Source organism: Crocodylus porosus, unplaced genomic scaffold (genome assembly GCF_001723895.1).
Source record: "Crocodylus porosus isolate Cpor-Errol unplaced genomic scaffold, CroPor_comp1, whole genome shotgun sequence".
Lineage (NCBI taxonomy): Eukaryota > Metazoa > Chordata > Crocodylia > Crocodylidae > Crocodylus > Crocodylus porosus.
The window spans coordinates 7,171,066-7,272,563 of NW_017728935.1; the positions used below are offsets into that span (position 1 = coordinate 7,171,066).

The window sequence follows — 101,498 nt, forward strand, 5'->3', positions numbered from 1 at the left end:
GTTGCTCCGGGTCAAGTGGCCCAAAGTCCAGGGCACGCAGGGGCTGCAAGTGGAGTTCCCTTGGCTGATTTGCATTCATGTCAAAAAGCCTCGGGCTTCCCCGGGTTGAATTTAGGCTCCTGGGGAATCTCTCACCCCTTGAGAGGGAAGAAGGGGAGGGGTTCTTCATGGGGGAAACCAACACAGCGATGACAAATGCTGCCTCTGAAATATTGATGCTTAATAGGGCCTGTCAGATGAGGTGTGCATGGTAATGATACCACCCATCATGAGAGAGTTAATTGAATCAATGAAGTGAACAGCCCAGCCGTCCAGCATATGCCAACTTTCTGATCAGCCTAACCATTACTAAAGGACCCTTGTCACTCATCACTGCTTGATTACACTGCTCTGCCTGCGAGGGGATTTGATGTGAAGTGTCCAATGAGGGTCCAGGCTGGCTCTAAATCCAGCTCTGCAAAGCCCCAGATAAAAAAGACCTCCATTAACAAGGCGAGAAAGGTTAGGACAAGCAGCATTACAGCAAATCTGGAGAGGTAAGGTGATAGTTTTGTCTGGGGCTTATGGAACATATGGTCCCGGCTTTTGTGCTGGTAACACAAGAGCTCTTTTCTTGTAGCGGGGCAGGCATGGCTTGTGCATATGTGGGCTGGAGCTTGATGTGGCTGATACTTGGAAACTCAGGCAGTTCGGGAGACTTGCGAATGTGATCGGGGGGTTGGATGCGGCTCTTGTCTGTGTCTGCACAGTCCTGGCAGGTGGAAAACGCCGCTTCTCTCCGACTCCTGAAATAGCTGCAGACGGTCTGCTCATGCTCGGGGTCTGATTGTTGAAACAGAGAGGGGGAGATCTGTCTGCAAAGCGTGTCGAGAGGATTTCTGCTTTTTCACAGCGTGCTTGTTGCCGAGCAGCCTTTTTTACCCACTGCAATTCTCGTCTTACCATCAAGCAGCAAACTGCAAGTAACCGAACTAGTGATGGGGCAAAAGAAAGAAAGACAAAAGCTTAGTAATGCAGAACCAGCCATGTGTATAGGTGTGAGAGTGGCATCGGCACGTTGAGAGAGCTCTTGTGCTGCAAGGAGCCTTTTAAACAGCATGTTTATGAACATTTGGGCTCCAACGTTTCCGAGATATTTATAATCTCTTGTGCCAACCTCTCTCCATCAATGTGACGCATCTTCACCTCGAGCCCAGCAAGCCCCTTCCAAAAAAAAGTGGCGGCAGCTGTTGGGAAGTACAGCCCATTTGTTTTATGATGCCGCTTGGGGAATATGATCCAGATCCCACATAAGAGAGAAGGAAAGCAGCAGAGTGAAAGGAGAGAGAGGGGAGTTCACAGGCTTTGGCATAGCTAGCATAGTTTGAAGTCTGCATGGCGAGTTAAAGCTTTCAGGCAAAGTGGACGGCTAAAACACAAGCGTTAACGATGGGAAGCCAAAATGTTGTTTTTCTAGCAAACAATTGATTCCTCTTGTTTTCACCCACAGATCACTATTCTGTTCAGGTTTCCAGGATTTTATTCCATCCTGTATGTTTCTTAACCTGTAGTTAAGGCATTATAATATTAAAGCATTGAGACCTCTTACAGTGTAATGCCATGCCATACTTTAAATCTTGAAATCTGATTTTACCGTTCGGCACAGAAGGCAGGTGCGTGGTCAAAGGCACGGACCATTTGTTATGCGCAGCACTTCAAACTGTTGCTCAGCAAGAAAGCACCGAAAGCAGCAGACTCCATCTGAAAACGGAGGCAGGCAGAGCCGTGCTCGCTTCCAGGCACTGAGGTTTTGCTAAGCCGCTAATTGAAACTCAGATAAACAGATATTTCCATTGTCAAATTGCAGAACCGAGTGCTTCTGTCAGCCCTTTGCATGTCCAAGCACCGGGCTTTGGAAAATAACTTCTTTTTGGCTTCTTCAGAAACTAAAGCGTTTGTGTTGGATGTCCCATGGCGCAGCCGGGGCCTCTGCGACAGATACCACGCGTTTAAACCTACGTCATTTGATAGTAGGTCACGTTTCAAAAGAGCTGCTTTTGTGCACTTGCCTAGCTTGCAAAATACAAAGGGGATTTACAGCCAGCAATCAATTCCCTCCCCGTTTTCTCTTGGCTTTGCCAAGCACTAATTCAGTGTCTTGTTGTCCTCCCCAGTTATCCATGAAGGAGGTTGGAGACGGGCTCCACGAACAGATGAACTGCATGATGGGTGCCCTGCAAGAGTTGAAACTCCTCCAGGTCCAGACAGCTTTGGAGCAGCTGGAGATTTCAGGGAGTCGCAACCCGGTCTCCGGCGCTGGGCAGCACCAGTGCTGCCGAAACGGCAGAGAGGGGCCCAAAGCCAGGCTGGACACCAGCAGGCAGACGGAGAGGTGCCTGGGCACGAGACCAGGGGAGGAGCGCAGCTCCCTGGCTATGGCCAGCCCCAGCCAGACGCACCAATCTGCCAGCCTGTTTGGCCCCGTTACTTTGCCAGACAGCGGCCACCACAGACACGTGGCTTCCTCCTTCAGGAATATCTGTAGCGAAGACTATTATCATGTTAACAGACCTTCCTCGACCCTGACCGCAGCAGAGCATTGGCCGCCAAGGACATTTGAGTCAGCCAGTTTGGGCTCGACCGGCAACCAGCTTTGCAGAGACACCAGTGGCCTCCCCCAGAGCTCGGTCAGCGGTCGAGCCGGCTGCAGGGAATGCCAGCTGTCCGACGACGCCAACGACTGGACTTCCTCCCTGATGTCTCGGAGCAGAAACCGGCAGCCTCTGGTCTTGGGGGATAACATCTTTGCAGATTTGGTCGGGAACTGGTTGGACCTGCCAGAGCTGGATAAAAAGGGCGAGAAGAGCGAGCCCTCCCTCTCGCCCAGTAAGTCGCAGGAGTTCTGCAGGAAGTTCTCGCTCACGACCAACATTTTCAAGAAGTTTCTGAGAAGCGTCCGGCCGGACAGGGACAGGCTCCTCAAGGAAAAACCGGGCTGGCTGCCCGCGGGAGGCAGGGAGACGGAGCTCTCCAAGAGACCCAAAAAGGCCAGCAAACAGAAAGGGACGTTTTACTTTCCCCTCCACGGGAACGTGCAGAACAATCACAGCAAAGCGGAGAGGTGCCCCAAGATGGAAACAAGCGGTGACAAATCCAAGCACTGTGCCAAGAAGGTGCACGACACCATTGACTACACCCAGTCAGGCTTCGATATTAATACGGCTGTTTGGGTCTGAGCTCCCCCGTTGTGTTTGAAACCAGAGATGAGCTGGAGGGCATGCATGGCCGGACGCGAGACCCCTCCACGCCTCTGCCGCGCCACGTGCCGGAGGAGATGGAGACACCTCCTTGGAGCATGCGGTGCACTTCAGGCCCACGTAAGGACAGCTTCACGGCAGCCTCTGGGGAAGGAAGCCGGAGCAGCAGCCGAATCAGGATGTGTGCCGAAGCTTGCCAGGGCCGGTGAGGGCAACGCGAATCCCCAACCGCCGGCAGTGCCACGGAGAGCCAGTTCCCCTCCCAGCCTGTGACTCTCACTGGTTATGGCAGCGTCCATGCGGTTCATCTCTGGTTAAAATAGCTGCACTACATAAAACGCAGTGTGTGTGTGCTTGCGCTATATATATATATACACATATATCTATTTTTAAAAAAATCTACCCTTCCTCGTGTGCACTTAATACTGGGTTACAAACCAAGCAACTCAAAAGTTGATCTCAAAGCACTTAATATTTAAATGAAAAGCGTTAGGTATGACTTGACGAGAGGCACTGCCCTACTCGAAGCGTTGTTAAAGGCGGGTGTGGAAGCCCGAGCATCACACCATGTTTCAGCTATTCTCTTTTCCAAAGGTGTCTCCAATATAGTCACCATGTCTGTTCTTACCGGTGTCAGTTTAACCCGTAGCGAGTGACCAGGTCCATGCTTGGAAATGTGTGATGTCCAGAAATCCTTCGCCCATTTTGCTTAACCCTTCATGGCCTTAACCTCAGATGCCGCGCTGAGACCTTATGTCAGGTTGCTGGGATTTTTTAAGTGTTGTTGTGTACAGATTTGGCCTTGAGAGAACAGAGGTCTTCGGTGTTCAGCTCTCCAAGAGTTCCTAATAAAGAGATGTCAAAGTCTTTCAAAGCGCTGTAGACTTCATCTGTATGATGCGCGATACAGCCGCTCTCAGCCCCGTGCATCTCCCAGCCCTGTAGGTAGAGCAAAAGCGTTGGTCAGCTGCATGGGGGTGAAGAGCAGCCAAAGCTAAATATCTGCCCTCCGAATGGGAGCTATAAATCCTATAAACCGGAAGGGACTGAGGCTCCCACATCTGTGGGTCAAAACAGCTGGAATCCGATGGCCTTCAAGGCACGCGGCAAACCTGCTCTTTCGTCTTTAGCGATTGAAACGTTTGGGTCAGAGATTGCTCATGAGGAAACAGCCTCGGGGTCTTCACTGTCGTGGGTCACTGGCAAAGGCTACGCTCTGGCATGAGCTGTCGGGTTAGGACCAAGGTGTCCAGTCAGGTGCCAGCTAGAAACCCAAATGCAGAAGTGACCTAAAACCAAACCGTGCGTTGAGCACGAGAAGCCTCCGCCTGCCCCAGGCAGCGGGGCACGTGGCACGGCTGTCCCAGAGGGGCCTGGCACCATTAGTGCAGAGCGAGACCTCCACCCAGCGAGCCCTGCTTCCCGCCCTGGGTCCACCGCAAACTGCGGGATGCCCTTTGTTGCTTAGGATGGCCAGGAGCAGGCGCAGGGGAGTGAACTGGGCGTGTAATTAAGGTATTGATCATGGATCCGGAAGGGGGAGATGTCCACCCTCGGTAGCTGCACCCACATTTTCAGCCATGCATAGCTCCTTGCACTGGCATGGGGTTGCATTGCTCCGTCCTGCCCAGGTTTCGGAAGGGGGACGTGCGAGCGCTCCTGGCACTTTCCTACATGCTCTTCTCTTCCTTTTTGGCTCCCTAAGGTGAAGAAACCAGTGGGCCAGACACAGAGGGAGGGAGAATATTTATTTACTATATAGATATTAATTTAATGGGGGTAAAAAAGTGCAATATACATATTTTAATTTCACAAAATTAAGCAAAACCAGTGCTGCTTTTGCCCGAAGAAGGCATGCGGCGGTGGGCAGCGTGTGGAATTCGCTCCGGGCGCTCTTTCAGGAACCTCAGTCACAAGCAGGCATTCATTTCCCTTCCTCCCAGCGCTGGGGCTCGGTAGTTTTCTCCCCCTCTCCTCTCTGAAGGTCGAGAGGCTGGTTTTCCTCCCGTTCCTCATGAACGTCAGCGCTGTTTGTTCAGCATGCGCGCTGCCCGGGAGGGAGCAGCCCTCCTAAATAAAGTCATTGTGAGCCATAGCGCAGAACAAGCGTCCCGTCACGGGGCCGGCCTGCCCGCCACCCGCTGGCGCGCAGGCAGCCTCAGCCTCCACCTGGGCTAGCTTGCATGTGCGTGACCCCTTCCTCCGCCCGTTCACAACGGAGCTGAGCCCAAGCTCCCTGCTCCTCTCGCAGCGGTTCAGCACATCCCACATCCCTTTAAAAAGAGTCAGCGGGCATTTCCAAGGCAGCTCTACTGCTGGCACGGCACCCACGGGTGCTGCAGGTAATGGATGAGGAGCCCAGTGTGCTGAGGCTGCAGGATCAGGTGAACAGCTCGCGCCCGGGTCTCCTGCGTGGCAGGCCCGAGCATCCCTCGCAGCACCGCTGACCCAGCGGCGGCCGTGTCCTGCCCGCTGCCTTGTCCCTGCCCCAACCTTTGTTCTTTGCTGCCTGCTTCCAGCTGGGCTGGCATGGGCGGTACACCCCAAGGGGGGCACGGCGCTGCATTGCAGCAGAGACCCGGGGCCTCGCTGCAAAGCTCTGGACCTCCGGAGGATCGTTGATGTGTTCGCTGAGGAGCTGTGACTACCCGAATGGGCGGCAGAGGCCGTGTCCAGCCTCGGTACAGCACAGCGTCTTCCTTGAACGACCTGTCAGCCTGGGATTTTAGGGCCCCTTTCAACTCAGCCAGCTTGGCTTTGTTTCCGAGCAGGGCCCTGAAGGGGAATGGCCTGCTCTCACGGCCTGGGGATTGAGCATGTGCAACACCTGAAGGGAAACCCCTCCCCAGGCCAGGCCAAAGCGGAGCACTGCGTCTCTGGAGCCAACGGCCGTGGTCAGACTTGGGGGAGACGGGAACCGGCCCCTGGTCAGGGGGAAGGCCCAGGAGCAGGTGGAAATATAAGCAGCAAGCAGTCGGGTGCAAAGCACCGCTCCAGCTGGGGTGTTTCCGGCGCTCCCCTTCTGGCTCCTGGCCCCGCGCTCGCGTCCGCGAGGCCGAGAAACACAGCCCCGCCGCGGCGGGTGCCCGAGCGCCAGGATTTATGAATCGGGAAACATGAACCGACTGTGCCATGACACGTGGGCCCTCGCAAACGCAGCAGCAGCTGTCAGCCCGCCGGCCGGGGGCTCTGACGAGGAAGCCAACTGGAACGTCTCCTGGGAGGGGGCCTCTGGCCTCGCCTGCCGTTCCCTGGCAGCTGCGCTCGGTGCGTCCCCGCACGTCTCATTGGACCCGGGGGAAACGTGGGGGGGTGAAAGACGGGGAGCGCGTCGCTCGGCTCAGGGAAGCCTTCGTAAGCCATGAGGGGACCCCTCACACCAGAGCGTGCCTGCTTAGCCGGGCGGCCGGCTCGTTTCCAGGTCCTGTGTGGCGAGCTGCGCTCCTGGCCCCGCGTCTCCTCCGTCACGGCTAGGCTGGCTTTGCGCCATCCCTGCCTGCTTCTCGTGGAGTCAGTGCTAGGGAGTCCCTTCCCCGGTGGGAGCGAGGCGTAGGGCCTGCGGCGGTGCCGGCAGGCAGGCCCGGCGCGCAGAGCGGCTCCCAGCTCCCCTCCATGTCTGCGTCTGCGGGGGAGCTGCGTCCCGCCGGCGCGGGGCCCGCGGTTCAGAGCAGAAAGGACCGTGATGTCCTCGGGAGCTGCAGCCTCAGTCGGTGCCTGGCACCTGCGGCGTCGCTGAGGGTCAGGCCGGTGCTAGCAGTGGGGCACAGCGCAATTACTGCAGCTGTGCGGTGAAGGCAGCGTGGTTTTATTACTAAGAGCATAAGGTTGATTGTTTCAGATTAGAGCAGAGGATGTGAGAGGGGTAGCAGCGAGACTAAAGAGAGCACCACATGCAGGATTATGCCGCGGTCCACGACAGATACGCGTGGAGAGCGACAGAGGAGTTAGAGCATCTTCAGGGTAGGGAGCATCTCTTGCTATGTCCATGGTCCAAAGTCTAGTGAAGATAATGGGAGCCCTTCCCTTGTCTTCCTAACGCACGGGCACAGAATAGCACCTCTGGCACGCCACAAGCCAAATGCATACATACATGCATTCATATATATATATACATACATGCATTCATATATATACACATACATACATATATACATACATACATATATATATATATATATATATATATATAAATCATAGCGAACCTTTAGCTTCTTCAAAGCCTGAATCTTACCATCCTGCAACTGCGAAGCACCTCACCCGAGTGGACCTGTACAAATAATACCGACAACAAGTCATCCTCCCTAAGAATTAGCAGGGGGGTTTCATTGCTACCACTCAATCTACCTCCTAAACCCTGCACTTTTAGAGTCTCTTGATGGGGTTTTTTTAAAGCTAAAAATATTTTCTTGGGTTAGCTTGATGCCTTTAAAAATTATCTAATGACTGTAGAGCCAATGGTAGCTTTTTGGTTGCAGTAATGACTACTGATTAGCAGGGTCACCCAGGCAGGTATAGATCGGACTAGCTGAATGAGGCAGGATGAGCCCTTGGAGATGCTAAGAACAGCGACAGGACAGACTAAGGCCAACTCCTACAGACTTCTCCACAAATCCAGACCGTATTTTCCACTCCCCCTATGCCTGAAGAGTGTTTGTACCCAAAGGCTTGCAAAGGCCATTTTTTTCAACTATTTAGCTGGTCCAATAAAAGATACCACATTTACCCAAAGGACCTTGTCTGCTGTATAAGATGTACTCGTGCACAAGACCATTCCCATCCATAAGGATAAAATTGTGAGGGGAAAGACATGAATATAGATATGAACGAGTTGTGGCCTGTTTTCAGCACAATTCAGTTAGTTTTCTTTATGTAGCTTAGGTAGGTAAAATGCACCTTCATTTTAGACCTCCTTTTCTGGGGGGTGGAAAGGGGTCTTTGCATACAGAAAAATGCAGCAATGACATTTCAGGTGCACCCCGGCTTTCTCTGCCTCTTGGGTAAAACTCTTTACAAGTCTGTTGTTTCGCAATGGGATAGTCCAGGGTGCCTCAGCCAAAGCAGTTCAGTGGGCAATGGGGTCCTAATGCTTCTTAGACAACCAAAGCCCATTGGAGGCAAGTCTTACTATTCCCAGGTGTGGTGACACGGTTTATATTTTCTAATAAACAGAGCAACAATAAGCACTAACACCTGAGCAAGGCACCCATCCCTGCATGATCTCAGCTCACAACAGCTCAAGTTGATGGATCCAGGTAGAGCTTTTCTGGTTTTATTTTTGCAGGTTTGAGACCTGCTGCCTCATCACCTGAGCCACTTTCCCTGAAACAAAAATGGTTCTTTCCTCCCCTTTCCCTGATGAAATTTCCATTAGCCGTTCCCCATTGTTAGGTATGAAGCCCACCTAATTAGTCCAATGACAGTATTTAATGAGGCCCTGGCTGAATTCTGCATCTCTGATAAGAATAGTTAGTGTAATAACACTATTCCCCTCCCTCCCCTGCATGCATTATAGATCATTCTCCCCCTATTTAACTCGCACTGTTTAAATGAGCGATGATAAATGAAACTCAGGCATTCAGACTCATTAGAAATTTCTATTCTTGGGACGCGTTAAGCCCACAAAGGATTGAATGCATCAGAGTTTGATGACATCCATTCATATGCCAGGAATTAATAAAGTGGGATGAAGGAAAGTGTCTGCTCTGGGTGCACCTGTTCTGTACGCCCAACAATAGTGGCTACCTGCCAGGGACCAATTCTGCCTCACACTCAGCGTCTCCTGAACAGGGCTGGAAACCCTCCACTGAGAGCGGCTGGGGGGTTAGTTATTAGTGAACTCAAGCCACGGAAGAGCCTCAGACTCCTGCATTTGGAAGGGCCCTCAGTGAATAAGAAGCATTTCACAGGACTTGAGCCCCAACTCTGGGCTTCTAAGAAGAAGAGCTGTCACCAGTAATTCATCCCTCCCCTTGTACACTGTCACGGGGTGTCACTGCCGGGCAGGTGAACCTATTTTGAGCCAGCTCTTCTGGTGCGTGAGTTGTCCTCTCAGTTCATCTTGGAAAGGGGTGTTGGTTGTAGCTGTGCTGGTCTAAGGACATAGGCAGGCAAGGTCCTTTGGGTAGAGCTGATGGCTGTTATTAGACCAACTAAACAGTTGGGGGAAAGTGCTTTGCATGCTTTGGGGCACAAACACCCTTCATCAGGCATAGGGAGGCTGTGCTGTGTTATCCTAGGAAGCGTAGTTTTCTGCATGGTTCGTTGACCCCTCCACACCGGGCACCTCCAGGGCGCAGGAGTTTGGGCATGTCCCATTCCCCTCCCTGATGCCAGGGAGAGAGATGGGCACCAGGGAAGGATTTCATAACTCATCCACTCAGCAATGTCCTTTTTCCCTTTCCGCATTTTGATTTCAAACGGCGTTGGAGGGGAAGCATTTGATCAAATGCCAAGTCTTTTAACTGTAGGGAGTATAAGGGATCAGCACCAATTTCTCAGGGAGGTTTGAGGTAGGCAAGCTGTGCTCGATGCCCAGACGGCTTTGCACACAGAGGCCTGCTACTTTCCCACAGGTATGGGCACAAGCAAAGCCCCTGGCTGCCCTCGCGTATGTGCCTCAGCCGTGAACGATGCTCTTCTAGAGGTGAAACGGGAAGTCACTCTCCACGGCCCCCTCTTGTCCTTGCTTTTTCTGCCAGTGCAAGGTAGCTGCCTCCCAGCAGCAGCCACAGCAGGAGTAGGCAGAGGCTGTCCACATCTGCCCATATGCATGTATGGCCACAAGCTGCGAACAGCTCTGAGTGGATCTGAAAAGACTGCTCCCGCTCACCAGAGCCATCCAAGGACCCAAACCCATCTTACCAGGACTCCAAGGTTTGACTTCAAGGCATCTGTGCTGATCTCCCTGCTCTAGGGATGTAGGCAGCAGCTCTCAGGACCTCATGAGCCTGGAGGGACCTTACGGAGCCCGGAGGGATGGTATGCGTGGGCTGAGCTCAGACACGCACACCCCAACTCCCGCCACCGCAGCTCAGCTGCTCTTCCTCGTCCGCCGCCCAGTCCAGACAGCTGCTTTGGAGGCAGATTTCCATGGTCCCTGACCTTGCTTTAACTCCGCCATGCAGTGCCCCAGCTGCTCCGGCAGGCACCCATGCCGAACGTGCTGCCGCGCACGGAAGAGCAGGGAGGGAAGCAGTTTTGCTCCTGCCGAGCCGCGAGAGAAAGGCAGGCAGGCAGGCCGGGCTCTGCAGTGGATATTGTACCACATGCACCAGGCTTTGGGGCTGCAGGAGGGCAGAGCGGGTGGGTGGCAGTGATAGTGTTTCTACAGCGGAGCAAACTTTTGTTTAACATATTTGCTATGCGTCGGGTGCACCTAGGTGTATCCCGTGGCCGGATTCCATCACCCGGTTTATATTAACTTAAACGTCGCTGCCGGCGTTCCTCTTCCTCGGGGGAGGGTCTTCTCTCGCATATCCAAAGTCCAGCTCTCCAGCCATGCAAATACTAGCATTAACCCCACTGCCAAGGCAGGGCTGATTGCTGTGACTACTGATGCTATTTTATCAGGGTCTCTCAGCAGCCATGTCCTTAGGAAAGGGATTGGATTCAGTAATAGCTGTGTTAGAAAGTCACCCCAGTCCAACTCAAACTATACTGGGGCGAGTGCCTGACACCCATTAGGCGCTGGCAGCAGCATCGTGTCCTCAAGGAACTGCTAATCAAACAAAGTTTGGTCTGCTGGTGCATTAATTGTAGTGCATTCACAGCACGTTAATTAAGTCTGACAGTATGTCAGTTATTATTTGGTGTTATTGTGTCACTGGATTTGATTATTAGCAGTAGTGTAGTGATGTGGACAGGTTCCAGATGAGATCAGGGTGATTAGACAGGAAAATAAATAGAGAGAGAGGCAGACACCCCGACAAACCCCGGTATCCATCTTATTTCCTGTGCAGCAATCGTAATGCATCTAATAGTCGGGGGCGAACTTCAGAAAGGGCAGAGGGAAGGAATTTCTGAGAGGGGGAAAGAAAGAGCTCTTTGTCTGTGGAAGTGTCTCAAGGGAAGTGGCTTATGGGCATATTCCTCCAGATGAGACAAATGCTAGAAAATGTGCTAATGACTGCAACCCCGCAGCCTTTGCAACCCTGCAGCCAGGCTGAGCCAGGGATCTGGCAGGTCTCTTCCACCTGTGTCATTCAGGAGTGCCCCACTGAAACCAACAGGAGCTGGATCAGACTTTGAGGTTTAAAAGAGAGCCATTCTTGAAATCAGTGATGAGGGGTTTGGGCACAGCTCTGCCATCTGCAGCCCTGGGCTCCCCGGACCTGCCGGAGCCTGCGCTAGCAGACCTGTGTGGCTCCAGCCGAGGGACCCTGGAAAGCTCGGAGACTGGACTGGAACTGGTATTTCCAAATCCATTTCATGGCAGATTCCTTTGACTGCAGGACAGTGTTTCTCGGGCTCGGGCTCGGGCTGGGTTGGAGGAAGGGGCAGGTCGTGCTCTTTCGTGCCCGCTTTGTTTTCTTTGTCCAGTGCCTTGCAGCTTTCAACTGCCCAGCTTTAAAATCAATGCAGGGAGGCAGGGAATTGTTCCTGGATAGCCCCACACTTGCTTTTCCTAACGATTGTATTGTCACTCAGACAAATTTTCCCCTGATATGCTTAACGAGCCAGGCAGGCACTCTCCGAGTGATCTCCTCATTGAGAACTGAGCTCGGCCATTGATTTCCCCTTGAATCAAGGACTAGTCAGAAAGTGAAGCCAATTGTCATGCTATTGCAGAAATCAGAGCAGCTTGTCCTTATTCCAGAGGTCGTTGAGTCCACGCCGGCCTGTTCTGTGTCATCTTTGGCTACAGCCAACATGTAAGGCAACTCAGGGCAAATTTCCTAAATCCGGGCCTAATCAAAGATGCTGGAACTAATGCCTCATCTGGGAAGTTAAAGCAAGCAGCAGCAGGCTCTGCCTTTTGGCTCATGCCTATCATACCTAAACGCAGAGTTAATTGTGCCACGCTTGCAAACATTCCTCATCTGCCACGTGCTGCAGCCTCAGACAACCTTGCCGAGATAGAAAACCGTCTCTTTCCCAGAGTTTTGTGTTCCCTTTCTAGGTGATTACAGCACTAGTGAAGGCAGCTGCATTGACCCTGTTGCTGAGCCAACTCCTCTGCCCGGGGAAGGAGCAGGCTTGCGACAGGCAAAACAAGCTTCTCTCACCCAGTGATCCATGTGTGGGACCCACTTCTGACGTGCAGAAACCACCTGTCCTATCCATCTGCCTGGCGTGGGCTCTAGCACATAAAATGTGGGGCTTTATCGGCGCCACGACCGCCTGTTGTCGATGGATGGCTCCTTCGGCTTTCCAAATCTGCCCCGTGCATCCTGCAGGGCCTCACGACCCAGCCCAGATGCCTGCAGTCTTCAATAAGCTCTTACCACACCTCTGGCTCCAGAGCATCTCCTGTGATAATGACATTGAACCTTGCCTGGTCACGGGCTCAGCTTTCTTAGCTTTCGCTGAGCAGGAAAGCAGTGGAGGAATCAATACCGATGAAAGGAGAGAGGCCCGGTTCTCTGCCGCCCTTCACGTAGGACGTGCGTCAGAAAAGCACTGATGGCCATGCAATGGATCGTGGCACATCAAATGGGCTGGACTCGATGATCTTCAGGGGTCCCCTCCAGCCCTAATGTCTAGGAAATCTATGAACTGTCAATAGGACTTAAGCTCATGCTTAGTATTAAGTATGTGCGTATGGGCTTCCCCGAGCTGGGGTGGGCATTATGGCAGGGCAAAGGGAGGCTAAGACAGGCCCATGCTGTTTTGGCAGAGTTTTATATCTGCTTTTGGGCAGTGCAATAGAAAACTAGGCCCAAAGTGGGTAGCAGGGGTCTTTAGACAGGAAGCTGGCAGCAGACAGCTCACCGCAGTCTCTGCTGCTCCGCGTCTCATACCAAACCGTTGGCTTTAGCTGCACGCGCTGAAACCGCGCCAAACACCGTTTGGCTTTGTCTCCAGCCCCACAGAAGCCACCACCGGGATAAAAATCCCGTGTCAGACACACCCAAAACATTACTGACATTTCTGCTGGCAAATACAGCTGAGACCGATGGCGGGACCCCCGCTGCCATCAGTGAGATCCCAGTGACTCTCCCTTCACAATCCAAATCCTTCCTAAGCATAAAGGCAAAGTTGCAGTGATGTGCCAGGCACTCAATTTCCGGGAGAAATGACATGAAGAAAAAAGTAAAAAAAGAAAAGAGAAAAGCAGGGGTGCCTAACTCCATCCCTGCATACGCAGACCATCCACAGGCCGCAGGGGCTATTCCCATCTTACCGCTGCAGGGATTAGCCTCTGCTTCCCCAAACCGTGCAGCGAGGCAGACCCCCACCATGGCTGGAAGCAAAGCCGCGGGTCTGTCGTAGGTGCAGCGGCTCTGCAGCGACGGGCTGCAAAGTGCCTCTGATTAAGACAACCGAGCAAGGTCAAACTCTGCTCAGGTAACAGGGATGGCACGTGGATCAACAAGAGCCGCTTCCTCGAAGTGATCGCCGGTAACGTCTCTGATGGCCGGGAGCTCCCGAATCGACAAAAATGCCGGAGCGCACAGCGATAGTGATATGGGCACCGCTTTTGCCATACAAAAGAAGAAGCGATGGCATATACGGGTGGCTCGGTTCGGGCTTGGGAGCAGAGGATGCTTGCCTTGCCTCCAGGAGTAGGGTGAACGGGGGAGATGCTGCAAGGAAATGAGCACGGGGCAGGGGAGGAGAGACCAGTGCTGACACTCTCTAGCTAGGGAAGAGAGATCTGATTTCCATCCCTGACACTTTGGCAGGTTATTTTCTGTTTCCCGTGGCTGCTTCGCCCTCTGAGGACGGCAGATATGATTCCCAGAGGACCAGCAACCAGCAACAGCACGGAGCCTGTGCCCTCCTTGGCTCAAGCTGCTCTGACTGGAGGCTTTTCAGGGTGAGGCCTTAGTGAAAGCAGCTTCCTGACAGCCCTGTCGTTTTGGGACCAGCCTCGTTAGCAGTGGGAGCAAAGGCAGGGTCCCAGGGACTCTCGAAGCTGGTCTGATACTGGTGCTGCTGGGGGTGTTTCGTCCGCTCCAGACTGTGTTAAGGACTGCAGAAAACAAGGCAGGCAACTGCGATGTAGCATCCAAAACACATCACCTCTGCAGCCTCCGCGATCTGGGGGGGAGACGGGCCGCGGTGTCACCGCCAGTGAAGGCATCTGCTCTCCCCTCCGCTGCTCGCCCCCTCACCCACCTGCTCTGCTTTCCTTCTTTCCCCTTCCAGGTCCCGCGGGCTATCCTGCCTCCCCAGCTCTCCGTCCTGGTCCCCCGCCTTTGTGCCGTGCTCCCTTCCGCTCCGAACAACTCGCTGAGACCATGCGCGCCACCAGAGGCATTTGGCACGTTCGTTTTTGCCAAATGACCCCTATAGATAACAAATGTCCATTGGGTCCCAGCCTCCGGCTAACGGCCCGTCTGACTCCATGCAAGAGTACGTTGTTCCCCAGCGCAGGATGCTGCCTGAGCTGCCTGCCGGCCTGGGCGTTTCGATGGGTCCCGTGGTCCTGTGCAAGCACGCTCAGGCTCTTCGGGGAATACATACATTACTGTCTCTCTCAAGGTATTTCCTCCTGTGACTGGATATAAACAATCCAGAGGAGGCTCTAAAGCAGACTTTAATGACCTGCTTGAGAATGAAATGTCTCTCCTGGAAATGCCCAGCCACAGCGCTGCTGCTGCTGCTGGGGGATTTCTGGGGCCATTAAAGCCTTCCAGAAATGTCCCAGGTGTAAAGCACTCGCCTGCTGCTTGTCAGCCAGCAGGTCCCTGCCATTGCCACCGCTCCGGCTCCCCCCAGAGACCTCACCCATCCCATTTCCCTCTGGCTGCGAAAGCTAATGGGATCTCCCCTGGCTGTAATGAAATGCACGCTCACTTGTGCCTGCTCCTGTCCTCTGCCTCTCGGGCCCTTAGCCCATCCACACCTCGCTCGGGGCCCGGTTGTAAAGGGATCCTTATCCAGAAACAATCAACACGCCACACACATGGGATGCTCCCTTCCCTCTGTCTGCACAGTGGAGAAATGAAGCTAACGCTGGTCTGGAAGGAAGGCCCCAGCAAGGCAAGCTCCCTGCCTTTGTCACACATTTCAGCCCAGGTTTGCTCTGGGGCAAGCTAGAAGAAACCCGGGAGTTGTTTTCTGCATCCTGCCTTCCAGTCCCAGACTGCGGAGGGAGAGGAGCACCAGGGAGGACACAGAAATGATTTGAACCATTCAGCCGAACTTCTCCAAGCCACTGGAAAACCTCCGCTTTGCTTGTGGCTAAGAGTGTGCATGGCCGTGTGTGGGGGTGTGCGACTGTGCGTGAGCAATGCCCCTTATTCCGTCTACGTAGAGTCCAGCAAAGCCCCAGCAGTTTATCTCAGTTCATTAGGTTACCTGGTGAATGCACTTTGCAGCTTTCCAGCTTTGCACTTGGTGCACGCGAGGGGGTTAGTCGACCACAGAGCGAGGGAATTCAAGGGAGATCTGGGCTTCTCGTTATCTCCGTCTGACAGGGGCGGCAAATACAATGTGCAGAGCCTGGGGGTGTTATTTCAGGGCTTGGGAAAGCTCCCCGCGGCGATAACTTCCCCTTCTGCGTGCATGCGAACGCACACGGACAGTAGAGCCAGTGCCCACCATTTCCTGAACTGGGGGGTGGGCCCGTCGCTCCAGGCCCTGAGGTGCGCTGTGCGGACGAGGAGCTGCTGGCCACTTCCAGCTTTGGGACAGGACAGTGCCAGGCACCTCCCAGCAGACACAAGCTACCAGGGCGTTAAATACCAGCACCGCTTTTGTAGCGTCACCCCAGAACATCAAGCCCCAATTCCTGGGTAATCTCTGGGGCTTGTTCCCGCCCAGCATCACATCTCGCTGTCTTATCAGATACCCGCGGCATGGCGACATCCCGCTGCAGACAGTCAGTCGCAGGATCAGGGCTAGGATTGCTACAGCAGACACATCTGAGCCTCCCATGCTGCGAAGCATTAGTTCACTGCCCAAGCTAGGAATGGCAGCAGGAATTTGGGTAAAAATGCACATGCTCCAACTAGGAAGGTTGCTATTCATTACCCTTTCTCCAGCCACCAGCTTCTGCTATCAAGGACCGAGCCAAGCAAGCGCTGGTTGACCCCAGGGACAAGCACCTGCTGCTCCCATTGACTCTAATGGATGCTGCAGCTGTTCGGACCATGAGGGCGGGCACCCAGCCTGGATCCAGACCCGCCTAGCCCAGGCTCCCGCCGTGGGAAAGCTGCTTCAGAGGCAGGCACAAGTGGCAAGGAGCCACCATCTAACCCTTCCTCAGCAGAATTTGGCTTAAAGCCCCCAGAAAATGGGGCTAAAGCAGGAGGGGGTGTGCAGAGGGTCGAGGTGAAGGGAGGTCAGACCCCATCCAGACTCTTATCCATCCTGCAACCGGCACTGCAGCCTTGCCAGCTACACGCAAACTAACGGCTTGGGTCCGACTAGGATTTGGGCCTTTACGGTATTGTGTGACGGGAGCGAGCCCCGCAGGCTAATCGGTAGTGGCAAGGGGCAAGAAGCTGGTGTTGGGATGGAGAGACGTGGCGTTTCTTCCATCAGCTTGGAAGCGGCCCCTGGGAATCTGCACTGAGCGGCCCCTGCGTTCGGGGCCTGACGAGAGGCTCTGGTCTCCCGCCTCTCGACGGGCCGCGCTCAGTTTTGCTCTGTCCCCCCTTCCTTTGCTCCACGCCAAGGCAAACGCTTCCTGGCTTTTCGTTCTCTCTTTCTGGGGCAATTCTTCCGTGCTCCTCACTGCTCGTGTTCCCACCGAGTGCAGAAGTCCGTTTGCATGGATCTTACCACGTGAGCAGCTTCAAAATATGTCGCCAGGACAAAGGCGTGACGACGTGCGCCAGATGGCCCGGCAATGAGCTTAAGAGGGGACAGTGTCTTTGGTGATTTTCAGGGAAAGGGTCCCATTTTCCCAGCCGACTGTGCCTGTGCAGTCTGTCACCACCACCCCCGTGCAGCCAAGCCCATGTCTGAGAAGCAAGATGCAAGCTGCAGCCCCCCTTCTGCCCTGGATCCGGGCAGGAGCATCTCCTCAGCCTCTTTTTATTTGCTCGGATGCCTCTTCCGCTCCCCTGCAGCGCTTCTCAGCTCCGAGCCTTCAAGTGCTTTGCAAGGCAGAGGCAGGCGCAGGGAGAAGGGCTGACGTGCAGCCCCGTCGGTGTGAAACGCGACTTCTGATTCAGTAACTGCACGGGACCAGCTCCGCGCCGGGCTGGGAGATGGCTGCTTGCTTTCCTCTTACCTTTCCAGGGAGCTTTAAATCAGAGCATCGTTATGGACAGTTTTTTTTCTTTTTCTGTTTTTTTGCACCGGTCCTGGAAGCACTGCAATACCAGGTCAATGCATGGAGTGGATCGTTATGGACAGTGCCGTGTGACCCAGGCCCCAAATGCACGTGCCCCGGTATCTTTAACCACAACCTTTTAACCGCTTGCCCCAGCATCTGCCATTACCACGGGGTCACGGTCAGGTTCAGGGCTCCACTGCACAGCCCTGTACCCCCTTGTGATGCCCCCTGCACGGGACCAGGGTGACCCAGCGGGCAGGGTGCTACTTCTGGAGCTACGCGTGCTCTTCCTTTCAGCAGCCTCATTGTCCCCAGAGCTTTCTTGTCGATTTTCCGAACGCCGCGTAGCTCGGATCCCAGCAGCCATGGAGCACCTGCCGGTGCATATTCACGAGGGAGAAGGGTGTGCCTGGGGTATCAGGTGATAAGCACCAGACGATGAGATCCCGGTGAAGACACAGCAGTGTGTAATTTTAATGCAGGCTGAGACTGACACGCAGCCTGGGCTTTGCTCGGACCTGCTAACTCACGTCAAGCTGCAAGCACCCTGTTTTCCTTCAGCCCCTGCCACACATTCACCACCTTGTCTCCACCTACACAAGGAAAGAGCTACCCTTTCTCCCTAGTGCAGATCAGGCCAGCACCTGTCCTCCACAAACCTACTTCTTGCTTCTCTTTTGTAGGATCGCCAGCTCCATCCCACCTCCAGCGGGGTTTCCTGCCTCTTACCACTCCCTCAGGGTGGCTGTTCCCGAACGTCACTCCTCCAATGGGTGGAAACCCTCTTCTCTCTGTAATTTGTTGTGCTTTTTTTAATTTTTTAGGAAAATCTTTCCTGTCCCAGGTCAAATAAGTCAGATCAGGTCCAAATCTGTTTGAGTCCCTCTGTGGCCCTGCTACCGGAAAGTATCCTCCACCACAGCCTGGGGCTTCAGATACTTTGGTGGGCATCCTATGTGCAGGTCCAAAACTGGAAGCTCGGGGTTGGGATGCCCCTGAGGTTTTCCTGCCCTCGGCTGTACGGCTGCAGGAGCAAGCTAGGGAGGAGTTTCCCATTTCCATAAAGTCGGCGTGTCGCCGAGATCTGCCCACTGGACTGGGCAGTGGGAAGGTAACTATGAGGCTCCCGTAGTGAGTCCTGTCTGCAAGCAGACAAGGGCGCACCCTCCACTTCACAGTGCCGTTTTAGTTGCATTACCTTGGTCAGGGTATTTCTCCTGCCACCATCGTGGTCACGGTAAGTGTTTTGCTGGGCATGCATTATTGCATCGAGCCATCGTAATCACAGAACTTGGAGGCCCAGAAGAGTAGTACTGGTCCCTGCTCCCCAACTTAACCTCCTTTTCACAGGGACAAAGGGTGTAGCCGAGTTGGTCTAACAGTACAAGCGGGCAGTGTGCTAGAGGCAATATATTTATATCGTTTCCATCACCAAGTCTCCTGCGAAATATGAAACATCATAACAAGGATGACGCATAATTCAACATCCTGCTTGCCGTCAGACACCTTCGAGGTAAACGGACTGCTCCAAATTTCTGTAGTTGGAAAAATTCTTTTTTTGCAAAGTTTTGGGCTGAGGAAGCATCTGCAGTTGGTGCGTGCTCTTCCTGGATGACTCAGCCTGGCAAAGGGTATGTATACCCAAAAATTTGCAAAGAAGAAACTTTCCAACTCTGTAAGTTGGTCTTATAAAAGATATCAGATTTACCCGATATCTGCTTGTCTGCCTGTGTCCTTAGACCAACGCGGCTACAGCCTATACCCTTGTCTTGGGTCCCAAAGTCAAGAACCCAGCTGTGCCAAGTCGCAGTTTGGCATCCTAGCAGGCTGGGATCTCTCTTTGGATGCCATTAATGGCCTCCCTGATGAGGTGGCACAGGAAGAGGGGAGAGTCCTCTGACGGGGGCTCGCCAAGATCCCTGCGGTGACGCTCAGCGGGTGAAATGCAGCCTGGAGAGCTGGATGCGACAGCTGCGTGTTAGACGTTGTCCCAGGCTGCAGCACCGGGCTGTCTTGCTCAGCAGATGTGCCCTGTCCGGCTGGACATCTGCATGCCCCACGATGGAAAGATCATATCCCTGCAGACGTGTGTCCCCTCTCCCCTCCGGCCCAGGGCGGAGGACGGCCCTGTATGGAAACCCGCTGTTCCCAGGCTCTCCGGCAGGGTCCTGCCTTCCCAGCCCAGCGCGTCCGATACCGCACGTGCATGCTTCAATCCCTTCTGGAGCATCCTGTCACTCTCTCAACGTGTCCCAGGTAAATTTCCCCTGGTTTCCCCCCCGGGGGCATTATGTTCCCAGTCGGGGTTGGGTTTCCTGACACAATGCAATTTGATGTGACGAGCGTAATTAGATCCGAGGCATCCTCACAGTGAGTCAGTCTTGGAAAACGAGAAACAAATTGGGGCAGAAGAAACCCAAACACTTAAACGTGGATTTTCCTGCCCCTTGCAGCAGAAGCCAATAAATAGCAAGGGAAAGGCTTTTCCCCACTGCCTGTCGGGCACAGCGAAGCCATGGAAATGACAGTGATGGTGAATACGTAGATCCTGCCCCTACCCCCAGGTGCCTGCACCCTGCGTCCTGGTAGGACTCCAGGCAAACCGTCTCTCTCTGCATCTCATGGATAAATTGAGGCTTTTGGTCGTAGGCAGAGGATGACATTTGGCTTGGATGGCTGAGATTTTCCAAGCCGCCCAACTCTCACTGAAACAAAGGCAGCTCGTTCAAGCACATAGCTCTGTCAATGCACACATTCATATACCGAGACTAGCATTTCCAAGGCAGTGCGGACATAAATTAACTCCCCCCGTCACTGCCAAATCCTGCTCGCCTTACTCGGAGGCTTGCTTGGCCCCCCGTCCAGGTTGTCTGCTCAGAGGAAAGGTTCCTTCCGAAAAAGCTTCCGAACAGTAACTCAAATCACCCTAAGGGATTTAGACACCTGAGTCTCTAAGGCAGCACTGCACTTCTTACTTCTCTCTATAGCCTACCTAGCATTGCATTGCCTAGGGCTCTGTCTGCCAGGGGATATGAAATGGGGTGAAGTTTGTGCGCTCCGATTTCAGGGCTCTTGCTAGGCTCCATCCCTGCTGTCTTGTCGGTCTACAGAGCATTTACCCGGAGCAGGCGCGGCGGGACACGGGAGAGGCGCAGAGTGCCCGAAACCCCTGCCCACGCTGCCCCGGCGCTGCAGGCCGGAGCGCCAGGGAGAAGCGTTTTGACTCGCAATCGGGAAGCTCGCTGCCCCGGGCGGTCCAGCTGGCAGGATTTCGGTCCCCCGGAGGCGCGGTGCCACGGGGATGCCACGTCCCAGGGCTCGGCCGGGCTCCAGCGACCACGGCTGCCAGCTGCCTTTGCGGCTCGAGCCCTCGGGGCTCTGCAGAGGGACCTGGGCTGCGCAGTCATGTAGGCACGCTCAAAACCATCATCACCTCGTGTTATTTCGGCAGCTTGCGGGGCCTGGGATTAGTGGCCCCTCCTGCAGGCTCGGCTGTTGTTTTACCCCATCCTCGGTGATGACGAGGGTGAGACGCCTGATTATGCGCATAAAAATGAACGCTTGCTCGTGTCCTGTGGTGCCGCTCATTAAAAATGCAGTCGTTAGAGGAGACAACGCTGAACAAAGCATATTCCTCTCACTTATTTTCCACTCTCTGTAATTAAAACATATGGTCAATTAATTTTTCATAATTAATGTTTTTACTTCATGCTTCTGTATTAATTCCTCTCACATGGCCGAGCAGACAGGAGCATTTATCTTCATTTGAAGCAGGGAAGGGTTTAGAGAAGGACCGTGCCTCTTGTCGCGCCGGAAGAGTGAAGCCGCTGAGGTGCTAACGCCGCACTACTGCTTCTGGGGAGAGAAAATCAACAACTAAACTTTGTCTTTATCCTAGCAGCTCACTGGAATATGGAAATGAGATGCAAATCACAGGTTTAACCCCTCAGTAGCACTCGTGTCTTCGCGCACGTGCCCTGGACAAAAACCCAGCACCAACCTGCCGCCAGGGCAGCTCGTCTGGGTCTACGCGACAGCAGAGCTTAGGATTTAGCGTTCTTGGTAAATCCTTGCAAGGGGCAACGAGATATGAAAGGGGCAAGGCAGAGACAGACAAATCCACTGGGGACTTTGCTATCACTAGTCCACTTTGCCGCACGGCGCGGAGCTTATCTTTCCGGGCCAGCGTGTCTGGTTCCTGCCGGCGAAGGACAGGCTTTCCAGAGAGCGGGCGAGGGCCGCGGGGGGAAAGGGGCAGCTTTGCTCCAGCAAAGTTATGTTTGTACCCAGCCACTATGGAAACGGGTGCACGGAAAAATCAGGACGGCTTTGTCTTGCACAAGACTGCAAGTCAGTGGGAACCTCTTTTCTGATAGCAAGAGAATCGGGCCCTGCGCTTAGCCGGGCTGATACCTGCCCCGGTCCCATCCCCAGCGAATTCAAAGAGATTTTGGCCATCGAGTAGGACTGAGCCCCTAGAGCAGGAGACAGCGTGGTTTTGCAGGGAGGCAACAAGTCTTGTGAGCAAATCCAGGCCACGTGGCAAGCACGATCCCACCGCGCACCAGACCCGAGGGGCCTGCTGCTGCCTGGCCCCGCCAATGCTGCCACGGCTCCGCTAGGCCAAGGATGCTTTCGTGCACCTGCACGGTCCCCTGGATCCCCGACCGCCGAACTCTCATCCGTTTTGCAGGGTCCGTGCTTGCAGGCCGCCTGCTCCCGCAGCCTCTGCAAGTCAACGGCTGTAACCTGCGGAGGAGCACCGAAAGGTGACCGCAGCCATCCTGGAGACGATACCACACGGGAGAGCTCAAACCCTCGTGCAGACCCTCCCACCCCAGGCCTCTTTCTGCCCCTTCTGCGCCCGCGCTGGAAGCACAAGTGGGAAAGGGTTAAAAGCCGTCGCCCGAACCCTATTACATTCATTTCACTCGCTAGGCTCATCTAATGATGTTATTTAAGCAGGGCACCCTCTCATTGATTTTAATTACTCGCATAATTTGGAAAGTAATTCACAATGCCTCCCTGCAGGGCGCACGAGGCTTATTGGAGACGGAGGGTCGCAAATCTGCCACGATACATGAGAGGGAGGAGAGGAAGGGGTGGTTTCCAGCCTGGCCAGGCAAGCAGCAAATGGCTCTGCTGATGGTCTTTTCCCGTTTTCTTTAGGTTCAGCACGATGCAAACCTGCTGACACTGCCGTCGTGGGGAGCGTTTTTGGGGGGTGGCACGCAGACTGGTAAGGGTCTGTCTCAGTTTTATTTTCTCCATTCTGCTGTCTCTCTCCCTTCTCCTCTACGGGTCTCTTTAAACCCCAGGGTTAACTCAAGAGCGTGCACCAAGCTGCACAGACCTTCGTAGGAGCATGCTGGTGTGCAAGCACAAAGCCGGCGTGTGTGGCTGGCTGGAAAGGCGGGAGAGTTCAAGGTGGTGGTGGCACTTGAAGGGCATCCTCTGACCTCTACACCCACCCGCGACATTTCCCCGGGGACTCTTCCCCTGGTGTTGGCTTCGCTGAGCTCAACGGGCTTCAAACAATGGCGCTTTCGGGTGGGCCGCTGCCCCGCACCTTGAGAAACGGTGTTGTGGGGACGTTTCGTGGCTCTGGTGGCCCCTCCACAAGCACCAGCTGGCCTGAGCGCTTCCGCAAGGTGCAGACTGCGACCAAACCGAGCCATCCCATGCAGGCTGGAGCGGTACCAGGAGGACCTGCCTCGTCACGGTCCAGCCCAAAGCCAAGTGGTAAGAGGCAGGATAAGCACCGTTGCGGTGCGATACGCAGCTCTGAGGCCACCCTTCATTTACGTACTAGCTGCATACGCATGGCCCAGAAGAGAGGGAAGCAGCTCTGGGGAGGCGGGCAGGATGGAGACGGAGAGAGAGGGGCAGGAAACCAGCAGAGCATCCGCTTGCAGACCTCAAGGGCCGCGGCCTGATTCTGCTCAGACATCCATGTCAAAATGGAGGAAACCTACGGGGGACGACAGCAGGGCTATCGAGACCCGGAGGTAGACGGCGTCACGCCGCGACGGTTTTGCAATTCCTCATTCGTTACCTGTGACGGCGTGACAGACGGCGGGCGGCCGGCCGCGCTCAGACGTGCGCAGCCGCTCGCTCACCCCTGCCCTGGCGGGCAGTGCGCCGGGGTCCCTAAGCCCGGGGCCTGCTGCCCACGCCCCCCGAACAGGACCGGGCAGCTGCCGTCCTCTGCTGAGACGCCGTCCGGCCAGGGGACGGAGGGAGAGGCGCGTCTCCCAGCTGCTGGGGCCTGCCTGTCATTGCTTTAGGAATATATTCCAGGAAGCGCCTCGTCTCTCTGCATTTCCCCCCATCCCCTTCCACAGCAGCTGCAGATTAATTGGCCCTTTGATATAGTCAGTGGTTCTTTGCCAAAGACGACGCGCTGTTGTCTCGCTGAAGGGCAGGGAGGAAGGAAAAATGGGAATCCGTCGCTACTTCAGGCAAGGCAGGAGCTGCCTCTCTCATCGCCCGTGGCGGCTTCCCTCTTAAATAAATACCTTCGGAGCTAACAGCCCCTGCTGCTCCCGGAGAAGAGTCCATGAGACAGGCCTGGCATTTGCTGGCTATTCAAAATAATTCTGTTTACAGTTCTTGCGTTTTTTTAAGTTTGCCGATGCCGCGCTGCTGCCCGCATGCACGCGCACACTTGTTTGGCTTGCTGCAGAAGCCTTTGTAAGCTCCCGATTTAATTAGGATGCGAACGACCCCAGAGGAATGTTTAATTAATATTATAAAGCGATGACGGGATGATTAGGCAAGTCTGGGCGGCTGCTATTTATACAGCTGAGCGCGTGTGCTTGTCGGGAGCGAATGTGTCAAGGCAAAGCCGTCGCTGTCCAACATTATTTCTTGGTCTAATTGTCTATTTTGGGCCTTTCCTCCCCTTCGTGTTCACCCGAGCGGAGCAGGAGAAACAAGGATTGAGTTTGCAGGCTCTTGTTCGGCTTAATGATGCAGCCAGAGCTTTCAAAAGGAAGATGTCCCCCTCCCCTGTCGAGCGCAACCAAAAGGTGTCTGGAAACCTCTGAACTGAGCTGGACAACAGGGCCCTGGAGCTGCTCACCCGGGAGGGCCCTTTGCACAGAGAATAAAAGCCCTTGGAGCTGCTTGTGGATTGAGATGTCCTGGTCCAGGACTGGCGTCTCTTGCTCTTGCCCATAGCCTGTGGTCTCCAGGAGGGTTCACCAAGCATGGGTCCCGGTACCTGGGGCTCAGTACCCGGAGGGGCTGTTTCCAGAGCAGGGGTTTCCACACCACTGCATGCATGGTGGTACCCAGGCACCACCGCGAAGCACCTGGACCCAAGAAAGAGGGTTTCTGCCCTTTAATATGGCTAAGGACCCTCTGGAGCCCAGCCTGTTTCTCCCGTTAGTCTGCTCACATCCGGCCCCACCTCAAGCAACCGTCTGCGCTGAAGGAGGACGGCTCACAGGGGATGTCTGGCTCCCCCTTGCGCGGATGGCTCACTGGGGGCCTGGAGAGCGATGGCTTTGGGGCGCCGGACTGCTGCAAGGGGCCCACGGCCTCGTGCTGCCTCCGTTTCCCTGCATGAGCAGTGGGTGCAGGGCTGCAGTTCACAGTCCGTGAGCACTGGGCAATGAGACCGGATAGATCAGCAAGTCGCACGGTGCAGCTAGGCCAGCAGTCCTCCACCCTCCTCCATCCACACCGAGCTGCCTCTGGGGAGGGCAGGGCGGTTGCAAACCCCATGACGCGTCCTTGCGCGGTGCCTGCCCGGGTCACAGCCCCCCGGCACCGCTGATCTTGGGGCACCTCGCGCCTGCTCTCTGCAGCGCATTTTCTGCTCTTCCGTCCATCCCGCTGGCACACACCCCGTGCAAATGGCCTTGCTTTGCCTCCCTCGGGGATGCGGCCTCCTACCAGGAAGGTTTACCCAACAGTCAGCCTCGTCCTCTCCGTTTCATCCCCATCTTCCCAGTCATTCCCTTGCTCCCTGCTAAATTGGTGTTTGCAAGGCCTGGGAACAAGACACAGCCCTGCCTGGCTGCTTCCCTGCTCTCCCAGCACCTCGTACCACCTTTTAGGCTGTGCAACCTGCACCGTGCAGTCTGCAACCTGACGGGCAGCGGGAGAATTAGCTTTGGATACGGAGCGGCAGCTCCACACATGGCAAGGGACCTGACCCGAGGCCCCCAGAAGTCGCAGGCAGCCTTTCCATTGCCTTCAGGAGGCCTGGGATCCAAGGCTGAGCCTGGCAAAGGGGTCAGAGACAGCCACAGGAATGAAGAGCGGGGAAACCCAATGCACATCATCGAAGCATTGGCAGGTGGTGTTGGATGTAGAGAGAAAGGGACAGTGCATTTCCCCGCTTGCTGCCCTGCACCCTGTGATCTGGGGTGAATCCCAGGTGTCTTTGTGCCGGTCCTTGGTGACTACGGCCCGAGCAGCTAATCCTGTTTGTGTGGTTTGCATAATCTGAACAACTTCCCCTTCACACTGCTGCTGGGCTCGCAAGCTCCACTTAGCATTAATCCCTTAAGAAGGGTCCCAGGTCTTCACAGATTAAAATGAGAGCGAGCGAGAGCCCAGATAAGGTCTCACCAGGAGATCTCCCCACCCCCTTGTGCTCCCTTTGCAGGGACACAGGACAGAGAAACTCCCTCGTTATGTTTTGCAATAAACCCAAAGCCCCGAGAGGGCTCCTCCAATTTGCTCGAGCACCTTCCGGCACGAGGCCCTTTGAGCCCTGCTGACTCCGCACAGGGCAGACACGTCCCTGGATGTGCGGGGATAGGATCAAGTGACTTCTCCCACTGACGCTTTTCCCTTCAATGTGCGATGCATCCCTGCTCTGTGCATGTCCCGTCAGGCAGCCAGCAGGCTGCGGAGCCCGCCCCGTGCCAGGCACGCGGCTGGGTAAGCCGCCCCAGGGACCGCTTATCTCCAGGCAGCCGGAGCAGCCGCACACCAGCCTTGCCCACCCCATCGCTAACCAGCACGCCTTCGTTAGCCCCTGTGAGCCAACCCCGGGTCAACTAGCCGAGGCTGCCATACGAGGGGACCAAAAAGGGCAGCAGTGACGAGGGGGAGCTCGTTATGTATAGGCCACCACGCCGCCACGGGATGGGAACGGCTTTCACGAGGCTCGTGTACACGCCAGGGCACCGACTCCTGCCCCTCGGCCAGGCTCGAAGCTTCAGGGTAGCTCGCAGCTCAGGACAGCAACAGAGGCAGAGGCAGGATGGCTCTGGGTACCCAGAGGGCAGGAAGTCAACAGAGGAGCTGCAGGCATCTGCCCCTCCAGCTGCTTTCATGCCACTACTCGGTTATCTACCAGCAAAGGAAAAGCAGCCCGGGAAGGAGGAGGTTAGCTGGCCCAGGCTGCAGGAAACGCTGGCGAACGGCCCTCGCCCCCATCCCCATTGCACCATCACCCAAACAACCGCAGGACCATGTTTCCTGAAGACCCGGGGCTGGTTTTCAGGATCTCCCCAGTGTCATGATTCCCAAGCCGGCTCTTTGCTAAAAAAGCATGAACTTGCGTTTCTACCCAGGAGAACCTTTACAATCTTTTCTCTGGTGCCTGACGAAGGGCGTTTGTGCCTGAAACCTTGCGATTAAAGATTGTTTTTTTTCAAAAGTCAGGGTGGTTTAATGAAGGATATCCCCTCTACTGCGTGTCCTGATTGCTTTTTTGTCTAGACCAATACAGCTACAACCTGGATACCTCAAACCAGCTCAGCACCTCTGGGGCCCGACCCTTCGCACAAGCACCCACGCCTCATGGCACCTTGCAAGCCCCAGTTGGGAGTTCAGAGCCCTTGAAACCCTGGCTCCTTGTGCCAGTCATCAGACTTGCAGGGCTCGCAATCACTTCGGGCTATCACTGCATTGTAAATTGTTGGCTGTGCCTCGCCTCGTGCAGTCTGTGCTCTCCTGGATATAGTCTGGCATGAGACCGGGCTGCAGACTCGTTCTGTGATATCCCAACACTTTATTCTGCGCCTTTGCCTGTTAAAATATTGGCTTTGCAATACAGAGGCTCGAAAAAACTCTTCTCCTATAAAATCCGCTGCTCTCCTGCCTGGCAAGGTCTTATCTGCAGTGTGAAGGCACAAGCCCTGCCTTTGCAGAATCAGTGACAAATACTTTCTACCAACAACACCCGGTTTTCCTCCTTTCCCCACACTAGCCCCCACTGCCCAAAGGCATCTAACATGTTGAAGTTAAGCCTGCTTTCATGAGTGGGCCCTGCCAGGGCCAAAGAACGCTCCAGCCAAAGCTGGAGAAACCACATCCATATTTCACAGCTTGGAAAACTGAGGCACAAAGGGAATGAACTCTGAGTTGGTACCAAAATCAAAGCAGCCCTCAGCAACCCAGCCCAGCCCAAACCCAAAGCTCTTCCTGGCAGGCACCCAAGACTAAAACACCCCAAATCGGAGGCAGCTTTGGAAAGTTTTGACCAGCGCTCCCTGCCTAAGCTCGTGCAGCAAATCATCGGATAAACCAGAGACAGGCCCCGGGGGCCTTTTCTCAACTTCCCGCTGCCTCCTGCTGCTCTGACTCACCCCTCCACCCCCCCTTAATTGCCTCACATTTATTCAATCATCTCTAGCCCCAAGCTGGAAAATTCAGCTCATCCTAAATCCTGCTGGGTCTTGAATCATGTTTTCCCTGCTTTCCAGGGGGGAGGATCCTGAGTGGTGTTTGGGACCAAACAGCAGATCTAAGACCTTGGTATTGTGTTGCCTGTTTAAGCAAGGACTGTGCACCACCTATGCAGCAAAGCCCCAGCCCTCTGCTCTCATTAAGTGCCTGGCCCTGCCAAGACCCTGTTATCTTGCGGCCTGGTTAGCAATTCCAGCAACACCTACAGACTCCCCTCCGCCAGGTGCAGGGAGTCGCACACAGGCAGAAACCATTGCAGGATTGCACCCAGAGCTCTTGCCCTGAGCAAGGGGCTCGTGCTCAGAGCAACCTCTGTTCCCCAAATGCTGCCGCAGTGCTCCAGGTCTCTGCCACGGCCGTGCTGCAGGTGTCCTCCATGGTTTCTGTAGACCTGCCTGGAGGGAGGGTTCGCACCACAGAGTCTGCTGCAGACCGCAGCTGTGAGGCTTGGCTCGTTGCTGGCGGGTGCAGCCTTGCAGTCTTAAGCCTCCCAACAGGAACTCCTAGGCGAGTCTGGCCTGTTTCCTTCCCTCTTCTCCCAGCTTGTTACTTCTCCTTGTCCTTAGAGCCACGGGCTCTCCATCTGCGAGGGCTCCGTGCACGCTTTGCTGCAGTGGAAGCCAAATCTAGGGGAAACCACGCGGCGTCTAGCACCGTGCCACCGGCCCTAACAGTGCAACAAGTGGAGAACTTAACATGCCTACAGGAGCAGGTTGTCACCTCGGTTTGGGGCAGGGAGAGCATCCCAGAAAGCAAATCAGTGCATTTACCTTGAATGGGGGAAACTTTTGGAGCAACTATTGGTGTCCAGATTTCAAGCTGCATCCAAGGGTCTCTCTGAAAACTATCTCCACTAATGATAGAGGCAGCGTGGGACACTACAGCCCCTGTCCTGCACTTCCAGCTACCGCTATGGGACTGGGGGAATTGCAGGGCAAAAGGATCACCAGTTAATTTTCTCTTTCTATATACCATGCGCCAGGTGCCACGGCTCTGCCCGTGAGCCCTGAAGGGCCATCCTGGCACGTGACTGTCTGCGTGGTCTTCTGGTCAGCAGAGGGCTTGACGGAGGATTTTAGGGATGGGGGAAAACTGTTGGAGAAGAAAGGCCTGTAAATCAGTGCTGCAAAGCTAGAGCATGGAGCGGGAAGCTGCCGTGCTTATTTATTTGTGCTGTACATCAGGGGCCTAATGGGTTTGTGTCAGAGCTGAGTCGATATATTCCAGCTTGGAGCCTCTCCACTGAGGCCAACTGAAGCGTTCGTTATCCTTTGGCCCATTAAAGTGGGTGATATACAGAGAGGATGAATAAATATCTCCTTGCATTAAAGTCGCACAGGAAATTGGTATTCTGCCTGTTATTGCTACCCAGATTTATGCAGACTGGGCTTATTGCAAGGTTTACAGCAGCCGTTGTGACTCCAGGCACCCCTCAGAAAATGCTCTCACTCCTTTTTGGACAATGGCGAAAGAGCGGAGCCATCCCGCGGTCGCAGAGAGCAGTGCCCGTGACGGGTTGTACTAATTTTGATTCGTACTGGAAATGTCTGGGGGGTGAATCCTGCGTAGGTGCTTGCACACACAACTGTGCCAATCCCATGGCTGAAAACCACTGGCTTACGGGCGGCTAAGAGGACCTGGGGGGAAGGGGTGTTTAGCGGTGCTCTGGTGCTTTCCCATCACACGATGCTGGCACGTCAGCGTGCAGGATGTGCTGTGCCGGGAGGGCCGTAGTTCTTTTCAGCCCTTCCAAGGCCTTCGTTTGCTGCCTGACTCAAAGATGCTGCTACCTGGCTTACACCCAGAATTACAGAACCACCCTGGCCCAGCCACAGCTTTGCCAAAACCCAGCCTGTGCCCTCCACGGGCCTCCGAAAGCAGTCGCTGCCTCAAACGGCGCGTAAAGACCCGTGCACGATTTGCCAAGATGAGGCTGCTGCGCTGTCGTGTTCAGTAGGGGCTCTGGCTCCGACGCGGCGACTCCTGCTTGCCGGAGACCCCCACGCCGCGCTGGCACACCCCCTCGGCCCTGCCCGCTGCGAGCGCCGAGCGAGTAGCAGCACGCGTGAGCCCGTCCCCGTGTCTCGCTCAAAGCGGGGCAGGCCGCACGCGGCAGGGGCACGCGGGGAAGCCGAGACAAGCCAGGCGAAGGCTGAGCGCGCGGGCCTGGGGCCGCGGCTCTAGGTAATCGGTCTCGGCTCGGGTTTATTAGCTACGAGGCTCATGACTGCTTCCATCAAGAAGCTGCGTGCTCGGTTTCTGCGGGGCAGGAGGGAGGCCGCGCTGGGAACTCGAGATGCCCTCGCTGTCCTCCCGCGCCGCGGGCCCCCGATGCACTCGGTCGCCCCTGCTCCGGCGCGGGGAGGCCGCGCGATGGGCACCGGTGACCTGCCCCACGCGCTCTGGCCAGCACTGCCCCTCTCCGCGCCGTCGGCCCTGGCTCGCCTGTGCGGCCCCCAGTGCGAGGGGCCCTAGCTCCGCGTGGGGTGGCAGTGGACTGGCATTGCTCTGAGCCCGGCTTCGAGGCACCGACCTGGCCCGAGGGAAACGGGCATCACGGCCGCAGCGTTGCCGTCGCAGCGGGGGCTGCCGGCGCCTGAACTCCCCGCTGCACGTGCCGACGCGCGTTCGCCTGGGCAGAGCTGCAGAGAGCTCGCTCTCCCCCGGCAAGGGCAGCCGGCAGGGCACGAGCCTCCAGCCGCAGCATCCCGTGAACAGGACCGCGGAGCAGATGCCTGGGCAGAGCCAGCCTATTTTAAGACCTAGCTGAGAGGGAGCAGTCCTTGCATTCAAGTCCAGGCCTGCGAAAAGCCCAGCTGCTGTTTTCCCCAACGCGGGGAGCGCAGGGGGTGCTCAGCAAGCGCTGCGCGAAGGGCCCTGCAAGGTAGGCAGAGCAGCTTCCACCCCCTCCCATCAGCCCCTCGCTGGGGTGGCGCTGCAAGCACTGCAGTGACCAGCGTGGTGGGATTGCGGCTCCTCCTATGCAGCAGCATGTGCGGGGGGGGGGAAGGACATCCCTGACCGGCTTGCGGGGCAGGGTCATTGCAATGACTGGGGCCAGGCTTCTCCCAGCGCAGAAGGCTCATATCTGGTAGCCGAATTGCAGCTCCTGTGGGCATCCCTCTCCCTGCCCCCTGTGCCTCTGGCTGGAGAGGGGCCTGTTTGCTGGAGCAGGCCTCGACTTGGCCGGTGCGGCACCCCGCTTCGGGACGGCGGTGCCGCGGGGTGAGACGGGCCCGCCGTGCGACGCAACAGCTGCTGCCAGGGGGCTGGGGCCCGGGAACAGAGGTGACGTCCCTGGCAGGCCGGGGAGAGGGGAGAGGAGAGCCGGGCTCGCATCGCGGTGGATGCTGGCATCAGCCCCCGAGTGAGTTTGCAGGCTCTTTCCCGCAGGCCCTGGAGCAGCAGCCGCTGCGGCAATGGCACCAGGAGATTTTCCCCCAGCTCGTGCCAGCGGCCACGGCGGGGTCAGCTTTGGACTCGCGCTGCATGAGGACAAGGCACGCGATGAGCTGCTTTCCCCCCATCAGCCCTGCCCCGGTCGCTTCTGCACATCTCTCCTAACGAGACCTCCTCGCTCGCCTGGCTCCGAGCTGCGTTTCAGGTCAAAGCCCGCGCAATCCGGTTAGTCGGATCCCGCCTCGGTGTTTGTAAGGCTCAAGAGACCAGAGATAATGAGCAATCGGCTCCCGGGATGGAGCTGGCTGCCAGGCAGGGCTGATAACCGAGCAAATTGGATGCTTATCTTGCTGGGATCCTATGACCCCAGCTGACTTCCTGCCCCTTGGTGGGGGGGCTGGACTCGCTGATCTCCCGAGGTCCCTTCCAGCCCTGATGTCTGTGAAAGCTATGAAACCTATGAAACGGAGCTGCCTCGGAGGTGGTAGCCCTGGTCCGGTCCAGCCGGGCAGGACTGGGCCCACACGCAGGGCTACCTCCGGGCCAAGCCCCGGCCTGGACTCGTGGTGGTACAGAAACGCAGGCCAAGGGGGTGACGCCAGTCCTGTTGCAAGCAGGGCCCTTTGGCCCCCGGCACCAGGGAAGAGAAAATCCGGGCTGCTCCGTCTCCTCCACGAGCGCTGGCCTTTCCCATGCCCCCGCCCTCAGGGCAACAGCTTTTTCCCTCGCTGCTTCTCACCCCCGGCGCCGTCTCCACCTCATCGCTTCCCTGCCCCAAGTCCCAGCCGACAGCATCCTCTCTCCCCCTGCCCGTGCTGCTCCCCGCAGCCGGGCCGCGCCGGGGGTACAGGTGCAGCTGGACGCTGCGGGCCTGAGCCCGTAACCACCCACCGCCCGGCTCCGGGCCTCGCCCCAGGTCCCTCTGCTCCCTTAGTCGCTGCTTCAGCACGGTCTGAAGCCGGGAGGCCGGGGCAGGCAGCCGCACGAGACCGCGTTGGCCGTGGGGCAGGGACTCGTCCCAGACAGCGGGGACGGGCCCCGGGCTCTCGGGATGAGTCCTGGGCTCCTCCGCACCGCTGGCTCTTCCCGGGGCATGGTGGCGGGGAGCGGGAGCCCTGCCCCGGCCCAGCTCAGGGCACCACCGTCGCGGAGGCAGGCTGGGTATGGAGCAGCGAAGGTGCAAGCTCGGTCTCTGCAGTGGGTGTCTGTTCAAGGCTATTTCCGTGAATGCTGCAGCCACGCCTGCTGCCAGGAGCCAGCTCCGGGCTCTTCCTGCAGGAGGGGACAGCCATTTTCACGCCGGTTCCTCCTCCTGCCGCTACAACCGGAGCTCTGCCTGGGCAGCGGCGGGGGGCAGGCCCACACGCTGGACCGACAACCGAACCAGCGGCGGTCTCTGTGCCACCGTGCTCTCTCGAAGCCTCTCTGCCCGTGGTGCAGAGACTAACCCCTTTCCCAGCCGAGCAGGCAGGGCCGGGCCTCCTGTTCAGGAAGGCGGAGGACAGCCCCACCGAGCCCCGAGCGGCAGGGGTCCCCGCTCCCTGAAGTCGCCCAGCCACCCCCGCACCTGGCTGCAGCGGCACGGAGACCAAGTCCCACCCCAAGCGCCCGCACCCCGCAGGCCAGCGCCGCGGACGAGGGGCGCGCCCGCTCCCTGAACCGCAATCGCCTCTCGCCGCCCAGCGATGGGACGAGACCTCGCCCGAGGACTCCGGCAGCTTCCATGGTAGCCGGCCTCACGGTGCAGCTCTTAGGGCGAGGAAGCCTTTACGAGCCAGCTAAGGACAAGCGGATCAAAGCAACACCTCGGCCCCACGTGACTGTGCACCACAGAGGGCACCTAGGGAGGGGGCAAGAGAAGGAGAAACAAGAAAAAATTAGAACAGGGGTCGAAAAAAAAGCTAGGCTCATCCTCAGAGGGGAAAAAAAACTTCTTGGCGGTAGATGAGGGAGAGCTGCCTGCGCGCGCCCCAGCTTCGGTTTACAGCCGCAGTGTCTGTGCTGCCTGGGCAAAGGCCCCTCTGGAAACGTACTGGTTTTGGACAAAAAAGACCAAGAAAAAAAAAATCAGGTCTCCTCCTTTCTTTGCTCCTGCTAGCAGTAAGCTGCGGGGAGGGGGACCACGGAGGGGAACCAACTGGACCTGTGATGAGTTCTCCACTCTCATTTGCTTTTCTTTTGCCAAACACAAATATTTTTCCCCAGCTCACAATACAGCCATAGCTGCCCATTCCCAATCAGCCCCACTGGTGTGTGGCCACCCCTCCCGGGCACTGGCCTGCCCAGCTCAGACCCACAGTCCACCCAGCTGGGTACCCCATCTTGACCAGCTGCTTCAGAGGAAGGCCTGAGAAACCCTGCAGGAGGCAGACGGGGGGAGACTTCACCTCCCTCCGAGTGTCCTTTTATCCCGGCAGGCTAAGGGCTGGCTCCTGCCTGGAGACCAGGACACATTTGGTGCCATTTACTGTAACTTTGCATTCTCTTTAGCTGTAAGGTAACACACAGGGTTTCAATGAACCCCACTTAGATCCTGCAGCAATGAGTCCCACAGGTTGCTTGTGCAGCATGTGTGCAGCCGTGCATTCTTTGCACCTACTATTATTGACTGGACAGGACCTCTTCCATCTCCTCTCATAGAAAATCTATCACCATGCCTTCCTTTCCCGAGGGCAGGAACACGAGCTGAACCCCCAGGGCCGCCTCTGTTCCCAGCAACGGGCTCTTTCTATTCATACCCCTGCAACTATCACCAACACCTGCCTTCTCATTAAAGTTTGCAGTCATGGAGAGTGCCCATTAATAGCTCAATCACAGAATAAAATCGTCACTTAAAACCATTTAGCTTTGGGTGGAATTAGCATGACAATGCTTCCCCTGACAAGGGGCAACAGGGAGGCTGTCTGCCCTTGTCTGCCCTTGCAGGGGGGTCTTGAATTACGATCCCAGTGGGAACACTGCCACACACCCAGACAAGGGGGTTGAAACGAAGCAGTCACCAGTAGTCTTGTAAAAATTAAATGTTATGGGCTTGCTGAATTGGCGCGCGCTATAAAACAGAGAGGGGAAGAGGATTCGGTGTGTTATTTAACTGGGAGGATTTTACTGCTTGAGCTTTAATAGCTCCCTTCTGCAGAGGAAGGTGCGCGGGGCCGCGTGCGAGGAGCCGGCTGAGACAACGGGAGGCTGCATTTCACAGCTTTTCTTCTGGCGCTTCCTTCGGGTTCGTGCTTCCGTGCACAATCCCTCAGCGATAATGAGGGGACCTTGCACGACATAAATTATTTATTAAAGGAGAAAATTAATGGGCTGTTGTCACTGCGAACGTGATTTTTCTTCTACAGACAAAGCGCCCCTCCCTGCATGGCCAGCGACATACAAGATGCTTCAACACAAACCCTTTTTAAAAAGAAGATACAGTCTGTTCTCGATTGACACGGCGGGGTTTGGACAATTCACTGCGACTCAAGCCTTGTCCACACCTCAAACGGCTTTTGGCAATTGAGTTACAGCTTTGGCCATATGCTGGGAAGCCCTGTAGCACAAATACGGCTCCCCAGCAAAGCTCTGGTGCGGCTGGAGCTGAAATTGCTTCCCCAAACGCGGAAACTTTTTTTTTTTTTGCTAGCATGACTGTCTCTACACTGCAGCTGGAGTAAGGGGTCCCAAACTCCTAACTGATGAAGCAATGCCTATAAAATGCCCATAAAACTTTCCAGTGCAGACAAGGCCTCAGCCTGAGAAAGTCAGCGGCCCTCTTCCACTTCTGTATCTTCTTACCTTAGCAAAACACCTGCCTCTTGACCTTGCTGGGGCCACACGGCTGAAAATCAGAATCAGAGCTTCATTTTCGTGACGTTCCTTCAGTGCTGTTGTAAGAATTCAGGAGAAAGGAGAGCATGTGCAGGGCGTATTTGTAAATCCCAACCCAGAACAGTTTTGCAGGTCAGAGTCAGCGGGACAGGCCAGCCGTACGCTGCATTTGCTGCTTGTTCTCAAAGCCAGAATCACGTGCCATTTCCCCTCTCGGACACCATGTTTCACGAGAAGTCAGCATCCACCCTCACACACGACTCGCTTTAGTAAGACGCTGAGTGCCAGCAGTACCCTTGCTCGCTGGTCAAACCAAATCAGATGGGAATATGCACCTCAAAGACCATGTAAACGATGTGGCCTTCAGAAGTCAAATTGCTAACGGCAAGCTTTAACCTTTTTGCAGAACATTCTTGGGCAAACTCTTTTTTAAACTAATGACACATTAAATCACGTGCTGCAGGATATATTCTAGATTAGGCATCACCTCCTGAAATCGAGCTGACGTGTAACTAAGGGTAAAATTTGGGCTTTTGTATTAAAATGCATTAGAGATACATGACCCCCCCAGCAAGAAAACTAGCTCTTTGTGTATGATACAAAGCAAGCACATCAGCACGGCATGGGAGCAGCCCCAGCCACAAATAAAGGGGTGCTGCCTCAAAGGATCCCACGCCAGGATCCACACCATGTTGTTCAGCTTCACCTCGTCGGCCATCTGACAGCAGGATCTAGAGACACGGTCTGAAATTAGGGAAAGGGTACATAAAAAACCCTTCCCCATTAGATTTATCGCGTCATATGGTGCAAGTCTGGTTTCATAGAGCATCACCTAGCGGTAAAATGAGAAACAACACAACATCGTTCCCCCTTCTTCAACTCACGGGTGGGAAAGCTGGCTACTTTACAACCCAAAGGATCCCGAGCTAAACATTCAGCTCCTCTCTCTTCTGCGATGAGATCCTGCGTAACGAGACCAGTATGTTTTACACTCCAGTTTTAAGACGGTCTCTCCAGCTACAAAGTGCTACTGAGCACCAACTAGAGATCATCTCCCTGTATACCTGCAGACTCAGGCTTTCACTTGCACTGGCTTCCACACTTCATGTGCTCCTTCTCCACCCCGAGAGTCCTTGAGTGTTTCCTCGAACATGCACTGCCACGTCAGACAGGGGCACGGTGAAGTGACTGGCCACCCCAGGCCTGAATTCTGGGGCTGTATTCAGGGCTCTCCCAAACACCCTACTACAGGGCTTTCATCTCAGATTTGGAAAACTGGCCCTGAATTGGCCCCAGGAAATCTCCTGATCAGAATCTGTTTGCAAACCGTGCAACTGCGCTGCCCCTGAACTGGCTGGCTGCTCTCAATGTCACCGCCTTGTTGGCCACCAAAACCCAGACGAGCGCTTGTCAGCGTTTCCTCTTCTGACGGCTGTTGGCAGAGTGCCAGGGACTCGGTCCCCCAAAACCTGGCTGCTTTATCCATACATCACCCCCAGCATCTCTCTCTCATTCTGGGACCCTGCAACTCGCACCACTCTTACCTTTTTCCCTCGGCTGCATGTTTCCCTCTACACTGTTTGCCATCCTTCTGCTTCATATCCCCTCCCTGTTCTGGCTTACCCCCGTGCCAAGGGCTATTGATACTCCTGAGATCCCTACTTCTCCTTCCACCCAGTCCATGCTGTTTTCTACCACCACTCTCACTCTCTCCCTTAAAAAATGCACTTTTCAGAGCCCAGATTACACATCTCGGGTGCTGCAAGTGACGTCGCTGTTTCCAACAGGGCGGTGCGGCAGCAAGGGACAGTAAGAGACTCCTTGACCTGCATCGCTCCCATCGTTTCCTGTGAATCGAGCTTTTCTGGCTTTTTGGTTTGTATCAAAATCAACAGGGTGGTTCTCCAATGCTCCACGACATCCTGGCACTGATCGGTTTGCAGAGACGTGCTGCCGATCCGGCTGTTAGAAGTTGCTTCACCCTGGCTGCTAGGCCATGCTCTGAACCAGATGACCCGAAAGAAGCGTCACGGGGAGGGAAAAGCTCCACCACCTGTGAACGCCCTGCTTCCTGAAGCGGCCCAATTTGTTTTGGCTGCCTCCCCGGCTGATGCTGACCTCCCCCGGCCCCAACCTGTTGCACGCTACGATCATGGAGCAGGGACCCTCAGCTTCGCTGGCTGAAGCGTACAGATCAGTTGTGTGTTGCTTGCCTGTTTCATGGGTATAGATCGTAGCCATGTCGCTCTAAGGACACAGGCGGACCAGGTTCTTTGGGTAAACGTGCTCTCTCTTATTAGACCAACTCAAATAGCTGGAAAAATTCTTTGCAAACTTTTGGGTACAAATACCATTTGTCAGGTTGAGGAAGCATGAGCCTGACGAAGGGAGTTTGTACTCAAAGCTTGCAAAGAAGAATTTTTCCAGCTATTTGAGTTGGTCTAATAAAAGATATCAGATTTACCCAAAGAACCTTGCTTCCCCCTTCCATGGCATTTATGTGGCTGCATTACCCGTATCACGCTATCCTAAAGCACCATCTAGTGGCTCCGTGGATGACACAGTTGAGATCAGATTTCCACAGAACACGCATCTAATAAATCGGCAGTTACATTAAAATTACTTTATTACTAAAATAACTTTACATTTAGTAAAGATACCGACTAACCTGCAGAGACCATGCTTCGGGTCCTCCTAGAGAAGGAAGTGCATAGTTAGGTTAGTGAAGGGAAGCAGCTAAGCAACTAAAGTTTTTCCCAGCAACTGTTGAGCAGACAGACATTTTCCGCATCGTTCTTGTCCAAGTTCTTTCTTTCCTTTTAGTTCAGGCTGCACTTGAAAATTGGGATCCCTGCACAATTCGGCAGGTGCATGACACCTTTAGAGAACAGGCTTAAAGAAATCCCACATGCACGGTTCCCAGTAAAACTGAGCCAGGCACAATCTTTTGGCTACAGTTACTTTTTCGTTTCCTAACTGAAAATCTTTCGGACAGAAGACGCCATCGGGACGTTCGGGGTTATCCGAGGACACTCCACTGCCCCGCTGCGAAGACTCGGCTCTCTTCTCACTTACTCGCATGTGCCGTGGTGGTCAGTCCTCCAAAGCTAATAGCATTTTAACAGTATAAGTCTGAAGAGGTGATCGGGTCCAGCAGATCTCCAACCTGTGCTGCTGCTCCCACTTGCACACAAAAATGAGGAGACAGCCTGATAAATACATGTGGGTCTCTCCATACCCTGTACTCTGTGAACTTGCGAAACAGAGATTATAAAACACATTCAACTCCCTATACACATTGCAACAAATTTACCAGCCTCTTCCGTATTTATATTGGCTGCAAGGTTCGTGTAAAAAAACTAATACCAGCTGGTTGCCTCTGTGCATTTGTATTCACTCAAAAAACAACTCAAATCCACCGTTTTGTTGGAGATGTTGAATGGAACACTTCATTCTTGGGCTCTTGCCCTTTAGATTAACAAGGTTAAAACACACATTCCCCCAGTGAAGCATACAACTTTGTCAGACTGAAGATCGTAGTAAAAACTAGACCTTGATACAGTATTAAACTAAATTTTACATATAAAAATAATTGTACAGAGGGATATTTGCAGCAGAATACAGTCTTTAAACATCCAAAAGAATATACAAAACTATTTAAAAGTAGGCTGCTGTACTTTACTGCATAGTCTGCTTAAATACATCCAAGACAGGGGAGAGAAAAGACAGCTTGTTGGCATAACTGTAGAGTTGAGGGAAGAAATCACAGAAACACTTATTTAAAAAAAAAAAAAAAGAAGACAAAAGCCTAAAACCTGAAAACTGTAACAAAAAAAAAAAAACCACCCAAAAAAACACACCAACAAAATGAAAATGTACTAAAATTTAATTATTCATAAAAGCTGTAATTTAATCTGTGACATTAAAACACAAGAAGCAATATTAGAGTTGGTTTAGTATATTATATATTTTTGCTTTGAAAGCTATAGAAATCAGTTATCCCAGTTTTTTCCTATAAAAGACCCATTTTTCCAAAGCATTATGCACAAACATTTTAATTAGAATATAATGGCAGAATGAAAATTATAATCCATAACTTTTAAATATAAAATGAAGTCAAATGACTCAAAAAGTTATTTGCTGCAGTGAGTTCAAAGGGAAATTTCATATCATATATATCTATATAGTTTATAGATATAAAGTATAATGGCTGAACATTTTTAGTGCTTGATGGGGAAGAATTATGATAAAAAGATCAATATGAAATTGTAATTATAGTAGCAATACCTAACATTTGAAATGCATCCATGCTCTTTTGTATAATCATACACTAGAGTCAATTATATTTATCTTCACATCTGTTAACTGCTATTGCAAGGAGAAATACTATTGTCTTAATTTTCCAAGAGATATACACAGAGCCATTCCTTTTTCCAGGGACCTTGTGCAAACCATGATAGGATCTAAATTCTTCACATAATATATAAAAACAAGAGAAGCCTCTTCAGATATGTCGTTAATTTATGTCATTTTTTTTGAAGTCTGGAATGCTGGCACTTTCCAATTGGGCAACAGTTCTTCATTCCTGCAATCTAGAATATGTAAAAACGGAGAGAAGGGGGAGGGGAGGGGAAAGAGTTAAAACTTAAAAAAAAATATTGAGGAGATGAAAGATGTTAAATAAAAGGTTTCAATATTCTTCCTGATTATCAGCCATAAAAGGGAAAGCAGAACAAGCACAGTGTTTTGCCAAAGAAGGGCTATTTCACTTCGTTGCACTGATTTACATGTACATTTATATATATCCGGCTCCAACTTATGCTGGAAATCCATAACACAGCACCACAGCAGTCTGGCGCATATGTTGCATTTACAACGACCACATCTCCTGCTAAAAAACATCCTTTGTGTGTAATGTGTTAAGTTACCTCCTGGTAGCTTAGGCTGCAACAAGCCGATTATTTAAACCACAATAAGAGGAAACTTAGGGCGGAAGCACAATGGAAAATCTGGTACTCTGAGCACCTGTATCAGACTGAGGGGCAATATTAGTACGCTAACTAGTAGCGAATAAAATACCTTGCCCGCAAAACTATATGTGCACTTTCTCACCAGTAAGCGGCAATGTTATCTGCACGTGGCGTGCAGATACTCAGCCTGTGCTAAAGCGGCAAGTGGAACACATCTGTTATGCTACTAAACATATCAGCTCCATCTTATCATTGCATTTGTTCCAGTGAAAATAAGCTGGCTGAAGTGAGGCTGCTGTTACGCCCTGGCAGCCAAAAATGTAAGCTGGACAGATATGTTGACAGACCAGGAGATGGCACCCCAGCTAAACGTCAGCAAGAAACCCGAGTTCAAGCAGGCCCAAGGTGCAGGAGGAAGGCAAAGGGGCGGGAAATGCTCTTCCTTTCTTTTTTAAGCCTTCTTCCCCAACAGAGCTTAGCCCATGTGAACCTCACATGAAAATCACTGGCCAAAACATGTCAAAGCCCCACAATAAGAGAAGCCAACAGGGTAGTCAGGAGGCTGCTCTCAGACCAAGTAGCCTGGGACCTGTATCAAAACCAGATGCTTTGACACGGTTTGACACTGCAGCAAGGCAGAGGAGAAAGCAAGGCTGCCTTCGAAATCTTTTTGGCCCCAAGCCGCATGGCTGTGGAGGGACAAACAGCAGAGGCGCCTCTCCTCCTGGAAAGCCCTACCCTTCCACTGGCAGGACTGAAAAATGTGCCTCATTTCACAGATCACAAAAAAGCAAGATCCACTACCTGCGAGGCTGTTTGGGACTGACAGGGCCAGAGAAGTGTATGTTGATGTCCGCAGGGGACACGGGCAAGGTGATACCCCCTATCCAAAGCCTGAAGCTTGAGGAAACACTTCTAAGAGCACTTTACAGCAGCTCTCAGCTCCCCGACTGCCATGCCAAGATACACAGGAAGGATATTTATAGTGCATATCCAAGCCTTGGGATTTTTTTGGTGGGCTGCTTTTCATCTCTTTGCCAATGAAACCCATGTCCTGCCCACACCGATTTGCAATTGTCCTCACATCTTTTAGCAGCCGCAGCAACACTAGGGGCATGGCAGGCCCCGGGATTTCAGAGCAGAAGAGGTGCCAAAGTAAGGGCTCTGGGTTTTTGGCAGTCAGGTGCTCACCTCTTACCTGGCTCAGAGCTGCTGCGTAGTGGGGATCTAAAGCAGCAGACATGTTTTCTTTTTAGGCTTCTTCTTTTCCACTGGTGTTTTTCTGTTTATCTGTCTGACCAGGTCATAAAAGATCTGAAAGGGAAAAGGGCATTTAGCACAGCGCAAGGCAAAGGCATGACACCTGCAATACGCATGGGTCAAACCCAGCTGCTTGGCAAGCTGGCACCTCTCTCTGGTGGCTCCAAACGCCTGCTTCCGCAATCAAACCTTGCAAGCACCTAAAGCCATTACGGAGCAGCACGTGGAGTGAGCTCAGGACAGTTTGCATGCACCGAAGGTAGCTTAGTTCACCTCTGCCTGTCTCAGGCAACGACAAGCCCCCCATGTCCATGTCAGAGCAGCGAAGAGCTGCTATTATTTAAACCAGGATGCAAATGGCAAGCTGATTGAATTGGTTCAGCTCAGTACAGGGGCATCCTGACTATAATCCCTTTGTTTTGGACCTGCTAGAAGCAGGCCAGAAGGTAGCAAAAGCCCCTGCATTGGCCTGACGCCCCTGAGAATCACCTTGACGTTTGCCTCTCAGGCTAATCTAGTTTGGCTTCACGGCAGCTTTATTCCAGACACCCCGCCAAAGCAGGCCCAGCACGGTGAGACGCTTAGCCCTCAATATATGATGCTCGTCTTTAAAGTAGTCTCTGTTGGTCTGTCCTTCAGGAGGGCCACGTTCTACGTTGCAGTTCTGCTGTGCGCACTGGGACAACTGGAGACGCACCACATTGCCTCCTGTACTTCAAACCCTCCGGAGACCGCAGGCTTGACTGATACAAGTAGCAAAACGCAGCAACATATCTGCCCAGAGCCCAGACTCATCCGGGAGATGCCACTTTTGGTGTCTAAAGCTGCACAGGTTCGTCTCTTGAATGCCTTTGCTGCAACTGCCTTTTCCCGCCGGGAGGCTTGGCTTATTCATGGCAAAACGAGCTTTGCGGGGACGCTGCCGCCTACGTCACGCTATCAAAGAGTTCCGCATCCCCTCGGAAAAACCCACCCAGCTCATTGTCTGCGTCTTCCCTTCCCCGGTGCGGCTGATGGCTCACAAATTCCTGCCGATCCCAAGGAGCTTTAAGGGAAAAAAAAAACTAGCTGTGTATATAAACAGCAACATCTGGAAATCGGATACTGTCCTGATGTTATCTCCTCTAAAGCACCGAAACAAAGTGAAAATGGTTTGAATGTGACCACAGAGGCAGCACCGTGTTCAAGTTTTAAAATAAAATAGTTTGAAGGTCTACATTTCTCTCGCTCCCTCCCTGCTGGGCTTGTTCCACAGCTTGGCACCGTCAGCTGCAGGCAAAGACAGCAGCTTGTGCTCCACTAAGGTCAAGCCACCAGCTTTTTCCTAGCAGCTAGACATGGTTCGGCATTTAAAGAATACGGGCAAGATAGGAAAACAGGAAGTTACTGCAGGGAAAAGGGCGGCATGCTGAAAGGAGTTTTGTCTGCTGGTGAGCAGTATTTAGTTTTTACTAACCAGGAGCAAGGTGTCTTTTGTAAGTGATTCTGGATATCCCCTGCCAGAACCGCTGCAAGTGGAGAGCATGCAACCCTTACAGCAGCCAGGTAAGCAGGCAAAAATGTAAGCAACTCCCAAATCACTAACTGCTTGGCCATATCTTTTGTATGAGCTGTGTAGGGGTGAAAATTTGACAAAGGGGCTGCATAGACCGTCATCATACAAGAGCGAGACTCTCTAAACACTGCAAGTCAGAGAAATGTGATAAGAAAGAAACTGCTACTAAGTGCAGCAGCTGCTTTTCCAAGAACAACACTAAAAGTTTACAGTATCTGTGATAGGTTTTATAAGTTTCATTTTTAGATAATGAAAAGTCCAACAATAGCCAGAAAAATCAAGGATCCAATGCTTCCTCTGTTTAAGGATTTCTTAAAACAAGCAAACATCACAATAGGCTGCTTTAGAAATGCAGTGTTCCTCTGCTTTGATTTCCCTGGCTTTTTTTTGTCTATTGTAACCAGACTGCAGGGAAAAAAGAAGCATCGTGTTCAGCGCTGTCCCGCCAGAGACAGATACCATGAGGACAGGCACCAAGCAAACTGGCATAATGGAAGTTTTTAAAAGCATCCTGGTAGCTACAGGCCAAGGAAATCCTAAAGTACTCTAGTAGCGGCCCATAGGCAAACGCATATGGCAATGACACAATCTTAGCTAACCAGAGGCCCACAAACTGGGCTGGGCTGCAGTGAGAAAACTCAGCATGCAAACCGGTTCATAATTAATAAAAAAAAGGCCAAAAATTATGATTGTAGTAATTAAATGAATGCCCACAATACTCATGTTCCCCGTATGACCATGCAGCACAGGGCCTGGAAACATGAATCACTCAGTAGGGCTGATTCTATTGCAACTCGTGAGCAACTGAGACAAGCAGTCACAAGACAATTAAACATATCCATTGGCTACTACTGAATCTCTGCCTGCCTGCGCAGTTCCTGGGGTTTCCTGAGGTGTTTATGGCTAAAGAGCATTTTGTTTCCAACGTGTAGTCTGTGAAGATCTTATGCGTTTTCCATAAAACGCATGATTTCCCGAGTGCTCTGCACAGGACGCGGGAATGCGCTGTGAAACGTACACTCTGGTTGCACCGATTTTCACCAAATCGCCCACTCTGTGCACGTGTGAATTATAGGACGCTGGATGACACGGACCTGCGGGCTGACCCAGTGTGGCATTTCTCATGTTCTTGCATCCTAGTAAAGATCACACCATGTCGAGGCCCAGAAGCTTCACTGCAATCTGAGTTTTCATACAGGTTTAAAACTAACATGGAGAGTTTCCTTTCCAGACTGAGTACAGCTCGCTGAGCTACCCGGACTGAGGCAGACTCTGGTAGATACTTTATGTTGGCTGAATTTAAGGGCCGCTGGAGCTGGAACCGGTGCAGCTTGGAGGACCCTTCCCGTTCTAGCTTGACAGCTTAAGTGCTGGCACTTGGCACAAGCTGCCAATTCACTTCTGGGCCCAGTCCAAGATCCTGTTGCTTTGCCTTATCTTCCAAGCCCCTCAAGGGGCTCAGCTATCTCTTGGCACCTCTGGTAGTCAGAGTTTTCTGTGAGGCTATGGGATTTAGTCCTACTGGAGGCTGGGCAAAACCAGAGGGTCCAAAGCTGCTTATCTGAGAAGGCAGGGCAAGGCACGCCTATTTGCAAAGGGATTTCTCAATTTAACTTGTCAAAAGCCTACCTGGACAACACACCCCTGCTGGGACTTGGCCACAGGCAAACAGCGGCTTAAGGGAGGAAAAACCTCTTGCTTTTAGAGGAACGAGGTGTCAGCTGTGTAGGGCACCCAGATGCTGCAGTACCTGAGAAAGCAAATGACTGAGCCCATATGCTATATATTACTAATGATGGGGAAAGAGAAGACGTAACCATTCAGAAGACTGCTATCTTAACAAACAACGTCTCTTTTTAGGGAAAAAATCCAAACTTGATTCCAATTGAAATTCCCCCAGTAGAGAGGGCTTCCTGGAGGTCTTCTGCTGTCTATACTTTGCCAGATAAGCTAAGCACGCTGCATCAGGCATTTAGCCCAGGAAGGCTCACTACTTTGCTAGTTAAGGGATGGAGCAGAGGAGACTTCTTTGCAAACAGCAGTTCCAGGACCTGAAGGGACTGGCAGTGCTTCTTACACCTTTGCAGCCTGGGGCTCCAAAACGCACCAGAAATCTAGTGGACGAGGAGGTATCAAATCATCTTCCTACCACATTAAACTGGTACTTACACTAGCCGGGAAAAGGCAACACATACACGGACAGAAACAATCCATTACTGCCTGGCAGCGGACCAGCGGGTAGTTACCTCGTTAACGTTGATTTTAGATTTTGCAGACGATTCTAGAAAGGCACAGTTACACCACTGTCTTGCTAAGTTTTGACCCTGTTCTTTGCCGACTACACGTTCATCTTCCAGGTCACATTTATTGCCAACCAGAATCATTGGAACCTGGGGAGATGACAAAAAAAAAAAAAGAAAAAAAGTGAGCATGAGAAATACATAAGCCAACACTGTTTGGACTCTCTCCCCACCTCCCAAGTGTTTTTCTCCCCTCTTTCTTTGTTCAACAGAAAACAGGCTCAAGTAAAATACAAAAAGGATATACATACATACAAATGAACTTATGCATGAATGTATACAAATACATGCATACCCATGCCTGCATGTATACGTATATATGTAAAACCCATACACACACAGCTGCAACTGAACTAACATGGTAGGTTATATTTTGAGGTTGCAGAAAAAGAGAGAGGAGAAAAAAATAAAATAAAGTCCATGCGCGCACGCCCAAAGCTCAATGATAATTATTTGTGGTGCGGATGACAAACAGCGACGTTTCCATTTGAGGAGGTTAAATTAGGCTAGCTGTATTTTCTGGGGCCTATACTTAAAACCCCACAAGTCAAAAAAAATTACTCCGTGGCCTTTCAAAGCCTTGGTGCGAGGTCAGCCAGCCTGCCAGCTGAGCCTATTTGAGACAGCAGTGTGTGCAGCATGTCGCGAGGCACACGTGGGCTGTCAACCCTCCTGACTTGCTCTGTCCTGCGTAGCTGGTGTCAAACCATAGGAAATAAATGCGCCACCCTTTGGAAAGCCCTGCTCTGGATATATGGGATGGGAGGAAGTAGTTTTAGCCACCTAGAAGGGTCGTGCTGCCATGGGAGCTGGCTGTCCACACTGGAAAGGCAGGACTGCATCGTCTCACAAGCACGTGGCCTCACATACACAAGACCAAACGAATTCGGCACGGGCAGATGCAAGCAATCGCCGACTGGCATTTTCTACATTAAAGTAAATGAACTGTCACTACTCGTCACGGAACAGAGGCACCAGGGTCTTAATTAGCAGGACCGCTCAACATGCCGCTTATTCCTGTAATTGCAACGCTGCCAATAGATCATTTTGTTTTAACGTCAAAAACTGTGCTCGCTGTGCTGAGCCTTGTAGGAAGCCTGCAGCGACCAAGCGCAGGCTCGCTGCTCTGCTGGAGAGGGTCAGTGAACGGAGACTGCTGCCCATATATGAGATGCAGGCAAATCACCTGTGAAACAGCCTACTGAAGGATTAACCACTCCTCCTCATCAAGCTGCCCGCTGTCCAAGGTGTGCATACGGAGCTACCTTAGGAGGGACTAAGTGCCTAGAGGAAACCTGGCCTTCTGCTACATTACAGAAGGAGAGTTAGGAAAAACACAGTACCCTTAGTAAAGTGACATTGGTTACTCTAATTACTTGCAAATAAATCAGGAATATTAGACTGAGAAGACCAGTCTTTAAGTATATCCAAATAACTGGAAAATTTCTCCTTTATCAAGCCAGGAGAGACAATGGCAGAAACAAAGAGGTCTCCAATAGAGAGACTAAACTGGCCACAATTTTTATATTTGTAAGCTCTCTGGGCCTGGGCAATATTTATCTCCTATGCTGTACTGAGCCAAGCCAGCTGTCGGCATGCAATAAGGTATAACATTTTTCAACTCAAGTAATAGCACTGTAAACTCTAAGGACTATAAGCATCGAGCCACTCCAGCAAGTAACTGACTGTGTTAAGAAATTAAAAACACAAACCTCTCAGGATTACAAATTCAGCCAGGAACCTCTCTTTCATTAAAAGCTTTCTAATCAACATCTTTGAGATAGGAACAACATAAGGTATTCCCTGGGGGTTTTCCTGTTTCTCCTCAACATTAAGGTCCTCAGCAGGCCAGGAGCTCCCCAGAAGAGGCCACCTTGAAAGCGGCAGGGAGCAAGCCCCAAGATGCTGGCCTGACTTTTTATTTAAAATGTATAAAAATGCTAAAAGAAAGTGATGCTCGCTATGACACGATGTACCTCTGTTCTATATCTCCTGTCAGATTCCTCCTACATCTTCATGAAAAGCTGCAGCAGAACACACTTCACATCTGGCTGTTCCCTATTCACTCAAAATCCTCAAAGAACCAGAGATTTCTTCCCTTTACTCTGAGCTGAGCTGAGATTTGTGTGACGTGCAAAATTTAAAAGCAGGCTTTAAAGAATTGTGCGCAATACAAGCCTTAACAGTATTAATACTTGAAGCCTGCTTTTCAATTTTGCGTATCACATGCCTTCTCAACACATGAAACGTCTCTGGGTCCCCTGAGCATTTTGAAGTGAACAGGTAAGAGCTAGCTCTGTGGTGCTTTCCTTCCACAAAGCATGCACTACTGGTTTTCTTTGAGCTATGTAAAAGCAGAGACAAAGTTATTCAACTGCTTACAGTGAGTATGTATACCACTCCCTTTCCTGGGGTATTTACACTTTTTGCATACAAAACCTGCATTTTCCAGACGGAAAATAAAGTTACTGTCCACTTCCTGAAACCAGCTGGACAACACAGGAACATCTGCCAACTATTTTAACGCTGCATTTTGCACTAAATTGGTCTCAAAGTTCGCTACATTTGAGACTCATTTTCATTTGAAGCACAAAACAATACAGTTTCAACTTTTTTGTGACCAAAGTTTTGCTTTCTGCACCAAAAACCTGCAAGTCAAAGACAAGAGACAAAACCTCCATTTCAGATCAAAGCCTTGCACCCTACACAATGTAGGTACATATTCAAAATGGCACGGGCGTCATCTTTAGTGTTGTTTCCAAAAGGAACGTTACTTTCCCCCCCCGGACATGGAAACATGAATTTCAACCAAGCAACTAAGATGAATAAATCAATTTTACTGGGGTTTTGTGGTAGCCATGTTGGTCTAAGGACAGAGGCAGGCAAGGTCCTTTGAGTAGATGTGATATCTTTTATTAGACCAACCGTGTAGTTGGGAGAAAGTTCCAGCTACTCAGTTGGTCTAATAATAAAAGATATCATATCTACTCAAAGGCCCTTGCCTGCCTAAATCAATTTTAGATAGTCAAACCAATATTAAAGCAATGATTTCCACTGTTAGGTTAACTCAACCAGAATACAGATGCCACTGCTAGCAATGTAGCTACTTGAACAGCTCAGTACTTTGACCTAAATGCTAATAAAAGCATCATGTTACCAGGGTTTTATGCAAGCATAATCCCCACCTAAATGCAGATTAGTTTTACTTAAATAAAAGTTTAGCCAGTTAAACCAAAGAGGGTATCAGAGCCATTTGAAAACAAGGTAGCCAAAGATAAGGAACAATGACATTTTAAAGGCAGGAACAAAAGTTGAGACTCCCTCAATTTGTTCAGCACCAAGGGACCATTTATCTTTCTCCAGCACAGCGTACTATGTTGTTCAAGCTGCTCTTTTCTAAAAGGCTATTTACATACAATGCCTAATCGTGACCCAGGCTCTATTTACTGATCCTTAGCACTGCAGTAACTGGATAGAGTGTAAGAAGATAAGGAAACATGAATGACAGGCTACCTCTAGTGTCCCAGGTCTCTGACAAGGGACTGATACAAACTGAAGGCAATCAGCTTCAAAGAGAGCAGCTACTTTTAAACCATCAGTGGGAGTATGCAAACTTCTTCACACCCCTCTGGGCAGCTCTTTTAATAGGTTACTAACACTGTTAGTCCTAAGATTTTAAAATTTCAACTTCGTCCCATCTAACATTCAACAAATGAAAAGGTCACATAAATCTGAATATTTCAGCCCAGCTGCTCCACAACCCACCTGCAACTTCAGCCCCAAGTTATAAGAAATATACAGTGAAAAAAATCCACCATGGAATGGAAATGGTCCAGTGGAAAAGTAGCAAAGCTTTGAAACAAACGTTTAAGAGGGTTCAGAGACATGGCCTTTACATCGTGGCAAATCATTTACTTCTATTACATAAAAAAAGGAACAAGGCATCACCACTCAATGCAGGTTGTGTTCTAAAACTATGATTTTATTAAAAACTGCTATGAAGCCAAATAAGAATGGTACTCTATCACTAGCCAAGACTTTCAAAAGAATAAGCTGCTTGCCAACACAGGACTGGACTTGATAACCCCCTGTAAGAAACCCCTTCCAGACCTACCATACATTCCTAAAGAAAATTCTTTAATGCACACAACTGCTAGATTTCCTGGGCATCGCAAGCGTTTTTGCAAACAGTGATTTTTGCAATTGCATAGTGCAGTCAACAAATACACTGCCCCACATGTCAAACTTCAGGCATTATAAGCACCCTATGAAGTGTGCCCCTGCCACATAGAGGCACATTCAGGAAGAACAAGGACATTCTGAGTTTGAAACCAGAATTTCCATCCCTGGGTGCCTGCAATTAGGTCACCCATTGGCAAACACTTGAGAGTGGCAGGCTTTTTTGGGACCGCCGAACGCCCAACATCACTGTAGTCAAAGAGAACTACCAGCCCTACATCTCTTTTAAATCAGGAGGCATATCTAGGTACTCAGACCTAGACTAGCAGCCTCTATTTCCACAAGGGAATACCTAAAATTCAGGCCTGAAATAATTTTCTTCTACCCTGGAAGTACTGCCATGTACATGCCAGTATATATAAAACCTACCAGCAGTGGACCATTTAAAAGAGTACAGTGTACATGAAACAGCCCAAGACAAACTAAGGTAATTCCATCTTGGCAACAAACATTACAAGATCAACCTTGAGGATATATATTCTATATTTTGTAAAAAGGAGCAGGGGAAAACTGTCAGCCAAGCTGTAACAACATGCTGTGCCAATGACAATAGTTTTATAAACTTCAAAAACTCAGAAACGCAGGACGCTGTTGCTGTTTGAGACGGAAGAACGATGGAAGCTGTAGAAATAGGAGCAACTGAACTTCAAAAAGGCTGAAGCAGCGTTTATGAAAAGCCCTGTGGACTGAAATGCTCTATTCACACCGGAGACAAGAGAACAAGGATTTGCCTTGGAACAGACACTGAGATAAAAAGGCTTTCAGCTGTGGGATACACACTGGCCAGGAATTAGAAGCAGTTGTGCATTTGATAGCCAATGTAAAAGTAAATTCTTGGTGGGCAGGTACCTCCAGCAAACACCAGCCTGCCTGAAGCCCTTCTGAACAGTCTCAGTCCCACAAACCAAAAGTCTAGGAAATCTGAACCATCAGACCTCAGAGGGCAACTGCAGTAGTAACTATCCTTAACAGAGTATTATGGATGAATTTCCACCTTATGAAGTTAGAGAAAAATACAGTAAAATGAGCTTAATTTTTAATAGGAATTTTACTTTCAATATAATCATATCTCAAGGGAAGTAAATGAGGATGTTCAAAACGGATACCATTAAAAACCAAATGGACAGATTTTCCAAAAAGTATGTAACAGTTCCCACCGTTCTCAGGAAAGAGCTATGAACTATAAAGCCCATTGCTAGGGAAGTGTCCTTCAGCCAGCAACTTGGTTCAAAAACAGATGACTGGTTATTTAGCTACAGAAAAAATTTCTGACAAAGCAAGAGCGTTTTACTTACATCTTCAGTGTCCTTAACCCGTAAAATCTGTTCCCTCAGGTCCTGTAAGTCATTAAATGTGGACTGTGCGGTAATAGAATATACTAGTGCAAACCCTTGACCATTCTTCATATAGAGATCCCTCATGGCTGTAAATTGCTCCTGTAATCAAACATTTTAAAAAGGTAATTAGCTATTTAATGCAGCTAATGAGCATTTAGAAAGGAATACTTTTATTGTAACAAGATAAGATTGTAGCAGCTAATCTAAATGCACGTTTCTACCCCTTGCAGAAATCCAAATGAAGCATAAGAATTTAATAAAAACATGAGTTCAACTCTCTCATTTCTGTTGTTTGCCTTAGGAGGAAGGGGGAGGTGGAAGTGTTCATGGAACAGGAAATAAAACAGAAAAAGCAACAGAATGAGAGATAAATTGCAGTGATAAATATGGACTAACATGCATCCTAAACCATAAAAAGAAGAATTAAGACCTAATCGCCATACTTGCACTGAACTTTTAGATATAGATGTGTTCTCTCCCAAATCAGTAAACCAGCCAAAAGCAACAGGAAGAGAACTGACACAGACTGTATGTTCAATCCCCTCTTACACTATTGGGCCTAGGTGTCACACATGGGACTCATGAAGACCAGTGCGTGGGAGAAAGAAGGTCCCAGCGAACATACACAATTACACAGCAGCCATTTGCAGTATGCAAACCTCTTGCAGGCTCAATGCAATGAAACATGAAGTTATTGCAAGGGCAGGTTAGGAAACCTATGCATCCAAGACCCGAGAGCTTTCTTTAGTCCAAGTCAGTGAAAAGAGCCTTTGCTAGAAATCCTAATAACAAGGCTTGGCATTTCTCTCGCTCTGTGCCACTCTCAACACCATGGTATTCAACTGCCTTGTAAAACAAACAGCAACTGTGTGTCAAGGCAACAGATCCTCCTCCCACAGTGCTCTCTCAACCATTACAGCCTGCCTGTTCAGTGGCACCTTCCCACAGGATGATGAAGTGGCACTGGGACAGCTTTTTGCATTTCCTTAAGGACCTTCTCAGATGGTGGATGGAGAGGGGATGAAAGAGCTTCACCTGGAGCAGGCTTGGGGGGAGGACTGACCTGGGCAGGAAGAGATGCCCAGCCAGGAGAGAAGAAATCCCATAGGCCTACGCCCAACTGTAACCTTTTGGCAAGAAGACAGGGCAAGGTGGCACTTTGAGAGTAACCAGTTACCCCATCCTGCCCTGCTTTTAGGCTAGCAGAAATAACTACATCTATTAACCTTTTGGTCATGGACGGAGGACTGGATGCAAGAACCTCACCCAACTTGCCTAAATGTTCTGGACATGCCCCTATTCATCCTGTCCTCTCTAGCAGGGGACCAACTGAAGGAGGAAGAGGAGGAGATGTCTCATTCAGCACTGTCTGGAGACAGGCCCCAGCATGGAGGCAGTAAATTGCAATGAGAAAGGAGGCATCAAGGCGAGGAAACCTGGCTTCATCTGTGTTTTTTAACCAAGCCCACTTCAGTGATTCAGAACCCTTCAAGTTGTACTCACAGCCGGATGTGATCCCACTCGGGTCACTCTTGCCTGTCCCCATACTGCTCATTCCATACACACAGGCCTTACCCTTAAACAGAGCTGCAAGCTCTTTGGGGCAGGGACCAGCCTGTCTTTGTGCACTTGAGCACTAGCTAGCACTCAGCTGACACAAGCACAGTAGCAAAGTATTCTGCAAATAAGAACCTACAAATGTTATCACCCTGTTATCAAGGCAGCAACTGATTTCTAAGAAGAGGTTTAGCACGCGGAGAGCTAACCCACTTGCTCCCTCTGGGAGAGAACTTTAGCTGTGTAAACCGCACCACACAGGTTTCTTTTGTTTTTGGCAGTGTTTTAGGTGTCAGGTTCACAACATGGTAGTTTAGAGTACCAGCAGCTATTGATTTGTGACATTAAAAGTTCCATAATGATTTGGAAGAGAAAATGTTCTTACCGTCCCTGCAGTATCGAGGATTTCAAGCATACATTGTTGACAGTCTACTTCCACTTGCTGGAGGAAAAGAGAAAAGAGACAAACAACATTAATGTTTTTCATACCTGCAAATGTGCCCTAGTTTTAGATACAGAGTCAAAACCCAAAAAGGCCTGTAATATCTATTGTCTTTTACATCTCCACTTCAAAAAACCCAAGCCAAAACTCAAACTCAGTTTGCAGCTACACCCTGGTATTTTCTAAGTGCTCTGCTCACTGAAAATTTTTTAGATCAAAGAAGTTAATTTCAGGAAAGGTAAATCTTAACTACAGAGCGCTTAACAGGGTTTTTAGATTTTAATTAGCAAATGCACAAAAAAAAAGCAGCGGGTCTTTTCAGCCTTCTGTTTTTGGGCCTTTAATTATGACAATTATTCTAATCTCTAAAACAATGGGACACTTTACATCAATCTGAGTGAAGAATGCAGCTCCACTGATACAGGAACAGAGCCACTTGTCAAGGCTTCTGATAATGCTTCTGCTTTGCAATTACAAGCTTACTTCCAAAAAGGCAGCGAAGAACTTTACATGCCTTCAAAATCAGCAGCGCTCATGTCAACTAAACACTCATGAGGTTGCTACTTAAAAGTAAAAAAAAAAAAAATACTATGCTTCAGTAATCAAATCTAGTGTGATATTTGTGGTATTTCCTTTACTTACATTAAGGAATGTTATAAATGCTGCTGAATGGCAAACGATGCCTTATTTAAGAGGAAGTAGAGTATGGTGAACTGGGCATGGAGGACACCAAGACCTAGGGTCTGCACAGTTCTCTATACCAGTGGTCTCCAAAGTGGGGTGGGCACACTGCAGGGGGTGCGCAAGACAATCCACTGGGGTGTGGCAAGAAACTATCAGAACTTCCATTTATATTTATATAAGCATACATATATTGGGGGTGCGTGCTCAAAAATTTTTTTTTTTGATAGGGGTGTGCAATCAAAGAAGTTTGGAGACCATTGCTCTATACAGCCATTGGATAAAGCCACATGGAACAATTTCCAGAACTGGGTCCTAAAGAGCCAATACTGTGACACCAAAAAGGATCCAACTGGACTTCTGTCATTCAAATTAAATTTCTATCAACTTGAGCTGGAATTTTGGAATTGTAACAGCTGTGATAACAACAAAAGGATAAGAACTTATAAAAGACTCAACAGAAATAATCACCATTTTATTTTTACCTTTCTATACGAATCTTCTATTGTGGGATCATATTTTTCAACAAAAATTCCCTGAACAAACTGTACAGTCTGCAAAAAAAAAAAAAAAAAAGAGAGAAAAAAGTTAAAGATGAAATTCAAATCAGGGAACTCTACTGTTCTTCAAGCAGCAGTTATTCAAAAACAGCCCATGGCATAAAGTTAGTATGGCTAACTCCAAGCAGTCAGAAATTTTGAGTCAGGCCTAAGGGAAAAAAAAAAACATTTCTCACAACTGTCACCCAAAAGGACGGCAAAAATGTATGCAACTTTTAATCAGGTTAAGCAGTGGGATATACGAAGCACCAAGCATGGCGAACGGCCAGCCAGATCTCTACTGATCCCACTGTTTGGGCAATTCTGAACACAGAATAATAGCTCCATTGTCAGTTGTGCTCGTCTTCCCTTCCCAGGGAAGTTCGTATAATCCCGAGAAGGCTGGGTCTGTGAACCACAAACACCTCAGCTGTTACGCTAGCTCTGCCACTGACTGGCCACGTAACCAAGGACAGCTGCAAGCACCATTCCTCATTTTCTTGGTAAGAATAAAATCTACATCACCTATACAGGAAGGTGCAGTAAATGTTTGCAAGGGTTTTTTGCAAATATAATAGTGGACAACTGCCAAGAATCTGGTACTTATTGCATCTCTTTAAAGTCAGGATAAATATACAAACTCACTCTCAAAAACAGCCTCTCTCACTCTTCTAGATAGAAACTCTCTTAAGTCACAACCTGGCACCCACAGTCTGTCCAAACAAAGGGAAGGCATTTTTGTTCACTAGGGATGAAACATGTTACCGCTCCTTAAACACGGAGTTTCAGGTATGGAAAGAGAACTGTATGGACAGTCATCTACAAAAGGCATTGCTGTATTCTGGAAACTGCGCTGTCTTAGATACAAGAGGTAGAAAACTGCTTTCTTCCTGTTCAAAATGTTTTCCTTCAGCGCTCCCTCTCCCAAGTCCTTCTGCCTCACCAGCCAAACCTATTCCATCCCCGAGAAGGATCAAAGCCCCCGTTCCCGTGACACTGCCCTACTATGCTGAGATGGAATCTCAGACCTGCCTTCAAATAAAAAGATCCCAGGAACACCATTATCTTCCGTAATGCAGTAAATGAGGTTATATAAGGCGCCAGAAGCCAAAGCATATGGAGCAGAAGTGGTTTAGATTGCACTGATCCCATGTCAGGATTTTTCAACACGGTACGATCCAAGAGGGTACCACTTGAAAACGCAATGCAGTCAGGTCCCAAAGCATACTATGAGTAATTATCCCATGTTTGCAAGTTAGGCTTCAGGACAGAAAAGAAGCAGGTTTAGCAGCTCCTGTCTCTCCAGTCACATCTGCAACACATTACTGTTTGTGATTTAACATATTTAATTTCTGTGGTTCTCCTATTACACATTAGACCATTTGCCAGTGGATACTGATGATACTATGGGCAGAAAGCCAAGATGCAGGAAACTGCTGTTTGTGAAGAATGCTTTTAAAATTACTTTTATTGGAAATTTTAACTCAAAATTATTTTACTTTAAAATAACATCCTCCTAAGGATTTTCTGCTAAGGATTTTCTCCTAAGGATTATCACTGCCAGGAGGCAGGAAAATGGGCTTCGTTGCACAAGAAGAGGCATTTTGGGAAGTTAAAACAGGAATTAGCAGTAGAAAAGCAAGATATTGTATTGGAATTCAACAGAGAAATGAAACACTGAATGTGAATACAATCTTCTTTACAATTTATTTCAGCGTAACTACTTGGAAGACAAGGAAACGTAAAGTAGCCACTAATAAACTTCTATTATAATGGCTTCTTTGAATCTCGTCCACAATACAATTTTAATTCCCACTCTGGAAACTCTCCTTTTCAGCTGCTTTTAAATAACTTGATGTTCATAAGCCAAATATTTTGTTCTCTCAGCAGTGCCAGCTGCTGACACGCACTTATTGTGTCCCATTATCAGTACGTCAGAGCAAAGTTGTATAGGCAGTATCTACACTGCCACACAAAGAGCTCGCTAAATTTCTATTTACCAGATTCCCTTCTCATTGCACCACCGGTAGTGATAAAGTCACTGACTTGAATTCACGTACTCCGATCTGCCCTGCTACCGAAGATACAAGACCCACACTCATCACATGCAATATTTATATTAAAGAAACGAACACAAAATTATATTTCTTGCATAGAAGTGGTCTAACTAGTTAATGGAGGCCTTAACTTAAAGGCTAAGCATTTACAAAAAAATCCCTCTAGTGCATATTCCAGTTACACAAAATGACCACTGGACAATTTAGCTTTTATATCTCAAATAAATGCAACATTTGCCTGACATTTTCTTTGTGCGTCTTATTGTACAGCTCCTAAATCAGGAACATTATAAGCCTTCCACAAACCAGCCCTCAAAGCGTACTGGCAAAAAATTCTCCATATTGACTGCTTCAGTTGCTGAGGGAGAACAGGGCTTTATGTAAAGATGTCATTTTTAAAAACAAAGTTCTACACTTGCACATTTGCCACCGGTTACTACCGGGTTTCTATTCCAGAGTGCATCGCACCAGCTGCATTATTTAGCAGCCTGATGTGCTTTACATCCCATCTCTCTCCTTCCGCATGCCCTTTGGACTCCATAGGCAATTTACCAAGTGCATTAGCTTCTCAGCTTCGCCCAAGTGAAAGGATCCAAGAAAAGACAACTTTTCTAGGACACAACCTCTGCTTGCACCTGACTTCTGCCCGGCTTCAGATAACCAATAAGCTATACCCATCCTGACAAGAAAAGCGACCAGGCCAATGGGTGTTTCTCTGAAGTTTCCACCAGTCCAGAGTCCGTTCGGCAGTGAGCTAGCTGGCTGACTGATTGGTGACAGACAGCAAAGCACCTACAGCAAGCGTCTGAAATCTCTCTTATAGTGAACTCACTGTGCTGTCAACACTGTAATGCAAACCACTCTGAAGAGGCAACTCCTCCTTCCACAGTGCTAGCTGCCATCAGGCCACTTTGATCCTTCTGTCGTTGGACAGGGAGATACTAAAAGGCTCCACTGAGCCGTCAGCCACCCACCAGCATGTAAGCCGATGGTCTTTGGGCTTCACTTCTACTGCAGGTTGCACATATACCCCTTGCAGATGTACATGCCTAACTATCTGCTATACTCTGCATGCTATATAGACTAAGTGAAATGTTAATTAATCTGGTGCAGTCCAATCAGTCTCTTCCTGGAAGATGCTCCACCTTGAAAGATTTGGAATCTTTTAAAAATCTCTTGCTAAGCTTGCAGCTACTGCAGTGGCTCAACAATTGGTAGCCAGACCCTGCAAGGTATCTGAAAAATTCTAAAAAGATCCCAACGTTGTTAGCAATATTTGTAAGCAGGCACAACCGATTCCCAAATGCCCTCAGACGTGCCAGTGATGTCAAGGTGACGTACTGACCAACGCAACTCACCAGAGCAGACTTCCCCACGCCTCCTGACCCGAGGACCACTAACTTGTACTCACGCATGATGTGGTCTGTTCAAATACTGACAACCTGAAAAATGGGAGACAAAACATGGCATTAGGCATGTGACTGCAAGCATCGTCGCATCATCTCAAAGCTGCTCTGCATCCTCCTGCAATATGCACAGCATGCATTGTACGGTCTCTGCAGCGGTAACAGGGAAACCTACTGCGATTTCACCCGGGAGCAGCAGGACTGGGAAGCAGTCTTTGGATGATTCGCTTCCTCCATCCACCACTGCCTCAGCCTTCACATCACGGAGCGTGTGGAAGGTTTTTTTCACTACTGTCTTCAGCAGGATGCCAGGCATGCAGTTGTGTTATTGTTACTTGTCTTTGTTTTAAAGAATTTTAATTATTCAAGCCTTCCAGGAAACTTGCAAGGTGTCTTCAATCCTGGAACTTGCTGCTTCCCCTAGGGCACCAAAACCTCAGGTCTGGCACTCTCCCAGGACAAGTGCAAATCTAATCTGTTCTCTCCCGTGTTGAGGTTTGCTCAAACACAAACTTACTAAGGGGAGCACATTTTGCTGCAATGATTCATAGACAGCGCATGCATTTATCCTCCAGCTGTGGAGAATATTAGTACTTGCTTGTTTTCCCTTCCCTCCTTATGCCCAACACTGAAGAGCAAAAAGGACAGGCAATTAAACTAGCAAATTTTAAGTGCAGAGTTGACTTCACCCACTGCCCTCCCCAACAAGGAATGGTTTGGGTCAATATTTTCTTCCTGAAAAAGGTCAGACCTAACTTACTGCTGCCAACCCAGAAGCCTCTCAGCTCTTCCAAGCAACGCCTGTGCCTTTTTATGGAAATCTTTCAACTCCCTGAACTGGTTGTGCAGCCCCAGAAAAGTTCTCATTCTCATCAAGCTTCCCTGACAAATAAGGAGAATGACAGCAGCGGTGATAAACATTTTACATGGAGTTTATATTATACGCCAGGCTCAGCTGCCCCTATCAACAGAGCCCAAGCAAACAATGACATCACCCGCTAATTATCTTTTCATTCTTCTCCGGTAAGATAGCATGTTCTTCCCAAGTAAGGATTCAAAAACACGCATGCTATGAGTCTGGATAGGTTTCACTTCTCAGAGGCATTTCAAACTAATGTGACACATTATTTACTGGATTTCCTAGCTGTTATTTTTACAACTAATAAGACCACGGTTTTTTCTTTGTAGCAAGATCCAACTTATGCCATCTTACTCACTGGCATCAACCCAGTGCACAGAAGACTTGGCTCATATTCCCAGCACTGCCACAGATTCATTGTGACCTCTGTGATGTGCCAGTTGATACAGGCATAAAACTGAGATGAAGCTTATAACATCCTTACATTGAAAAGAAATGTGGAGGTTGCTCTATGAAGGCACAGTGTTTACTGCTAGTGGAAAAATCAGTCCTAAATCCCCAAAGATGCTATGCAAATAAGGAACTTGGCTTTTACACTCTTGACCTTTGGTGGCACATATTTGATTTTGGTTCACAACTGACCCACGCCGGGAGCTACATCAAGACAAAGATGTTCCCCCAAATTACCAAACTGGAAAATAGAAAAACAGTTCCATCTGCCTTGGAGGGGAGGAGCAAGTAGCCCCTGAACCATGTTAATGCTAGGCACTGGTAGAAGAGTACAACTGGGTTACATGTGTATGCCAGATGTCATGCGGACATCTGAACAGGTTTCCCCACTCGCAAACCCTGACCTGCCCACGCACCTCTGAATTTGGATCAATGAAGCAAGTCCTATCCAAAGATGGGCGCACAGGGTGCAAGGCGCTCAGCCCCAAAGCTTGGCATGTTGTGGTCAGTGGCCCCCCAAGGAAGAAATAGCAATCTGAATCGTTTGCCTGAACAGCAGGTACGGGAAGATGGCTCCTTCAGGAAGAGCAAGTTGAGTCACTGGCTGGTAGAAATGGGACAAAGCCCACTCGATGTCTTGCAGTGTTTGCAGGTCTTATGCCATCACATTTTTACCCTACGCCCTTACCAGTTAAAGGACCTGAACCCAAAACTTTGTTCTTGCAGTACATGCAGGCCATAATCCAAAACTGGGTGAAAACCCACCATTTTGCTAACCTGCAATTCATTATTACAATCTATATACTGCCTTGGATATACTGCCTTCCCAGTCTTAAACCTGAACTAACAAAGCCCGTAAGCTGCATTTGCATGGGTTTACTTTCCCGAATCAGGGCATCAGTAACTTGGACGCTGAGAAGGAACTGCAGCACACTCATTGTCAAGGCAACTCTCAATGCAACTTTGTACAAATCTTACTAAATAGGTGCTAATACATTTAAAATGCTGCAAGATGTTACTGTAATCATCTCTACACTTGTCAAAATGAATAAAAACACTACAGCACTGCTAAGCTCTCTGTGCCCTCATGCATCATTTAGCGTTAGAAATTGGGAACTGTGAATAGAGAGATGTTAGTTATCGCAAGCAGCATCTCTGAAGTCCTCTCTTTGAGACAGCCACAAAAGAATGCGCCACTAGCATCTTTAGGCCAGGCTGACATGTATAGAAAGAAACAGTTAATGGCTTCTGAAGTATCTGCATCCTTTGTGTTCTTCCGTACAAGTCTGTAGTGGAAATCCACAAGAAAAAAAAAAAAAAAAAGACTTCACACGCTACAATATACCAAGTCTCTATTTTTTAAGAATCCAATAAAAGTAATTAACGACAGAAATTCTCTGCAGAAATACCTGAAAGCAAGCTTCTTTTTTTTTTTAAATAAAGGTCCAAATACCCAGATATCCAGTCAGGCACTGCCTCAGCTGCCACCACTGTGGGACCCAAACAATTCACAGACAATGCATTCATCTTCACAACCCCTTTGTGACACAGGGAAGTCTTACCCTTGTGTGTAAAAGCGAGATAATGAGGTCAGAAAGATTAAGCGTCTGGCCCAAGGTTATGAAGGAGGAGGCTGAGGCAGAGCTGGCTACTGTCTCGGACGAATAGTTTAAGTTCAAGACCCGCCACCTGGCCACACAGTGACAGAAAGAAATCACGGAAATTAGAGGGAGGAGGCCTGCTAAGCCCAATCTTATCCATTGCAGTGGTCACTTCCTTTTAAATTATACATAGTATGTGAATGATGGCCACAAACTAGAATAACTACCTACTTCACAGGAGTTGTACGGCCACCACTAGGCTTGTCGTCAGCCACGTATTTAACAGTGCATCAATCTGTATCCACATCGGGGTGAAATTCTGCAAGTTACTCTACTCACTGGAGAATGGCAGGGAAAGCCACGAATTATTACGCTGCTCTACAATCAGAGAGCACTCTGAAAATACAATGAAGCGGGGTCCTAGGAGTGGCCGTGATCTCCCCTGGCACCCTTACCATGCCAAGTTTACTTCAAGCACCCTCAAATCTCGCCTGCCACGTCTTGATTTTAAATATTAAAGGGAGGCTGCCTTTTGTCCTGTTGGACACAGTTTTCTCCTACTGTCATGTGTTCTGTTTTTACAATGGGGCTTCCCTGCACCCCGGTCTTATGGGCAATGTGTGGCTCCAACCACCCCTGTACCACGTCCCAAGCCTTGCTGATGTACCGGACCTTGTTTGGTCCGTTTCACTCTCTGCGCCCCACAGGCGCTTTAGCTTGTGCCGCACCCTGCACCCCACAGGCGCTCTGGCTTTCCGCTGCCTTTGCTCTAGGGCCTTCCGTCGCCCCTTTGCTCTAGGGCTTCTCACCGCCCCCTTTGCTCTGGGGCTTCCACAGCCTTGGGGCTCAGGTGGCCATAGCCATGCCTGGCCCCAAATCTCCTCCTCAGGGTCCTGAACCTCCTGCAGGGCTCAGGCAGCCTCGGCCTTACCTGGCTTCCAATTCTCCACTCCCCTAGGTCAGTGCACCCCCAAATGCTGCGCCCCCTCTGGCGCCAGGGTCCTCACATGAGCATGGAGCCCCAATGAGGACTCCTCCAACCCCTAATCGCCTCACCCAAACCACCGGGTGTCAACAGCAAACAGAAACTCAAGCCGCTTGGCTATAATATTAGTCCTGCCACATCAAGGGTGCTCTATCCCTCCTCCAGTCTCACAGCTAGACCTGCGAGCTAGCCTCTCCTCTTTGGTCAGTCCGACAGAGCTCCTTCCTCTACAGCTGCTAGTAGGGAAATTCCTGCCTGGCCTCAGCCTGGGAATTGTATAGGGGCCAGGCCCTGCCCCTTCCTGTCAGCTGACTTCTACTAGTTGCCCTGGCAACCCGCAGCTGGGCTCCTTACTTACTGCTCCATAGGTAGCAGGTGCCTCAGTGCTGTGCTACGCACCTCCCCTCTTTATAGGAGCAGAGCACTGAGATGGTCTGAGACAGTGTTCAATGTAGGTGCTTGAACCACCTCCGCTGGCAGACTGTTCCAGGCCCTGGGGGCTCGGACAGGAAAGAAATTCTTCCTTATGTCCAGCCTGAAACGGTCTTGTAGTAGTTTATGACCGTTCGACCTCGTCATCCCTTGGGGCGCTCTGGTGAACAGACGTTCCCCCAGATCCTGGTGGTCACCCCTGAGAAACTTATGGGTGGCCATCAGATCACCCCTGAGCCTGCGCCTCTCCAAGCTAAAGAGCCCCATGGCTCTCTGCCTGTCGTCATAAGGTCTGCTTTCCTGACCTCTGATCATGCGCGTGGCTCTTCTCTGGACTCTCCCAAGCTTCTCCACATCCTTTTTGAATTGTGGAGCCCAAAACTGGACACAGTACTCAGTACTCAACCACAATGAGTGCGGACTTGAAGGATAGGGCGGGGTTCTGCTCCCTGCTTGGTCTCTGGGTAATCTTGGGCAAATCACTTCCCCTCTGTGGCTCAGCTTCCCCAAAGCATGTGAATCAAAGGCATTTTACAAGTGCAAAGTCATGTCACACATTTGTAATTTTCCCCATGCTCCGTGTTATATGCCATGAAGCTCTACATAATAATTCAGACAGGTTCTTGCTAAATTTAGACCAAACCAAATCCCTCTCTCAAGACCAAATCCCTCTCTCAAGACTGCAGCTGGGACCTCTACCCACTCACTGCTTTGGCCAGCAACGTTGTCCCAAGCACTGGTCTCTCATACCAGAAGTGTTCAGGGGATGTACACTGGCAGAATGATCATCTACTCCTCTCTTCAGATATCACACCCCTATTCACTCTAGTAGTCACGTATCTGAATGACTTTTGACCACGTTAAAAACAGAAAAAAATCTGTGCCTCATCTGTTCTTCAGTGACCTAAAGTATTTCACATAAAACTCTACAGAAAGTGCAGTACTATATGTAAACAGGGGGAAAAATGGCATTTTCAAGACAAACAGCAAGAGGGCTTGCTAATATGCATGGCAAGAAAAAGTAATCTAAGGGGCAGAGCAACACATTCTGGGTTCAACTACCATTTCTTGCGAAGTAGCAACTACAATTGGTTTTATGGCACCGTTTATTTTTTTGCAGGGGGCCTGAGGGAACACAGGAGAAGTTCAGCATTATGCCGAGTTGACTTCTACAACCTAAAAATGACATGTTCAACTGAAGTTACCAGTGAACCAGACTGAAGTAGCACCGCAAGCGATTCACCGAGTACACACCGAACACTGTACGTGATGGACGCCGACAGGTTAACTGCATGCACTTGCCAAATGGAGAGCAGGGCATCCTGATCAGCTCCTCTCATCAAAGCAGCAGCAAGACAGAGGGTTAGTGAGTGCCCAACGATGTCCTCTGTCTGTCACACTACCTGCCTATTGCAAGCTGAAAGCAGTCCAACAGCCATCACTGGGGAGATCTCCCAACCTCCCCTTTTGTGCCCTGCAGGAAGGAGAGACCCACAGCTCCTCTTATGAGCTGAACAGGACACAGACTGGCGGGGGGAATTTGTACGCAGTCTGAGTGTAAGGATGTGCACGCATTTTCTCTGACTTCCCACCAGCAAGAGAACCTGATTTGAGCTTCATTTTCAAACTAAAAAACAGAAACAATACTTGCCTGTCTGAGACTGAAGTTCTCTTAAATCCTCTCATGCCTTGCCCTGCTCCCCCAGATTGCACAGATGAATATCCTGAAATGACGCTGCCCCTAACCTTGCACGCCATGGGGGGATTTCTAGACTGCTCTTGGAGCCTATGGGAAGCTGCAAAGTCCACAAGGTTGTAAAAAAAAAAAAGTGAAACTAAATCTGCTTGAAAGGGATTTCCCACTTGGGCAACTTTAAATATCCAAAAATAGACCGAGCAACATTTCGGAACTGTTATTTGAGGAGGCTTTTATGGTTATAACTTTGACAACAGAGTATTTATTTAAACTCTTCTGGCTGAAAAACTTCCCCAAGTAGCAATATTCACTTCCTTCTATTTGACTTCCTGAAAGCCATCATTTTGCACAGAACATGAGAGGGGATTTTTTTCAGTTAAATTTAGATAGCACAGAAAAAAAGGTCTCTTCATAGGACTTAAGAGATGCTGCATGCTGAAGGAAGCATAAAAGTCCCTTATTCTACCCAGTTTACCCCTCTCTGCAGACAACCCCACACTCGGTCCCACCCAGAAAAAAGCAAAGTAATCAAGTCAGGGATTAAATTTAGCTGCAAAGTTTTTCACTTCATATTTATAGTCAGAATGCTTCTGGGAAAGTTTCAGGTGGGAGCATTACAAGACTGACCTCTCATTTGGTTCCAGGCTTTGCCAGTTAACTTCTTTCAAATTGAAAAGGAAACCAAGACTGTGTGAGCACTTGTGATTATTCTACTACCAAGGACCCAGCCACTTTAGGATCCGAGTGTTTCAATTACTTTAAGGCACTCTTGTAAGTGTATTAGCATCGGTTTATACTGCACCAAAGGGCTACAGGCTTTGTGCACAGGCATTACCATGCAATAAGCTGCCTGGCTTTAATCTGGATAACTGCATTATGCCCATCTGAATACCACCGTCATCTTCAGTCACACATAGCATCATTCATTTACATTCACAACCTTGCATAGCTGTGCTGTTGAGTAGTGGTTGCATTACAGCAAAGCACGAAGCGATTTCTCAGCATGCTAAGTATTTCTTCCAGCTTCGACATTTTACAAGAAAGCTGTTACGTTGGTTGTTAATTTGCTATGGAAAAAACGGAAGTCTTCAAATGTATCAAAACCTGCCTGTTTAAAATGAATAGCTAAATGAGGCAAAGTGTAGATCTCCTATTCACCGGTCAACTGTTGCAATAAGGAAGTTATTAAACTAAAAAAGTTAAATAATAGCAATCATGAAATCCAGACCCACTGGATTTGTCTGTAGCAACGAGTAAATCTCACCCCAGCATGCTGCAATCTCTTACAGCTACAGAAAAATCGTACCTGCCTTCTATCGTGACTCCAACATCAAAATGCAGGTTGAAACAATTATCTGTAGCATAAATCTAGGTACAAAAAGGACCATTTTCTTTTAGAAAAATATAAAGAAGTTCTTTTCTATTGTTGCTGCCACAAAGGCAAACCTTCTGGAAAGCAAAAGATACTCTAGTTATGGGGGTCTAGGTTGTAGCCATGTTGGTCTAAGGACACAGGCAGACAAGGTTCTTTGGGTAAATCTGGTATCTGTTTAATATCAGATTTGACACTGAAATATCAGTTGGTCTAATAAAAGAAACTCTATTTATAGAGCATCCACAAAAAATAAAAAACAACTAGCTTTCTAGACAGTCAAAAAGATGCAATCCCTGCCCTGCTGAGATTACAGTCTAAAGACAAACGGGCAAGCTTGGAAAGAGAAACGGTATTATTTTAATAAATGTTTGTAAGACTTTCTGCAGGCAACGTGACAGAGAGGTCTGAAAGAAGACCTATGGATCCAACTCAGCAGAGCCACTCAGCATGCACTTATGTCCACTCCTATTCAGCCAAGCGCTTAAAGCACATTTCTAACAGGTAAACACCCTTTTCAGACCTACTGCAACGAAACTGCTTAAATACTCTGCTGAATCAGGGCTAAAGGAGCATAGCATTAAGGCGCCAGCTCCAGCTCCACCAGCTCACATGCTGTGAAAGAGTAGTGTATGTCTGAGGATCAGGTGAGTAGGAGGGCAATGTTACCTATCCCTCAGTCATGTGGTGTGGGATTTCAGCTCTAACGTTGCTCTGGCTTACCAAAATCATTCACAACCATTTCTTGGGCCTCAGGAACCTGCTGCAGGCAGAAAACACGTGAACTGAAAAGGTCGATCAGAGAAGGGACAGTTCTGCTACAGGCTCAATCCTTTAAGGTGGGGGACCAAGAGAAGTAACGACAGCGCTTGCCCAGAATGTCCTCCAAACACCAATTCATACTCAGATCACCCCAGGCAAGTAAAGAGAGTTAATTTTACATCGTGGTAACCGAAGCATAAGGAAGTTCTTAGCCGAAGGCCACAGAGCAAGTGTCAGACAGTAAGCCTGGAAATCCAACCCAATACACCATGCTGCTTCAGAAAGTCTTGCAATGAAAGGCTCAATCCCAATGCAACAGATATCTATGCTACATCAGACCAGTTACTGTAGTTGGCCACAAACGGATGCTTCTGTAAAAGAGTTCAGTGAATCTATATTTTCCTCATCATATAAGGAAAAAAGAAAAGTTAAGACCACTATCACCAAGCTGCTGTTTTCAGAAGCATTTAAAGCAGAGAGCTCGTATCGTTGTGATGTTATATACAGTAAATTAAAACAACCTTTCTAGATCCTGCACCAGCTCCAACCCCTCTTTTCACCATCCTCACACTCCCTTCCAAAAATCTATAGGCACTTAGTTGAAAAAAAGAAATCTCAAATGAATCAGTAAAAAGTTTCTAAATCGGCACGTGGGGGAGATGGAAGAAGATCCCGTTACTGAAGAGATGCTGAGCACGAGAATTTCTCACTGACCTGAAACGTGGCACAAGCTCTTTCAAACATAAATGTCTCAATATAACTTTATATATCTGAAGAAGTCGGTTAATATTTGGTTGGTTCCCCTTCTTCCTGCTACTGGAGATGGAGTCACAAGTAAGATCAGGCACATATGTGCTGCTCGGCTTGAAGCCGGCTGGGTAAGAACTGTGGTTTGCTGGTTTTGCATATCCGGAAGAAATGCAAAGTACAAGACGCTTCCCTCCATCTAAGTAAGATTGTGACAGAAGACTTTTTAAAAGCAATAGAAGTATTCCCTGACCGGCCTTAAACAAATAAAAACCTGGGGCTGGCTTCACACACGCATAATTCATCTGACTTGTGAATGAAGTTAGGAAGCAGCAATTCCCCCTCTGACTCGCTGTGACTGAAGGAACCAGCATTTAAAACATGTTTTTAACTTTCTGTGACACATTTTACAATTCATATACTTTCTTGCTTGCCTCCCCAGTGCCATACTTTCACAGCTGCCAGTCATATTTAAATATATGCTAGGAACATGAAAAACTCATACCTTGGCATACAAGATCTCTCATCAGTGTTAACAGCCCTACTGGAGGTTTTTCCAAGCTCCCTACAGGAGGACTGAAAAAAAATAAAATATTGCAATTTAAGTATTTCAGAACACTTTTCAATACGTAAACTGTAGAGTGAAAATTAGACGCGAGTATGGTGTAGCATCAAAGCAGTCGTGTTCTTGGTTTGACTTTAGCAATTATACATATTTCATACCGCTGAAGAAACTCGGAGCAATTTTTGGCTTTTGGTATCAAATTACCCCAAACACACCAACTTTAGGGAGATTTCAAGACACCTTAAGAATGACACGAGTTTGATAACACGATACTGTCTTCTCTTTTAGAGTCCCATCCACCTCCCCAAGGATGGACTCTATTCACCCTAATGAGCTCCCTGTGGAGGTCCTTCCTATTGTGTTCACCACTGAAAGAGCCAGGTCAACTGGAAAACCTGGATGTGAATATAGCTGAATTGTCCCCTGCATTTGTGATCCTCTCAAATTGCCCACGGGCATTTTATACTGGATCGACAAGGTTTGAGGAGGGGGCAATATAGTACAATACGGTTTTAGGGTATTCTTGTTTTACGACTGAGGATAGGTTTTATACAACGAACAGAACATAGGAAACGAATCAGCAAGATCATTAAGCTCCTCCTCCATAAAAGCACAATGTACTAGATACAGGTTTCCTAAAACACAAAACCTCTTCGGCTTGCAGTGGAACGACATAACTGTATAAGCAGATGCTATTCTCAGCAGCTCTGGCCTCCCTCCCACTGCACATTCTTACAGCACATTATGCACACTGCTGAACAGGCTGGCATTGTACAGAAGTGACTGCATTGTACTCAAGGAGTAAGACACGATCAGGAAAGGTTTACACCATGTTTGCACGACCCACTTTATGCTCTGTTGTAATATTTTCTCTCTCAAAAACTTCAAGGACTTGGGTTTTTTCCCCCTCCTTTTTAATGTCAAATTAGATCCCGTGTCAGGGAAAGCCATGAATTATTACGCTGCTCTATCACCAGAGAGCACTCTGAAAATACAACAGAGCAAAACAGGACTACCATGTAGTAAGCCAAAGGCTGAATTAGAGGAATACCATGATGCTGGCTCTCCAAAAACTGAATACACAGACAAGAGTGCAACCCCCTATGTCAATGGAGCCATGACAAGGTTTCAGAGGATTTCTGAATTTATAAGGGGAAGATTTTGGGCTTCTGTTTTAGAAGGTAGTGGTGCATCTTTAAAATGAGCAAGCACACTTGCTCACTTCAGAACAAGGATTGGACTTAATACTGACCACCCACTTTTTCTTCCTTTCCCAACAAAAATACATACATTTCATATTATCCGCCAGAATTAGAAACTCTCCACATATTTCCTGCTCTTATTATAGCCCCTGACTCGGAAGCCCCCGATTACATGAGGATCACAGCATTCATGCTCTGTCTTTTTCAAGAACTCCCTACCACTCAGGATTGTGGCGAGAAAGCTTTAAAGCGACTCAAGGCAACCCAAAAACTCAAAAGTAACCTAACCCCACAAAATATAGTTACAAAAAACCATAATGTCACCATTTTGGATTGACAGTACTCAAGTCCACTGCCTTTCAATACTGCTCTCTTCAAACGAATAAACATTATTACACAACACCAAAACTTGGCACGAGTCAGAAACTGCAGTCTGCCCAGTGCCTCCTCACAAGCAAAACTCAAGCCAATTTCCCCTTAGGATATACAGACGCGTGCCTGGCAATTCAGAGTTAATAGTTCATACACTTTTATTAGGGATCACACCTCCACAGTCTTCGATAGGCCACCTCCTATCCCAAGTCAAGTAACTTCCTGAGAGTGTGTTTTTATCTGAAACAGTGTTAAATTAGTATCCAGACTCCAATGAAAATCTATCTTTGGCTTTCATGCCCTGCGTGTGGCTGCTTTGTTATATCCCTGGTAATCTGGATCTATGCTGTTTATCTCCTCTTTAGCTACAGGGCTTTAAACTTAACGCTGAATCTCCTCCTGTTGGCTTCATCTAATATCCAGATTGCTGTACGGTTCGGCTCCGTTTTCCTTCTCATTTCAGAGAAGCCTGCAGTGGTCTTCGTGGAAACGGACAAAACACTTGTGAGCAAAAAAGTAGTGGGGTTTTTTTGAGTTTCCTAGGTCTCGAAAGCTCCTGGAAACTAACACTACCGTCCAAAGTGAAGTGATTCACTTCAGTTCTTGGAATCCTGACCTGTGCCTCACTGAGCAGGAAACTACTGCGAGAGAGAAAGAGGTTTCACCACCGAACTGCTGAGCTTCACGGACGACCCGAACGCACGCCAGATGACTCTCCCTATGCCTGAAGAAGGGCGCCTGTGCCCAAAAGCTTGCCAAGAGCAATTTTTCCAATGACTCAGTTGGTCTAATAAAAAGTGATCACATTTAATAGCCTCATCTGTCCACAGACTACCTACTGGCTTAGGCTCAAAAAATATGCTTGTTCCTGCTGAGTGTTGGGCCAGGGGGAGTAAGCTGGGTTTCATCAAACCACACCAGCTGAGGCTCTGGCCAGGTTATGTTTCGACATTTCCCTGAGAAGGTCCTTTGGGTAAATCTGATATCTTTTACTAGAGCAACTAAAATAGTTGGGAAAAGTTCTTTGCAAGCTTTTGGGTACAAACTCCCTTCGTCAGGCTGAGGAAGCGTTTCCCTGAGGCACCTGTCACCTCACGGTTGTAGCACTGATAATCTTTCGCCAGGAAGCTTCTTAGTGCGAAGCGCAAGCACGCAGCACAAAAAGAAAGCAAAATGCACACAGGGAATGCTCTTAATGAAGCGCTGTTAGCAACAAGCAAATGCATTTATTTTAAAAATTGTCAGGCTCTCAGCATGTCTTCAGAAGCAGCCTCTTGAGTTCAGCAAGAGGGAAGTGGCCTCTTCACATCCTCCCTTCTAAGAGATCACCCCCCCTCCACATCTGGGCTGGAGCACGGCTAGCAGGCTGGTGCCACTGGGGTGCAATAGATGCCGACGTCAGGCACAGACTGCGGAGGCCAAACTATGGTACCAGCTCCCTTCCCGGCAGCTGACCGCGCATGCCGCACGGCGTCCGAGCCCCTGGCGGTCCCAAGTAAAATCAGACTGGAAGTTAAATAAGAAGAAGTCACAACTGTGCTGGGGTGTCCCATGCAGGTACCCACTGAAACTCCTTCTCCAGGACAAACTGCAGAGTAAGCATCCATTTTGGAGGGGCCCGTTTCTTCCCCTTAAAAGTTCACACACAATTTCCATCACTGTCACCCAGAGTTAGGGAAACAGCACAGTAAAAGTGAGCAGACAGATTTGCTTGCAGCATCACATATGGTGAGAAGCTTTGCAAGGATTCTGCTTACTAGTCGCTGCTTTTTTTATTTGCCCAATGGCTGTGCAATTGTGCCATCCAAGTCATTACTAGAACTCCTCCTCCTCCTCCAGTAGCGTATAGGTTCATCTCCTGGCCACAAGGATCTCTCTGCTTCTGGCGTGCATACGTTGAAGATGCAATTTAAAAAAATGCTCAGCTTTCACCCAATTCTGCTCCCCTGGGTTTCAACAAGGAGGTGTGCCACCCACGTCACTGAGCTTCCCCCACATCCCTGCTCCTTTTGCTCCACTTGCAAGGGAGATGCATCAGCCCATGCATAGGACCTTAATTAAAGAAAGATTTCTTAGTAAGGCTGCAATATCCCTCCTACACAACGGTTTTGACATGAACTTTGCTCCTGCCCTACACTTCCAGACAACTATGAACTGCTCCATTTACGACACAGCCCTCCTGCCTGCATAGAAAAGCAAGACAGATATTATTTTCCAGCTCCAGGCATTGTGGCCGCTGGCATTATCAAAAAGTGATTGTCAGGCAGCAGTCTTCCAGATTCCTACCTGGGACAGGCTCTTCTGGGGATAATCGCCACATGGAGCATCAATCGCCACAGTGCAATTCCCTAGGTTAAGCTGTGGCCTTCTTTATGAGCATATTAAGGAGCGGATGCACAAGTAATCCTCTAGGATTAACAATTCCCTTCTCCCCTTTACTCAGTCCAAGCTTCAGGCCCAGTCTTCCCAATTTCCTATAGGCTTGGGAAGAAATCCTGTCTCCTATACGCCACACTTCCCTCCCCCTCAAAACCCACTTCTGTGGAGCACTCCCACTGCTGACTGTCTTCAAATTAGGTTTTTAAGCCTTCAAGCACTTTATTGTCAGCCCAAATTAATGTGTGATCTCTCCCTCAAAGCAGGGACCTTTCGAATGGTGCAAGCGAAGGACTACGTCCACCTCTGGAGACGAGAGTTTTGCAACGCAACACGTATGCAAACTCCAACCTGCAGGTCCTTCGAACTGCTGGAAAATGAGACCCTGAGCCTTTCACTTTGGGGTCCCAGAATTTCAAGCAGTGCCTTCAGTCCAAGGGAAAAGAGCCCTGTAACAGATTTTTCACGTTCATTTCTTCCTCTCTAGAGAAAAAGGGGTTTCCCCCTGACAGCCTATTTTGAAATTGAAGATGACATTTCTATCGTAAAGCTCATTATATTTTAATGGTATCATAATGAACCCAAGGTTCACTTTGAATTCTGGAGACATTTCAATATTCCACTACTTGTGCAGAAAAAAAAAAGGAAAAGGCGTACACTTTGCTATTTACATTTATTTTGGCTCACAAGCTAAAGGATCTCATGAAGGACAAACATGTTTGTCTATGTGCTGTCAAGGGACTACAGCAATGCCACCGGCATTCTTAGTTTTGTCAATACCTCCCACTTCAAAGGTAAAGGCGAAGGCTTTAATTTAATTAAACTGAGAGATACTGATGAAGCTAGGCCCTGATTTTCATAACTTTCCACCCCCAACAACTCTGCCTTTGCACCCAGATGCAACTGTCTGGGCAAACACTTTAAAAGCAAAACACTCAGAATTTGGACTGATTCTGCCTCGGAGAAGTCACACATTTAAATGGCCAAAAACTAAGAGTATTTTTTACAAAAAAACAGACTTGTAGTTAAATGACTGTAAAAATAAGCAGCAAAATGGAGCTTTCCGCTGAAAAAAAATGCAGGACTCATGACCTGTCAGATATACAAACTACCTGCATTTAATGTGATAATGCACTGCCTTACTGAAGAAAGTAGTAAAGCTTGGGCCTAACTTTACATGACTGGGCTTTTACAACTTCTGTAATAGCATCTCTCTATTCAGTTATCCACCCAGCCAGCCAAATGAAAATACTCAGAGGTGAAGATGGTGTCCAGGCTAATGGTAACTGCCACGGAGTATTCTCAGAGCAAGGAAATCCTCAAGGAATCAGAAGTCGTGGGAGAGGTGATATCTTTTATTAGACCAGCTACATTTTTGGAAGAAAAAAAAAAAGTTCTTAATTGCAAGCTTTCGGGCACAAACACCCTTCTTCAGGCAGAGGAGAACAGATTGTAAAATCTCCTGAGTAGAAATGAAAGTTCATATTTCATAGAAGAGTTGAAGATGCGGTAAAATCTGGTGTTTGGGATACCCGACACACAAAACCCTGAAGAACTGACTCTCTTGCTTTGGGTGGTGGGTAGCACCCCATAGTTCAGATGCAGGGCTCAAATTATCACCTATTAGTTCATTAGCTAGAATCTGGTAAAACTGTCTCATCAAAACGACTGCAGCGGCTGAGGATTGCCAAAATAAATGTAAATAGCCAATAGTCAATCTTGTCTTCTTTGTGCCATGTCACCCAAAGACGATGGTCTATGTCCAAAAAGTCGCCCTGGGGAAATTCACATGCGTTATCCCTGCTGCCAAGTTCTTCAGGCAGTTCCAATTACCAGCACAAATTAATTCGTTAATACCCATTCAACCTTTAGCTATTTATCTGGAATTTCTGCCTCAAATGCTTTTTTAATGGACACAATCGCAATCTTTTTTTCCTCCACTAGAATAACAACAGAAACAACACTATAGTCCATACGAATCCACTAGAAATAACAGCCATCCTGCAAAGAAAAGTCTCTCTCTCTGCTTAAGAAATCACTGGCAGATAAATGTCTCAATAGCCTGCCTGATGTTCCTCTTGTACCAAGTTAGACTAGACAAGATGTACAGTATGGTGTTATTTCTGTCCACCGTTCTATGAATCACGTTTTTGGAGGCTAGGTTTGTTCCTAATTTCACGTACGCATCCAGAAGCCTAGTCTTTCTTTCTCCCTCGCCAAACCCTCTGCCCCTCGGTATCAGTATTTTCATCCTAAAAGACAGATTCTTTGCTATGAGACCCCTTGACTTCCATCTGTTCAGGGCACAAGGGGCAGTTAGGTGCCCACCTCTACCTGCTGTACTTCGGAAAACCTCCCCTGCTGTGTCCCAGCCCTCGCCCCGCAACATCAAGTTTACAAGTTTGGAAAAGATCTCCAATTTAATGCAACAGGCAGGATTCTTATCTTTATCTGTGGCCTTCATTGGAAAGGACTCTGCAACACTCGGATCTAATATAAGCATTCGCTGTTTTATTTATAGGCGGGGGTTTATAGACCATGAGATTTACAATCTAGTTCATGCCTATGTGCTTTATTGAAGCTAAAAGTTCAGCTGTTTAAAGAGAGCTTGAGAGAAATCTTGAATAGGTTTTGAGAGAATGCTATGGTCATGGAAATCAGAACAGATTTATACATTGTGAAGCACTTCTCTTGCGAAAATTGCATAGGAAAACGCTTGTTGGGTTCAAGCTCGTGAAAGAGGCTCTCAACAGTCCTGATTGCACAGAGCTGGAGATCAAACCCTCATGTCTCAAAGAGCCACCTTCTGTTCCCAAACACGGAGCAGCTGATGGAAAAGCACAGAGAGCAAGGTTTAGAGCACCACAATAATCTCTGCTGACACCAGTTCACTGCATTTCTCAAATGGAAAGGACATCAACAATGCGAATAATGTTCAGAACGGAGTGAGATTTTCACAAGTCCTCTGTGTAACAATGTCCAATAAAGAGGGCTCAGTATTCATCTGAAAGGCAGCCCTAGTACCTTGCTGTAAACATCTCGAAAAGGCAACCGTGAAGCACAACTACCCTCCAGCTTTATGATATTTCAAGGAAGTCAGCTTGTACCTATTAAAAACCTAGGCCTTCTAGGCTGTTAGCATTTGCAACAACAAAGACGTGGAGGGGAAGGGAAGACATTGGTTCTAAAATCCCCCCATTTGGGATATCTAAGGTACAAAATGGCAACGCTAAAGGCATGCTGAATGGTTCGGATTTTGGGACTGCCATGCACCAGAAAAAGCATTTCCCTTCCCCACTTCCTTTTTTTTTGGCCAGGATTTTACAAATTAACATCAGTTTAAAAGCTTATTGCTGTTGAGTACAATCACTTGAAACACCCTGGCATGTGTATACTTACCCACACACAGGCATGTACCCATGCATCACTGTAGCCAGGCTGCCAGCTGAAACATCCGCAAGCTGGTCTGTCCTGCTTCCTCACTTACAAAGAGTAAACCAGGCCTATCTACAACCATAAGTTGGGACAGAGTAGCCATCTACTCCCCATGCTTTTAAACACTGAACACTTTTGCATTCTTCCTTCAAGCCCATGCTCTGAAACCCTAAAAGTGCTGAAGCCTGTGCTGTAGCCAATGCACAAAGACCTAAAAAACCCACAAATACAAGTCTACAAAGCACACAAGAGCTGACCAGCAGACATGATCATGGAAGATGGCAAATAGATATATTTTGTGGCTTCCTCTGCTCCTTTTTAGTGCAGAATCAGGAGTACTCAAAGAATCCCGTACAAACCCCCCGAGACTTCCCCAGCAAGGACCGAAACTTTGCTATCTTGTTTAGGAACAAGCCTGAAATTTGGTCCATTTCCTAGCAAACACATGGCCTCGAGCTTCGGCAGGCGAAACTGAGGATGGAGACTAGGAGGAACCTTCTGACTACGAGGGTGGTCAAACATTGCCTACTTTCCCATTATCCTATTTTTTCTTGCTGATCCACAATAAGCATCTGTCCAACCTGCTCTTGAAAACTTCCAAGGATGGTGATTTCATAATTTCTCTAGGAAGCCCGGTCCAATGCTTAACTGCCTTCACAGTCAGAAAGTCCCTCCTAATTTCCATCCTAAAATTTCCCATTTGAGGCCATCGGGCTATGATAACCTAGTCTGGGTTTAAAAACAACTACTGAACTGTTCCTCAAGTGAAAATATACCCCAAGGCCTTCTGCAGCTCTCTACACCAGCTCAGCCCAAGTAGGAAGGTTTATATGGTAGTCAGATGCTATAAGGCAGCAGCACTACATACTAGAGCATGTGTCACCCTAGATGAATTGCCGATTAAGGGAAAAATCTCTCTGAAGGAGTTAGAAAGACCAGATCAGCAGGAAGATTATTTCTCCCCCTTCATCAGTAATACATGAGTCATAAGCCAAATGCTTGGCCAAAAGAAGGGGAGAGAGAGAGGGTGGAGAAAGCTGATCATATTTGAACTCCTACTTACTAAAATGAACTCTCAAACATGCTCTACTCTTCTCCAGATAAGACAGCCAAAACAGCAGGAAATGATACTTTGGGTGGTGACTAATGCTTCCAGTACATATCAAATGGGTAGTATTACACAGACATGACTGCATTTTAACAGATTAACAAACCGAACCAATCCTGTCCACTGAAATTACTGAAACAACGCGCAGGCTGCTGGAAATACTGTTCTAAGAATTCAGAGCATTTACTCTGCAGAAGGCACCAAGCTAAATATTTACTTGAGTCCAGGTTTTTGATCTCCCCTGAACAAAGACAAAATTCCATTCTTCAAGAAAGAAGGGCGCTGCTTAGAGCCAAAGAGTCACTTGGCTGCAGAGATTTCCCACTCCTGCACTGCACACACTTATCTGGAAAGGGCCATGAGTGCAAACTTGGTTGTGATGGCTCAGAAGAGGGGAGTGAGGCCAATGCTCCCGCTGCTTTCACATTTTGTTTTAAACAAACTTTGCACTCTGATAGTCATAAACTCTAGGAGAGTCCAGCAAATCTGGACCTTGTCCCCCGACTCTAAGCCACGAGAGACAAAAATGCAGTACAATGATCAGAAATAGGTCCTCAATCCCAATCACTTTGTTTCCTGCCAGTGCTTCCTGTAGGTTTATAAGAAAGGTTGTACGTGAACCGTCCATTACTCACCTCAGTTAACACATGCATCTCAGATTTGTGTTGACCTTACTCAGCGTATTACATATTCCCCATTTTTACAATATGTAAATGAACCTAATGCCATAGTGTACAGTTAAATTCCCCCCAGGCAGACTGGTGGATGTCACCACTTGCTACTAACCCTGTCCCCACCATTTCAAACAATTTGCATTTTAGGAGATGCAAATACAGTAACTGTTACTGCCAGGCAATCCAGGAGAATGTCAGCGCGAATACTTCCAATTAACATTGCAGCTTTCTGGTTAATCGTAATGTGTGGAGACAGCAGCACGGCCACGCAGCAGCACAAGCCAGAGATCCTCCGGAGCCAAGTGGCTCATCGGGTTCACGCGGCTCAAGCACACCAGCCTCTGTGGCCAACAGCGCCCAAGGGAGCGATGTGATCCAGCCAGCATCACATCTGGCTGCCTCTGCCCAGCCTGAATGACTGACTCCAGTTAAAGCACGGGAAGGTCCTCAAACCAGAGCAGGGCTTGAATTCATACCTCCAGAGCTGCAGCAAGACACCGTAACCAGTCTGCTGCCAAGCAGATCCCTAGGATCAGGGCTGCTGCAGTGAAGATCTGGCCCGTGCGCTGTGTCAGCCGCAGACTCAATTACAGCGGTTTTATGTCAATGTACAAAAAGGACTTTACTCTGAGAAGGAAAGCCAGTTATCTACAGACAGCCATGCCACACACTGACCGGACTGCTGAGGCTCACCGGCACGTGGTGTCGTGCTCGTCCATCCTGCCGTGAGACTCCGGACACGTTGCACTTCTTCTGGAGGAACGGGGGCAGGGAAGTAAAAACAGGGAGCAAAGCTGCCACCTGCACTAAGCTGCACCATTTTTAGTCAATTTAAGTCTCAGTGAGACTGAGAAGCTGCTCCCAGACTTCTCTCTCCCATCTGTGGTACTTCTGCAGAAAATAACCTGCAAGTAAGTCATCGACACATGAACACGCTTTTCCTGTTACCTGGAAATAGACCCATCACCCACCGGTGAACAGGAAGGGCCTCGTACTCTCACAACTACTGGCACCTGGGGCGAGCCGCCTGCATTTCTAGCTCAGCAAAGGCTCCCTCCAACGTCCAAACGGTTCAGTTGATCTCCGTGTGTCTGGACTCCTTCTGGTTCATCCCATTGTGAACGGCGAGGCAGAGACTCTCATTAAGTGCCTCGGGGCAAGTTAAGCACCCCAGGTGCTCGCACACAATAAGCAAGAAGTCAGGGGACAAGATCCTTTCCTAAGCAAGGGTGCAGTGTGTTGCAAACCGGTCTTAAGTAGCCAGAATGAGCATGCCACTGGGGTATGGTCATAGGCCAAGGTCAGACAGATTTCCCATGGCTATTTTCCCAGAGGAGACAGCATCTCTTTATATCATTAACCACCTCAGGCTCCCAAACAGCTTCCCTTTGAAGCTCGCTCAGGCGTTGGAAACATATATAAAAAAGAGATTAGGGGAGCAGCAGTTCCCCTGCTGTGTTAACAACACAGGGAGCTTCCCCAAACTCCTCTCCGTGGCCTGGGTAGGCTGTGCTCCCCACGGCAGCTTCACCTCCCCCTCCGTGGCCACGGGGAAGTTTCTGAATCCTGTCTGCTTCATGTGCAAGCACCACCTGTAACCCTATGAGACGATGCCTGCCCAAGCCAGAGGCAGGCCTCTGAGTAAGATTTTGCTCACGCCTTCACCGGGATGCAGGTCCCTCAGAACTAAGGCATCTTCTTCAGCCTAGCCCGCACGCTAAGTTTTCGTCGTTGCTGCTGCCCACATGAGCCGACTGCAACTAGCATGGCTCCGTCGGCTGGCGGGACTCTCCCTTTCACTCTCTGTCCCTTGTCCCTTGTCCCTCCAACACTGCAGTGCTTGCTTTGAAGCGCAGAAAGACGCATTAAGCTAACCAGAACACCCGTCCCTACAAGATCTTCCTTCTTGATACCATTCCCTATGCACAGAGACTCATTCCTTTCTTCTTTAAAAACCCTTTTAATAACCTGCTGTCAGGGCTCTCGCTATGTGGATGCTGACAGATTAAATGCTCCAGGTCTTTTGCTTTTCTGAGTCAGGAAGACAAGACCTCTGCCCTGAGGAAACCATCTTCTGTTCTCAGAAAATCCTTTTGGAGAGCATTCATTCAGTAGTTAAATGTTATTAACCCTGAAAAGTTTGGAGGAAATTAAATAATAACGGCTGCAATGAGGATCTCTCATTTGCAAACAACACAGACACAAGTTTGATTAAACTGGCTCTGAGAAACTTGCTATACACCCGGGGGCCAGCAGGATGTTGGAACGTGCCCTGGGGTCCCACTCAGTTTCCCCTTTCTCCATGGGTCTTTTGCACAACACAGAAGTGTCTTTAACATATACATACATATTGCCTGGCCCTAGATGTCTAGTTGCCTTCTGACCCTTATTCCAACCTCCCCTCCCACACCCCCTTGCAGACGGGGCCAGTAAGCCCTTCTTCAGTTTTCCCCACAAGTGTCACGAGCAGCTGGTGTCAAGAATGGGAGCCCTGATGTAGCCAGGACCTCAGGTGGCAGATGCATCTTGAATGGATGTTGCTCAGCCCTATTCAGAACATGGCTACATACATGTGAGTGCCACATATACAAGAGCTCCCACCACTTGTGGGAGAAGGTAGCAAAAAGAAGCCTAGCGTCAATGCAGGTTTTATGCCTTTGGGTTTTCAAAACAGGCCTACCAGAATACCAGCAGCATATGTTCCGGAGCCTGACCTTCAAAATTATATATATATATATATCAACTCAAACTAGTAAAACATTACAGTTCTAACCAGCTATTGTCCAAATATGGAGAATCGACAGAGGCAAGGACTGCATATCTGGCTCTTCTGCTCGCAGTATTTGTTCATAGCCGAGTTACATGCACCTGAAAACAGGGAGTTATAATGAAAGTGCTGACACAGACTCAACTACAGGGTTACAGGCAGCAATGCTATAATTAAACACTGCAGACTGCATTTTTGCTCAAGAGTCGCAAGCTTGACGCAAATTAGACTGACAGCCCTACTTTAAAAATAGGGAAGAGGAATAAAAAAGGGTCCTTGATGGGCAGACCCTAGCAGTAAAACACATCAGCATAAACACAAAACTCCTAGACAGAAAAAGAAAAAGATCACCCAAAAAAAATCTTACCTCCTCTATGCGTTTGCACCAAAAACCTTTATCATTATTTCAGCCCCTTACTGTCGCTTTGTACGACTCACATTGTGGTGCTAGAGAGATACAGATCAGCTCAAGTGGAGAGAGGAGGTGGAAGGGAGCGGAAGGAGCAACAGTTACCAAATTAGCAGGAAAAAAAAATAGAAATGCCTCCCCTAAGCACTTGAGCTTTCATACCACTTGCACTGCCCTCTGATTACAGGCCTGATACCTCACGCTGAGACCAAAATATTTACTTTCTTCAGAAAGAAAGAAATTGCAATTCATTTGAAATTCAGGGATGGGGAGAGATTTAAGTGACCGCCTGGACATTAAATCACTGCTGGTTCCTTTATGCTGCCTGTCGTATAAAAACACCCGTCATTTTCTCCGTTCCCCTCCGAGATGGGCAGATTCTTGGAACATTACAAACACACGTTCTGGTTATTTTTACCTCTGAGTAAAATAGTGAATCACTGCTACTATAAACAAGTCTATTTAATGCTGAACATATAAACGCACTGCGTGCCAGCTTCAAAAGATGCTATAAACTGGGTCACGATTTTCACCGAATACTGGTCTCTTAAGTTGCCATCCCCTCGCTAACCCCAGAAATCCCCCCCAGCCCTTCCCAAAAATCTCCATCATTTGTGGAAAAGGAGGCTGGCTCTCAATCACCACTGTATGACCTCAAAGAACTGCAAAGTAAGATGTGCAGAACGAAGGAGTCTTGTGGTTAAGGTGCAAGACAGGGAGATGGTGGCTAAAGGTGCTACCCTCAGCTCTGCCCCAAGCTCTTCAGGTCCTAACTGAAACCCATGGACCATCATCACCGGCTGCTGAGCATCGGCGGCCACAGACCAGTGCTCAGATGGCTGTGTTAAAATCTACTCCTGAATCAAAGCCGCACCTTGCCATATTTCCATTCCCTAACGTCGTCTCCCAGGTTTTCAGGGTCTCGGCGTTCCAGGGTCTTGGCTGCGCTAAGCAGCCAAAGTCATATTATTTCCCTGATACTGATTCTCCTCATCAGAAACAGAGGAACTGAATGTTATGGGACTGAGAGTGGGAAGGGAAATGGCTGCGAGAGCACAAATGGGAAAGGAGGGGCCCATAAGATGCATGCTCGGTGAGGACCTGGTTCTGGGAACAGAAGTGTGCGAGCCACTGCTCTCGACGCGCAGCAAGCCAGTTGCTGAGCTCAGTGTCTTCATTCCCAAGTCATATGTATTACCTCCTCCACCCTTGGCGAAGGGAGAAACACTATAAAAAAAGATTAAAACTAAATCAAATTGGCCCTTCTGGGTTACTTTCACACTGAAACGCAAGTAAGATTTAACAAGTTTCCACACATCCGAGTGGTTATAATATTGCAGCATCCAATGCCTAGATAAACCCATTTTGATTTGTCCTTGCCGCTATTTTCAAGTGAAAGCCGAAAATAAAATTATAACGTAACAACGCTGCAATTAGCTACGTGTAAAACTAATCACCACAACACTGCAATTATTATTTGCCCTCCTGACTACCTCACCCTCTTTGTTCAGCTGGAGATAGCAGTATCTCGACCTTCAAGTTCCCTTTTGATTTGCCAGGTTTGCATTTCTCCCCTCCCCTCTCTGTCTCAGATTCAATGTAGGCCACTACTTACATGATTTCCTTTAAGAACAAGAAATCATTTTAGTTCCAAGAATTCAAGAGACTAAATTAGTGTATTTGTACTTTTAGTCATTTCACCATTAGGCTTGCGCACGGATGCTTATACAACAATTTCCTTCCAGGCAAACACAAAGACTTTATATAGGCAGACTTTATAAATATACCTTTTACTTCAAACTGGAAGTCAATCCTGACAGGCAAATTATAATGTCCTGAAAATAAGATGGGGGTTATGGAACTGGATCCTGGACTTCTGCGGTGCTAAGACGCAATTCAATAACAGCTATTCATTCCTTAAAAGGAAATAGTGTAAGTGTGGAATTTACCTGCGACAGACATTGGATTAAAAAAAAAAAAAAAAGTGACCCAAGATTGATTGTATAGACTGAGAAAAAACAGCAACACTCTAGTTGCACTGCTTCTCATGTAAAGTAATCACAGCAGATCGATAAATCCTTAAATAGATCATTTACTCTATATTTTCAAGTACTACACATATTATATTTCATGGACGCCACACATTTCTACTCAATAAAAACACCGACAAGCCCCCAAAGCCCTACTGCCTCTTTAAGATTGCTTTTATGCTTCATTTAAAGTCCTTAGATAAGTATTTCATATTAAAAATGAAAATAAAGCAAAACCCAGTAAAGCTCTGAACTGAATGAACGTTGCAGGCGCTTTAATCAGGGCTTTGGTATGGCGTGCACTTTGTCCAACCAAACCCTGCAAGATCCCGACCTTCAAATTCCCTTCCTTCGAGGTCTGTACATAACCTTCCTTAAAGCACAGGTGTCCCCTATGAAACACTTTCCAAAAGAAGCCCATCTCTCCTGGGATCTGCGGTCCCCAACGTCCAGTGCCTGTGCCAGAGTCGTCTGTAGCTTAGGCCCCAATTCACAGAAGTTCTTTAGTATTTGGTGATCATCCCCGTTGGGTTTCCTTTGGACTACTCGCATGCCGGACTGAACTGGGGCCTCATACTGAACGCATTACAGCGCAGAGCTAAGTCAGGCATTCATTTATAAGCAGGACAGTTGATTAATCTTTGAAAAAAGTACATAAACACTGATTTGTCCCCCCCCAGTACACACAGTCTCACACTTCTCTTAAATAAACCTTTCGTGTCTGAAAAGCAGTAAAGTAAGCATCTCTAAGAAGTGACCGCCTCTTTCCGTATGGTCCATTTTAAATAGTTTCCCGACAAGTACTTAAGCCAGGGAACGGACACGCTGGGCATGCAAAGCTTGCTGTGCTCTGATGGCTGGACTGATGCTTTGTCCCACTGGCCTGCCTTTGCAGAAAGTTGCTAGGGTCGCCTGCCAAGCAGACAGAAAGACAGTGGAAGGGAAGCCAGAGCTCAGACCAACACACACTATATCCTCGAATAACACTACGTCAGGGGCTGTAACTGGTAGGCTCTTCTCCAAATGGACTGCAGCACTGCTGCACAGTTAATACCAATTAGTGCAACCACAGACAGAAGGGAAGGAGCCGAAGTTGCGTGTGTCTGAGTTGGACTTTTATCAATTAGAGTTACAAAGCCAGAAAGCTCCTTCCACAGGAAGGGCTATGTAAACCTGGCCATAAGGACCCGAGCAGACACTTCATCTAAATCAGGCATATGTGGGTCTAAGGGTACTCCTGGACATGGCTGGGCCTGGGCATTTCTCTGCTCTTTGCTGAAAACCACTAGGTTTTCAACACAGGATCTCCCCCTCCCCCCCGGGAACGTTTGTGACACATTTCCTCCTCTTTGTGGTGAGGAAGAGCCCTCTCGTTCGCCTCCCCCAGCAAACCAGTAAAGATTAAAAAGTGCAAACGTTAACAACCGGTTCTGTATCTGCATCCCTGGCATTGGCAGCGCCATGATGGGAGTCAATCACATTCATGTTTCTTCTTTAGGAAGTCATGTGAACGCTGCAAGATATTTGACAAACAATGCGATTTGGAGCAGAGCTGAAGTTGCTTCATGGGAACGGAGCATACCTCACCTTCAATGCGAGGCAGATAATTTGTTATGTGAGTAATTGCAAGTCGATGCAGCGTATTATGCGCTTGCAGGGAATAAATAGGTCACCGCAGAAGTGCTCAGAGCGCAGCCCTGTCAGATTCCAAAGAATCTGCGCATTTTGCTAAATACCTTGTCACAAGGACACAAAAAAGGAAAGGAAGTGAATAAATGACAGAAGGTGGATGGACTACTATTTAGCAACCTCAACTGGGCTTCAAAATTATGATTCTGGAACAGGATCGTAGCACTGGAACAGGTTACCCAGAGAGGTGGTAAGATCTCCATCCCTGGGGGGTTTTAAGCCCCAGCTCGACAAAGCCTTGGCTGGGATGATGTAGTTGGGGCTGGTCCCACCTGGAGCAGGGGGCTGGACTAGATGTGACCTCCAGAGCTCAGCTTCCAGGCCTACTTTTGTATGATTCTGTTTAAGGAAAAAGTAACGGCGAGCAGACTTTGGTGAAGTCCCAGCTTTGCCCCTTCCAAAGATAGCATGGTGCTTAAGGACACACACAACTCCATATAGTACTTCAGTTCACCCCATATAAGATTTATACAGGGGTTTGGATGGGGTAAGTGGGGGAGGTTGTGCAAACCAGCAAGAAGGGAAAATAATTCTTAATACTTTAAATGATAATACAAAACATCCACCATCCCCCAAATTGAAATGAAATGTTTTGGGTAGCTATCGAACAGGAAAAGCTTTATGAGGCATGCTATCCAATGAATATATTTAATTCTCCTCTTAATTCCATCAGGGAATCTTAGTCAGAACAAATCAGAAGCCAGTTAGAGAAAAGTTTCTTCAGAGCAGTCTTCTCCCTGGTTAGAAAGCTCCCCCTTGCTTGAACCCACGGCTGCCATCCAATTCCCGCCCCCCCCCCTTTTTTTTTTTTAAATCTCAGCCTTTCCCTCTATTCTGCCCCTTGTCTTCTCCTTTCCCTCCACCCCTGAGGTTTTCAGGATGTTCCTAGAAGCTGCTGGGAGGCTGGAAACTTTAGAAACTAACATTGACACCATTCTGCACTTCTTGATAACCTCTTTTTTTCCCCCTGTCCATTCAGGCTGCAACACTGTTCAAGAACCAGCTTGGGCGATCTCAGCAGAGCCATGCATTTAAATGCATGTCTTCACAGTAAGGAATAAAACAATGTCCTTTTGGAGAGAAGAGAACTTTGTGGGTTTCAGATGGAAAACCCTGCTGATGCATTCACCTAGATTTCACTGAGACCAGCTGTCTTTCACACACTTAGCAGCAAAGTGAGCTCTCATCTCCGTGAACTTGAATTACACTAGAGACCCACCATCACTGGACATGTTCCAATTAATTGACAGCTGGGGGCACACAGGTAAGTCCATCACAAATTGGAAAGGAAACAAACCATGGCCTAGTTCTCCATGACAGACCTAGGAGCACTGGCTCCAGGGCAGCCTGCATGGTGCGCTGGAAACCCCAGAGCCTGGGGCTCCCCAGCTCTCAGCTCCCCATCAGGAGGCTACGAAACAGCTGGCCAGGCAAGCTGGCAGGAAACAAGGCAGGTACTGTTGTAACTTTATTAACACAGAACATCTGTGGGATGCTCAAACTTCAATCAGCTGGTTAATAGACAGAAACTAGGTGACAGCTTCAGTCACAAGTATGAGTTAACTATGCTCATTCAGTTTGGATGTCCTCTGGGTGCTCCCACTGCAAAATGCCACGTTCCTTCTCCAATACACAACCTGTTTAGCGACTGAAGCCGTGGTCACTTAAGACACTCCAACATTTATAATTCGTCACTAGATGGTTTTGCTGCAGGGTCTCTGCACACCAAACTCCGCTGCATGCAAGCCCTTCCCTGTCTCTCGTTATCTGTTGTTGCTAAGATTTATAAACGATTTCCAGATTAAACTTGAAACTGCCATGACAAATGTTTACCTCAATATGACCTGAACCGTCTGAGGGAATGAAATGTATGTGAGGATATTTTTTAAAAGTATAAAACTTCTTGTAAATACTGAATCACAAGAAGTACTTGTCTTGTTGAAGGACTATGGAAAATAACTCAGGGCTATGCCAAGTCCCAAATGTAGATGCCATTGTACCAGCAATGAACAGCTTACCCAGTTCAGAGAATTCAAACTTTGCCGACCAGAAACCAAAATCTGAAGGGTTCGCCTGTCAAGTTCTGTTGGCATATCCCTGTTGACGGTTCCTTTTAAGTGCAAAGATCCCTTAGTCTCCCTGCATCTTAGATCCCAGCTGCACCATGGGAAAAGAGCTCTTCCATACTTGCACAGAAGTGCTGCAAAAATAAATGCATTACAAACTGTGAGCCACTCAGGTGTTATGGAGGCGGAGGTACTAAGTGCACGAGACAACAGAAAAAGGGTAGAAAAAGAAACGCAAGCAGCAACAGGAAACCACCGCGCAGAGGTGCGCCCTGGACACTCCGGAGGGTAGGGGAGGCTGCGGCACCTACATTTAAATGGGCCGGCACCATTTCTTCCTTTGTAAAGGGGTGCTGGAAGGAGGGAAGGGGGCATTCCTGTACAGTGGTCCCCTGGTATCTCTACAGAACTGAACAGGGCTCTTTTTTTACTACCCCAACCCCTAAAAGAGCAAAGTACCAAGCTGACTTATACCTGGGGTGTGTTTTGGAACCAGAGTGCTGTAAAGCAGTTGAGAACCAGTTCAGCTGGCACACTAGGAGAACACACTCCCTAAGCAGATTTTTAAATCACAGATATCAATTGTTTATGGAAAGGAATTTAACATCCATACCTTGCAAAACAAATATTAAGTCTTTAAAATGAGCCTTATATTAGCAGGAGAAAAAAAAAGTCCCACCCTTCCATATAGTAAGTCTGCTAGCCAATATACTAAATTCCAGAAAATATTAAGATTCCTCAAATAGCTGAGGTTTCAATCATCAAGTTGTATATATACACGTTTGACTGCACAATGTTGCTTGCTTTAAAGGTCATGTTTGCATGTGTCAACCTAGAGTTCTCACTGCCTTAAAAAGTGCTTACAAGTTTAGCACACAACAGCCAAACATAAGCAACCACCTTCCATACACAACAAGGACTAATTAAGTGTCTTCAACAATCACTGCAGAAAACCCTCACTTACCATATGGTCACTGATTGACAACGTGGTAATTACCAGCTTACATCAATGTCTTCTGCAATGAGTACTCATCAAAATGACAGACCCCTGATCACAGATGCCCATCTCCAAGTTCTTCCACTGGATAGAGAGGACAAGTTGGAGACTTCACGGGAGTTGAACTTGCAGTGAATTAACTACTCCACAGAAAAAGACAGCGGTGTTTTATGACAAGCAAGAATGCCTCCGATGCTGACTTAAAACTTCACTAAGGATGTCTGTCATTTAACTCTGGTCCCCAAGCCTTAAATGCAAACCACATTCCGATACCGAGAAACACTAAAAATGTATATACAGTTGTGCTGAACAGGTGGTTGAAAACACCAAAAAAGAGCTGTACCTGCAGGAGGATAAAAGGCTTGATTTTCCTCCTGAGACTAAAGCAGCAGCACCAAACTTCTGTTGCAAGTATTTCTTGGAGGCAGCGTTTTGTACTTCTCAAGCCTCTTTTTAAAGCACACGTTTGCTTTTTGCACAGTACCAAGAATAAAGGAAGTTTCAGGTCAAACCCAGATGCACCCTAAGCAGGCTCTTAAGTGTGAGGAGCAGCCAGACAGCAAGTAAGCGCCCTCGCACAGCTCTGCTAAGGCAAATCGGGCTATTCCGAGCCTGGGCCTCTCTTGCCAACCCTGCCAACTGTGTGGTAGCAACTGTGTGATATGCACGAATGAGGACAAGGAGGAAACCAAGTTTATTTTTGCTTGTAATCTAAACTTTGCACATCTCCACACAGTAGCCTGGATTTCAAAGCTGAATTCAAGTTTCTGTTCTGCGCGCAGCATGTGGTCACATTCTTACAAAGGCTGGGCTTTATTTGCCACACCTTGTTTAGGCTAGGTTCAGCCACATGTCACGTGCCCATCAACTTCAGTAAAAGCATCCAAGCTCCCCCAGAAAATGCAGGCAACTCCCTTTGGCAAAACTACCATTACTACAAAGCAAAGCAACAAGATGAATTTAACCCCTGAATTAACAGTGTTGGTAGAAGAGGATAGATTGGGGGGTTCCACGCTCGACGGCGACAGGACCGAGCATTTCTGCAGCCTTTTTAAACAGGGTTTGAAATAGCAAATATGCAGAGAAGGAACAGGAACGGAAGGGAAGAGACTAGTCTCAACACCACACAGCAACTGTGACAGCGATGGACCCCAAATTGTTCCACCCATCAGACCATCCCACCTCACACCACTGCTACATGAAACCAGAGACCAAATCCAAACACAGGACGGGCTGAGGCAGGCCTCAAGCCTTGCCATCCAGGCTGGTCACTATTTTGGGTGGCAGCACCTGGACTTCTGCTGGAGCTGTGACATCTCTCTGGGTTTAATGTGTCCTGTCCCCTCACTGTAGGAGGAGCCCCATTTTCTGTAACTGGTTTTCCCAGTGCATCATGCTGGGAGCAGAAAGTCGACAGATGTAGCTCTGGGTTAGGATTCCACTCTGAAGACCAGGAGCCTGGAAGATAGGCACTGCAAGGCCCTACTTGCTGGCATCTGTGTCTTTTATCCAACCCCTGGTCTCTTGCCAAGTGCTACAAGCTTAGGGAAGGCTCCTGATGACTTCAAAATGAACCTTGCCCAAACCGGGACTGCAGGACAGCTTCTGACTGTATTTTCCTAGCAAAGGGCTTGGTCCTTGCCAGAGCTGCAGAGCTGAACAAGAGCACTTCATCCCTCTGCAGCAATCCCTCGCACCAGCCTTGGGGGCCCAGAGCTGGTTCAAAGACCACCCGCATGACATGAAGCTCCTTCACCCTGTGGCAATTCCCACAACACTGAGGGAGCTGTCGGATCTTCAACAGCTCCGTGCTGGAAATTGCATTCAGCCCTTCTTGGGCACAAGTTCCTGCAACATGAAGCTCAGGAGGCCTCCCCCATCCCTGGCTTCTTCCCTATCAACTTTAGACCCCTTGCTAAAGGCTCTGAAAAGGTTTAAATCTTTCTGAAGCTGACTGGCTTCAACTGAGAAAACAACTTTGGCTGCCTCCCTAAAACTTCTGAGAGACATGCATCTGGCACCCACCCTCAGCAAAAAGATTTCCTATAGTTGTACCCGGTTTTGCATGAGTCACTGCAGCTTCCAGAGATCAAGCCTCATTTCAGCAAAAATAGCAAACCATTATACAGCTGTTTGGAAAAAAAAGTCATATGGGCAGTTGGACTTCTGGTTTCAGAAGAGGTAAGACGTTGAACTACAGGAGAGGAAGAAAGCATCATCAACCGTATACTAAGCAATGGATCAGCTAAGCAGCAATGGTACCAGTTCCATGCTCCCATGCCCATCCACAGCCTTGGATCATCAACATCATCATCAACAGCCAAAACACCTCTCCAATAAGGACACAAGCAGCAACTTAAAGGAAAGTTAAAGCAAAAGAAATTCTTTCCAGTCTCCACACATAAGATTCCCACAACATTCCCCAAAACTTCACTGCTCAAAATGCATGTCTAAGGCAGACACTGAACAAGCAAGTTTTGTCCTCCCCTCCACACCTTCGAATACAGAGATGCTTAAAGTGTTTTGTCACTATCGACAATGTCCTTAATTTGCACTGTTATTAGGACACCTCTTCCCCTTTCTGCCAATTCTGAAAATTGTAACTTCCATTCAATCGTCTTTCCAATGAACAGCGATGCAAATAGCACTTGAGACATTGTGCATCATTTAAATCAACAATTTTAAAAGCTACATATATGGGATCTTTCAGTCCCTCTCCATACAGTTGCAGTTCCCATTTTAACTGGCCTGGCGCAAAAAATGATGTCATCAATCACAATAAAACAACGTTTCCCCAGCTAGGGTGTATTTGCATTATTTACTTGCACTGAAGAAGGGCCCAGAACCCTGATTCAGAGTAATCTTCAGCTCTGCGACAAACAAACACTGAAACTAGTTGAGTTATATAAATTTAGTGCTTCATTCTACTAAATGGTCAACCTTCTAAACAAAAGACTATATGTAACCAAAACAGGCTACAAAATACAGCCTACAGGATAAAAGAGCTGTGCATTACCAACAGCTACATCTCGCCCAGGTAGTACCTACTAGTATGAAAACAGGCTTCGGGAAGTCTTTTAACCAAGTCCCCAAAAGTGATCTGTGTCAACATTTGACTTGTACTCTTGTGATCAATAAGGCAATACAGGGTACTCAAAAGAATACCCATGCTTTATGACTACAGATCATTTTACTGCTTATCAACTATAACATGAGCACAGATATCACCAGGTGGGTTAAAAGTCTGATGTGTATTTGCATGAACCGACCGTGCAGTCTGCAACAGCTAACACCTGCAAGTCACAGCTTTTCATCCAACCCACATTGTTTCAGTTTTATTTTCAATGACAATGAGCATCCAAACAAAGCTCCAACTCAAAGCATACAAAAGTAGCACTTGTCTTAATTTATGTTATAGGCATCAACAGATAGTCCCACGAATAATTAATTTTCAGGCTTCGTAACCAATGTGAGTATTCAACACGGGTCATTAATGTGCCAAGTCTCGTGGTAATCATCCTGAACTGTACTTGCAAGGTACCGCTCACTCAAAAAGAAACGAAGCAAGCTTGAATTGTGCTTAACTTGAAATAACCTTACCCACTGGACTGATTTACTGTGTGCTACGTGGCATGTAAATGGATGCTCCTCTGGACGTCAGCTGTCTAAAATGAGAAGTTTGAGGGGGTTTTTTCCTAGTTAGCCTTACTTCAAATGCACTGAGGATTGAGAAGAAAATTCTACATACAAAGCATGGTTTATATGGGATGGTTATAGTTTGTATGGGATGGTTTGGATAGGGATGATCCTGCCTCAGGCAGGGGGTTGGACCAGATGACCTCTGGAGGTCCCTTCCAGCCCTGCTTCTCTATGAAACAAGGAAACACCCTCTTCAGCTTCTGCAAATGCACCAAGTGCCCACAACTCCGACTGCAGGCAGTGGGAACTGTGGGTTCTCCAGACCTCTGAAAAGCAGTCTATAGCTATTATGACACATCCAATGTTGTAATTTAAACACGATGAGCGTAACATGTTTTCAGTATTAGAAGACATGAGATGGGGAACATCTTTGGATGCAAATATTTCAGCGAAACCCCAAACATTCCTGCAAGCCTCTAATCTTTGGTTTCAGCCATTCAAAAATGAGCCTTTTCTTTTTGTTTACTATAACAGTTATGTAATGTGGCTTATTGAGTAATACAGTAACTGCTACTGGTTATAATGAATTTCCCAAAGGCAGTGTTTTCCAACAACATCTGACATAACAATGACTATTACCTACTGTACAAGCACACATACCGTTCCCTACATGGGTATGTTAAATACCGCAACTTTGTATACTTTCAGCAATCCCACTTAGCCAATTTAATTAAAAATAATCTGCTTTGATCATATCCCATCCGTCACTGATCCATCTGCCTTCAGCAGTGTGAAATGCAGGTAACAAGAAGGTCTTTGTTAGGCGGGGATCATATCTCTAAGTTATTAGCTTCTGCTGGCAATGTTGACACAGCCAAGTTACAAAGTTCTCAGGCAGAAGGTGGCAAGTGGTTTACAGTTTAACCATAACTTGCCCTAGGATGGCTCAGGAAACGTACCAGGCAGTAGCAGCTTTTTTAAACTCCACATTTAAAAACTGTATGCCAATGACAGGGATTTAACAGCAAGGTAACAGCTAAGGATTTGAAAGGCAAATAAATGCTGCTTGTTAAGAGGACCAGGCCTCAAAATATAACCTGTTGGCCATGTGCTCACATACTAAGGTGATACGCACAATGCACGCGCACCTAGACAGCTTACAGTTCTCCAGTCTAGTTTAGCCCCTACTCACCTGCCTTGTGAGTAACATAGGATTGAACAACATGAGAAATGCAGGCTCAGAAACCTCTCCTCTCTCCTTGCGGTGACCCCTTATCAAAGCACTGAAAGTGAGACAATCTACTATTGCTCTGGCAGGTAGCACACATACATGGCCGTGTCTCAGCATAGTCTAGGAAAAGCCACGAAGGCCTCACACCGACACTTGGACTCTTTCCGGCCACCTTAAATCCAAGAGCCTCGAAGTACTTCACACATCCAGAGTTAAAACCTCAAAACACACTAAAGGCAGGCACACATCAAGATTACAGTCTGCTTAAGAGAAAGCACCACTGAAGGTCTCACTTTATTATGCTAAACAGTTTGCACATTCAGTTGCTAAACTGATTTAGCAGAGCTTCACTTTCACTTATTAAAGGCTGTAAATTATGTGCACCTGAATAATAATTAAACAAGTCTGTTACTACACTGGAACTAACAGTGCATTTATTATTATTATTATATTTTAAATGCCACAGATGCAAAAGGACCACGATCCACAAGACAAGAGGTTCCTTTTATCTGCATGGGACTCCTCAAGTCTGGGGTCAAACTACTGACTTCAGCACATTTATACTGGTATGAGAGAGAACACAATTTGGCCTTAAAGTTAAGATGTGGTTAAAAGTAGGGGAGTTAAAAAAAAAAAAAAAAAAGAAAAAAAGAAAAAGAAAAGAAGTCCAAATTGGCTGCTGTGTGTACATATAGCCTTGTCTTTATCCTATAGGAAGAGTCAATATTTTAAACCTGGCCATGGCATTCATTTAACATGGTGATAGGTACAGTACAAGATGCTTAGGATAAGACAGACCCAACAAATAATTAAATTACCCTGTCACGTTATATGGATGATGCCAACTGGGAAGAAAACTTGGAGGCAGGGATGTACTGCTCTCTTTTAGAAACAAGTCCTAAAAGTATTTTAAGTGAAAAGAGGTAGAGGTATATGCCTTTCCCCAAACTCTTCAATTCATGCTGTGCATTTGACAGCATCCTGTCCTTGTCACTCGCTGCTTGTCCTGTAGACTGTTTTTCCCTTGCTGCAAAGGCCTTAAGAAAAGGGAAGCAGAACAACCTCCCCCCCGCCTTCAAGTGTATTTTTCTAAAAACGTACCATTTGCCATAACAGTTACGGGACACTTCATCAGGACCTGGATTGTGAGAAACTTTGAAAAAAAAAAAAAAAAAAAAGAACATCTGTGTCCTTGAGAGCAGGTTCTTGTTAACCTCAGACCTCTTGCCTCTGGACAGAAACTGGTGAGACACATGTTGTGCTCTCAGCATCTGGCAAGAACACCTGCAGGGTGACTTGCAGTACGAGTGGTGACACAGTTTAGAAGGCAAGCTCAATCTGCAATGCAACTTGGGGCTGCTTAAATATACTGAAATATGAGCATTTGCGGGGGGGGAGGCTGGAGATTATATTTGGCACAACTGCATTGTCACTTCAGTTCCTATTTAAAAAAACGGATTCTTTTTATTGCAAAAAATGGTAACACCATGTTTTCCTGTGCAAAATGCCTGCCGCATTCTGCTCACAGGTTAGTTGCATTCCAGGGACACTGCCAAGAACTTCAGGGGCCACTCGGAAGGTGCTTTTTTCTGTTAATGGAGCCTATCAGGATGAATCTGAAAGCCTAAGCAACATCCTAATTCCCTTACGGAGCAGCTCAAAAATAATTAATGGGCAGACTGGTAGGAGAGCAGAACACACGACAGGAACGGAACTGGGTAAGGGAGAACCCATGAGCACAGGCATCACAACCAAGAGGTAAAACAGGTTTCCCCATCTTGACTTGAAGGCAATAAAAACGTGTACTTCTCTGACATTCCCATAACAGGGGCTAAATCTAAGAGACAAGGCAACAAAAGGATTAATCCAGTCTGTTCTCCCCATTCCTCACCCCCAGCCACCACTTCACCCCTCACCCTATATGGGAAGGGCCTGGGAAACAGAGGAGTGTCACAATGAGACTCAATGATCAGCAAATTCTTGGTCTGCCAGACCAATGCAGGACTGTGAACATGCCCCCAGCCTAGTCATGGTAAACTCAGCAGCTTGTAACTCATGTATTATGAGGGGAGAGATAATCTCCAAGGAACCAAGTTCTGCCTATTTGAAGCTTCAAAGATAAAAGCTCCGGTTTCACTCTGCACCTGGCAATGAACTGGTGCGAGTACCTGGAACACTGAAATAAATTGCTTCTCCACAAGACACCAGGCACCGGTACTGGGGCAGTCACATTCTCCGTTCCACCACCATTTACACAACTTCACCCAAAAAAGCGAGCTTGGAGAACCAGCAATAATTAGCAAGATGATCAGTGCCACAGGGAAGCACTGACAGTTCTTTAATAATGGGCCCATTATCTCTCCTTAAGGTTTGAAATCCACCAGCACACACACGACCCCAACACACAGGTGGTAGCTTTGAGTCTCCCACTTCTCTACCAATAGGAAAGCACACAGCGACAACTGCGCATTTGTCTCGGCAGAAGCTGACGGCTCAGGATGTTCCTGCTGATCGTATCTGCGAAGTACACGAGTCCTTGGAGGAAGCTGCCACTGATTGCAGACAGTAAGACTTCTTTGACCTTCCGCTACCCAGAATAAGCCCATGGGTCAGGAGCTTTCTGGGTACAATGAAAGCAAAGAGCCCTCGCTCTGCCTCCTGAACAGCCACAGCATGAGACCGCAGTCCTGTCAGTCAGCCAAACTCAGCCTGAGACTAGCTGCTGATGCTCTAGCTCTCTCCTGCTCGCTGCATCAGTACAGCAGGGACACGTTAGCCAGGAGAAATGTATAGACAGAAGATGCTCGAGTCCTACCGCACCAAACATCATATGGTCTTTCTGCATACACAGGAACTGTTTTCCAAGTGAAACTAAAGCGATTTCAGAAGCAAACAATAAGGAAAGAGTTATGTCATCCAGTGGATAGTAAAAGGCAACCTCAAAGTCCTGGAGATATTCATCTGCCTATGAGAAAAGCCTGGCCTTCTACCCCTGTCGGTGCCAATCCCAAATCACAGCGTCCCCGTAGACAGATGGAGTCAGTCGCCAGTTGTTAACATCCTGTGACTGGCATGACAACCTCTGAGCACACTAACTGTATTTCCTACTTTATGAAAACAATATAAATGTAAACACCTACAGCCCAAGTTTCCAAAATAATTAATGAGTTTGGGCGCCCAACCTGCACTGCCTTTGAAAACCCCTGTTGCAGCATTTTCTGTCAAACTGGGCTCTCGTTATGGCTTAAGTCAGACACCTAAAACATACGCATCTATGAAAATTAATCCTTGTGTGACAGGAGTGGGATAGAGGAAAAGCAGTATGTCAAGCACCTTTTAACAGCATTTTTTTTAAATATCTGCATGCTTAAAGGCTACTTTGGCAATTAACTAATAATCATGTTAACGACTTAAACACACTCTATTTCCTTTGCTTTCATTACTGCAGGGTGAACTTGTCTTATATCTGCTTTGCCTAACACATTATGCTTAGTTTGAAAGATCATTTTTAGCACATACCAGGCACTGCACCCCAAAAATAAGTGGTCTGCAATACCTCCCCCTCCACACCCCTATACCACTCTGAACCATTACTCTGTAACATGTTTCATTTGACCGTTGATGATCCTCTGCCATGGCCTGCTTGGACATTTATTAGGAAAAGCACTACCAAATCAACTTGGAACATATTCAGCTGGAGTCTTACAGCTTAGATTAGTGCTATTTAATGTCCTAGTTGTTTCAAATGCTGGAGATTCTCTGAGAAGCAGAATGGAGACAACACGATTTATAGTCTATAACCTGGTTTTATCCCTAAAGTCGTGTATTATGAGAACAAATACTGTTTGGGCCAGTAAACATGACACTCAATACGCTAACTGAATTAACAGCCTCTACATGGCTTTTGTAAGACTCAAGAGACATGTTTATTCTATGTTGCTAGGGGAAAAAAAGTTTAGAAAGCAGCTTTTATAGAATAGACAAAAGCCATCCCCTCTGCAAAGGATGAACTGTGAAAACCTAATTAGAAAGGGAAAAAAACTCACCACATTCAAGGAATCAACACAGGTCTTATGATACATGCCTGCTTTCCACACCACTGCTCAAGAAGGGAGCAATGGGCCCACACTCATCCCTAGCCATGCAATCTCAATCAACACAACCCTATACAGGACACTTTTTTTTTTTTTGGGGGGGGGGGGGGCAGCGCATGTTCCATCTCTCTAATCTCGGGATTTAAAACATGAGATATTAGCTGTCTGGACCATTGCCTCTCTAAGGTCATATAGGAACTTCTATGGAAGTCCAGCGTATTCCATTTAAGTGCATGGCTTCAGGACTGAGGAGAGACTATGCAGGGATGTAGAGTCCCGTCAGCACTGTGGTATTAGCAGCCCTGAAAGCAAATAGCTCCCATCCGTTTCAAGGCTGCTACTAGTCAGTTCATAGCGGCACCCAGCCGCCTAGCCCATGGGGATGGATAGCAGAGTTAACACTGACTCACTTGGGTCCTTTTCAAGGCTTCTAATAGCAGCTGTGGGGCAAGCAGCCTTTGCTTCACCACTGTTGGTACAAACACACATGCAATTAAACAGTGCAGAACTGCATGACAGAGTAAACACAGGGGCTGCAAGATGCTAGGTGCGTAAGCAGGTTATCTAGTTAAGAGATATGCAGATAACCGAAGCTTGATACAGTACAAGCACTACCAAAAAAGTACAACTGGCATCATGTCAGGCAGTTAAAGAAATGAGATTTTTAACTGGTGTGTGTGTGAACATAGTATACTGTATTCCAAAGAGGTGTTGAAGAGAAACAGCGGTTCTACAATGAAGAGCAGGAGAGGATCTTTGGGGAGACCAGTTCAGGACCACAGCTGGTCAGAAGATGAAACCATGAGAACTCCTACCTAGTTCTGCAAGACCAGAGGTCATCGCAAGAGCAAAATGAACTTGAGTCTGTTGCACTTTCCCCAATTAAAATGATCAGACGGTCAAATTTAGCAATCTCACATATCCAAATAAGTACCCGTTGCTATAGTAACTTGCTTGTGTGTCAAGGGATAGTGTTGGAAGAAAATTAAAACTGGTGCAACCACAAGGGGAGATCCAAATATGAAATGCATTATTTCAACTTGAATTTGGGACGGAGGTATGCTGGACATTCTGGCAGATGGGTAATGAAATTATTTCATTTGGTTTGTCTGCTGGACTAAACACGTCTGAATCTATATTAAAAGAATAGTAATATCCACAGTTATGTTAGCTAGGATTAAAGTAAATTTGAAGAGAAAATAATATCACACCTGACCCCGTCCAAGATAGGTGATTTCACAATTCTCCATGTTGGAGGGAAGGGTTGTTTTGGGGTTTTTGCAGTTAATATGCGTCACTGTTAAAGATAGCATATTGGACTAGCTACCCCACCAGTCAAATCCTGCATGACAGATCTTACATCCAACAGCTCAGAAGTAAGAATTCAGCAAGATGGGAGCACAAACGTGCTGGTCTGTGACTTGTCAAAAAACTCCTGTTCCTAGCTTCCAAGCATGGAGGAGAAGAGATTAGTAGACTATTTGTAATGGTACAGCTTTAAGAAATCAACCACACTAGAAAACATTTTGCGCACACAGTTATATCCCTCCTATTGGTCTGTTCTAGTTAAAATCACAGGGATTTATCACTAGTATGTGTAAGATTGAAATAAAGGCATCTTCCACAATGTTTTATGCTCTACTTAACAGGTTTTCACTTTCTGAAATACAGTGAACTTGGTTTTTGTTCATGTTAGCAGCAGAAAGCATATTACATTTTCAATTATATCCAATAACAGTCAAAACCTTATGAAGCTGTATTTCCATTCCATGCCGTAACATTATGATGAAGAGCTATTCCCTGAACTAATTGTATAAGAAGATACTTCAAAGAGAACCTCATTTAAAGTGTTGGCATTTAGGAACTCAATTTCCATTGCAGAGCTGATGTTGTAGTTCAGCAAATTAATGAAATATTCCCAAGGCTTGATTGCCACCCATACAGGGACACCTCCAATGTATGGGTGGCAGGTTTAGTGCCTGAATATAAGCAGACTGTATTGACAAGCTGAAATTCCTTTCCAGTTTTTGACACCCTTACTGGAGCCAGAGGGTCAAGTGTCTAAGCTCAGAAGTCTAAATAAAGTTGGTGAATAAAAAAGTTGACTATTAAGAACTATGTTGCTTACTAAGCACACTTCCAAGGAGAAGGGGCCACTATAGCTATACTTAATTTCCTATCCTCATGTTAATTACTGAGAAACATTTCAATTAGCTTCATCAAAAGAAGAACCATGAGCTTCTTCTGGATTTAGTGAGCTGCAATCAAAACTAAGGAATGATTCCCATCTTGCAGTCACACAAAGCAACACCACGCAAGGAAGCATCTATGGTAACAACTGCAGGTCAAGAGCGCGGGCAAAACCAGCTGAACCCTTACATACACTTATGCTACTAGATAGGTCCTCTTCAACAGAAAGTAACAAGTTTAATAAGACTAAAAACATAAAAGAAACACAAAAAGGTCAATACGCAATCTCAGCATAACATAAAAGAACATCAAAGAACTAATACTCCAGAGAGGAAAAAAAAATCCCCTTACAAAGGCAAATGGGTGCACATGGGAAGGCATGTATTTATTTAGGACCAAACTGAGGGTGTGAACGTACTAAATGCAGTTTGTAAAGAAGGACACAAGTTACCATCAGGAACCCACACAAAGACTGATCCAATGCAACTCTCTCATCTTTCTGTTCCTAACCCAAACTGCAACTAAAACACAGTAATTCACCCCTGAATGAAACAAGAGAAAAAAAATGACTGTGGGTCAAAAGCAGACAGAGAAAGCAGTTACCGTGAATGCATTACCCCTCCCCACCAACCCTTTCACAGCAGCCTGTTTCTTCAGTCCATGCCCTGAAGTATGCTAGGCTAGCTAAGACAATTTAAGTACAGGGTTCTCCTAAGTAAACAGCCTCAGGGCTGAAAGTAAGCTACACACTTCCCTGGAATATGTACTTAAAACTTGGTAAATTCTGCTCACTACTTAGAGCAACAGCCTGCACTAAGCTTTCCACACCTCAATAAGACTAATGACCACATTACTCAGAGCACTTTATGCCTTGAGTAGCAACCTTGAAATACCACGACCTAGTCACTCGGCTGCTTCAGAACCATAAAGCTGACGGCACATAGGTAAAGGGAGTATGAGTGCATCTCTTGAACCCTGTGAACCGACCAGCACAGCTCCAAGCAGCCCAGAATCAGGGAAGAATCCTGGATCCTACGCAGCCGGCTCTGCAAACCCTTCTCCAAACATGAGAGTAAAGAGTCAAGCCTGAAGTGTGTGCAAAAGATTCACCTCCTGTGTCACCAAAAAAGGGAGGCAACTTGACATTCCTCAAAACCAAAATACTAGGATCCTTTTCAAAAATAACTAAATTAGTGGTTGGTTGCTTAATGTTGTCTATAAGGAGAGAGAGCTTGTCTGGAACAGAGCAGAAGTCTATGTATAGACCAGTTTTAAAGTCTCTCTAAAATTGCCCTGAATGAATTTACCCTCCAGATGACACATCCAACAAATCCGACGTGACACTGAATATACCGCGTTGTGACAGAGCACAGGACAAAAATACTACTGGGGTCCATTCGTGCAAGCTAATTTTTCGGCTTGGTAATCCGTGAAGACTGATTCAACTTAATATTTAGGCATACAACATGCTCATCTACTACATTGGAAGTAGCTTCCATCTTTTAGTTATGCCATCAGTGCTCTCAGACTAAGTGAAAATGCATGAAGCACACCACAAAGCATTCTACATGACCCTGTCTATTTGCAGATCGTGGTATCAAATTTAAACTATATTTGATAGATTGTGTAAACACCGGTCTCAAAATGAAAACGTTAAGATGTCACTGGAAATACATCGCTCTACTACGTCACACCCCTCTTGGAAGGTACTCCCATCTCAAGTCTCACCAAAGCTACTCACTCTGGAGCCAAGAAACAAGCATGTTGCGTGTTTGGTTTAATTTGAGCCTTCAAACCCATTATAACCTCTAGTCTCCAAATACCAACACAAACTTACTAAACTATCCAATTTAAAAAAAAAAAAACCAAACGTATACGTCCAACGACAAGCTTTTAGCTTCTGCTATCCTCCATTTGCATATTATATGGCAAATATCTTTTTAAAACATAGATAAAACTCACTTTTCGTGGACGATGCTAGCCTGATGGGACACCAAGATCCCTCTTGTCCTGATGCGTCACTCTTTGATGAAAATACTGTGTATGAAAATAGATTATTTTTAGAACCAGCATGTGAAAGCACAGTACTTCCTGTACTAACCCCACCTCAAGTTACATACCCTTTCTTTCTTTCTTAGTTTCTACAGCTAGCTTTTCACAACTCTTATCAAACACAGTAAAGAGGATGAAGGAACAAACTGGGAGGAATTTGAAATGACAATTCCCTAACCTAAATCTCAGTACAAAAAAAGTTTTGTTAAAACACATTGTCACTCTGAAGGCAGAAACGCCATCATTTTAATGACACAACTACCCATCATGGCTATGAATGGACTCTTAAATATTTTTTTTATTTATAACACTGATCTTTTCCACAAAAACAGGATGCGAACATAGCATTCCCAGTATAACAAAGTCACTATAGCAACATGACAGTGATGTCAGAATAATCAGAAAGGATTTCATAGTTCAGAGACAGTAAACCACATGATAGCTAGACAATTAAAAAAGTTACAGACGCTGCGAAAGCTAGTTTCCAAGTATTCTCACTCAAACGCACTATTCAAAAGTCTGTGCCATTTAATAGCGCTGCTGTCGTACACAAGTTCACATTTCTCGGTGACTTCAGCCCTTGTTGTCTAGCAATCTCAGGAGATCCTAAACCAAAGATAAGGGTTACCCATCTGAGGAGCTTGCCACCACTGACTTGAGAAGTTAATAAAGGAGAACATTTTTAAACTAGCAGCATTACAGATAGATCATGGACAGAGCAACTCGCAACCATGACCTTCCTCAGCAAACATAATGAGCTCGATTATTCAAAACTGCTAAAGGACCCAGAACATTTCATGTCACATTTTGGGACTTTGAACAACTAGGCATAAAGCCAAAACTGTAAACTATGGTTTTGGTTAAAACAATGAGAAAAAACAAACAAACTAATAAAAGCCCAAGCAAGAAGTCAAGCTATTCCAGCAGTCTGGAGCCAGGCCTGCTTTTTAGCATGTAAACTACTATATTTCTACAAGCCTCCTTCCCACATTAATGGAGATTACTGATACCAAAAAAAAGATTTATATTATTTAGTGCTGTAGTATTTGGTCCTAATTTATACCATTTCCAGTTCGTTCCAGCACACGACTTAGACGAGGGAGCTAGACAAGTCCACTTGACTTTCGCAGCTAGCCCCTTTCAATGCAGGGCTGCACTACCACAAGACTGCCATGCCTCCTTTACAAACATTGCAAAGAAACATTTAAACACCAAAACACCACTGAGCTTTAAACCTGTATAAAACAGCAAAGTTTGCATCCTTCTTAAACGCTGCGGTTCAGCTTCCTAAACACAAAACGCCCACTACATTTATCACGAAACATATCAACGGGAATCAGCTTTGCAGCAAGGGAGGGCACACAAAGCGTTATCCGTTCTGGAGGCTTATATCCATTGCGTTACAGCATATTTCCTTCTTAGCTATGCGACCCACAAATGGAAAGACCGCGACCATGATGGCACGCTCAACCCTCTACCAAAAAAAGGTTCCCACGTCCCGGTGTATAACACGGCCTGGGTCCAACTGAAGTTTTAGCACCAAAACGGTCTACGCTGCAGAAGCCGCGCGCGAGGGTCCTATAAAAGTTTTAGCACCAAAAACGAGTAGCCATGCGAAGGTCTGGCAGAGGGTTTAGGGCCAAAACGGTCTACAAGACGAGGTCCTTACAGACGGCTAGAAACCACCCGCACCAAAGCAGCCCTTCGAACACGGGCGCGGGCGGCCCCTTGGCCCGCGGGTGCCCCGGCCATGCTCGGGACGGGGACAGCTCTTGTCCCAGGAAACGCCACGGCCCCTTCCAACATGGGAAGTGCTCCCCATGCCCCCCCCCCCAATAAAAATAAATCAAATAAAAATCAAA

The 101,498-nt window shown here is 48.2% G+C and overlaps 2 protein-coding genes across 7 annotated transcripts; one reads left to right on the top strand and one right to left on the bottom strand.

Annotated features, from left to right (window-relative positions):
- The first annotated feature begins 10 nt into the window (after positions 1-10).
- On the top strand, positions 11-4,105 carry FAM212B (family with sequence similarity 212 member B). Its single transcript, XM_019546833.1, has 2 exons — positions 11-536; positions 2,154-4,105. The coding sequence occupies exon 2, from the start codon at positions 2,160-2,162 to the stop codon at positions 3,213-3,215; it is 1,056 nt and encodes a 351-aa protein (XP_019402378.1). The 5' UTR covers positions 11-536; positions 2,154-2,159; the 3' UTR covers positions 3,216-4,105.
- Positions 4,106-38,101: 33,996 nt separating this feature from the next.
- On the bottom strand, positions 38,102-99,621 carry RAP1A (RAP1A, member of RAS oncogene family). 6 transcript variants are annotated; one of them, XM_019546838.1, is made up of 10 exons: positions 99,547-99,621; positions 67,246-67,316; positions 63,815-63,887; positions 57,789-57,872; positions 54,320-54,388; positions 53,097-53,153; positions 51,113-51,253; positions 45,525-45,668; positions 41,665-41,777; positions 38,102-40,087 (listed from the first exon to the last, which is right to left on the bottom strand). In XM_019546838.1, the coding sequence occupies exons 4-9, from the start codon at positions 57,843-57,845 to the stop codon at positions 41,691-41,693; spliced, it is 555 nt and encodes a 184-aa protein (XP_019402383.1). In that variant the 5' UTR covers positions 57,846-57,872; positions 63,815-63,887; positions 67,246-67,316; positions 99,547-99,621; the 3' UTR covers positions 38,102-40,087; positions 41,665-41,690. The 6 variants fall into 6 exon arrangements, with proteins under 6 accessions (XP_019402383.1, XP_019402379.1, XP_019402382.1 ...); XM_019546834.1 differs by lacking the exon at positions 63,815-63,887; XM_019546837.1 differs by lacking the exon at positions 63,815-63,887 and having other exon boundaries at positions 38,102-40,085; positions 41,662-41,777.
- Between the last annotated feature and the right edge of the window lie 1,877 nt (positions 99,622-101,498).

Excerpts from the sequence above, each read along its gene's own strand:
- FAM212B (XM_019546833.1), top strand. The coding sequence starts at position 2,160 with ATGAAGGAGGTTGGAGACGGGCTCCACGAACAGATGAACTGCATGATG.
- RAP1A (XM_019546839.1), bottom strand. The coding sequence starts at position 57,845 with ATGCGTGAGTACAAGTTAGTGGTCCTCGGGTCAGGAGGCGTGGGGAAG. Across the intron at positions 54,389-57,788 it reads GCGTGGGGAAGTCTGCTCTG|ACTGTACAGTTTGTTCAGGG; the intron begins GTGAGTTGCGTT and ends TTTTTTTTGCAG. Across the intron at positions 45,669-51,112 it reads GGGTTAAGGACACTGAAGAT|GTTCCAATGATTCTGGTTGG; the intron begins GTAAGTAAAACG and ends TCATCTCCCCAG.